Source organism: Fistularia commersonii, chromosome 8, assembly GCF_037954325.1.
Source record: "Fistularia commersonii isolate RoL2024-O1a breed Wild chromosome 8, RoL_Fcom_v1.0, whole genome shotgun sequence".
Classification (NCBI taxonomy): domain Eukaryota; kingdom Metazoa; phylum Chordata; class Actinopteri; order Syngnathiformes; family Fistulariidae; genus Fistularia; species Fistularia commersonii.
The window spans coordinates 6,429,383-6,540,807 of NC_141291.1; the positions used below are offsets into that span (position 1 = coordinate 6,429,383).

The window sequence follows — 111,425 nt, forward strand, 5'->3', positions numbered from 1 at the left end:
GTTCAAACCTCGCTGGCGAACAGACTGGGGTGTTTTGGTTGAGTCTGCTGAGGACAGTGGCAGGTGGACTTTGTTACAATGGAGAACGTTTGTTTTGTATGTTTGTCCATCACCTGAAACACAGTCAGCACGACAAAGCAGAGCCACTCCAGCAGCACGAGTAAAGACCAAACCCCCCCCCACACATCTGAAATGAAATGCAGGAAGACCGTTTAATGCAAAGCTAAAAAGATCGAGGCTGTCATTAGGAGGCTTTTTAAAGCATTTGAACTACAAACCAATGTTACTGAACCACAAGAAAATATTTTATTAGAATTGTGTAACTTTTTCAATGTAACGACTGAAGAGCTTAAAAATCTAGAAGGTGGAATTTAGGACTGAAAATTTAGTCAAAAACTTTGTATTCAAAGTTAAAAACTTGGTATTCAACGGTCACATCTGTTTATTTTCATTAATCGTACCATGGACATATTTGGTTAAAGGAGTTAAAGAGCCACCAGGTGGCTTGGAGGACATGGACACTTGCCTCAAAGGCTTTATTTGTACAGGGTCTCGTTGAGGCGTTTTGATAAAAAAAAAAAAAGATCAGAAAAAGAAAGATGCATTAAACTAAAGCGTATAATTTGATCAGCTTTTTTTTGTGTTAAGATTCTGATTTTATGAAATTAAAACTGAAACCGTGTCTCCCTGAGAGTCGCTGGAAGTGGTTCTGCTTTGTGAGACGCTTCCTGCTGTACAGACAGTAACCCGGCTCTCTGAGGAGTGTGTGGCTGGTTCAGTTCGTACTGTAGAAAAACACTTACGCGCAAACACACAGACAGACAGACATACACACACACACATACATACATACATACATACTCATATCCACATACACACACACACACACCGGTAAAACCAGGGCAGCATGGCGCACGCAGGAGGTAGAGCAATCGTCTTTGGAACCAAACACTCCTGGTTTGATTCTGGCTCCTCCTAGTGTGTCGCAGCAGTGTTGAGCAAGACACTGAACCCCTAACTGCTCCCCTGGTGCTGGTGGACGGCAGCCTACTGCTCATGGTTCATCCATGGTGGGTTAATTGCAGAGAATGAATTTCCCCACAGTGATTAATAAAGGATAAATTATTAAAAACAGTCAGTTGTGTGATCGCAGCTGGTGGAAGTATTTTGGTCCCTGAATTTGCTTTTAAAAAACAAACAGTAGTGAGTTTGTCTCCTCATACTGTGGAAAACATTTTCTGTGTTTAAAAACAAAAACAAAAAAAAGAAAAGTCAGTTTGTAGGTGAATGCACCTTTAGCTGGGGGAAGATCGATCGCCCCAGGAGGAGAGCAACACTTGCTAACAGGATGTGGGGGGAAAGAGGAAGGAAGAGAAAAAAAAAAAAAAAAAAAAAAAAAAAGAAAAAAAAAAATCACAAGAAAAAAACAGATTCATTTTTTTTTTTCTTTTTTTAAGAAAGGATGTCTCAGAAGGTAAAAGAAGAAAATCACGTCAACTGCTTTGTTGTGTTGAATTGATCCCAGTGTGCCTGAAGCTCTCTGGCATTCTGTGAGGGACGCAAGAAGGGGGAGAGGGGTGTGTATGTGTGTGTGTGTCAGAGTGTGTGTATGTGTGTGTATGTGTGTGAGAGAGAGAGTGTAAGGCCTCGGTGTCATCGATCCACAGGAGGTAGAAGTCTGATCAGGCTATCTCCATCTCCCGCTCAATCCCTACATACTTCAGAGCGTCGGCCTGGCTGTACCTGGTGGGGACACAAACATTCATGTCACGGCCGGTTCTCCACACCTCGCCGACATGTGACCCCACCTGGCACAATCAAGGGACTTTACATGGCCATTCAATGTAAAGAAAATAAAACCCATACACTGATCAATAATTGCATCAACATGGAGACATTAGTAATTGATAGTCAATAAATTGCTGAAGTCTCCATGTTGTTACAGATATAGGAATTTGGGGGGTAAACATACATTTTCGGTCAATCTGTGCACCTGTAATGGACTGGCTTCAACTAGGTTAAAACAAAACAAAAAAAAAAACAAAAAAAAAAACACTTTTTTTTTAAAATACCACTGTGAGATTACAAAATTAAAACCATTTAGCATATTTAACACAAGTATAGAAATATGATTAAAAAAAAAGGGGCAAAGAAAAATTGAAATATTTATAGCAGGTCAAAATTAAGATCCTTGCTTGATCTGAAAGTTATTTGTTAAAAGTATTGTGTTGGTGTTGAGCCGCAAGCATGTTCATCAACCCGAATCATGTTCTCGATGAATCCTTACATCCCTAAAAGTCACTACAGTGAATAGAAAAATCTTTAGCAGCAATCAATACCAAAGCCATCAATGGAACTTTGTCTTAGCACTACATGTAGTTGGAATACCAGGAGTTTCACTAGGATCTGCGTTGACAGGTAAGACTGCCAAACATCTTTCCTTTCTGCTGATGAATCTGGTCACTGACCTGTAGTCGAAGAAAAGTTCCTCTCCAGTCTGAATGGCCCGCTTGGCAAAAATGCCTATTCTGTGGTCCCCGTTCACCATCATTACTGCGGACAGACACGAGTCACCACGGAGCTCAGAGGGATGCTGCTCCAACACCAAACATTGGCAAACCCTCACCTTTTGCATAGCAGTTCGGGTTGACAGAATGGTTGGCGAAGCGGATCTTGTTGCCTTTCCTTGTGGCATCGACGACAAAGTCTGAGGACAGACACATATGCACCATCATCAGAAGTCTGAAAAGTACTCAGGTGGCATTTCAAACTGAGGGACGCCGCGGTGCGAGGTACCGTTGTTGAGGTTGAAGAGGAAACTGCACATGTATTTGTCGTAGACCTTGCCTCGGCGGTCTGCTTCGTCCTGAGAGATGATCTGAAAAGACAGGATCAGCAGAGACGTACTGATTATATCCATTCAGATGGATATTGGTTGATCTATTTTCAGTGTATTTAAATTCGTGCAATTTAATAAAAAGATAGTGACGGAAATCATAGACAAGTGGAAGACAACATTTCTATCTCAGTGTAAAATTCATGGAAGAGGGACAGCTGTCGAGGGAGGCGAGGCAGCACAGGAAGCAAGAAGTGAAGGCAGATTGGGGAAACTCAAGTGAACTGCCTGTAAAAGAACTTGGGGAAAAAAAAAAAAGCCGGCAGCATCAGGGTAAATTACTGTAATGTGTGATCCCAGTTCACGAGTAGTTGTAGTAGGTTTCCACAGCTGGCCTACTGTTGACCCATAACATCCTGGGTATTAACAGATTTTATTTTCCACTACAATTTTAAAGTCCTAACAGTGGGTACGATGAATTTTCAATTGAAAATGTTCTAACGTTGGTTGCGTTTCATAGCGACTCCGTTAAATACATTGTGAGTCAATCACACTGTAGGCCTTTCATCATCTATTGCGATCAATCCTGGGTTGACTGCATTACTAAATTTCAACTATTAAACTGTTAAACAATGAGAAACAAATTTTCAATACGGAGCAGGAGTGACATCCTGGCATTAGTGAGCAAACAGAGTCCTACCTCTCCACAATATTCTGAGATGAACTCATTCTTCTGGACTGGCTCCTTGATAAAGATGCCCCATCCTGCCACATCTGATGGAGCTAGCAGCAGATGCTGAAGACAGGAGAGTAGGGAAACGTCAGGAATGAGTGTTTTGATGATGAGGACATGGTTTACGGGAAGCGGCACCTCACCTTCTTGGCCCCCCGCTGGATGGAGCAGTTCTTGCAGGAGACGTTCTTACTGTCCCAGTGGTCGGCAGCGCCGCAGGTAAGGCAGAGGTCGGGGTCACACTCCCTCACTGCCAGGTAGCAGGGGCACTGCTTGGTGTTGCACTGGGCTTTGCATCGACATCCAGGAAACCGGTTCTGACCTGCGCAAAAAGAGGAGCATGAGCAAAGTATTAGGCTCAAAGGACATAGTTTGGGGTCGTGAACAATTTTATAAAAAAAAAAAAAAAAAGACCTTGAAGAGCTCTCTAGTTTACCGCTAATTCTTTCTGTATGTTCCGCTTATCATTGCACAACTTTTCATTTTTTTCTTTCCCCCTTTAAACAATTTCTTCCCCACTGTACATTTTCAGGTTTGTGCTCCTATGTCACTCAATGATAGCTTAACGCCTATGTGTCTTTCAAGGGAAGTGTGTCCTCACACTCAGAGCTGCACTGGCAGAACTTCTCACAAAAGTTCTGAGCGGTAACACAGGGACAGGAGGAGTCGCATGGCTGCCGCGGGTGGTCACACGGCTGGTAGTTGTAAACGTGATTGGACGAGCCGTCTGTGAGAGTGGAGGGGAAGGAACATTTATCGTTGTTTTTTTTTTTCCAAGTCTATATAATCTGATGTCTAGGTGAACTGTAATCTCACCTTTTTTCAGCTGAATCTTCCTGCAGTGAGTGGCCCACAGCCTGTGTTTCCTTTTTTTCTTCCTCGGTGGCGTGTCCTCATCTTCAGCTGGAGCGCGAGCAATGATGCTTGACTCCTTGACCCTGAACTCGTACACCTGCAGCACACGGATGATACACCCCCCCACAGTGGTGTGATTTGGTTGCTGTGTCTTTCGAATGTTGGGTTAACTCATCAGTATTGATTGCTCAGATATTGTAAATAAATAAAAATACTTTTCTGAATGGAAAATTTTATTTTTTTGATCTGCAAGAATATCAAATATTCTTTTTTCCAATCCTAAAAATTGCATTTGATCTCTGACTAATCTTCAAATATCTGGGTAAATTTCCCTTTTCTTTCAGATATATTACCGAACTATTTTTCAGAAAAAATGTGCATTTTAAGGCAGTTTGGTACATCTGACTATGAACAACAAGCCAATCAAGTCACTCTGCGAATCTTTATTTACACAATGTAAGAGCAGCTCTTTGTTATGGTCACCAATAAAATGTGTACTGACACCTGGGCGAGGACAGCAGAGTTTGCTCAATTGAAAGTGTAAAAAAAAAAAAAAAAAAAAAAAAGGTCTCAAACCTGAAAAAGTGTGTGAGCTGAAATAGATTTCATGTCTGTTTTCCCGCAGTCACTGCATTTTGGCACAGACAGTAGTATTATAGTATTAGTGCCACTCCTGAAACGTGCTTTAGAAGTCATTTCTTCATGGTTTTCATGTCACTTGTTGTAGGATTTTAAATGTGACAAGAAGCCAGTTCTCTCAGACAAGGCTGTCTGGACATAGACAGCCTTGGTTTTACAAATATAAATAAAAAACCTTATTTCTCCGGTAAAATCCAGTAATGATGGTGTGATTTCCAAAAGGTGATGCTCACAAATGGTTTAGGTCAGAACATAAGTCAAGGAGCAGCATCCAGGAAAGGCCTCGTCCTTTCAGTACAAAAATAGCTCCAGGCCAGCATGTGGAAGTTCTCAAAAGGTTTAAAGATAGTGGAAGGATTTGGAAATGGCATGCAATTTCTGCAGAACTCTGGAATATTTTTGCGAAATCTCATCATACGCTAACATAAACTGCTTTGGAGAGTAAGGAAACTCGACTCAGTTCTCACCTGCCTGCAGGTCTTGGTGGCAATGAGTCTTGCAATGGCACAGTAGTTGTCATAGTATGTCCCGATGAGAACCCTGAACAGGGAGGCTTCTGCACCGCTCCACTCCACCACCTCGGCCTCACCACTCAGCTTCATCTTCACTGGAGTCTGGCAGCGCGAGTTGCCCTCTGGACAAATTTCAACCAACCACTGCTGTTGTTATCAGGAAGCAACTGAATGAATGTATTAGGATTTTTTTCTTCAACAGTCCTCTAAAACAAGTCGCCATGAAACCCCACCCGAGCTACTGGTGTTGTCATCCTTCTTGTCCTCGTCATCTTTATCGTTGTCTCGATCGTCGTCTTTGCTGCCTTCCCGGTCACTGTCCGTGTCTTTGGTTTCTGAGGACACCGTGGGTGTGCTGGGCCGGCTGTTGGGAAGGCGTCCTCGGCGGCGACCCACCGTGCGTTTAGAGGGTGTCTTTGCTCGCTCGGCGACCACACCCGCAGGGTACTCCCTCACCATCCCGTCCTGGGAATTCACAGCATGGCAAAAGCGTTAGAATGGAAACCAGCCACAACGTATATCACAGGAAGTCATACAAGTGCTTAGATGAGGCCCAAGTTAGCAATAGTAATACTGACATAATAAATCTAAAATGGAAAAATCTCAAATGTGTGTGTTACTAAAGGGAATTAGGGACTTGTGGGCAAATGACTAGCTCAATTTCATTAGTCTATAGTGTCGCTTGCTGTTTATAAGCTTTTCCATACATGAAATGCCCCATGAGGACTTTGGTACAGTAGGAACTGACTGCCAAAGGTAAGTACACCTACCTGGACAAGGTACATGTAGCAGTCGATGCCACAGGGCTTACTGTCCACCAGGTTCTCCAAGTTCTTGCGCTTGTATGTGTTCGGAGTTGCGTGGAAAGCTAAAAACCAAGAACAGAACTCCTGAGAACAGTGACCGGTAATTGTGTGTGGGGTGGGGAGGAGTGGGGAAGGGACTGACAACTTTGAACCAATCAGTTATGCAATGGAAAGTGTTTTCAAATATCTTCTCCAAAACATGACTTGAGCTTTAAATCTTTGAATATTAATTAAGTCTATTTTGATCTGACGTCCATAGAAGTGGTACTGACGGTGCAGAAAGCAGTCGTATTTAAAACAGCGTCTGCAGAACAGGGTGTGGAAGGAGTGCAGGCTCTGCTCTCGCTGCACGGAGCGAGCGTTTGGGCCGTCGATGTTGGGGGTACATTCAGGGGGGAGAGCGCCGGGCAGCTGCTGCTCCGTCAATTCCTTGTACCTGACACACACAAATCATTAGATATGCAAGTTACTTGGGTCTGGACCTCAACACAATAAAGTGTCGACATTTCATCTGAGATGGAATTGAAGGTAAAAAATAAAAACATTTTTTTGTAACATGGTAAAATCAATTCTATTGACAGCCTGTAGTCTCATACGAAGTGGAGTGTTCTTTTTTTTTACCACAGTTTAAAATCAACCAATTTCATTGTGTAACATCCCAGGTACTGAAAGTACTCACTGATTATAACTTTTATGACCTCCACAAATCATTTTCACTTTGTGAATAGTAACAGGATTAGCAGTACCACGTCTGGCTAACTCATATTATGTCTGTATATCTGGAGCGAGTAATTTACAGTCATAACAGAAATAATTAACATATCAAACATTTAATTATAAAAACTTGAAGGGGTAGTTATATAGACAAGTATGAAATGGTAATTGAAGACGGCACTTTGGAAGGTAAAAAAAATAACTGATGAGAACCAGGAACCTGAAGGATAGGAAAAAAAAACAAACTCACTGCAAAGCAATTGCAATGACTTGGTAAAATGAAGACTCCTTTTGAACCATGTTGAGCATTAATATGTTAAATCTCCGATTTTAAGAGTGAGATTGAAAAAAAAATCCCCCCCCCCCCCCCCATCTAGAAGTTTTATACTTGAGTTATTATTACAACATTATAAAATCCACAAATAGCAAACCCACTTCTCTTTCAACTCCTCAGTCGAGCCCTTGTCCGGGAACATGGAGGAAATGGCTTCAAATATCTTATCAGAGGGGAACTTCTTGGAGCTGTCGTTGTTGGTTCGGGCTGGAAATCAAAGATACTATCAATTAATAAATAATTCAGTGGCCACAAACGCATATGACTCATAAGATTCAAATGTTTAAATTAAGTTTCGGAAATGTGGAAACAAAAAGTAAATAAATCAGACAAGGAAGTGTCTCATTCTCACTCACCCTCAGCGTTGAGGAGACCATCTTTCCGGAGGTCCTCTGGATGGTCCTTACCATCGCACATGTCCATCTTTTCTACTTTGAAATCCTGCTCCTCCTCCTCCTCATCATCCTCATTGTCGCTGTACTGGGCCAGAGCACTGACCAGCTCCACGAAGATCTCATCATTGATGAAACCACACTCTGAAAGTAAAGTGGACTGTCTTTTAGGGGGATAGATCATAGGGGGCGTAGCTCCCGTTGGTCACGGTAACAGCTGTGTATTCTTCTGCTGCATAATGGTGCTCTTGTTTTTGGACAGAAGAGGAAAAGCAAAGAGCCATCTAAAAACACTTTGGTCTTGAGGTAGCCACTGAATAGCAACAACACACAAACATGACTTGTAAAGTTAGTGTGAAGAAAGATGTTAAAAGAAGTGGAATTTCAAATTTGACCAAACTAATTTTATTATGGCGTTAAGCAGACCTATCAGAAGCATGGCCCTAAATTCTCAGGATTTTTTTTTTTTTTTTTTTTGAGTTTGGGGATTCTTCTCTCATTTTTCACTTTCTAACAGACTGGTGTGACTCCTCCTCTGCTTTCTAGCAGTCGGGGTCACTTGGTATGATGAAAGTCTCTGAACACAAACTCACAATCAGCACAGTTGACTTAACTTTCAGCCACTGCATCCATCCTTTAGTTGAAAATATAATCACAAATAGCAGCAAGTCTCATTGACCTGAGTCTGGAAGTTGCTGACGCTCAGACACCCACCTCTGTCTCCATGCACTTTGCCATCATAGTTCTTGATGAGCTCCTCTATGAAAGTGCCGTCCTGGTCCAGGATCTCGTCTCCCATGTAGGGGATGTTGTGAAGCACCGTCTCGTCTTCCACCTTATGGAAGACAGTTGTTCCAACTATTACAGATCACGTTGAAAGCAGGATTCATACAGGTTGTGTTTGATTTACTCTCACTAGATGTTGGGGCAGCGCGAGAGCCGACATTTCAAACTGAAGCTTATTTTTTAAGAAATCCCAAACTTCATTTTCAATTCTTTTGTGTGAATAAGTTCCTTGTGGACCTGTCAACAATAAATTCCATGGACTAACCTAAGTAAAAGTCAAAACAGGGGATGATTTTTGGCTGAGCGATTCATGTTTAGTTTTTCCCAATCAGATTTTCGACCACTCAAGATTCATCCCCGATTTATTGAAAAACAGATTTTACTACTACTGACACTTCATAAAAAAGAAAGATCCTTTCCCACCAAAGTAGCTGAAAAGAGTCCTTTGTTGCGTTTGCTTTCCTAGGTTATAACTGAAGTCATTATTATGTCTTTGTGCCTTTAACAGACACTGTTTCAGCTCAGTAACAAAGAATGCAGACCACCACCGCATAGCCGTTTATACTGAATTACCACATACGTTTTCCACAGTGAAGCTGTCTAACAGACTCAAGCTGTCACAATTAGTCCCGAAACCCCCCTGAGATACATTTCCTGAATTTTAACCACTGAACCCTCACAGCTACCATGCGTCCATTTCATACCATGAAATTTTGCTGCAGCGGTGACCAGGAGTACATGACTGGGACTGAGGCCACAGCGTTGAGGGTCTTCAGGGGGATGACCTGCCTTGAGAACTCAGAGAAACCGCTATCCACCGTGCACTGCAGAGGAGACAAGATTGAGAACACCTGTGACAAACACCGTGGCAGCGAGCATTGTAGATTGTGCAAAGCCTCTGACCTCCCGTGTTCCCCTTAAGGAGCCGACAGATGTCATAATGTGAACAGGCTGGATTCGCCTGGTCTTCCACTCCTGGTTCAGAATGTCTGTTCGCTCCATGATCTTCTGACGGTTAGTGTTGAACATGCTCTGAAAGAGTTTGAATCTATTGTCATCAAACGCCAAGGAACTACAAGAAGAACCGATCACGCTGGAACCTGGATTTTTGCTAAGAATGCAGATACAAATGCTTGAAAAAAAATAAAAAGTGACAAGACAACTAATTGACTTTTTTAAAGTAAAATTACTTGAATACTGTCAGCATAATGTACTAAAAATCCCCTGAGGGAAAATACTCATCATGGGAAAAAGTCCTAATTAGTATATTACTCATCGTGTATGCGATGACCTCACTGACATTCAAGCAGCGACTGTGACCGTCATGTGGACTCGAAGGAAATCGGGTCTGAAACATCAAAGGTGGTGTTAAAAACCAACAAAACATTAACCTCATTACATTAGTTTCGTTTGTGGGGGTTGAGTTTGGAGTATTTGGAAGATGTTAAGATTGTGGTAAACTAACAAAGCTAAAAAGGATAAAGAAGATGGATACCTAAGCTGTTGACAGCAGTTTAAACTCACATGTCTGTTGAGCCAAAAGATGTCTGTGGTGAGTTTGTGCCTCCTGGAGGGGCTTGAATTCCAGACTGGTCTTATATTAATTGGGTGACACTCTTTTGGCCACCAGATACGCCCATGGGCATATTTATAAAAGCCTGATATCGGCACACTGATTTGTTGGTTTTTCCACATAACCCACTTTAGGTGAGACTGATGTATTTTCTTGATGGTGTTAACTTTGAGAGCATAATAAGATTTGCTGTACAATGAGTCATTTATTAAACCATTAAATTTTGTTTGATGAGCAAAAACATAAAAATGTATGCAAGTGTTATTTTTCAAATGATATCTCCATTGCAATGGCTTACGAACGAGCAAAAATGAAAAATCACTCAGGAGGTGACAATGCCTGCATATGTTGCAGAGATGGCAGCCCCTTGTCTCTAAAACAGCATTGGGGAGGAATAACTCATCTATTCTGCTAACTCCTCTCAATGTTTAGTTGTTTTGCTTTTAGTTTCGACACCTTTGATCCAATTCCCATGAGATATTTGTACACTCAACATTATCACTGAGGAGGGTAAACTTTGAAAGGGGTTGTTCTGAAGTCTTTACTTTTGATCAAACACTTTCAGAGTGGAAAACAAACTTCAAGGTGTGTCAGCACAGTGTGTATGTGTGTGTGCGTGTGTGTATGTGTGTGTGTGTTTGAACTGACCTTGACCTCGTCAGCCCGTCTGAAGCGCTTCAGCTGCCGAAGCCTCATGTACACAGACTTCACTCTCCTCTTCCAGCAGGCAGGACCTTTCTCTGAACGCTTTCCGGTCAGCACCATGATGAACCTGTACTCAGACAGATGGGAAATGGAGGCTTTGACATTTCTGTCACATCACAATCAATAACACTGGGCTCTAAAAGGCTACAGCCTATAGGTCACTTATGTTTTTCACTTAGAATTATACCACAGAAGAAATAAACCTCTGGCATTGTGCACCACAGTAGTCATGTCTACAACCCCCCTGGTGTTTTTACAGGGCCTGTAAAATCAATATCCTGTGTCCCACACAGTAGCTAAGCCATTAGGATGTCGGTTCTCTTTCGTCAAAACAAAAACTGAAAAAACAACCATTAATTGTAAAAGGATGCACATATAAACTGAATGTACAATGTGGGCCTCAGTGATATTACTGAATAGATTTTGTAGTCTATATTTATACTGTTTAATGACTATTCATTTATTTAAGAAAGATTAAGAGCAGAAAACAGATTACACTAACCTATTCATAGAAAACAGTGTTTCCCTGAGTTCACATAACAATAATATTCAGGAGTCGGAGAGGCAGCATGCTTTGAATTTGAGCATTTGGAAAAAGCATATTCACACACTTTCATGGATATTTGTTTAATTAATTTAAAGAAAAGTAGGTTTCAAGTAGGGCCAGGAACACAAAACTTTTCCTTCTCAATGTTTAAAAAGCACTTCTTGTTAATCTCCTTTGAGTTCAACTTATGCTGGGCTAAAACCTTATGATTATCGCAGTCGCAAACTTAAAACAGAAAGTTGGAGGGAAATCTCAAGACTCTTACCGGAGTCTTAATGCATTCTCATCATCTCGGTCATTAAGTGCGAGATGATAATCTTATGGGAATTAAGCAGTTGCCCCTGAAAGCAGGAAGGCGTTTTATTTTCAGAAGGTGGCAGCGTATTTTGATTCATAACCAAAATAAGTAATCCAAACTGCATCCCCATTTTCTTCTTCCTAACTGCTCATTCTGTGACTTAATCTAAATTAAAACGCAAAATAGACTCAAGATTTAACTTTCAAAACTCATTCAAAACAAACTGTTATCGAATTTCAATTACAAATTTCAAAACTGAGAATTAAAATGCATCAGCAAATTGTTTTTCATTTTCGGAATGTGGCAGCATATTTTGACTCGTGACTAAAATGAGCGCAAAGCAATCTAAACTGCATTTTCATTTTCATGTCCTGCCAGGCAAAAAAAAAGGATCAAAATTCAATTTGGATTCACAGCCCCAATTGGCACAGGAGAGTGATGTCAGAGGCAAATCTTCTCGATGCTTGTTTGGCCACTAGAATACGGCACATGCTGTTTTACCTGCTAACAGATTTCTGTCACTTGTTAACATGGCACTCCAAAACATTGTCACACAAACCATAAACTTATTGAACCAGATAATATTGCAGACAAATTCTGAATTGGATGCCCATGACAGACCTGAGCAGATTATAGAGAGCTTGGCTGAATATTTGCCCTAACAAATACCTATGTCGTGGTATGCTTCAATCCCATTGAAAGGGATGCTGATGGCTGGGCACCACTGCATCGAATTGCTGAAGGACGGAGAAGAGGCTAGCTCTCGGAGAACGTCATAGATAACGGTGTCCGTTAGGGCAGGGAATTCAACCAAGCTCAGGTCCATCACGGGGCATTCAAAATCACAAATTGTCTGGGAGGGAGGCAGTGCCATGGGAGTGTCATGCTAACAAGTATCAGCAATCAGCTTGCGTGTCAACAGCTAGCGTGTTCCATATTCCAAAAAAGCTGTGAAGATCAGCCTCTGACGTCAACCTTCTGCATCCCTTGGGATTGCAAATCCAAATTGAATTTTGACATTTGTTGCGCAGCAGGACATGAAAATGAGAAAGCAATTTGGATTACTTATTGCTCATTTTATTTGAGTCAAAATATTCTGCTACTTTCTCAAAATGAAAATATTTCTGCTAATGCATTTCAGTTTTCAAATTTGACATTTCTAATTGAAATTCGATCACAGTTGCGGGGGTGTGTTTTGAAAATTAAATCTTAAATCTATTTTACTTTCTAATTTGGATTATGTCACAGAATGAGCCTTTCAGAAGGAAAAAAAATGAGCATGCAGGTATGATTACTTATTTTAGTTATGAGTCAAATTATGTGGCCACATTCCAAAAATTAAAAAAGCGTTCTGCTAATGCATTTTAATTTGAATTATGATACATATATGCTTCAATTGTTGATGATCACTTGCTAGAGTGGATTGATGGCGGTCGATGGTAATTCTTTGCAGTATGGATGAACTGAAATGGCAAAGAACACCCTGATCAGTATAGACCGTCCAGATAGAGGAGAGGATGGTATCACAACTGGGTGGAGAAGGAAAAGCAACAAACTGAAATAGCAGAGGGTCTGTAAATAGCCAGTCAAAACATTGCATGGTGGGAAAAAATTGCTGAAAAAATCTAGTTGTAGTTTTCCAGGAGTCTTTTCCAAATCTTCTCAAAATCTTAAGATGTAAGATCCACAATCTTTTTATAATCCCAGTCTCAGCCCCGTCTGCGATCAGGCTGTCAGGTGTAAGCCCAGCATCAGCTGCACTCAAATTACATTAATGATAGTTTTATGCAAGTCTTTTCAAAATCTTGATGTATGGGTGGCATAAATTGATGCTTTCCAGTCTTGACCTTAAGCAACATGCAGGGAGGGGATGCTTTGGTTGTGGCATTGTGCTACGTCACAACTTAACGACAGCAACAGCAATTGAAAAATAATAAAAACATTGACAGCTATAATGCAGTGGTCTGCATGCATGTGTAGAATCATCTATGCACACAGCAATGGTTTGTAAGACACTGTTGATAACTGATCCTGGTCCAATATTCTGCAAACATGTGATATTGAGAGTTGCTGCGGAGACATGTTGTGTCCAGAACTCTTAAAATATTTTAGATGGATACTTTGGAGACACATTTTAAGAAATTCTTATTAATATGGGGGAATATGAAGCATTTCAAAAAACAGAACATCTTACAGCCAGTCCTGTTAAGTATTTGTCAATATTTAAAAGACACAACAAATGAAAATGTGTTTAATTAGTTTATTTTTTTGTGTTGTTTCAAGGCAAACAAATTATGGGATGTGAAAAGTGTGTGTCACTTTAAATGTCCCTGGGTTAGATGAGGATAGTGTTGTTGACTGTTAAAATCAAAAGTAAAGGCGCATGGAGAATAAATTCATACCTCTCACTTTTTTTTTATTTAAACCAACCACCTCATTGGGAAGACACATTCAAAGTGAAAGTGAGAAAAAATTTAAGAAAATTCCCTTCAATGAAATGATTTTGGTATGGTCTACCAATACTATTTCATATTCCGATCATGTTGCAATCTTGGTCTGGGTTGGTCTGTCCCACCCTCCTCCATCGCTTTTGTCAATTACATGCTGAACAAGAGAGATGTGATGAAATAAAAATCACAACATTTCCTGGAATCAGCCAGCAAAAAATCATTAAAAATAATTGATGACGGCCCTTTGTGGAAAATGTAGTTTGCGTATTATTGGTCAGCTTACCCACTCTTGTGCAGAAGTCCTTCACTGAGCATAATTTAAAAAAGCACTTCTATTGAGATTGGATGTTTTTTGTTGCTCTTGCATTGATGTTGACAATAAGCAGCATCATTTTACTCCAAGTATCACACCTGGCTCAAGCAAACTGGTGGGTTCAAATGGAATTACAAAGATATGCAAAGACTTAAATCCAAGAGGTCTGGTGTTAAAGTCGAGTTAGCGTGTTAAGCCGGTTTGTATAGTTTCATGAATAAGTTTCACTTAAGGGCTCAGAATTGTTGGCAACTGAAAGTGAGGCAATCAATATGAGAGTTTCTACTTCTTAAGATGTGGTTTTTGGGTCGCCTTTTTGAAATTTCCATGAGGTTCTTACAAAACAATAATTAGATGATCTCTGTCGGACCACAGTCCCTGATAAGTGCTTTGTTTCACAGAATATACTGAAGAGGCGAGTTCCCTGGCCTGTTTCTCAAGACCATGCACCTGATGTAAAGTGAACTTTGTATAATGCGACAACGTAAACTGCCACAACTCATCGTTCATCATGTCAAGGGCAGTTCACATGCAAGCAACGGGATTCCCCTTGACAATAAATGGGGGCCATTGCGTGGGAAATCCCAGTGTGTTCACTCATCTTGTGACTATAAATGACTCTGAACAGTCGCCAGTCCATCTGCCAGGACAAGACGCTGCCTACCAGCCAGCCTGGCACTGATTGACTCTCACACATTCTGCAACATGTCAGACGACTGTAATAGACATGCTGTTGCAGTCTCTGCAGTGTCTGATAACTTGGGAGATATGGGGCGCTGAATATGTACACGATAAAACGAATCAACTACAGTTTCTGAAGTAACTGGTCTCAATACAAGCGTGTGATCAATCCATGCTTTTTTGTCTGTTACATCCGATTGATGTGTAGGAAGAGTATTCCTGGGCAGATACCAAACATCTACATTCTGCTTCTCAAAAACTCTACCAGCAGTTTATTTGAAATTTTAGAACAATGATATAGTTTAACTACACCTATGCAGTTGAATTACCCATAAGGACAAACACAATGCGAGAAATTACGTCCAGTTGCCAGGAAAAAAGATGCAACAACAATAGAACTGGATGACTGAGAATCTCCAGATGTTGAAATGACACTGATATTTTAGTTACATTTCTAACCAAGAACCAAAAAGATGTGAGAACCTGGTAAAATTGTTAACTTTCATTAATTGAACTGAGATAGTGTCAATTAGAGTCTGTGATACTCAATCTACCTTGACACATAAGCACTACAGAGCTTATGAGACCCAATTACTCTGTTTACACCTGTGTGATACCAAATGGATACATATCATTAACGTGTAAACTGGAATTAGCATGTATCCAGAGCCTATCTGAGGCCATACTCACATCTAAATAAAGGTGGGCTGATAAATACAGGTTCCTGTCTCTACACACAAAACTAAGCAACTTATTCTTTATTTTAGGCACTTAGAAGGTACAAAAATGTGACTATATCTAGTGACAGAAACAAGTATCGGCTTCCTTAGCTGACCAATAACTAATATCAGCCCTGTACAAAACATTGGTCATCTAGTTAATGTTATGGAAGTGTATAGTGAAGAAAAACTACATGGTCGGTTTGTTTTCCAAATTAAAATAAACATGCAAACGTGTATCAGACAAAATAACCAACCCAGTGACAGTCTCGATATTCTGGGACGCCCTCTATTTTAGACGCAATTGATTTCCAGCCGCTTTTACAACACAATTGTCGAGGTTAGCATCAAGCTAGCCGTCCTGCCAAGTTTGTGTCATTTCAAAAATTGCATTTCCTCTCACACACTGATGGCTTCATTGTGGCTCCAAAGACGTGGAGAAGAAGCTAACATGTATTGCCGGGGTGTCCTGCTTCCGGCCCTATTTATCTCCTAAGAACACTAAGCTAAAAAGTTGATATTATTACACAGGAAAACAAGTCTGACAGTGAAAAAATCTGCACGTCGGCGAGCTAGCTTTCAGTTTAACAAAGAGAGAAGCCCCTAAAAATCATCTGACGTTCACAAAAAGCGATTCAGTACTAAGACAGCAACACTGACACTTTGTCTTACTTGTACGGAGGGGTCAGTCCTCATCCAACGGGGTGATCAGACCTCGATGCGACGACCACCGGCAAAGTAGTCCTTTGTGTTGAGGATTAGCTTGCTCGGTGTTTCGGCTAGCTGTGAGGTTAGCTCAGCGGCCGGCGAGCAGTTAGCTCCGGGGGAGCGAGGTTCACTTGGCGCGACACCGGCTTCTCGGAGAAAAGCCCAACTTCAGAACCCGGGACCTTTAGAGCCCGGCCAGAACACAACTGACCGTTAAAATTCCACCCTGCCTGTACACAAATTTCAATGTTTCCGCCTAAGTCTCCGAAGAGTCTCACACTCGCCGCCCACTTCGACTGCGGCGGATTCAAGAGGCGCCAAACGTTTTGCCCAGTCACAGCTGAGGATGTTGGGTGTTCTAAGTATGAATCAACACGATTGGCTACCTGCTCGTCGACGTTAGCCAATGGAGGTCTGAGCCTGTCCGGGGGCCCTGCGGCGGGGACATGTGGACAGGTTCCCTTTGTTCTCTCAGATGTCAGGGGATCACAATCCAAAACGGCATGTTTGACAGCTAAATGAAACGGAGCCCCGGTCCACCGGCAACTCGCCCTAATGGTCGGTGACGCCTGTCGGTTGTCATCGTAATATTATCTGCCTGTATTAAGGCTGAATCAGACCCCTGTGCAGAAAGACACATTCGATATGTGTTCATTTTTTAATGGTTCATATCGCTATTGTGTGAGGGAAAGCATTCCAGTTTGTTTTGGGCACTTGTATCCCAATGTAAAGAAATCCTTCGTTTGTTTGTTTGTTTCTTTCTTTGTTTTACCACTTTTTTTCTCCCAGTCTAATTTGCTCGTTACAATTTCTCAGTGGATTGTTTTTGAATGTCGTGAGTAAATTCCAAGCAAAATGTCAAGTAAATGACGTCTAAAACATGGAGAAATATACTACAAATTCAGATAAAATATAATAAGAAAATGCGCACAACTGCAAATCCCGAATTCATAATACTGATACTATACCGATAATATACTGAATACATTTCAGTCTTTCTGACAGTTCACGGAAACGCTATGAATCGAGTTGCAGAGTGCAATAAATGAGATTTTATCGAGGTCGCGGAGTTTATTGAGTCCCGCCCCTCCTCACCGCTCATTGGCTGTTTTTATGCTGCGTTCAAGTTCAAAGAAAATAGCGGTGGATCTTTTGGACCGTTACTCATTAAAAGATCCTGTGACCAACGGACGATGTGCTGCCATTACATTACTTTTTTTTTTGCTCACAACAATTCCAAATAGCATATTGAACAATTCTTATTGATCCGGTAGTAATAATGCGGGGAATAAATGTTTAGTGTGTGCAAAAAAAAATTAGTCACCCTGTCCCCAGAAATAAGAACATGATGATGACAAATACTTTATCAATTTAAATGAAAGCCTTACCGTAAAAGCACATTTAAGATTCATTTTAAAACATTAATTTCGTGAGAATTTCAAACAAAAATCAATGTAGATGCGAATCACTGTTTTCAAATGGCTTCACTTATTTTAAGAAATGACAGATGCTGCCTGGGATCTATGTGATTACATACAATGGTTATATGTTTATGTTATTCATATAACTTAGCTCTATATAAACACATGTTACAGGTGCTGCAGCTGCATGTCAGCATAACCAATTTGTTTGTCTCTAGGGAAGGGGAACTCAGGACTCTGAAGGTCTCATGGGAGAGTCGGCTAAATACCTAAATTATGAAGTAGCCAGGCTGTAAATATGTTCAAATCTGCAGCGAACTTGCCTTGACACTGCTACTTTTCCTTTTGTTTGTAGTCCTGTATTCAGTAAACTTATTGGCAATTACTGAGCATTTAAGCCTGATTTGTGTGATTTTTTAAATTGATTTCAATTTCAGTCTGTTTGAATGTGCCGATTTGTTTGTTGGTTCTTATACATGCCACATCTATGATATATAACAGCCCTAGAATATGTTATTGCATTACTGGTGTCATGTTGTAATGTAATCTTGGACTCCATACGTGCACCAAGATTTTAAATCGACTTTCAAAATAACAGTAAACTGAGAAAGCAATAGTCTCATATTCCTGCCCTTACAAATGTTAAACGTTGTTTACGTTATTTTTTTTAGACCAGTGGAACACAGATACACCTTTAGATATCGCAATAAAAATGTTAGAATCCTAGGAAAGACATTAGGCTCAATGTCTTTTGGATTTTTCTCAGGCTAAAAGTTAGTTATTGCAATCCACTAAGTTGTCAGAATACAAAGAAGAAGCTCTTTCTGCGTAGTTATTTCTTCTGTTGTGCAAGATATTTGCAAACTACTTGGCAGCTGTTGGACACTTGCAGGACATTTTGCACAACCTATCAGTTCAATTTATCAAACTGATGCAGGATAAAGAAGGATGACAGTTTAATGTAAACCTGGTCAGTTAGACATACAGGACTGTCTCAGAAAATTAGAATATTGTGATAAAGTTCATTATCTTCACTGCAATTTCCTTCGGGATTAATAAAGTTGTTCTTATTCTTATTCTTATTCTTATCTTCTGTAATGCAATTAAAAAAACAAAAATTACTTTTTCATGATATTCTAATATTTTGAGATAGGATTTTTGAGTTTTCTTAAGATGTAAGCCATAATCGGCAATATTAAAATAATAAAAGGCTTGCAATATTTCAGTTGATTTGTAATGAATCCAGAATGTATGACATTTTTGTTTTTGTAATTGCATTACAGAAGATAAAGAACTTTATCACAATATTCTGATTTTCGGACATATACATATACAGTCCTGTATATGTTGAATCCTTATATGGACGTTCAGAAAATGATAAAAACTGAAGAATATGAAAATTAAATAACGACACAATGTTTTCCAAACATCAAGGATTGTAAAGTTTATCACAGCGACAGACTTTGAGAACCTGGAGGGGAATGTTATTTGTTTATGTATACACTGTATGTGCTCATGATTGATTTCTAGCAAAGAAACACCGAAAGCTCCAAAAATACTGAAAGTCAAGTCCAGCCAAACAGATGTACCTCGTGCAGCTGCAGCGTCTGAAACATATGCAAATATGTGGTTGCCTGAAAGGCTGCGTGACAGGAAAGATTATTTTCATTCTGTAATTGATCATGTTTAGTTCTGGTTGTGTATTTTTATTTTTCACCCTCACTGTTCCTTGATGATGCCCATTCTCATCCCTGTTATTGTTGTTATCCGTTGTCTATTTATCTACTGTGTATTTATTTGTGTTTTTTTTTTGTCTTGCTATCTCCTGTCTTCTGCCTTTCTATTTATATTTATGTTCATATTTTTTCCTTTCTTTTTTTTTGACATCATAACTGTTACGCTGCTGTGACAGTGGAATTTTCCCTATGGGGATCAATAAAGTTTATCTTATGTTATAGTCTCAACATGGAGCTGAAAACAAACAAAACGTAGCAGTGTACTCTACCTACTCTGCGTTCCCTCCACCTTGCAGGCAGTTCTCATCAGGACCTTCACCTGACCGGTTGCTATTTCATTTTTGAAATAGCTTTTTCAGTGATTTTTACAGAAACCAGTGACATGGAAGTGATGAAAGCTTCATAGGATAATCTTGCTCAGGATACGTCACATCAGCATCACAGATGACCTGCAAAAGGTTGCTTGTAAATACAAGACTTGGATCATTCGGTCATTTTGTTATTGCATAAAAGCCTCTATATTTGATTGATGATTATTCTTGTTTTTTGTAAAGATGAAATATTAACAATGCCTAACAAAGAATTGAAAGAAACACAGCAAATGGTGGCAAACAGACAATCAAGTATAAAACCATCACACAATTAAAAGAAAATTAGGAATGGGGGAAAAAGTTATATTGACACTTAAAAAAATGGTAAAATGTAAATACCAAGTATAAAGGGGGACCCAGGACCATTCCCTGAGGTGTTCCATTCTTTGTACCATAATATCTGGATCCAATAGTAGGACAAAGCAGGGATAGAAAATGAATGGATGGATGGACTTTTCCTTGTGTTATTTATTATTAATCCTTTTCATTAGCTGTTACAGACACTTTTTGGAAAGCATTTTCAGTGTGTATTTGTGGATGTTCCCGGTATACATTTAATTAAACTTAAAAAAAAAAAATTCTGTGTAAATATGTTACAACATGGACACCTGCGGCTTATATATGTACACATATATTCATTTGCTTATTTGAGTGCGGCTCATATTCAGGTGCGCTGAATAGTCTGGAAATTACGGTAACTTGTTTTCTTGATATAGCTGTAAAAAAAAAACTACTGTAAATCCAGCTGCTTTTTCAAGCTTCTCTTCTTTCATTCACCAGATGAATCGATAAATTGACTTTGTCACTTCTGTTCCTAAATCCATTCAGGCAGCTATTATACCTCTTTCCTTCTAGAAATACATAAAATGCATTAGCCTCCAGCTGACTATCCACTTAGTCAATTTGCAGACATGCCGTATCGGAGCTTTGGGACTATTTGGTGGCCTCCCGGGTTTCCTGATCATAACAATTATTGCTTCCTTCAAGCTTTGAGGGATTCTTCCTTCTTCCCACACTTTCCCAAATATGTTTTGAATAAGATAAGGTATATTAAGATATTCCTTTATTAGTCTTCCATTAGGGAAACTCACTGCGGGGAAAGGTGAATGCCATCACCATTCCTTGGTTTCTCTCATCTTAGCCAGGAGAATTTTGACTGTTATTGTTTTGTTTTGTTTTTTTTGTTTTATTTTTATTTCTTATTTTTATTTTTTTTTTAGTAACAGATAAGGAAAAAAGTTAGTCATTTTAAAGGGAGAGCAGTTTGTTGTCTCTTCGTGGGTTCACCGTGAGATGTAATCAATTACATGTCACTTTTTGGAGTGTTTTGAGCTACAGTAAATGTAATCTGAATACTTTTGGAATTATTTTGGAAACTAAAAGGTCGGTAATGTAACACATTGTAGGTGATAAAAGGGACACAGCCACAAAAGTGTAATCTATTCTTAACTTTTTAAACTTTTATTTTCCTAAACGTTGGCAATGTAACATTTTGTAACTGATAATAGGGACACAGCCACAAAAGTGTCATCTTTTATTAACTTTTTTAAAATGTGTTTAGTGCATAAAGAATCAATTTTTAAAGTTAGGTATTTAAAGCAACTGAAGCTGATTGCCATTATGTAGCACACGCACTCAGTAAATGTTTTTCCCATGTGCTTTGCAACATGTTGGCTTGCAATTCAGGATTTGATTTATTTTGTAACATCATCCTGTGTTTGGTAACTAAAGACAAAGTCAAACATTTTGTGGAGCATAAATCACTGATGAAACAAACTGCTTCATGCGTCTGCGAGCTGTGATTGTGAAATCACATTTCAGAGTTTTACCAAATCTCTTTCACAAAATCAAAGTTGTAAGCGTCTCCCACTTGTAAGGAATACTTTTTTTTTTCGATAAAAGGTCATTTTTCTATCACTTAAGTCGAAGGTCTGAAGACAGATTCTGAAAGTCCTTAGACAAATGGTGATTTGTGTTTTTTTTTTTTTTTTGTTCTATGTACTAAGCCTGAGCTGGGAGAGGGTTTTTTTTGAGATAATTAAAGCAATATTTTGAACATTTTGTAACAATATTTTCATTTTCGTAACCAATACTGTGTGACACAGTGATATTCACCAATCTGCCGTAACATTATAACAGTCTAATATTGATTTTGTCTTTATTAGCCTGCACCCATCAACTGCTACTTTTGTTTTAATTTTTTCTTCCAGGGATTAATTACAATTAACTGTCTGCCGTTTGATCTACATCTCAAATAGATTTTGTCACGACTCAGTTTCTTGATGAAGAGTACATTTTAAGAATAATTCCTCCATCTCAGGAAAATTAGATAACTTAATATAAAGAAATAACAAACTTTAGACGTTTGAGAGAAAAAAAAACTTGAGCTCTCTCGTGGATAAAATGAGATTACTGATATATAAATATATGATCTCATCTGCGTCTGTTGTTTTGAGTTGAAAACAGAAGCTGTTCCACCCTTTAGTTTTTAATGTGAATTGTGTACTTTTGCAACCATATGATTTATTGCCGTAATCCTTGTTATCATAATAGGCCACTTACAGTAAACAAATGAAATGAAAATTTTAATCTCAAAGAAATAAGCTGTGAACCCCTGGATCGTTGTTTTGATGCCAGTTTGGGTGTAATATTTCATTCAATTAATATGAAATATTTATTAGAACGATTGATGTCATCACCAGTATTTTTGTAGAAGTAGTAGTTGTTCTTTCAGGGCCAATTGCAATAAATTTGGAAATAAAAAATTAGCAGTTTAATGAATCTGTGGATTTATTAACATGTGTGTTTTTCCGTTTTTGGTTTTGTCGCTATCACGGTGAATGTTTGTAGCAGGCCTTTACCTCCAAAATGCCCTCGGATGGAAGGTGTCAGACAAAAAAGACTGGAATGCTGTCACCCTCAGGTGAAAAGAAGAAACTGCAGAAAGACAGTTTATCTCCCGAGTATCAAAACCTCATAACGGCTGAACATTCACACACATATATAAAAAAAAGACAACTGAATTTGATGTTTTGATGCTGGGTCAGGGGAGGCAGATGATGCAGAGCCTCACCTACCATCAAGAAGAAAAAGCATATAATAATGAATATAAATATTGTTACACTGATCTGTTATGAATACATTTATTGTATGATTCTAATCATTTTTATCCTTTTCTCAACTAAAAATTGCTGAATCTATGCATTTTCCGATCAAATATAGAGCAGCAAGCCTCACCTCACCTCTGGAGACGCAGTCCCTCATAAACTGGGCTTTGTGGCACAAGCTTGTTTCTTTTTTTCAGTACATCTCCGATATAATGTTTTTAAAATGATTTGTTATATTATTATATGCTGTAACCTTCTACTGACTCTGGAATGTCTTTCATGTAAATGTGTGACAGAATTATTCTTGCTGAACTGACAATAAAGTGCAAATGAAATAAGATACTATAATAAGAAACTATATAGAGCACTTTTACAAAAAGGTACGCAACTTTTGCAGTGAAGGACCGACACACAGAATTTGCATACAAATAAAGGTAAGACCACAATTGTTTTTGGCTTCATGCAAAAGATGTGTAAAAAAAAGTAAAAAAAAAAAAAAAGATCAAGTATTTGGAAAAAAACAAACAAAAAAAAATTATAAAAATCTATTGAAGCACCAATAAGTGAAAAATTTAAAAAACACTAAAAGTTTAACTGAGGGTCAAAATTGATTTGAGGTTGAACATAACTCTATACATTTGTCTAGAGTGAGTATGAAGTCTTTAGAACACATGGAGGATGCATAGCACATTTGCTCTATCTGTTATATCTTGCCGCTACATTTCCTGGGCCAAATATGCTCTTATGTATTTGTTTATGTTGCTGTGTGAGTGAGTGAGGTGATCTGATTATATGAAACATTACCAGTTGTAAATATACAGGCCACAAATTGAATAGAGATAAAAAATATTCTTTGCACAATAGATAATTCCTGGTCTTTCCTTTTGCAATGTTCTCAATCACTTGTAATTCAAATGGGTTTGTTCTTTTTATTTCACTCCTCTTTTAGGTGATAGGGCCTTCTTGAGTGTCATTTTTATTTGACAACTCTGATCACAGGTTGTTTCAAGGCTTCATAGAAATTTCATATAAAAAATAAAAAAATCAATATTCATCTATTTTGTTTCGTTTTCCAAGTACAATTGAAAGTAGCAGCACAGCAAATGAATATCATTCAGTTTCTTACCCTAAAAGTCCATCTGTAAATTTGAAAAAAACAAACAAACAAAAAAAGTATTCAGCTGAAGAAATGAGGTTGCATGGTGCCATGAAGAGGAAAAGGCTTAAATCGCATACTCGGTCCTGTGCGGCCGCCCCCTGTAACCGGGAAACGGGTGCGATGTTTAAAAAACAGGATAATAACAGCAGGAAATGACGGGAATTATAGATATAAACTCCTCAAATTTTCAATGAGGAATTACCAGGGGCAGGATAAAGAAAACAATCAGGACCATAAAAACAGCATCGCCATTGTAACCTGTGGATCGGTGTTATTCACTTAGCTTGAAAATGACTCCGGTGTGTGAAGGAGTTTCCTGTTTATTCCGTCCAAATGATTAAGATCGTGATTTTTGCTTAAATTATTCCAGTCCCTGCCACCATTCATTTGGTCGGGAGAACTCTCAAGGTTTTTTTTTTAAACCTTTATAAATATGGATGAAGAGATCGTTGAAAAATCAACTTGAGACCAATATCCTGGGCAAAATAAAAACTTCCCCGGATACAAGGAGGTGGAAATGTGTTGTGAAATTTCATGAAATTGTTGATTCCCTCAGTAAACGGGTTGAATGGAAGACTCTCCAAAGAAAAGGCGCATTTTAAAAACATACTAAAATTGTCCGTTGCTGTTGGTTATGTGTAATTTAAAATCGGTGGCATCGACGGCACAGCACAATTTCACCCGGTTATGATAACTTCCTGGTTTTGCATGAGTGAGACGAGCTTTCAGACGAAAGACGACTCTCCCGACGGGTCCATGTTGCAGAGAAACTCGATCATCTTCAGACACGCGGCATCGCCTCTGCTCCTCACGGTGCTGCAGACAAAACGGGCCTTTTCCTTTTTGCTCCGCACCTCCGCCGCTGACTCTCTCTCGTAGTCTGTTATCAACTTCTCCTCAAACAGCTTCTCCAGTAACCTATCGAGAGCGGGGCCCGATATTCCTTCGATGGGGCTGCTCCTCATGCCCAGCAGCTCCTCGTTCGAAGACGATTCTGCAGGACTGGGTCCGTGGGGCGTTCTCCTTCCAGGTGATGAAAGAGAAACCTGTCTTTCCCAAACACAGATAGAGGTGTTACAGTCCCTAAGGAACAGCTTGATGTTTTTCAGGGTTTTTTCTAATATCACCTGGAACGATGGGAAGTAGCTGTTGTAGGATTTAGCGTCAAATTCTGCTTTTGTTGGTTGGACTTCAGCTGAGAAGCCTGGAGAACCAGTGGACAACGAGTACTCCTGTTGATGGTGCAGTTTACAGTGCGGGGGGGTCTCGATGTACCATTCCCCTGACACTAATTTCCTCCTGGTGCGCAGTAGATCTCGGAGGGCGACGTTCTTGGGGAGCAACAACACGTTCAAGACGGGTTTCAGATCCGAATCGGAGTGGGGTCTGTAGAACAGCAACACCAGAGCTCGGACCGGCTCTGCTGGTCGGCCTTCATGCCGAGCGTCACAACCAGCACAACCAGGTAAGTTAATCACACGGGTGAGGCTCATGCCGTGGCCTTTAACACAGAACCCGGAGAGCCCAGGCACGCGCCCGCCATTTACAACGTCTCAGCGTATTTGAAAAGTGGCAATGCATCACAGTTAAGTAGTAAGTCTATGTGAATGACATCCGGGTTCTTCCATCGCCTCCTCCTTTGAGCTCTTGTTTCCTCCCGATGTTCATTGAGGTCAAAGATGCCCTTTTAAGTGTGGTTGTCTTCTGACCGTTTCTTATTGGGGTTAGGTGACGGGACACCAGTTAAATTACTGTGCGGCTTCAAAGTGTGCAGGATGTGCATTGACAGTGTCGCACCTTCACAGCTCACAGTCTCTGCAAATGCTCCACAGTCAGTCAGCAGTGATGTAACCTGACAGGTCAGGAAGGCTCCCAGCATTCAAAATGCTACTGTTGTTATTTTCTCTAAAAGTGCATTACTTTTCACATACAAATTCAAAATGAATAATTTAATATGCACATACTAAGTCTTTTTTTAAGTCATCCATCTCAAATGTAAATGAACCGGCGGCGTGCAGTTACAATAGCTGCCACTAGGGGGCGCTGCTCCTCAACAAAAGTTGATGAAGGAGCGACGAATGAAGGCCAGCACGCTCGATGCCTAATTTTTCTTTTTATTATTTTAATATAAAGTCTCCCTGCAGGTTATAAACAAACAAACAAACAAACAAAAAACAGCTGATGCAGCAGGGATGAATTTTGACAAATCAAATGAACAAAGACAAAATAAAATAAAGGAGCTGTTTATAATCATGGAAAAACAATTCCCCTTACATTCCTTGTTCCCCAAGCTGTGCAGCCATTAACCACCTGGTGCCTTGAGGAAAAAAGAGCAGAAAGCCCCAATTACAGACACCAGATCGAAGAAGAGGAGCTGATTCCGGGAGGAAGGCTTGACCGGCCGATGATGACGACATATGTGAGTTAGTGCCTTTAACGTGACGTCACGACGATTACCGCCATGCTGATTATCAAAGCAGTTTGCAAGAAAGTGCCAGGAAAAAAAAAAAAAAAAATCAGAATAAGATGGTATGATCCTCGGTAGGTGGTTTCCCACCACCACCCTTATTACAAAACATTACAAGTGATTCAATAATAGATTTTGTTACATACTTTGGAAGAGGCCCTAAAATAAATTGCATCATTGTTCACATCTCACAAATAAACAGTGACTTTTCATTTAAAAATATTACTTATTTTCTCATACTTTGTTAAACAGCCCATTTCTTGCATGCATTTATCCATTATGTTTACTAATTTGCACCTCTATTCTTGTTTTTTTTTTTTCTACCGTGACGTAAAGGGAATCAAATGGATTGCATTGGAAGAAGGCAGTGAATTAGCAAAATAATGCAAGTACATTTAAAAATAAATTTGTTTAACTAAAAGATTTACTTATAAAGAAAAACAGCATTTTAAACATGGCTTTTAAAAAAAAAAAAATGAAGAAAGTGTTTTCTCACTAATAGAAGTGTTCAGGTCAGATCAGAGATGCTGGAAAGGGGCCTCAGTATGATCCCCCCGGGTGCTTGTTTTCATGGGTTGCTAGGCAACCAACAGCAGTTCAAATCAGCAGCAAATAAGTGGCCAATGAGGTTCTAATGAAAGCGAGACGGTCATTTCAGCAGCTGCTTCTTCTGAGGCCAGTGGTCGTGGTTTGGACTCTGGGTTTCTCCTTTGGCATAAAATGTGACCAAAACAAAACATGAAGCATGACGTTCAAGAAGTTTCAGTCCCAAAACAGCAGACCTTAACGGTCACATGGCAACAAAAGGACATGAATAAAGACTAAGTGTTTTGGAAAGACTCACAATTTTTGTCTGGCTCGCTCTCCAGCTCCTGCATAGCACCCATTGTCTCCCCCTGATGAAACGGCTCAACTCAAGAATCTGAGTTACTAACAGCCGCTTTTATTTACAGCATCCTCAAACGTATCTGACCAGGCGTGTGATCCAGGTGTTCATGCCCGCTCACCGTTTGGGAAGACGGAAGCTCGTTGTCTTCGGACAATTTCCAGGAGTGCCTTGTGTCATGGTTGTGCAAAAAGTCATCTCTGTGTGATTGACAAGTGCGAAAAGGTCTAAAAGTTATGAATACTTTTACCGGCCAACAATTTAAAGCTGCAAATTGACTGATTTTGATGCAAAAAAAGTAATTATGAGCTAAAAACCTGTAGATGCCTCTTGTTCATTTAGCAAAAAACACATTTCTAGATGAGACAGGTGCAGGTTGCCCTGCTAGACGAAGGAAAAAGATTTATCACTTCCAACTAATTGGTCATGTCAAACTTATTATTTAAAAAGTACGACGGTTGTGGCAAAAAACTGAAAAAACATTATGGCATCCATCTCATGTCAAGTAAACTCTTCAGATACTTCCAGCCAAAGAGCAAACAGTCAGACAAAAACCTGGTAAGATAGCATTTTTGTTTTTGTTTTGCTGTGCTTTAACCGAGGCGGAATATTGTGTTTTATGTCTTGTTATTTTCACTAGTTCACCGTCGAGTGAAATAGCTAAGCTAATATGACGTACATTGTGATCTGCAATGGGACCGAAAAGCTCACTGATTGGGAAAATGTCATTTTCAGGAGAAGGTCAACAGTTTACAAAAAATTAGATTCATTCTCACTTTCCACTTTTTTTTTTTTTTTTTTTACAACTGGTGAGGGAAGTCATTTGCTTAATTTCAAAGAGAAATGCACTTAACACAGGGATGGAAAAGAAGTCAAATCCAGAGAAGGTGTGATGGTCGTCAGAGGGAGATGCAGAGTCTGAGAAGCAGGAGATCGATGAGCTCAAAGGGGTGACTGATATGCACTTTAAGTTGGTCTTTTGAATTCTGACAGCAAATGATGATTTGATAGAAATGCCCACCTGGACTAAAAAAAAAAAAAAAGAAAAAAAAAGGAAGATGAAAAACAGAGCGTGTGACTGAAAATTCAGATAAACCTGCAAAAACATTTTTTGTAAAGAAATTGATACGATTACAACAGCCAGACTGTTTGAACAGCCGGGCTATTTCCTGCCGTTACTTTGCACAGGATCAGTTAACTAAACACATCCGAACTTCACGTGCGCAGTATTCAAACAAAGATTTGCAGCAGGAAGCACTTCCTATCTTTAGAGTCCCGCACGCAGAGATTTGTCGCTGTGCACATGAACGAGGGGCCACCATCACATTTTAAAGCTGATCAGGAATCTTATCACTTTTTCCCCATCAAAAGCAGCAAACTATTGATTCTATAAGTTTGTGTGATAAATGAGTCATCAGCCAAGAGAGAGAAGGGTTATTGCCTCATCTTTAAAACAAGCGCATAGGTGCGCACACAAATACACACACAGTTAAACGCTGCGGTCAAGCTGATTATTCTGGCCTCAGGATGACGGACACGTAACGAAGTGACTTATCATGCTACGCTTCACTGTAGCCTCACATCACCTCTGGTATACAGAAGTACAAATTTTAATTTAAACAACACAATGTGCTTATTTTCCTTTTTTTTTTTGTGTCGTTTCATTCATACACACCTCGATGGGAAGCAGCTCGGGCTGATTAAAACCAAGGCAATCGGCTGTGACAGTGGTGTCACGGGTACGGAAAAATTACTTTGGCCACAGAATTAGTGGTGTGTTGTAGAATTCTGGGCTGATGCTCACGACTTCCGGAATAAGAGGAGGTTCATTATGTTTGGTGTACTTGGTTTCCGTCAATGCCAGTCAAATAAAGCAGTCACTATAAAAATAACTGGCGGTTTAGTTGTTTATTACATGACACTTGGGTGCATATTCTAAAAAAAAAAATCAGATATTGGTCAGTGGTGATTACAGATATTTCTGAGGGGCTGATGATTTTGATTTGCTCCTAGCGGGCGCCTGGGACTAATAAGTGACTGCTTTAACTGAGTGCCAGGAGCTCTTTTTTGACAAAACGGATTCACACTTTAAAACAGTCGGGGTTTGTTTGTCAAGTGGCGCCTGTGAGCTAAACATTGTACGCCGATCAATTCTGAAAGCAAAAGGCCGAGAGACTTTTCAACTCCTTGGAAGCATCGGATGAATTACGACTCCTGAATTTTTAATTCTCGACTTTGACGCCGCGGTTGCCATGGCGACTTGAGGTCTGAACGTAAAATCGCAACCATCCCGAACCTTCAGACGTAAATGCCGTATTACTGTGTTGTTACCACCAAATTTCCATTTGATATAAATAAATACAGTACTTTTATTCTCCCGCATGCGGTCACTCTCCGGCTCCCGCGAGGCTGCGCTGATTGTCCGAAGCAAAAATCCTGCGAAAGGTACTCGACCCCGCGTATGACAGCAGCGAGCCGATCAGTAGAGTCCACTGTGGTGCGGGGTGAGGAGTGCAGGGGGGCACTGGTCTCTGTGCTCCTATTTGGCGTTAGCAGTTCCCAAGGTCCATCAGTAGTCTGTCCAGCCGGACCGGTGGTTGGTGTGGGGGTCGGTGGGGTTGCTGAGGTCAGATCGAGGTCAGAGTTGACAGGAGGCGGGGCGGGGTTGGGTACGGGGGTTGCAGGTGTGGGGTGGGTAAAGGTCATGAGGTCACAGCGCGGTGGATGTGATTTTCTTTACTCCCCTTCGCTGGGCCAGAGTGGAGCAGCCCACCGGCTCCAGGACAGGAGGGACGTTCCTGCTGAGAGCAGAGTAAGTGGCGGCCATCGCCCCCTGGAACACAACCACAGCAAAATCTTTGGATTAGGCGCGCGGGGGTGAGCCGGTCAAAGCATGGGCCCGCAAATTTCCGCGTGTCGGTCACCTTGACGAGGTGCGGCGCGTCCTGTCTGTTGAGGGTGTATTTGGGCAGCTGGTCCCTATGGGTCACCCAGGGGTGCCGCAGCACCTGGCCGGCCGTCAGCCGTTGGTGGGGGTCAACATGAAGCATCTTAGAAACCAGGTCCTGCGGGCGGGGGGGAGGTAGAGGTCAAATGCATAGATGGCAGGTGACAAGCTTTATGTTAATCTCCAAATTTCTCTAGTGTGTTTGTGTGAACTAGGGTACCTTGGCCTCGCCAGATACAGAGGTCCAGTATCCTCCGCTGAGCGAGAACTTGCCACTCCCGATACGAGCCAGGATCTCCTCTGGCGTGTCGTTTGGACCGTTAGCAAACGGGGTGAAGCTGGAAGAGTAAATCAAAACATTTGAAAAAATCCTGGCATCTAAAATGACCAAGCAGAGATGGTTTCTGACAGCAGACCCCTTGTTAAAATAAGAAACAAAAAGAAAAAAAACAGCGGGCACTGCTTACCCTGTTAGCATTGTGTAGAGCAGCACCCCGAGACTCCAAATGTCACAGGCAGCATCATAGCCTTGCTTCTTTAGCACCTGTGGAAAGGGCAATGCACAAAAACAAATAAAAATCAAAGTCACATTTAAAATGAAGTTATTGGAAAATATATAGTTCAGGAAACCCCCCTCACTGGACTGTCAAACTGCTAAAAATCACAATGGTGAGAAAGTGTGAAGAAAACGGTGATGCACCTCAGGCGCAACAAAGTTGGCAGTGTAGCACGGCGTCATCAGTAGGCCGTTCTCCGCCCTCAGCTGCTTGGCGAAGCCGAAGTCGCAGATCCTGATGGACTCTGCGTTCCCGCTCTCGTCCATGTAGAGGATGTTGCTGGGCTTCAGGTCTCGGTGAACCACCTGGCGACATGGGATGGAGGAGGCTTTAAAAAGTTCACCAGGACACGTTTGGCGCATCTCATTCAGCACGGCACCCCCTGAAGGGACCAGAAGTCTGTAGATTGATTGTCTGCGCAGCTTGGCAAGATCATATCAGTCGAAGGTTCTAAATCATACATTTGTTTGGAATAATTTGAAAAATAATTCTTCAATCTGACTTCATGTTTTGATTACAGAGAGCTAAATGAAATTCATTATTGGGAAAGTGTTGATTTCTGGGTTAACACAGTCAAAATACTTACCATAAATATTTCTTTTAAATGCAGTTCAATGGCTTATGTTTTTACATTTTATTTTATTTATCTACATCTACTTCAGTGACATGGATTTCATTGTAAATATAATAAAAACAACTCTTTTGGCCCATTCACAAACATGACTATCTTTTAAACACTATCAATCGCCCCACTTATACTGTATTTTACTTGCAAAAACTAAACTAATAACTTCTAAAATCTCCAGTGATGTTCCAACAGAGATGCAGCGGCTTCTGTCAAATCCAACAGTCTTGAAATATTCTATTTGCATTTTGACCGCGTGTGGTGGCGTCAGGGTGGCAGCCGTACCCCCTGGACGTGCAGGTACTCCACCGTCCGGGTGATGGTGTACAGCACGGCGCTGGCCTCCCTCTCGGAGAAAAACTTCTGCCGCAGGATTTTGTCCAGCAGCTCGCCGCCCTTCATCAGCTCAGTCACCAGGAAGACCGATCGCCCGTCGTCATACACCTGAGGAGTAAACACGAACGCAGTTTGTCATTTAAAATGTTTGCGATTTTTTGTTTATTTCGCTAAATACATCCCTAATTACAAAATCATACGGTTGGCTACTCATGAGAGTAAATATGCATGAAGTACTTCTCATGAAGTGCATTTTAAGGCAATGTGGGTCCACTACTGGATACAGTTTTGCTCCTGTTGCTGCTGGAACAGGTGTTGTTTTGTTGTCGCCCGTCTCTTTTTTGTCCTGAAGTCAGTCAAAACACTAACTCTGAATTGGAAGCTTGAGAAAGCTTTTAGCAACTTCTGTACCTGAACAGAAGTGCTGAAATCAAAGTCCAAGGCTACAGTTGTCTGTCATTTAAAAGCTTTATATAAATCGATCCACCGATCAAACTCTAAATATGAGAGTACTCTATTGATCGAAATCTCTTCAAATCAGAGGTCTGCAACATAATAAGTCACCATGGGTCCCAAAACACAAAGGATGATGGGTGCTACTGTTGTCCAAAGCAGACACATGATGTGATAGGAATATAATAATACCAACTGTCAAAGCTGTTTTAGGAAATATTCTTCCTATCAGTGGAAAAACACCGCTTTTCCAATGGCAACCCGGTGGCGAACAGGCTCAGCCGGCGCGTCGGATCACATGAGACCGGAGTCCATCACCAAATGTTCCCTGACCCGAAAGACTCACATCCTTGAGCGTGATGATGTTGGGATGCTGCCCATATCTCAGCAGGATCTCCACCTCCTCCGTCGGGTCCCTCTTGGCCTTGTTAATGATCTGGAGGCAGGAGGAACAGAGATGAAGAAGAGGAAGAGCTGACGTCAAGCCCGCACTCCAGCCGTGGACGGGGTCGCACCTTGACCGCGTAGTCCATGCCAGTTCCCTTGTGCACGCAGCGCTTGCAGACGGAGTACGAGCCGGAGCCGATGTCCTCTTTGATCTCGTAGATGTCCGAGAACTGAGAGCTGCTTCTGTGAAGTTGCTGGACAGAAACACACAAATCCACTATCTTTAATAAGCATGTGAGGAGCACAGGCCTGAAGGGATTTTCATCTGAGATAAAAAGAAAATTGTCCGAGGGTATAAAACGTGTTAAACCAGTTAAGGTGATAATTCAAAACTGAAAAAATAAAGACGATGAAAAATATGGAATATTCAACTTAAAAATAAAGGAGGTTGTAAGAAACAGAATGAAGGAAATCATAGATGAAAAGGGAAATGTTGATGAAAAAATTAAAAAAAATAAGTGTATAAAAGACAGATGGAAAATGATGTTTTTTTTGGCTTGCATTTGAAAAAAAAATAGGAGAGGAGCAAATATTTCAACAAGCCTGAAAGGGTTTGAGTTGCTCCTCCAGCATGGTTGACCAGATTTATTTTCTGCACAGAGTTCAATAAGCGGTGTGGACCGTGAACGACTACCTGGACTATGGTGTTTGGGATTGGCTGTGTGTCCTCCTCAGTTATGGCGACAAAACTGAAGCCTCTGAAGAGCAGGTGGGCGTTGGCACTGGGCGGGACCCCTGGAGAGTCTTGACACACACAAACACTCTGTTACCGTTTACCGCTTCGTGAAATGAGATTACGCTCAATTCCGAGACGGTTAAAGAAGTGAAGAAGTAGAAGAAGGCTGCTGCCTGCACCTCTGGGTGTTTTAGTTGTGAACTCCGGATCGAAATAGAAGGTGTCATCAGGTCGGCCTGCGGCCGGTTTAAAAGGAGGATGGATCTCTCGGCGGTACAGTTTCTAAAAGGGAACAGGAAATGAAAAAAGAGCTTGTGATTGCTTCTGCGGAGGCTTCTCTGGCAGGGATTCAGTCTAATAACAGGAGATGGGAACAGGGACTGACATTCCAGTCGATGGTACTGAAGAAATTATGCCGCTTGATTTCTTCCACTCCGTCGGGTCCGGCTCCTGCACACACACAAATAGAAGCAGCCATCGGCCCAAAGCCAGCAGGGGGCACTGTGATGAACACCGACATCAACGACGAAAGCTGTTCCGTGTGACGATGCGGACGCGATATTACATATAGATGATGATGCTATGATGTAACTGTGGTTGAATCTGCAACGTCTCCGCAAAGCTAGACACCCACTGCAGCGGGCAGGTGTTCTGATCCGCCCGGACAGCCTCCTAACTCAGCAGAAAAAAAAAAACCTACGCTCAGCGTTTCTTTCGGGAACCAGAACCATGGAGCCAAGGAGGGCTTGATCTTTGACAGGGCAAGTCTGTCCGTCCTTGTCGTTTCTTCCGCCTTACTTTCAGGCTACACAGAACGTTCTCAGTCGTGCGGGTCACGGTCAATCGTCACATCACGTCATCCAACCAAGCAACTGAACTTGGTTTTTCTCCTTCAAGCATTCACATTTGTTCACAAAAACTGAAGAAACCTCTTAGAAAAGAGGTGAAACATCTTCAAGGAGAAAAACAATTCCTGGGTATGATTTAAGAACATAAAATATAGTACACTTGAATGATTAACTGTAAAACCGAATGATTATCTGCACTTCTTTGTTCCTTCATTGTGAATTAATTCATTAATCTGATGTCTGATTTAATAGAGGCCTCCATTGAAATCTCAAAAGGTCTTCGAGCTAAACAGAATAAATGAAAAAAAAAAAGTTTTTTTTTTTGGCTTAACCATACACACATACGACCTCAAATATAATTTCCTGCTCCCTTAAACTGAATGACTTTAGAACTATATTTTCCCTGCATGGACAAGTAGAAGTTGTCTGGTGGGGATCTTTCGCAGATCTTCCGATACATACAGTTTAATGTATGAGGATATAGAAATCAATACGAGGCGAACTTTGTGTCCTCTGCAGTAACTCCTCTTCTTCTCTCACTGCATACTCTTATCCTGACGGGGCACTGCACCCATCAAATATAACTCAACTTTTTTCCCGCATCTACAAAGGATTCAGAAGTAATCGCATTTGTGGTACCAGAATATCATTTCACAGCCATTAATGCGATCAGTGTTGGCGGGGATAAAACACCATTCCACAATTTTTTCAAGTGTTTTACCTAATCTGTTGCCCGGGTTGCGTTTGAAAAGGTTCCTGAGGAGACTCTGGGCTTCTAAACTCAAAAACTGCGGCATCCCCAGCTTGGCCCTGCAGAGAGAAACCCATGTTTTTGCGTCACAGGAAAAAAAGGTGGAAGTGGAAGAGCCCACTCAGGGGATGTGTCACACATTACACACTCAACTTGAGCATTCATCATGAAGTCTGGACGAAAGACATGCTCATACTTCCTGTAAATCTCTCATTCCCTGAAGGATTACGTTAAACTTTCTGTCCGTCTTTCTGCCCACCCATCACCTCCATCCTAATCCTCTCCTCTCAGAAGTTTATTATCTCTTCTTGTACAGTCCATCTTGCTCTTCCTCCTGAGTGCTGCACTTTGTCGACTCTTATATAAATCTCTCACTTCCTCCTGGACTCCTTCTATGGTAGGAAGAGGAGGAGGCCAGTCTCTCCCTCCCCCCTCTCTCTCTGCTTCACCTCAGATGTACAGGAAGCTCTAATAAAAGCTGATTGGACAGAACTTTATGGAGGGTATAAAGTGTCTTACTTGAGGATCATGGTCATTGTCTCTTTCCTGTCTTTGCCTTGAAAGGGCAGTGTTCCCGTCAGCATCTCGTACTGAAAGACAGAGGGAAAACAGTTGCGAGAGAGATGAATAACTGAAAACTCTTTTTAAACACCACTCCCGTAACAGCTTCGAGCAAACCTCTCCCCGGTTTTTGCGTATCTGCCTGCGGGTGCCAATCATTCAGGACCTCAACTTTTCCACAGCTTTAAAGAGTTTGGTGTAGTTTTCGAAAAGAACTCACCATGACCTGGATGACTGAGAACCTCCAGACATTTTCTAAAAACTACACAGTTATTTTCATGTTCTTTATTTGAGTATGTGCCTGTTTTCAGAATCATAAGGAGGTTTATATATACACACACTGAGAAGTTGGCTAAAAATGACAAAGGAATCAGCAATAATTAGCGAGCAACCATTGAAAAAAAAGCAGAAAATTGTCTTGCTTAGTGAGGGATGAGCCGACATGGAGGTGAAATTTACAAACTGATTGAAATAACTTACTTTTATCACAATACTGTGAATGAGCCTGCCTGTGTGCAAGCTTGCAACGTTTCTACTTCTGAATTGTTCGGGAGATGACGGATCTCCTGAAAGGAACTGAGACTTGAGCAGAACTCTTGTCTTGCTTCCTCACCGTGAGCACGCCGTACGACCACCAGTCCGCGCTGTGTGTGTGTCCTCGCCTGTTGACCACCTCTGGTGCCATGTACTCCACCGTCCCACAGAAAGAGTAGGCCTTGTTCTCGTGGTCTATCGACTCCTTGCTGAGGCCAAAGTCTGAGCCGTAAGAACAAGAAGAGAAACCTTGAAGCAATAACATATAGCCGTATGGGCGCACAGTGCAGAGGTCTTTGGGGACAGGCGGCAAAAACAGGACGTCTGTATTAAAACCAACAAGGAAGACAAATAAAGGTCCAAAAAAAGGAGTAAAATTACACACCGGTCAGCTTGATGTGTCCCTCCTCATCCAACAGAATGCTGAAATGACAGAAACCACCGATATCAGATGGAAACGTCTACAGGGAAATATACATTATCAAGGTTCTGGAGTGTGTGTTGTCTGACTGCGTATGTTTTTGTGTATGCACTTGTTCTCACTTTTCAGGCTTCAAGTCCCTGTAAATGATGCCGAGTCCATGCAGGTGATCGAGTGCCAGGGCGAGCTCAGCCAGGTAGAACTTCACATCCTCCTCAGTGAACATTACCTATGTTACATACACACACACAAACATAAATACATACATATTATACATTGTTTTGATTGGCACGCAAAGATCTGTGTCGCAGTTCAAGTTTGTAACATATATGAGCGACCTGGCATTCTGAGAGAATTAATGATTTCCATTTCCATAAAGCTTGAATTAAGCTGGCCTTTGTCAAATGAACACCATTAGAATATCACTGAATGTCATTATTTGACGTGTTTTTGATTTAACTTTGTAAGATGACATGGAAAGATTTTTTTTTGGTGAGGGTGGGGGGCAAAGGATGCATAGAAAGTGAAGTGTAATTATCATTGAAAGTGTTGTGATAATTTCCAGTTTTTTATTTTATTTTTGAAGCTACTGGCTGTCTCTTCTCTGCACTTCCTTTTCTACCTCTACCTTCCCCATTAAAACAAACAAAAAAAAAAAGTGCCGTAACCAACTGAAAACGAAAGCTGTGGTTCAAAATATGCTAAATTCTTTGCAGAGTGAAGGGCAAAAATTTCATGTGTTGTAACACATGACCAAAAATGGCCTATACCGGCCACTTTTACCATCATTGAAAATACAGCCGAGTAAACTCGGTGTCAGATGTGATAAAAATCTGTTACTTTTGTTGATGTTAACATCTCAGGACTTAGTGACTCAATATATTTTAAATAAACAAAATAAAACTGTTCTGTGGTAGAGCCAGCGCGATGAGCTGGTGTTACCTCTTTGGAAAGCCGAGTGAAGAGGTCTCCTCCCCGGAGGAAGTCCAAGATCAGGTAGAGCTTCCCCTCCGTCTGAAATGCTGACCACGGCAGGAAGAGGAGGAGGCACCAATGAAAATAAGATCTGACAACACTTCGGCAGTAACATCCAAGAGCCACTTGCAGACATTCGCGCCAACTCACCGTAATGCAGCTTGACGATGAAAGGGTGGTTGACCTCCACCAGGATGTCCCTCTCCATCTTTGTCCTGACTCGGTCGCGCACTGAAAACACACACACACACACACATATTACAGGTCTCTGCTAGTACACATAAAAAGAAAATGAGAAAATGTATCTTTTCACTAATAAACTCAAAAATGCAGCTTTTGATGCTACATAAAATATTTTCTAACTCTGCTCCTAGAAGTAGCACGCAAAGTTTTAAAATTAAACTGGTGACACCGAGAAGCAGCTCCATTTTTTGGTTTCTTTAGTCTTGAGATGCGAAGAAGTGATGTCAATATTATTATAAAGGGAAGAAGAGGGAATATTAAAGGGGGTTTTAAGAACAACAGGAGGCAGAAAAACGGCGTTGGTGGCCTTTCCCACCACTAGATGGCACACAAGTGGGCTGAACGCACAGATTCTTTTTTTCCCCCTCCCTTCGTACCCTTTACCTCTACATTCTGTTGTTTGAGTTCCTGTTAACATGTGAAATTCTAATTTGGGTTATGACGCCTGAGCAAACAGACCAAATCCACTTGTGAGCAAACTTGACACTCCACCCAGAAAAGTAATTTCTGCGAGCAAAAAACATTTCATCCTTGTTTTTTTGTTTTTTTTTTTAAAGGTGCTACAAAATCAACATAATTAAAAATAATTGAGAAATCTATTTGTTTGACTTTCAGATCCATTGAAAAACAACACAAACATGAAATGAAAAATCTTGTTCTTGTATCCTGCAACTTTGTAACAACCTTTACCCGACACACCTGTACGATGTCTCCCTAGTAATCTTTGACCTCTTCTATACAGAATGAAGATTGACAGATAAGTTTGACTCATACAGCCACTTTTATCCTTAGCCAGAGCCCAGAGCCATATTCATTATTTTCTAGCTTTCCCCTTTCACGGCAGAACACTGAGAATAATTTCAAGTCAATGGGGTGATACTTTTCTTTAGTTCCACAATGCTTTACAGTCAGGGTATGTTGTTGCACCCTTTTAAATGCATTACAGCGTTTCTCTTTTTGTCCTTCAGTTACTGTCTTTCCTCCTGCTGGCGATTTTCCTGGTCACTGAGAAGCAAGCTGTTTTGGAAGCGCTTTTTCACTTTGGGTTTCTGCAAACTCCTAAACTGATCGGACCAATAAGAGAAAAAAGGTAATGTATTGCTTCCTCCGTCTACCTTTCAGTGTCGCCTTCTTCAGGACTTTCATGGCATACAGTTGGCCAGCATCCGGGCCAGTGATCTTCCTCACCAGAAAGACCTAAAACACACACACACACAAAGAATGAAGTCAATCCCTGATGTCTATATTTATCCAATATGCATGTGTGAACACTGTAATACACTGTGAGTGTGTCATTATGGATGCCTGTTTGTGTGACTGAGTGGATTGGAGTGTCTATTATACTGCTTGACTCGGGCCTTCCCCAGTGTTTTCTGGGTCATGCTTGGTTAGATTAGTGGCATAGAAAAAGAGAAAACACAAGCGCACACAGAGCCCAAGCGTGAGACTAATTGCTCATTCATAAAGAAAACAGCACTGAATGGGAGCGTGAAGGGCCCTCGGCCCGCTGTCTCCATGGCAACGGGCCCTAAAACACTGGCACTGGGGCAACATAACGGGGATGCCGGTGGGAAATGCAAGATGAGCTGAGTTGAGTTGACAGACTGGAAGACAGGGGTGCATAAATACAACACAAACACACACCTTGCCAAAAGAGCCTTGTCCCAGGACTTTGCGCAGCTCAAACTGCCTGGGGTCGGCCTTCTCTGATCCCTCCTTCACATGGTGAGTGATACTGATCTCCTTGAACGGCACATCGTCCTGTAAAAACACACACCATGATATCTAAGGTACTGAGTTTATCTGCAGAGGAAGAACCAAAAAGGGCAATGGGATGTAAATTTCACAAGCAATGATACATAAAGAACACACCCACACATTTAACAGTTATTCAATATAAGTCGTACAGAAAATTTGGGTATTATTAATACATTTGGTAAGCAGTTGCTTACATTTGTATGCCCCTCCCATTGCTTTGCGACCCCCATGGGTGCAGCCTGTGACTTTGTTAATCAATCAGTAAGCATTTGGAAATGTAACTTCCTTGAAAACTATACTTAAAATGTCAGCGGAGGAAATAGCAATATGACTTCTCACAAACTATTATTTAAACAATGTCCTTCCCAAATGGGAGGATTCTATGAAAATGGGGAAATTACACATTATATCGTTCTGAGAACAAACACTGCAGTATCACGTTGAGGTTTACTGTTATTAGCTTGTTATTTTTCATACTCAGTCATGGGCTCAATTAAAACAAGTTAGTCGCTCCTTTCGTATTTTCATCCATGTAATAATTTCCTGCATAAATACTGTTGGTAATACTCTGCTATTGTTTTTACTCCTTGTGTATTTTTTTGCATGAAATCCTTCCAGCAAAGCAGAACAATGGCATCATGTTTAGCCACTGCCTTTCACGTCAAACGTAAAATACAAAGCGGAAGCATCGACACTTCTGAGTCTGTGTTCTCCACCCGGTCGACTCGCCTGAAATAGTGGAAAAGCTCCTTTTGTCTCTCATGTAAATGGGCGAACTTTGCACCACATTGCACAGGAAACAGTGGAGGAAGTGGGAAGGTGAACTCAAGTTTCAGCTGAAAAAATCCCAGACCCGCATTTGACGTTTTGATACAGAGGGCTTTTCTTAGTTTTTTTCATAGCTGTACGTCTTCAAAACACGGCCTAAAGCATGAGGACGTGTGATGATTCCGACAGTTGTATGGTTTAAGAAGTTTATCTTGTGCATTTCATCACTGTATGACATCACATCGGATATTTGTGTGACAATGTGATTCTATAAGTCCGGCATGACAAGATATCAGTTTGAATGAGTTCAGGGAGGCTGGAAAAAGCTTTTTAGAGTCTATTTAGAGTATGTGAGAACACGAACCAAAACGAGAACTTTAATGCTGAACATGTGAAACAAAAAAGCAATAAAATGAAAACAGCCTTTTGCTCTGTAATTGATTAAAATTGCAACATGATGGTGTAGCCAGAAATCCACTTGGGATTTGTTTGTTTTACTTGGTTGTTATATACTAGCTCAACATATTTTCTACTTTCTAATCCCACAGATTGTGTTTGTGCTCCAAAGATTTGTTCTGAAATGGCCATCCCTCCCTTTTGGACCAAACCGGATAAAAACAAAAAACACACACACACAGGAAGTAGACGGAACACATGTGACCTAGAATGTCCATATACCTTTCATAACGGAGTTAGTGCCATCTTCTCATTTTGTGAAAGCAGAGGATTAACGTTTGGTTAGAGAGGCTGATGTGCATTACAACTTAATATCTACAGACAATACAGCAATTTCTTGACCTTCGTTAGCGTCAATAAAACAGACTGTGTGGAAACAACACAATTTTTCTCCCTTGAAACATCTGACTGTAGAAAGGTAAAAGTCGGAACAAGGGCACTTGGCAGGGGCAGGCTGACCCAAAAGTAAAACTTTGTTCGGAGTAAAGCAGTCAGGTACATTTTGCCCTTGTGTAAATTAATCACGCAATGGGTTGAGCAGGATTTCTGGATATTAGTCATCTGCACAGTGGGAAATTGCAACACACACAGACACGTTGTCATGGAGCCACCCCCGGTACCTGCCTCCTGTTGTAACTCAGTGACTAATAAGGCTGCGTTGTGTAAACTAAACAACACCATCCCTCTATCAATCTTCAATTCTTTCTGAAGCTTCAGTCGCTCACTCAGGTGCAAATTTGTGCATTAATAAAACAGAGGAGTTAACACATCCTGCAGCATATGCTCTCATCTTCATCTCCCTCTGTTCTCATTACCCTCACAGCTTTACCCTAAGGCATTCCTCTGGGTTCCTATCGAATCTATGTCGCTCCTTCCGCGTACCTGAAGTTCCCAGGTGGGGGACCAGCTGGATCCCAGTGCATTGTGGGTCCTGTAGTCCCGACTGCGGCTGAGGCTCTGTGGCGCTAACATGCTCCTGGACATCCGCTGCGAGGCGGGTGGATGGAGCAGGCACAGGCTTCTGCTGGCTCCTGACACTTCTTCCTCTCTCTTGCTCTCTATCTCTCTCTCTTTCTCGCTCTCAAACACCATAGAGAATTCCTTGCCTTCCTCCTATCCTCCCTCCTCCTTTCTCACTTTTCTATCTTTATTTGAAGGCACCATTCTCACCTCTCCTCTGAGGTTTGTGCCTCTCTTTCCCTCTCTCTCTCTCTCTCACACACACACACACACACACACACACACACACACACACACACACACACACACACATTCTGTAATCACAGAAATGTTTGGATTCCTTTCTAGAGTTAAAATCACCTCAATGAAAATACAAAATAACTCAATGACACAGAGTCAATTCATTCAAAACTGAAATATACATTGAAAGACACATTGTACACTTGTCACATATTGCTGTGCGACACAATATTAACTGTGGAGCTAGACTTGCCAGTATTGTATGTTCTGAGGAAATTTTGATTGCCTAACACTTTTATTTACTCAATGACATATGTTTAATGAAAGAGGATAAATGTAATGTGAATATCGTCGCTCACACAACACCTTTAAAAACAAAATCGGCAGCTTGGCAGACAAAGCTGAGCAGGAAGAATCAATTCAAGATGAAGATAAACCAAGAGGTCAGTTGATGGATACTTCAAGTGGTGCGTCGGGTAAATGAGGTGTCATTGTAGAAACTTTTTATTCAGAAAAAGGCTCCCGTTTGAAAAGTCAATTTCAAAGAAAACTGTAAGGACACAGGGAGCTGTTGGTAGCAGCTCGCAGCAGGGATGACGTCTGCGTGAACATGGGAGCGAGCTGCAGCAAGTCACGCCACGCGGCACAGACGCAGGATGTGCGAATCTGGCATTACAAGTAAGCAAAAAAAAAAAACACTCTGATGACACAAAGAGGTAAAAAACACTGACAACTTTCTGATGTCAAACATTTTCAGCTCATTGTAAAACCGTTGAGTTCATGTTTGTCTGGAGTTTCCCTTTTAGAATTTCTTTTAAAACTGTAGCATCCCCACGAAACGTCTGCTTGTTCAGCTGCCATCACAGTTGGACTGTTTTCTTTTGGCAACACCGTTATTACTGTATTCCTTATGCTGCTTTTACTGACTACTTATTAGTAAAAAAACGGACGGACGAGGCTGTTGTATTTAATTATATTCTAGTTACACTGAATTCCATTCAGTTCTTGCATCCTTTTTTCGCACCCAACAAGTATGTTCCCTCTGCATCCTTATCTAAAAAGCTTCATACTGTATCTTAAGAGGAGAGGCACTAAACAGGCCTTTTACTTTCACAAAAGGGCGACACGCATCACACAAGAGGAGGTTTTGTCACACCAGGACAGCTGGGAGGGAACTGGAAACACTGCACTTTTATGCTTGGTGTCCAAAACCTGCAAACCATCAAACCAAACAAATCAAATCCGCAACACCGCAACCAACTGCCAACTGGAAAAGTGTGAACTGCACACGATGAATACGTTTATCGCCTGATGGAGCTAACTTTGAGTTTCCTCATGCGGTTCAGGTTTTTGTGCAATGAAAATCATCTTTTGGGTCTATCTAAAAACTAAATAAAAACCTGAATTACATTTCCTGTTTAAGATACAATGATCTGTTGTTCAGCATCGTAAGTATGAAAACAGTCGACGTTGAAACAAACAATCAGCTGAGATCAGACGTTGCTGACTGTCTGCGAAAATAGATTGAACACTATTTGAAGAGCTGAGGAGTTTAGGAATGTTGACATTTCAAAGGAACGCGTGTGTGTGTGTGTGTTTGTGCGTGTGTGTGTGTGAGTCAGGACACAGATGGTGGATAAGGGCTGAAGCAACAGGATGCTCATGTAGCACATCTTAATCACAGGATTAAAACTGCTAACCCTGCACCTGCGCCTAAACACACAAACACACACACACACACACACACACACACACACACACACACACACACACACACACACACACACACACATCAATGAGGCAACACATATTTTACCTGTTTCTCCGGTCTGTTATCTGCCACATTTTTTGTCTATTTCATCTAAGTCCAGAATGGTTGGAAAAACAAAAAGCTGATTCATTTTTCTCAGAGAAGTGAGTGTGAGCCTTCACAACAAGGACAGATCATGATTGGCCTTTAGCTGCTGCTGCTACTTTGCAGCTCAGTGTTAAATTAGCATGTCAAACTGTGATTTGAAGCTTTAGATGAGTGTCAAAATAGATAAACCTCCAGAGGAATAAATAAAACAAAAGCTCCTCTGGAATTACAGATCATATGTTGGCTCTTATGAGAGAGTACATTCTGAAGGTCTTTGCAAATGTTCTCGACAGGTTCTGTGAAGGTCCTGTAAGGTGACAAAGTTATTGCAGAAGGTTCTTAAATCATCATATTTTGCTTATGGTTGTTTCACTGTTTTGTCTGTTATAGTTTGCTTTGCAACATTACAACCAACCCTGCACTATAGAAACACTGCTAACTGTGCTGTTGACACTGCTTATTTTCGAAAATATTGATACGTGGCTGCATGAGAGGTGTGAGATCAGGTGTACAAAATCTGGTATTGACCGTCTAATGTGAACTATTGGCTTAAAATACAAGTGTGCTCAGTGTTGGGTGGTAAACTGGTATGAATTCCCTACAAAGTGTGAAGTTCTCCAATGCCAGAAACAGACACATGAGTACTTACTTCATAATGCGGCGTAACAATGCTGGAGAGGTGAAAAGTCACACCACACAGCAGCTTCCTCCCGTAGTTGAAAAATAGGTAGGAGGTTAAAGTTGTGAATGAAAGACTGCGTCTCTTTATGTGGCCCTTTGATTGACAGGTGACTGGTTCAGGTTAAAACCTGTCTGTCACAGAATATTAACAGCTCCTGAGAACATTTTGAAAAGGATGTAATGTTTAACTTATTTGGCATAATTCCTGTTAAGTATGCAGTACATATTTTACTACCCCTTTTATTAAGATTCTACAACTCTTTAACCTATCTGAACCTAATTATCTGAACCTTATAAATGACCTGTTGTGCAAAATACCCAATAATATCATATGATATGTTGAAATGGTAAAAATCTCTACAAAGTACAGATTTTGGGCCACACAACTACAATGACAGCCAATAGTGAAATTATATTATTTCTACCGTCTGTTGATACTATTGAGCAAAAATCCAGTGTCTCTTGAATTTTTGAATCCACACAATAACACAGTTGGGTGATATTGATATTTTGTCAATTTTAGGTCCTATGTTGCGTACTCTTTCAATGTCGCTCTCCATGTGCAATCATTCTGGTTCCCAGTCAATAATTCTCACCACTATAGGATTGGAGGTCAGGTGGAAAAATACTGGCAGTCCCCTATTGAGCTGATGGAAAAGGGGAAATTACAACTTCAATTTACAACTACAATTTATCTCGCTACCACGATCAAAAACAGAGGATACGGGGTGCTGTAGCTCAAGTGGAGCTTGTTAGTGACGTCAGGGAGCTGTTGAGTTTGGCCAGGCAACAATTCTGAGCAGGTCTCTGAAGCAGATGTAATTTAATGAATGTGAAAAGATGTTGGCTGGTGTTTCTGTTGAATTCTCTATGTTGTCAGTTGAGTCTGTGATCACAGTAGATGCTTTAGAAGTGTCACCCTGTTACTTGGTTGCAGAGCACCAGTAAATGAACAATTTCTCAGCTTTCACTTCCAAGAAATTCCAACTCCATGGGTTTTTTTTTGGGGGGGGGGGGGGGGGCTTGCTTATAAAACTGTAACTGGTGGCCAAAACATCAACTTTAAACTCACTGGCATGACTGAAGTTTAAAAAAAAAAAGACCCCATTCTTTTAAGTGAAACACCTCTCATTCTCATTCTCTTGAAGGCGAAGAAAGAGGATGTTATGTAACCGCTGTCACAGGCCGAGCACACTTCCCATGAAGTGAACCAATACTCCGAAGCACTGGCAGTGACCTTACTTTTTGAGGATAAAATTGCTGTCCCTGGGTTCACATACTGGACAAACCCAATTAACTTCTACACTATCCATCCAAGAAAACCTCTGCTTTGTCATCCTCATCTCATTCATTTAATTTTCAGCATTCTTGATGTATGTGACAAACCTTATATTTCTTTTCAAATACGTTTCCCTAGTGAGCGTTTTTCTTCCACTTGCAACGCGTTTCTATCAACAAGCAAAAAAAACTCTACCTCTCAAGTCTGTCTGCCATCTGACCTCCTACCGATTCATTTTAATTTTAGGTCATTTGCAACTAATTTTCCAGGTTGCGGGCAGGTTAAATACAAGGAATTCACAACAGCTACTGAGAAAAGTAGTAGAAACCTACCGGCCGCTCCCTATGGCACTTTAAAAGTGGTGGGAGGTGATTTTCATTTGTTTGTCTTTTTTTGTTGTTGTTATTGGAGATCAGCTTTGCAGTGATCTGATTTTGTCATGTTCACTGTGTACCTGCGCCAGTGGGGTGAAGCTAACTTTGTGCACAGCAAATGCTGACACTACCAGTGGAAACCAAAATGTAACTAGAGCTAAGCCATGCAGTTTTATGACTATAGCTAACCAAACACCAAAGGGAAGGATTCAAATTCCTCACTCACCGAATACCAAAATACAATTTCAACCTTAAAGTCAATTGCTGAAATTAAAACAACATTGAAATTAGAAGGCATGAATTTGGAATACTGTATGTTTATTTGAAATAAATATCTTTTAAGGACAATCACATGGTCCCCTTTAGAGGATTTACAGACCCCAAAGCAGACTGTATTCAATGGGGGAAAAAAATCGAGCTCATTGCACAGCAAATTGCAGATACTGAGGAGCAGAAGCAATCTCTGGGCGATGATGCTTTGAACAAATCAGTTTAGCAACTTCAGAGTTTTGAGTCTTTGGGATGATTCTGTCGAAATATTCGGAGGACAAATTACTGGCAGATACTGAGACAAATTAAAAACAAACCAATATCCCTCACACGCATCAGCATCAGCAGGTTTCTACTTTGCTATCAAAGATTTAGCCAGAGACGATGCAACACTTCCAATCATCATCTGCCTCCCATCAGGTCTAATTAAGAGGGGTAATCAGCAAAGGGACTTAGTATGATGTTATTACATTGTATTGCACTCAGCCACCAACCTCCCCTGCATACCCTTTTGCAGGGTTGTATCAAATTAGAAATAACTTTGGACACATTTTTTAAACGTCTGGTCAGACAAGGTAATGGGAGCATCAGGCTGAAGGGAGATTTTCTTCGCCTGCACAATGAATAAGACGTATGTTCTAACCTACGATGTGTCTTTGCAGGGACTCCAGTGTATTTAGCTGTGTTAGGAAAAAAAATATAGCCATCCCAGCTCAACAACAAACAGTAGAGACGGCAGCTGCTGTTCTTGTATTGAAGGGGAGTTTATAAATGTCTTCCAAAAGTGCAAGATTTGGGCATTGCCTTAGTATGTTCACATTAAAACAGATTTTCACAACCTGTGCACCGGACTACATAGCAGACATAAAAATGTAATGAGTGGCTGATGAAGACCCCAAAAGTTGCACCTCTCCAAGGATTTTTTCTCATATTTGTCATTCCTGGATCATCTTATTTAGAATAATTAGAAAGAGGGGAGAAGTGTGATGCTGAATAACTGCTGGTTATTTAGAAAAAAGTATTAGCCAACAATTTCAGCCAGTGTTCAGAAGGCAGGATGTGACCTTGAATGCCTATTTTCTTTATAGTAGGCGGATCATCGTATTTCATCTTATCTCCAGTGGAATGGTTTCGGGGAGTTTGCGGAGTTTCGTTGCAATACCTTATAAAAAAATGGTGTATCTACCACTTGTTCTAATTTTGCTCCATTCAAATGAATGCATCATACAAAAACACGCATAACGATGATTCCTCCTGAAGGGAGTTGACCTGTGATAACGCAGACTTTCGACCAGGGAACAGCTTGTAGGAAACCATCTGATATCCGACCCGACTCACTCTGGCATTTGCTTTCATGTGTGAAGCCCGAAGCTAAAGATGTGCAATGTCAGGTTTGCTGCCAGCTCTGTACAGGGCTTTTAAAACAAACATTTAATGTTTAAGTACATTGGGATACAGACATAAATGTCCCATTTGTTGCTGTTATTATAAGTATAAATAACATAATTTGATCAAAGCCATCTGCACACAGCACTGAGGGAACATATATTAAATAAATACATGTTTCTAAATAAACCTGCCGGTTTCAGGAAAGAAAAGTAGCAGTATATGAAAACTATACATCGTTATCACTACTCCTGATGACATTTATCTAAAAGTACATATCCTGGTTTTTATGGCTACCACAAAGCCAGTATCTCTTCATCAAAATGATTTACAAAGTATTCTGGTTGAGCATCCTCTTGTAGACGCAGGCAGTTACAACATATTAAATCAGACAAGATACGGTGGGACTACCAGTACTGACTCACAAACCCACCACTACTCACAGTCATGCTGGGCTGTATTGGCCTCCAACATCCAAACACTGCCCCTTGACTTTTCACCTGTAGTTGCCCAGAGCGCTCACAGCCACCGCCATCCAACGTCCCGTCCGGGTGCCGGTGGCTGTCCTCTGCTGGCAGCAGAATGCGACGGAGGGCTTTTAGCCGGCGCCGCAGCACTCTGACAAGGCCGGCGAGAGCGAACAGCGGTTTGGCCTGGGTTGTTCGTTGTGTCATTGCAAAGTGAACTGAGGCGTTGGGAGTTGTTGTTCGGAGTGAAGCTTTGGCAGCGAGTGAGTGTATCCGGCTGACAAGTGTGTGTGTGAGTCACCGTGAGGGGATACCCAGAGGAATGAGAGGGAGAGGTGGGGGCAGATCCAAATAGGGATTGAAGGCAGGGTCTTTCCCCCCTTGCCACTGACATACAGCTGCAACCTTCCACTCAGTGTTTCCATCAGGTATCGTGGAGATCCCCAGTTACTGCTGACACACACTCACACACACAACTCAGCTGTCCAATGAGTGTAGACCACGACGACAGGAAAACCCCACTCCTATTTTCAACACACACCCTTGGAACAACACCCATCGGTGAAGCTTCAGGGGTATCAAACTGTATATGTTGGTCTTCCCCCCCCAAAAAATGGATTTATTAATTCCAACCGTCAGTCAAATCATAGGATGAGTAAAAAATATAAATAAAAAAAAAAAAACACAAACTGTGGAAAACACACTCCAGTTTTACTCCTATCAAGGTCACTGTGGCGATGCTGTATTGATGCTGATACGTGATCATGTTTTAATTGGATTTAAAAGTGAGTAATCGAAAATTGTAGACCTTTACCGTTAATAAAGTGATATGACCAAATTACTTAAAAAAATCATTTAAAGGAGTCCAGAGTTTGATGTTGCAAAGGATGTGGGCAAAAAATAAAGAAATTAATTATGTAGTAAAGATTTTTATTAATAGAGGAAATCCTTTGCTGCCAGGGATCAAGGGTCAGCCTGTAGTGGAGTAAGCTAGTTTTCATGTTTGGCTTGACTGACCTGATTTTGACCCCCGAGCTGATGAGTTACAGCGCACAAAAATTGGCAAGAATTCAAATATATATATATATTGAATAAATATATATTCAAATATTGGCAGGAATTCAAAAATAAACATGACACTGGCCCAGTTTCAGCAAAAAAGGAAAATCTTTTCAGTTTTTTCATTAAGCAACACTTTAACTATTAGTGGAAATTAATAAAATAGCATCCAAGGTTCATTGATCTGCACTGAAACTGAAAATCTGAAGAGCTTAACCTCAGTACTTTACTGTTGAATTTCAGTTCAAGAATTAATACTAAAAAAAATAAAAAATAAAAACTCAAAATACTATGTACCATTATTAAATACTCTATTTCAACACATTCTACAATGAATATATTCTTACCTCTAAGTGATAACTACCAAAAATATTAAATCACTCTCTCCCTTTCAATCCGCCAACGTACACAGAAGAGCTGAGCTGACTGGAAGAAGATTTACAAGACAAAAACACAGACAGCTCTGAACTACTGCCATACAGACACAATGTGGACTGACAGCCTGGATGAAAATCCTCCACCTGTCTCAAACCCTCTCACACACATGCACAATGTGCACGGTGTCGGCGAGGCATCGGCTCCATGACATTTCTTGGATTACCTCCACCTGTTGTCACCTACCATGAGCGTGTGACTTCCGTTTGGCCCTGAAGTGGAAAAATAGTGGACTGGAACATGGGTCGAGGAAAACAATTGTTCAGGTGAACCGACGTTCTTCGGAAAATATTTTATATTTAAAATACTCCATCATTCGATGGCCCCTGCTTGTACACTGGACAGCTCTACAGCACTCCAGGGCACTTGATCCTGTTTAGCTTGTACGTTTAAAAATGTGTAGCACTTTTAAAAGTGGTTCCCGGTCAGAGTTTCTGGCATAAAGCAGAAAAGGGGGCTTTCCAGATTACTTTGAAAGAGGCCAATGCTGCCCGTCAACAGCTTAATGATGCCCTTAACAAACAAGTGATGGATAATATGGAGGCGCCCAGCAGCTGAGATTTTTTTGAGAATGCTAATTCAGCTGTTCATGTCAACACTGAAACAATCTAGTATAATTAGTGCTGTGCTGTGCTCATCACTCTCGTGCATATTGTTAGTGTGCTTTTGGTATGGTGGGTTGGAACAAATATTAACAATAAAGTCTTTGCTCTTTTGAATGACGAGTAACAACAGCCTGCATTAAAATCCGCTCGGATGGAAAAGATGGCTCTCTGAGGACGTGGATGAGTTGGGGAGGGGTTCTGCATGGCTGTCAACAACAAGTGGGTGTCTATCTAAACAGTGAGGGAGACAGAACAGAGCTGCAAGCACAAGGAACTGATGGTTATTTCATGTAGACCACCCTACTTGCCCTCCAAATTCTGTCAGTTCTTTTGTGTGCCAGGACTTGATTTTCCACCGGCTGCAGAGTATATTGCAGATGGCGACAATGGAGCTGCTGATAGGACCAGTGATAAACCTGTATTTACTGGGAGATTTTAACAGATGTCACATCACTGCCCAGTCTGGAGTAATAAGTAATACTGATATCTTGTTCTTTGTGGGTTATGTGACCCCTATCAAGCGAATAACCCTGCATTCAAATAAACAATTGCTTAATTAAGACATAAAAATGTGCTTGACTCAGAAGAACTCTCAGAGGGTGATAATGATAAGGTGAGGGGGCTGGGGAAAGAATTTAGAAGGAAGACCGAAATGGCAAAAGCTCACTATTTGACGACAAAGTGAAACATTAACTTACATCTGGAAAGACAGAGAAGGCATTGCAGGGGTTAAAAATTATGATAGGGAGAACCCCCAGGCCCGCAGAGATCAATTACCAGGACCCTGCCTCCTTTACAAAGCAGCTTAACACCTTCAGCAGGTTCAACACATCAACCAGCGGGAAACCCCTAAGCCTGTGCCCATCCCATGAGGCACTCACGATAGACAAGAAGCTGGTGACCTCCGTTTAACCCTGACAAGCTCAGAGGAAGGATGCTCAAAAACTGTCTTTCACCACTGGCAGGAATCCAACATCATTTCAGTTCCAAAAAAAGTCTCATGCTGAGGACCTCAATGACTTGAGACCTGTTGCCCTAGAAGCTGCAATATGTAAATGCATGAAGAGTTGTGGGTATCCAGGGGCTAGACCTACTCCAGTTTGCCTATAAGGTCAAACATGGAGAGGGAAATACATGTCTGACTCTTCAGAGCTTTGTCAAAGAAAAAAAAAATTGTTACCTATGACAGACAATAAAGATTTGAAGCGGTCACAGAGCAAACACGCAATCTTCGAGGCCAAGACAGAATCAGGCTATGACCCTTCTTGCTGCGCCATCGTGCAACTACTGAAAGAAACAGGATTTAGAATAATTGCATCAACACTCCTCTCTTAAATATCAATGTGAGAATTAATTACTCCCTAAAAATCCAGTCATTACTGTAGTGCACTTCTGACGAACAGACGTTACGAATTAAAACATTTGCAGGGATAAAGTAGCATGTTTATTTTAGAAATTATAAAATTACATTGTACTCTCCCTCAAGGCAGTGTTAATCTAAGCATGGTTGCCATGGAGTGCTGCGGAGGACAAATATTATATCCACAACTCTTGTCAATGTTGCATTCTCAAAGCGGCTGTATCTGATCAACTTTGAACTTGGAAGAAGTTTTCTGCTGGAAAGTTTTGTAGGACAATGTGGAGGACATGTCTGGTAAAGTGTGTGAAAACATGTGTGCCAAGGCGAGACAGATGAGTGATGCTGCATTTCCGGCCTTGCATGTAACCTTTAACTGCTAATAAGAATAGATAGAAGCTGGACCTAATAGTAGTAATACCAAGTTAACTGCATTTATCAAATCTAACCCAAATAAATGTGTGTTTTAAAGCTAATATTTACATTTAAAAAAAAAAAAAAACAGTGATAAGGGTTTTCGCCATGTTGCTCTCAGTCTGATTCCCATTCCGCAACAGTGCACAAAAGCTGAAGGTCTCAAATGTCAAAGTTATAATGTTGGCTGTGAGTGGAAAGCTTCTCCATGGCATTGCAGACTGAGCTGGTGGGATTCCATTCCAGACAATCTACAGCCGCTAAGCCTGTTACACAATCAAATTAACACACACACACACACACACACAGGGGATCTGTCACGTTATAGGCATAATTTCAATTTCCGCTAGCCTTGAGCCTCAGGTATTAATGACACAGACAATGGCACATATGCAACACACACACACACACACACACACACACACACACACACACACACACACACACACACACACACACACACACACACACACACACACCGTATGTGCGCGGTCACCTGGAGAATCAGTTCCAGCACAGCAATAAAACAGCTTTTGTGGAAAACACAGAAATCGTCTGATGCAGAGAAAACAGGGAAAACAAGCAAAGCTTCCACACAAAAGATAATCATGAACTTAATCGCAGTGAGCTCATGGAGTTATTATGAGCTTACAGTCTGGCTAAGTTGGCTCAGGACAAAAACAGAAAAAAATTGAATTAATTAAAAACTGTCATATGATATATGATAAAACAAAATAGCGCGTGCGCACACACACACACACACACACACACACACACACACACACAAATCGACACTTCCACCCAGAAACAGTTTAACACACATCCACTTCTGTATAACCATACAATTTACAATATTTTCTTAAAGTATTGTTTTTAGTCCTCCTGATATTATCCTGCTATTTTGCTTTGCCTTCAGCAACATCCTGAATGAACTGGATAAGGTCTTGTGGATAAGGTCTCTCTTGTTTTCAAGCCATTTTATAGATGATTTACAAGTATTTTTGTTTATGATTTTGTTTTTAATTTTCCAAACATTTTTTACTGATTTTCAATTGCCATTTTTTATTACTGCATTTTCCGGAGTTGGGTTGGGGGTGGGCGTGGGGTGGGGATTACCCGAGGAGTTACTGCAAATTGAAATTGAAAATTCTAACAAATATCCATATCTTATTGCAGACAACAAAACTGATTATAATTTTTCTGATATTCTAGTTAGATATCTTTGTACCGATATTTCCCTCGGGTGATGCTGACACATTGGAGGGACCACCGGGGCATTTTATGGAGCAGAGATAGATAACAGGCAGGAGAAACAGGAGAACAGCTCCATCTACAGAAACACAAAGTGCATCAACAGGATGTCTGAAAGAACATACTGTTTGATGAAGGAACACTTTGAGACCCGGTGAAACAGTGCAGTTTTCTAGGGATTCAAAGAACAAATAGAAAAAAATTCAATTCATCCACATCGGAAATGAGACTTGCCTGATCACACAAACAATTTCTAAACCCATTCGCTGCTAAAGAGCAGTCCGATTTTATTGGGGAAAAAAAATATTTTTATAGCACGAAGTACACAACAGGAAACATGAGGCAAAAGATTCAAATACACCTTGATGCACAAGGATAAAATTGAAAGAACAGTCTGGCTAAGTTAAAAAAAAAAACAAAAAAAAACCTCTGACTCAAACGTGTTTAAAAACTAACGATTAATAAAGCAGCAAAAATTGCAAAATAGAGGAAAAAACAGCTGATTCTATTAAATTTGTGTGTCATGAGTTATCTGACGTGAATACGGTAGAGCCATGACTACCTGTGCATACAGGAAGACACAGAAATCAAAAGACAGCTGAAACATGAAAAGTGCAGCAAACAAAACGTTCTGGAATAGCACTGTGAGACATTGATGTAACGGGTGATTAAGCGATGAGAGAACGTGGCCAATACGGAGGAACTTTGCTGAGCGGGGACATGATCGCACAAGAGAACATGAAGTATAGATGAGGAGGAGCAGAGCAAGGGCATCATTTATTCAGGAGCTGGAATGAGGGGATCCTGAATCACAGCCATGCAGGCGCATACATGCGCGCACATGTGCCATGTGTGCATTCCGTGTGCATCCTCCCTCCTACACACACACACACACACACACACACACACACACACACACACACACACACACACACACACACACACACACACACACACACACACACACACACACACACACACACACACACACACACACACACACACACACACACACACACACACACACACACACACTGGTGCTGGTCTACCGCTGTAAGTATCGTACCGATCTTTTATTTTGCAGGTTATTGATAAACGTATCTTTTAACCACGCCTGGGGTGAAAACATCCTGACGGTATTTTTCCTCGTGACGTGACTGGAGTGGAACCAGTCGAAGTGTGTGTTTATTGATTTTACAAATGTGGATGACAGCTTTAAGAAACCAAAATCTTTATAGAAGTCTAATCAGACATAGGTGAACAAGGCCGGATGGATTCATATAGGGAAAATGAACGAGACTCTTCCAATAGCCAGAAATGATGCGGAAGAAGCAGAGACAAGGAGGGTCATAGAAACATACACTCACACACACACACACGCACGCACATGCACACACACACACTCTCTCCTGATGAGTTTCTGGCACGTCCTGAGTGGGATATACCGATTAGCACTTACAGACAAATTTCAGGTGATACCTGGGAATTCATTGCAGAGTATATTGTCACATTGAAACTGTCTGTTCACATTCAAATCAAATTAAATGTAATTATAATTGGCCATGAGAATTAGACTATTTTAAGCTAGAACATCTTGAAAGCTGGAAGGTCATCCAAGTACTGCTCCCCTCTGTGGGACTGATGCAATGTTAAAAATCTCAATTCCATAGAGACTGACTTTTCCAAAATGAAACATACTTTTTTTTAACTAGAACCATTTTAATTTTGTATCAATTAAACTTGTCATATAAATTAAGAGAGTTGCCCTGCACAGGGTTAATGAAAACAGATATCATCTTCAGCAACTTTAGGATACAGAATCTCCCATTCCTTTTTTTAGCTTCAGTGTTTCATTAGTGACTTACGTCCCTAAAACCATGATTGCCGCGGTGTACGACAGGATTAATGTTAAGCATGAAAACACGGCAGCAAGACAGTGGCAGTAAAGTGAGCCGGGGGGACAGTTCATTTCTGCCCCATTGCCAAAGTGATTAGTCCATAATTCTCACACACACACACCTCAGTGTGATCTGTTGGACAGTGCAGGCTCTGTCTTAATATTGTTTGTCCGCTTTCTCTTTCCACCATCATTTCATCCTCCACCCCGTCTACCTCATTAGGGAAATCAAAGTGCTTCATCAGTTGCCAGTTGAGCCTCTCTGATCAGAACCAGGAAGCCTCTTAATTACTGCTCGCACAAATGTGCAACATGCGGGAGCAAGCGGTCGCTGCACTGCAGGGAAAATTAATAAAACATCCGTCATGCTCTTCCCCACATTTCTAACCGCCGTGGGACATGATCGCCACAGTCAGCGCCACACTAAACTAAACACTGACACACAAAAATCCTCTTTGGATGATGAGCCAGTTAAAATAAAAAAAATAATAAAAAAGAACACTACATGACTCTGCTTCAGTGTCATAACAGTTTAATGTGCTCTTGATAACTTGGGCTTTGAAACAAGTCACAATATTACGGTAAAGGTTTCTTCACTTTTATTTCCAGTTGGAAGGTTGTTTTGAAACAAAGATCCAGGCTCAGGTGGGAGGACAAGATTCACTAAAGGCGTTTGCTGAGATTTTTACATCTTTTTTTCTTCATAGTAAGTAGGTAAGGCATAAGTAATTACCCTGAAAACAACAATATCCTGCCATTTAAATCTAATAAAGGGTGGGGAATATGAAGATTTTAATAGTCTATGCCAGGCGTCAGCAACCTTTAACACCCAAAGAGCCATTTGGACCCGGTTTCACAGAAAAGGAAACTCTGGGAGCCACAGTTAGTTTTTGGCATCTAAAATACATTGCTTTTTCTTTTTTTGCCTACCTGTGGCTGAAAGTCTCAACAAATTGATGGCGTCTTGGCAGGTATACCGGCTTCCGCAAGTGTGACATATATTTTGAGCGTCAAAAATAATAACTATAATTTTATTTTCATATTTCAAGATCACAACAAGGAACTATGAGAATTAAAGTGCACTTCAATTAAAATCAAATTTATTTTCCCAAGCCGCTTGGAGCCGCAGTGTAAGGACGAAAGAGCCGCATATGGCCGGCAGGCTGCCGACTCCTGGTCTTTGCTGTTATCTCTTTTGTCTGAGCTAGATTCTATATTTTTCCATTTCATTTTTTGAATTGGAAAAAGGAAACCCAACATTTTCAATGCCAAGAGATTAGTGACTCAGGGTTCTAAAACTTCAATCATCTTTAAGGTTTCAAAGGTTATTGTTGAAGTTATTGTTTAATTATTTTGCTGTTCATGGTTAAATTAAATCCCAGTAGAAAAGGATACATTTTTCAATTCTTACCAAGTTGGGGGTTATTTATGGTTCATTGTTAGGGGCTCACAGTTTGGTCACTTAGAAAGAACTGCTCAGTAATGTATTGCTAACTTGTGGTTCTTTTATTCACAACCTCAACACGATTGAGTTGAGATAACCTGAGAAATTATAACGCAACCCTTTTTCATTTTAAAAAGCCTATAAATTTATAAAGTCAGCTGTGTCTCCCACGAAGAGGAACAAAAAACAAAAAAAAGGACATTCAGTTCTTTGATCCATAAAAATTCAGGGATGATATTTTCCAAACCCTGGGCTTTCCCCCCCCTCCTTCTGCATGATCTACAAGGGCTTCAAACACCAGCAATCAGCTGCTGGGGAGTTTTCCAAGGTAGATTTTGTCGGGTAGACTGAGCCCTCTCCTGCTGTTTCCAGGAACATTATTTTTCCACAGCACTGCACACATACCAAGCGATTTACCAACATGATCTTGTCACACTGAGAGCTGACTGATCCATAGAAACATCCACTGCCACTCATTTTAACCTCATAATTCTCTCTGTATTTATGTAGCTCCGTCTGCCGTCTTGTCATATTGCCTGTTACTGTAAGCAGCGTGTCACAAGACAACGAGAAAATGTCCGGAATCAGGAAATCCTGGCGTAGTATTGAAATGGATAACCAGACATAATGACAATTGGGAATATTAGATGTGACGCAGGAGCCTGGTAGATAAACTCCGCCTCAGGTATTAAATCTTAGCACAGTTGGACTAAACCGTTCATATTGAGAAGCTATTCTGTTTAGTCATTAGACAGACCAAAAGGAAAAAACGAGTTGACCGTTTCTACTTAGCTCGAATGAACCAGTTCACCATACCAAAATATGTAGCCCCTGTGTGCTTTAGCCTATTGAAACAGGAAACAAAAAGATAGCTGCAACCTGTGAGACCTGAGGCAAACACGCGCACATGACAACAAGGAGGCCAACGGGTAGCCTATACTGCTCGACTCACAACCAGATCCTGCCGGAAAGCGAAGGGCGATCGGTAAAACGGCCTACGTTCCTGCGTGTTCCGAAGAAGTCCGTACCTGAGGCCGCCTGCTCCTGGTGTGGAGCAACAGCGTCTTCATGGCTCCTTAACCGATCAACTGACTGGGCTGCGGGAGAAAACTTGGCCGAGGGAAAAAATACCCGCTCACAGGAAGGCCCGCCAGCTGTTCACGGTGGCGATTAAAGCATGTCCTGTCATTGTTTCCCTGGCAACAACATCTGCACAGGAAGAAGCACATCTGTCCTCAGAGGCAGACGGACAGCCTCACTGTACACAGCCTGTGTCTGTGCAGGCACGAGCAGGAAGCCGCCGCATTCTTACAGTGTCAGTGAATGCCCTGTCACTGAAAGAAAAAGTTCTTTTAAAAAGCCATGGGAGAGTTAAAGGGTTACATGTAGAACAAAAGTACCAGGAAGCTTTAGTTCTTTTGTTATTTTTCAACCCGGATCAAAGTTCACCAAAAATCAAGTGCATTAATCTTATAAGTCAGTGTGCTGTCTGGCCTGCTTTATTGCATTTATAATTTTATTTTTCTCTTTTGCAGTTAAATTGAGTGAGTTACGGAAACTTAATATAATGAGCACAACTGTTTAAAAATCAAAATAAATATTTCAGTTATTCATAAGGTAAGATATTTAAGAGATATATGACTAAGGTTAGATACTTGTAAATCTAGATGACTGACAAAAAAAAGTGACGTTTTGACACCGGTGCACAGACATGATTTATCTACGAGGGCAAATCCTGACCAAGAACACTGACTGAGTTCAAAACAGCAGGAAACAAAACTTTGGGAAGGGATGTGAAAGGATCACAAAAGGAAAGGAAAACGTAACGAAAGCTGCAAGTCATTGATAAACAGGAGAAAAGGAAAATTAAAAAAAAAGGATAAAGAAATGAAAGAAATAAAATGAAGCATGACTTTTTTTTTTTAATAAAAAGAGTGTGAGATGATCCTGGGGGGGGGGGGCGGGGGGGCGATTCCAGTGGAGACAAACATGGATGAGGATGAAATGAAACAAGACATGGGTTTTTGAGCCTCTCTGTAAAATTCCAGCCCAGGGTCAGTCCGGTTTGACGGGGGAAGTGGGGGATGGTCTTCAGCTCACTGTCCCTCGGCAATGCCGGGCGGAAACTTCTGTCGTCGCTCCTCGTTCCTGGAGCTTACTCTTCCTACCAAGTTTGGCTCGGCCACAGCTAAATGTTATGACACCGTTCTAAAGGCTCACTGCTCATTGTTTGGTACATCATTCCTAAAACAAGTCCTGTCGGGCTGTTCTCTCACTGCAGCCCCTTCAGTGGATTTAACCAGCTCAAAAACATAGGGCAGCACAATGATAAGCACAATTTGAACTGTTTACATTTTAATAAAACACACACACAGACACACACACACAAGATGCAGTGCTATTAGCATGTGTCCTTAAATACCTGAGGCTCAACAAACTCAAATAGTCTTGCATGATCAAGAAGCACTTTGGGTACAAACAAACCTGGGGGCTGACTGTTGTGGTCGGCCTTCTGCACCTATGAACTTTGCGGTTGCACCAAACAAACTAAATGTTTCAAAGCTGAGAGGAAGCAAAAAAAAAAAACAGCCAGAGCTACACATTTCTCATAAACATGACCAGTTGAAATTTAGGTTTTGTGGTTTCGAAGGGTGTTAATATGGTTGCTTTTATTGGTTACTCTTTTCTTTTACGCTTGACGCTCTGTAATGGCTCAAAATGAGTTAAGTAAATGTCAAAGATATGTATAAGTAGGGCCTGACAGGATGATTGGGGTAAATCTCTGGCTGCTGCTCAAGTGGAGACGCCCCCCTGTGACAGGGTGGGCCAGTCAGGCCCTGAATTGGCCCTCTTATCCTTCAGCCGTCTCAAATTCTCAGACACTGCTGACCCCACATTTTCTGCTGATGCTCTGTGTTAAGATGTTTTTTTCAGCCTTTTTTTTTTTTTTTTTTTTTTTACGATGGTTCTGTAGGTATTTCAGAATTTCAAACCGGTTCTTCCTCTTTTCCACCAAGGACGTTATAGTTTGCTGGTGTTTCTTTGCTTGTCTTTGGTGAATTTGTTCAGTGGAGCAGAGTGTTATGAGCCGAGGGAAAACTTGAGTTAACACCCTTTTCATTTATTCATGCACTTATTTCCTCAAATACTTCAACTAGCTATTTTTAAAGTTTTATCTCATACAAAACTGAATAGAACTAACAGAAACGTCATTAAATTGATGACTCATAAAGACTGGGCGTAGAGAAGTTTTCAGTGAGTGATGCAAAAGGTGTCAAGTTACACATTGACATGAGTTTGGATTGATTAGTAACTTGAGTGTGACAGCGGATGTTAGTTCATTCCACTTTTGAGTTACAAAGTCTTTGCACATTGGTGCAAATTTGAGTTAGAATTAATTTCAAGATTCACTCTTTTCTCCTGCAGGTACTTTTTAATAGGGGTTTTAAAATACCAGGAATTTTGAACCTGGGGTAAAAAAAAAACCTCCCTCAAACCCAAACTTTCCCTGCAAAAAGTACCTGGTAAGACATTACTGATTATTCAGAATTCGTTGTGGGCGGGGAAACATTGCAGGTGTGTTCCATAAGTTCTTTGCTGCATTTGAGCATATAAAAGCTAAAATGCGGCTGCAGACTCAGTTTATGGCCACACGCTTTTGTGTTTATCAGCGAAAAAAAAAATTGAGCAGAAGAAGAGAACACACGAGAAGCGGACGAACAACAAGATTAAAGCTCTTTTGAGTGTGTTTGCAGAGAAAGATATTCAGTGGGACTTTAAGTCCGCGACAAGAAACGTATATGGTTGAGGTGTAGAACGGTTACTTTTACCACCTCCCCATACATAATCAGCCTGATCTGAATAAATCCCCCTGAACTTTGAGGTGCGATGGAAAAGCAGACCATGGAGATTAACAGGAATTCTTTTCCCAGGATTAATAAGTCCCCAGTAATAGAAGTGTCTGGGATTTCAGTGGAAAATGGGCTATTGTTACCATAAAATCACAGTCACAATAAGAGCAAACAGGCACTTTCCTTGAGAGACCGTGCCCCCACCATCCAATCACTGCAGAAACCAGAAGTCAGTTCCTTATTTTAAAAGCTCTTGTATCTTTGATATGTGATTATTCCATTAAGCTTGTGGAGTTGAACGTTATAAAAATTGTGTTTAAACTGAGTGCAATTTCATTGAGTGCCAGTTCATAGACCACAGGCAGGACCTCAGCCGCTACGTTCTGATTAAAAGCGGTACTCTGTACACATGCTATCGCTGCTTCTATAATCTCACGGCTAATTAGCAAAGCGAAAACAACTACCTCCGGGGTTTCTTCGGTAGAGACTTTTTTTGAAAGAGAAATGTTTCTCGCTACTATCTCCAAACATTTGATCTCCGGTTTGGTCATGGGTGCACAACTGAGAGCCACTAGTCCGGGGCAACAATGTCAACATGAAAAACAGTTCCTGTCTGGTACACAAACAACTGGGAACTTCCGCTGCTAAAAAAAAAGTCCTAGATATATCTACAGTCGAAAGAAAAACTGTTTGTGTTGAGGGCTGTGACAAACAATGACATCTACTTTGGATTAGTTTGTTGATTTTTTTTTTTTTTTTGATGAGCTGTTGATTGTTTGGTCAGTGATAAGACAACATCCTCCAGGGTCATATTGGATAAACCAATTGCCTAAAAAAGAAATAGCAGGTTTCAAAGCTACAAAAACAAAGACAACAATAATTTGCAACATTGCAGATGCTACAACAAGGGTTTTTTTTCAATTTATTGAACATGTGCAATGAAATAATTCCCCTCAGAGATTCAGCTCTATTTCTTTTAACACAAACAATAAATATATTTGAATGTTCCAAAATTTCAGTAATGAGTAGCTATGTTCTGAAAGTTGAGAGATTAATAGTAAAATCTTATGGCGAGGAAATTGGCAAAAAAAAAAACAGCTGACTAACACAGAAGAAAAAAAGGGGGTTGTATAAATTAAGAAAAAAGAAAGAATATTTGAAATTAAAAATGGCTATACACTAAGTTACCTTAAATTTCAGAAACAGGGAGGAATGAGTAATTCAACGATTCAGTAGCCACTCCTTTCGAAAGTTTTGACATTTGAGAATGGACTTTATGGCGCAGTTTTATATAGTAAAATAGGAAAATCATCAGATTCATGGATCAATTGCTGAAACTCTCCTTCAAAGGTTATTTAGGGGTCATCTCAAAGGTTATTTTAAAGGTCACACCTCACGTTTGAAGTTGAATTCAGACTTTGGCCCTTCTCAACTTGAGTTTTGATGTTGGGTGAGGGGCCAAGACATGCATTAGGTCAACAAAATGTCCTCACAAAGATAGCTGTGGAAACACGTGTATTGAGCGCTGTGATTGGTCCGTTCCTGGAGAGAGCACGGCATTCAGGAAAACCGGCGCCGAGTTAGACAGATTATATCATCACCCTGTGACCTCACAATGGCAATATCCACAATGGCTCTCACAGCCTAGCTCAGCCAGCACCGCAGAGGGAAGACCGTAAACTGTGAGGAGGTTAAGAATATTTCTTCCTTTCTGTTTATGTGGCTCTACTCTCCAACGCTGACAAAGCTGCCTTGCTCCATGACGTTCCCTATCAATACACTCCCTCTGTATCCATCAATATCCACTAACCAGTGTGGGTGGGCCGGAGATTTCCATTTTAGCTGTTAAGGTCTGAAAGCATGCACCATGCACACACACACAGGCACGCAAGCACAACCATAGATGGAGCCAAATAAGTGTTCGGTGTTGAACCATAAACACTAAAATAGGAATCTTTAGCAAACCAAAGGGAAGGAAAAACTGAGGATGGCATTAACCTGCATTTCAGTCCTTGTGTAAATACAAAACAAATGAAAAGTGCAGTCACAAAAAAACAAAATACAGGTATCTTGCTGGGTTCAGGCTGACCACACACACATGCATCCTCCCACCCACCCAGCAACCCACCCATCCACGTCATCAGGCTGATTTAATACAGTGGATGAACCGTGTAATCAAAACAATTCACAGTTATAATCTGATCTATTTGGTCCAATGAAACACTTTTTTCTCCACAGACGCTACGTCAAAGGTATTTCATTCAAAATGCGAATCAACTTAAAATATCTACATTTTAATATGCTGCAAGATAGCGACAAGTGAAAACCACAGGTTTGACCATGTCACAGCAATGTACAGATTATTTTTGCTTGATTATTTAAAATGATCCAGTGTAATAACCGATAACACGTCTTAGCCCGCTGATTCTTCTCTTTCCCCGTTACCATTTCTAAACCAGTTAGTTCCTTGGTTTAAAATGATGACTTGGCCATTTTTTGAAGTAATCAAAGGGGATCAGATTACCTCTACATATTTTCAATGGAAATGAGATGAAACACATGGAGATCCAATGGTACAGTGCAGGGGTTGGCAACGCGCGGCTCTTTGATCCCTCTGATGCCGCTCCTGAAAATAATTAATGAATACTTAATTCAAATGTATAATGTAATAAAACGTGTTAAAATATTTTTGTCGCTCTTAATAAGTGACTGCACGCAACAGTAAAAGGATGACAACAGAGAGTGGATGGCATTTTTTGGTTTGTCGCCGGTGGAAAATTTAAGCTCTGCTTTTTTTTTTTTTTTCTTACAAGAAGGACTCAAATAGACATTGAGTATTTTGCTTAAAAGTAACCTTCAACCTAACATCTTTTTTTCAGAGTTCAAAATATTTTGTTGCATGCAGAAATGTAATTTCATTTTCACAGCATTTCGTTTCACACATTTTGTTTATACATAGCATGAAGGCAAAACAAAATAACGTCATATGCCGTGTTAATTCATTTCCAATTTCAAAAAGGTTGTTTGGCTCCTGGTGTTTACTTTACTGTAGGGAAACGAGTCCAAATGGCTCTTTGAGTAGTAAAGGTTGCCAACCCATTGTATAGTGGCAGCAGCATGTCACATGATTATTTGTATTTACCGTCTTGGTATCATATCACACATCCTGTTAGTCAGGTTGTTCCGTTTTGCATTTTATACGAGTTTGGTTGTGACCCAACACTTCCTGTTACTCAGCTTGGCTGGAGGTCGAACCACTTGTGTGCAAAGCAGTGTTCTGTCTGTGATCTGTGAATCAGACCAAGTCGTCTCAGTGATTTGGTTTGGCAACGGAGGGATAACACAGACAGCGATTATACGCCTCCAACTGGATTTAATTCAAGAGTCTGCGACTGACGAGATAATGAATATTCAACATACATTTTTATGTACATGTTTCAATTTACTTTTTATGTTTTTTTATGATCTCTTTATGACCAAATATTTAATTAAAAACAAAAAAACAATTTAAATACTTCAGCTATTTTGCTAAACAACTACATTGAAATTTCAAAATAAAAGCAGATATGACAATACATTGGTATTTCTTCTGTTGGAGTTGATTATTGATCACATAAGTGATCCACAGATAAATTAAATTTAAGACCTGTAACAACAACCATGCATCCCAGGTATTTTAGAGAGTTGCTGGCTGGTGTTAGAATTTACTGACAATCTTAACCTAACATTCAAACACAACAAAATAGTTTAAGAACTGGATTATAAAAAAGAAAGTACAGAGTTTCATGTTTTCCTTTCACTAAACAGTTCTTTCTATTGCTGCATGCACATTGATTCCTTTCATCCACAAAGGCAACCCTCAGACAAAGAGCTGCAAAGACACTTTTGTTCAACTACAACATTTCACAGTTCAAAGCAGATCATCAACTTCTTCTTCATTCATTCATTCAAAGTCTTATAAGAATGTAAAACCAGTGCAGCTAACTTTCTGAATGTGATCTGGTTCTAGGCTACATATCTGTTATGCACCTCACCCAAGACAAGCTTCTGTACCTGCTGCAGCCATCTGAGCACCGAGTGACGGACTTCTGCAAGCTTCTTCCGGTGCATGTTTGTGGTGACAAACATGCATCTTCATGTTAAAGCGACCAATTTTGTCAGGTAATCACTTGAAACCCCCATGGTGTAACAGCAGATGTCTTCACTGGTGGTGAAGGGCTGTCATAAATGAGGCAAACTCTCATGGACAGCGGGATAACATTTAAAGGTCGACCTGCACCAGCAAGCTGCAGGGCAGTAAAGCCATGGAGTGGATTACGTCCCGAGAGCAATACCCCCTTCTCAGCTCGGAAAGTGCGAATCACATTGCGATCTGAAACCCATGCCGTCTCTTACACAGACCTGGGCATGTTAAATAAGAGTAGCGTGCCATGTGTTTGTGTGTGGGCGTTTAAAAGACGCCAGAGAAAGTCTGTCCAGATGGCCGGAGAAGATTAAACGCCATCTGCCAGCGAGCACTACGTCCACAGCCTCATGCACGCAGGCACGTTTTACTGCACACACACACACACACACACACACACACACACACACACACACACACACACACACACACACACACACACACACACACACACACACACACACACACACACACACACACACACACACACACACACACACACACACACACACACACAAAGTTCCAAAATGACTTATGGAATCTGAAAAATGACCTCTCTAATAAAGAAATGTATAAAATTTTTAGCACTTTTGATAAAAGGCCTTTCTCTTGGGAAATCATCAATAATTGAGCATTCAATTATAAATCAGTCAGAGAGAAAAGCATGAAAAGGGGGAAAGAGGGACCACGTGCATGGTCGGACTTGATTACTTCATGTATTTGCAACTCCAGGGTCTGGTGTGTTTTTGTGTTTGTGTATGTGTGTGTGTGTGTGTTCCCCCGCGCAATAGGGACTATATTGTATTATTCTATCGTGGCAGTGGCAGGACATCTAGACTAGTTTCAGCAGAGTTGCTGGTTTACAGTGTCCAATGGTCCATGGGAAAGGGAACCTGTGGTTTTAGGGATTTTAAGTTCATCCATGACTCAGATGACCTTTGAATCAGTTTTCCACTCTATATTCATACTTCTTTTGTGACAAATAAAGGCAAATGCTGAAAGAGTAAGCTGCGACTGAAGACAAATGGTTGCTAAAGACCTTGACCAAGGCTAAAGCTATTACTAAGCCTAATTAGTTATTTTAGTTAACAACACTTTGACAAATAAATTGTCAGAAATGTTCAAAGTTTTCTATACTGAATGAAACGATGAATAAATAGTTGGCAACTTTGAAATAGAGTTTGATACGTTTGATAATGGATTATCTGAGTTGTGTTTTGAGAAACAAAAATTTAAGTGCTCCAATCATAGCTCATCAAAGGGAAATATTTTCTGAAAATGTCTACATTAAAAAAAAAAAACACCTGGTCATGTGCATATGTGAGAACCAAGAAGTGAGAGGATTTGGGTTTGGAAAACCGGCATGTTCACCTTTAACTACATCTGTTTACACGATGCAGTATTAGTGCAAAGGCAGACATTGCTAAAACCCCAACTGAATGTAACCTTGCTGATGGGACTAATACATGTTTACACATAAATGCTCCATTACTCTTTCACCCTATTGAGCAACTGAGGCATCAGAATGCACTACGGACCTCACTGCGCCATAATTCAGTACATCCATGACACAGGTCTGCTACCAGCACCTCAGGTTTTCGACGTGACCTGGGCTCCAATATATGAATGTTCTGCAGCCTCAGCAGATACAGAAACAACTAAAACAACATGTGTGGACACAGATAGTGATGGAAGTGATCAGTTCGGCCGGTTCCAGGCACCAGAGTGGGACTTAAGTGAAAATTCTGCATCGGTGCACGCAATTATTGAAAGTGTTAAAAGGGGTCAGAGATGGTCAGAGGGGTACGTTGTCTGTCCAAAGTGAGCACTTCAATTTTTTTTAAATGTTCCAGCAGTGCTTAAGTCTCCCACAGCACCACCATGGACAGCTATTATAATCGATACTGACTAATCATGATGCCCCCAGCAACTACAAATTAATCAGACTTCGATCACATCCAGTGTGACACAACACTGTATTATACACACGCATCACTCGCCGTGATGGAATAACTAGGCTTTTCTAAAATCTCACACTTCTGTGTCATCTAATGCCATGTCTCCATTAGCCTTTAGCCATAGATTCCATCTAGACTGGGATAAAATGAGTGGAGTTAAGCAGGCTCACTGCCTTTTGGGTTTTTTTAACTGGAAAATTTGTATGTTGTAGGGCTGTCATGGATTTATATGTCAAGTGTTCCTACAGTATATCTGTATACCCCACGTCAGACCTCTAGTTAGTTGAGTTAGTGTCGGATCATAGATGGAAATAGTCCCACCAAAACAAAGTCTTTGACCACATTTGTTGCTGCAGTAAGTCAGAACTAGAAAATCAACATTGTTCCCATTTATTAATGTTTCAATGTTAATGTTGCAAACCCCTGCACCAAAAAATTTACATCTTTGATTTTTTTTATCTAAACCCCTGACCAAGTATTCTGACTACACGCTGTATAAAACAATGCACGTCATATTTAACAGGTCTTTGATTGAAGATATAATAATATCAGACACTTTACCACTACAAAGTTCTGCCAGGACTTGAATGGTACCTCCTCAATGTGGGCTGGGTCAAAATAGCATGGTGGTGCAAAACAGCCGGGATGATGATTTTATACACAACATGACCTACAAACATCTGAAGATATTGAGTAGATAGTTTATTTGCTGATTGTCACACAAAGCAAGAGAGGCGAACCAGGGAAATCTGACGGTGAGATATGAAAACAGCCATGCAAACATATAAGTTTGTTTTTTTATATGGTGGGTTTGATCCTTGCGTCAAGTGCTGCGCTTGGTGACAAAGTTCTCAGCGGGCTGTTGACAGCATGTCACATTGGCTCGGCTCGCTTAAAACCTCACCAGTGCAAGTACTAAAAACATGCGGAGAAAACAGGTGCTATCCCTAATGGAAACACAAAAGAATCGGTTCAAGAGTTGCTGGAACTAGAAAAAAGCACTAATAGACTATATTTAAGTCAATTCTGGATGAAAAAGCTGATGTCGACCAAGAGCCCATGACAAGTAATCCAATGTTTTCTTCCTGAGCAGCAGCAAGAACATGAATAGAATATTAAATCTGTTATTTTGACTCATTGATATTTCCTGCGCTGTCATCTCAGTGACTAATAAAAACATTGCCCACCATAAGCGTGGATGCTTGAGATAATTTCACTAAAATACACAGTGAGTCTTTCCAATATTTCCCTTCTTCTTTATATGGACTTCCTGCAGAGCCTTTTATGTCAGACAGAGAACTCATCTAGAACTTCCTCCAGCTGTTCAGCTTCTCCCCACTGAGCTGAAGTTCAAGAGACAACTCAATGGGGCTCACACTCTCCTGTTAAATCACCCAGTCCAGCAGAGAGCAAGAGACAAGATATAAAATTTATGAGTTCAAACAACCGGAAAAGGGTCTCTGGTAGGTCCAGCTGATGCGTGCTTTTGGTCTGAAAAGGTTCTTTACCACTTGCCTGATAGGAATGTTGCTCATAGCACTGATCAGTGGATTTTTAAACATTTTATTAGATGTTTAAAGTTTATGCAAGCAAGCCAACTATTCGCAAATTTTCCATTCATGAGGCTCATGAATAGATCTCTCCCTTTCCTTCTCTGAGGGTGTGAGGGTGGCTGATCGTGGTGTCAGATTCAAATCAAGACAACAGAAGAGTTTTTTTCTATTCAAGCAGAAACCTATTTCCTGGATGGCAGCTGATAAATAAATACACAAAGCATTACCTACTAATTCATGCAAATGTGAAAAATGAATGTCAATGCTGCCTTCACTTTGAAATACAAACTGCAATTCTATTTTACTTACTAAAGTAAAAGGATTTAAAAGGTCATCTGACTATAGCACCTCTACTGAATCAAATTAAAAAACTCAATATGGCACAAGATTGTCTTTGCGTTTTTGTCTATGCAAATGTTATAATATCTTATCTAGACAGAACCAGTGATTCCCATCCAGGATGAGGGGGTACCTTAGTCTTTTGGTGAAAGCACCACTATCAGTTAGCCATATGTGATATGGTGACAAAGACTGACTGATACTTTACAGAGACATTGCAAACTGAAAACAACAATTACTTTTCATACAAATAAATAAGTCATCATAAATCCATTAACCTGAGGCCTGAGGACAACGAGGCTGTGAGTCCATGACCCTTCCACCTCCGGAAAACAAGTGACCTCATCCAGGACTGGAACATGATACTGCCACTACCCAACTGACAGACAAGATGACATTGACACACACACACACACACACACACACACACACACACACACACACACACACACACACACACACACACACACACACACACACACACACACACACACACACACACACACACACACACACACAAAACAGCAGCAGATGGCAGCAGATGTTAGTTGGTCCCTCAGAAAGCAGAAATGTTCCTAATTTTATCTGGAAAGCATTTTCTGCCTCACTAAGGGCAGAAGTGTGTGAGTGTGTGTGTGTGCGCGCGCGTACGCGCACCGCCTTATTAGAGTCACATCCGAATGCATTTGTTGACTCAGTGAGCTGCAAGCAGAAGTGATTTATTTGAGAGCTGCTACCTGTGTATAATTCCTTTTATGTATTTCTACATTTCTCAGGACCATTTAACATTTCACAACATCAGCAGCGGTCTCTGCTCTTTCAAATTCATTAAGAGGAAAAAAATGTTTTCACTTCAGTTGCTGTCCAAAATGAAGACCCTGTTTATTACAAGACAAGAGCAGACCATCCAACAGTCAGCTGACTTCAGGTAACACATTTACTGAAACCCAATACCTTCCAAAAGAACAGGTTTTGATAAATACAACTGTTGTATTTTGAGACGAAAATGATTTCATTTTGTAAGTTTGACGTTAGACCCACTTTTGACTTTTCATCTTCCTGCACTCGGGCATTAAAACGGCTACCAGTGTTGAGGGTGTCGATATTCTTGTCTCAAGTGTATAAATCAAATTAACTCTACAACTTGGTTTCCTTATTTATTTATTTTTGCAGACAGTATATTTTTCTGTTCCATCTTGATATTAGATAAAAAAGAACTATCTATTTATAATGATCTTTCAAATCCAACTTTTTCCCACCTAAGGACTTTGTCAAGTTGTCCCAACATTTCACGTTTTTTCCTATTTTAGGTCTCATAAAATGCCAGTGACGGTTAAGGTCCCGGGTTTCGACAGCGTTTCGAACACAAGACTCTCAATAGCATGACACACAGACAGCACTGCCTCATTATGCATGTTTTAACCATAGAATGCATGTGTGTATGTGCACATGCACACACGCAAACACACACACATGTATGCGTGCAAACTTGGTAGTTTCACACTCAGTTGAGCTGGTGGAAGAATCTACCTCACTCATTAACAAGTTTGTAATATATTCATCCTCACATCCATGTATTGTGACGTTAAACTCAGTATCACAGTTTGCACATATCTTATCTTGCTGCCTCTGGGAGTCTGCGTGTGTGTGTCTGAGTGTGTAGACTCTGGAGGGTGAGGTAATAAGTGCTCAGCTCTTCTCAGACAGCCAATCCATAAGCCATCTCCTCTGCATTTAAAAAAATCAATACATGCAGCTGCCCTGCCTGCTGCTGAACCACACATGCACGCACACACGCGCACACACACACACACACACACACACACACACACACACACACACACACACACACACACACACAAATAAATAAACTCCTATTAGACCTAGTAGACCCATTTTCCTAAGATCAAAGTCAGATTCAAGTGGAGACCTCCGGCTCTTGTCAGGTACTGGAGGTTCTAGATCTACTCTTAACAGCATCTAACCCTTCTAAGTGCTAACAGCATCTCACCCTTCTAACCTTGTCAATCTGAGGATGAACGACAGTTTCACACACTAAAGACACTTATCTAATGGTTTAAACTGTAGAACCAGGTAAAATGATCAGTCATACATCACTTTATATTTGGCAGCTGCAAAGGTACATTCTAGGAGCCGATCAGTACGGCAACATTTTAGCTGGCCAGAGGCCTTCAACTGAGTTTGTCTGATGGACAAAGCAACACTGTGACAGTGTTGAGGCTGTATGCGTGATAGTATCTTGCAGGAAAAGGGAGAAAACAAAACAAAACTGAGCCACACCTTAAGCTGTGTGGCCGATCTGAATCAGCCTGGTACTTTTCACTACAAAAAAAAATATATTACTTTTAGTATTTCTGTGACTTGTTCTCATGTCCGAGAGGCTGCGACTCAATGGAAACTATGTGGATGTTGACCCTCATTTATATACCAAGTTTTTTTTCTCCAGTCAAGAAAACAGTAGAGGGTATAGTTTATAGAGCATACTGAATGTAGGGGATTATGAACTTTATCTCCTTGGGGGGTTTGACTTCATGGGACTTTCACAATGGCCTGGGAAGACAACGGACGAGACTATGGCTTCTGTGGCGGGGACTGTGTAACCTATTGTCTACCTGTGGACACTTTATAAGCATGCAGGGTATAAACCATCACATTTCACAGGGATAAGGATTGAAAATAGTTCATTAGGAACAAAGAAGTTATGGATTAATAGTCACTAATAATTTATTATCCTATATTAATCCCCTGGGGAAATTCGTTCTCTGCAATTAACCCATCATGGATGAACCATGAGCAGTAGGCATGCTGTCCACTAGCACCAGGGGAGCAATTAAGGGTTCATTGTCTTGCTCAACAACACTACAACACACTAGGAGGAGCCGGGAATCGAACAAGGAATGTTCGGTTCCAAAGATGATTGCTCTACCTCTTGTGCCACCCCCAATTTCTTTTTTTTTTTTTTAATAATGGATTCCACTAATTGGTCAGAATTGTTATTGATACTTGATCAGTTATCCCTGTGGCTAAGTAGAACTATCACAGAGGGCATTCATTCAGCATCAAGGCAACTGAGTTATGGTTGAGCCATTAATCGTATCGCAATTACTGTGATTAGACTTTGAGCAATCAAGAAGCCATGGTGAAATTACTATGAAATTTGATATGTCGCTCTCATTTACTGTCTTGTAATCTTAAAGAACATGTTCCCTTTTGTCATTGCAACACATTGACACAGTTTGAGATCAGGGACGATTAAAGCTCAGTTAATCTAATATGTTCAACTAGCAAGGCTAGGAGAGACTATGCTGCAATGCTGCTAGCAAGGCGTCCCCTTTTAACTCTGGAGCTTACAGGTGTCTGTGATTTGTTCATGCACACATCAACTTCTTGCATTGTGCAGACAAGCTCTTATAACATTTAAGAGTCAATTACCTTAACTGACAGAAGACAACTGAAGTTTTGTTATTTTTAGTGGTTAGCAATAAGCCATGCTTGCTTGTGTTATAAGGCGGTGGCTGATCTCTCGCTCCGCCTAGTTTTGTGGTGGCAATATTCTAACTCTTCAGTTAGCATGTAGAGCAAGACGTAGGTGTAAAATGTAACATGTATATATAACTAAGTCAAACATGGCCAGTACTGTTGGATTAATTACAAAAAGTGCAAGATTAGAAAAAAAAAATTCAGGATAGTCACTAACTATCATTGAATTTTATATTCTAATGACAAATCCTACATTCTAAAATTATGACCAACCCTACTGAAAAATGTTTTTATGAAGAAAATAACTCAGAACAGGTCATAAAAAGAGGCAGCGATAATGGCGCTAATAAATCCCTGTTAATTTTCAAATCAATGAGTAATTGTGTTTTACAGATGGGACCCCAGCATAATAAAAACAATTCTGGTTGGAAAATTGTACCATACTTGAGCACCCCACAACTGACTTCTTATGCATGTTTGAAAATGGTGTAGAAATGGTTAAAACTGAAGCTGCATGTGTTTCAGTTCAGAATGGAAATCCCACCATTATGGGATGTTGAATGACAAAAAGGTGTTGTAAGTGATACCGGAGATCTATCCTGCCTGGTCCCATCAAGACTCTTTAATGCATCTGCATCTTCCAGACCTGATCAGGTCACTGATCTGGAGCACCTTAATTAACACACCTCCTACAATCAGGTCCACTGCACTGTCTTTCTACCAGTCTTTCTTATTGTAGTCTTTTTTTGCAGCTATTTTTTTCTAATTGCATTTAAAAAAAAAAAAAAAAAACCTTTATTGTCTGTTGTTTATACATTGTACAGTGTTTATGTAACTGGCTGCTATGATAATTTAATTCCTCCCTGGGAACAAACTAATCTGTCTATCTATTCTTCCGACAACAGCTGACCACATTTAAATACTTCTTTTCTCATAGACAAACCCCAGCCACTGTTTATTGGTTGTGGTTCTCAAAAAAGGAAAATCCACTTGCAATCATTGTGCACCATTTATTGCACTTGTAAAGTACGGAAGTCAAAACCAATTGGAAATGTAAAACAGGGTGAACCAAAAAGCTGCAAACAGAGAGAAAGATGGTTCATATAAAAATAAAAATAAAAAAAATTAAAAAAAAATCAGAGAATGTGATTGAGACGACAAATAATAGCTGCTATTAGGCAGTGCAGAGCATTTCAGGGAGGACTGTTTTTGTTTTGGGATGACTCATGACTTTAATAGCTGGCTAGAGCGCGCTCCACTTTCATACCCGCAATTATCCTGCCAGAGTAGGCGTTCGTTTTTGTCTTCTTTTTTATCCCCATCAAACAGTACAACTGTTGTAAACGCAGCAGGAGCTTTGGAGGCAGACATCCATACACCGTGTCCAACATGTGTCCGCATCCAAAGGTATGTTTAGCGGTCAATAACACTGTGTCAAACACACGCCATGAGCTGCCAGGGTGAGATCTGAAGGACGGGCTGTTGTCAACACAAACTGAGAGCTGGCTGTGTTTACACCTGAGACTCGCTAAATATCACACTTGCACAATCTGGTAGCTCCTCTCTGTTTGGCGTCAACATAGAACCCAGAATGGGAAGTGGACTCACTGTGCAGGCTGGCAGTGAGTCGTCGTCGGCCATCGAGTCTTCGGGATCGTGGTGTGCATCCTGAAATCACACACACAAACATTAGCACACTAGCCATCACACAGCTTTGAAACCAATCACACTGCTGAAGCATTGAGGCTTAAGATCAATCTTCACACTGTGAACAGTGCAAAATTGTTTCAGACACACCATCCATCACTGAAGTATGAACTCCCAGGGCTGCCTCTGCTGAGACTCGTTGGAAATACCAGGCCAAGAGGGGTAATTGCTGGCCTTTCAAACAACAGAAAATGACAATATATATAGGAACGTTTTCAAATTGAATTTATTTTAATAAAAATATTCTTCATTCATGAACATTTTTAGATTTCATGTTTAAATGCTTGGAAATGGCTTGGAAATTCTGCTGAGAGCTTTCTCCTACACACCAAATATCTCTAAGAAACTCTCCAGATTCCAGCAGAAATCCACCTGAAAGTCAACATCAGTATGTCATCAGAAGCCGCCTAATAAATATGTGTGTTGGTCAACGCCCCTGCTCTCTCAGCAGCTTTTCAGCTGACTGATGGCAGTGTTGTTTAAAGGCTTGTTTTTCTTTGGTTAACACACAAATTACTCTTTGTCAACAGATACAATCTACAGAAAATGTGTTATATTTTACGTGTACACAAGATAGTGGAAGTTCTTTTTGGGCGCATAGAGCATGTACATATAGAACTGTGTTTTATTGCTGCATCTGTGGGTGGACGTCATAATGGGAGTCACATTTTTATATGCTGAGTCACCACAGGAGAGACCCTGTCCTCTGCCATTTAATAGACAAAATGAAGTGATGAATGACTGTTGGTTGCAATTTCCAGCCAACCGAGTTGAAATATATTGGCATTTCAGAGATTGGGAATAACTCCAGTACGGTGCATCCCTAGTCATACTGCTTACAACAGAAAGGTAATAAAAGGTTTCATAGCTAAATTTACTTTGTTCAAAAAAGGGGGAACATTTCCAGAATTAGAAAGTTTTTTAAAAAAACTTTAACTTTTGTCATTTGTGCATGAATTGTAGCACAGGTTCCTTCGTTTGCTGCCTCTGGTTCTCATTCATCACCAGGCCTTATCCACACTGCAAGGAACTAGGAGAGTAGCTGTCTTTTATTTTGAGAAAGACATCTCATCGTTCGCATCTTACTCCAGCCAACACTGGGGGGGGAAGTCGGATCTCGGAAAGAATAACTCCCCCAGACGGCTGCAGCTTGAGCTTTAGCAGCAGGACCAATGACCTCCTGCCACTTCCACCTTGTCTGCTCTGAGACAAATCTGAGAGGAATTAGCCTTACGTAAGGTAGACGGTCAGCCTGTCTGCTTTCCTGCTGGAACAACAGCTGGGAGTCAGACACTGATAGCCCTGACGGGTCCGAGGAAAACAATCATCACAATAAAGGCGATTATGGTGATTATTTACTTGGCCAGAAAGTGCAGCACCAGGCAGTAGGTTAAGCCTGAAATCTGCACAGCAGGAAGAAAGAGTTCATAGTCGGAGAGAGGAATAAATATTGAAGGTGACATTAGAGCTGGGAGTAATTGAAAAATATGATGACAACCATCAATGAGAGCAACACCCCCAACGGTTTGTTGTTCCAATATTGTGTGGTATGAAACTAAACTCCCATCTATTAATGGATGGGGATTAGCTGAGTATCTGCAGAAGCAGGGAGGTGCCGACAGGAGTCGGCCCGCGTGACAGGGTGATTTCACTTGCAAACACTTTTTGATATTTTTCGTAATTTTAAGATTATCTCTGATCATTTAGTGCATTGCAGATTATAGGACGACCTAAGCTTTTCTGGCCATTTCTCATATTTTTTAAGGTGACTGCTCATGGCATTTTCAGGTCTATTTGTTTGTTTGAAAACAGGAAAGGTGAATTTGCAGGGAAATTAGTAAAAAAAATAAATACATCAATTTAACAAAAAGAACTACCACAAATAAATTCTGTGTCTGGATGAGATTATATAATTGTTAAATTAACAACACAATTCTGGTTGACATTTTTGATTATTTTGTTTTGTGCATATTTTTAGATAATTGTCAGTTATTTACATCCGTATTGTGAATAAATCAATAATCAGCAACAGATTACCACTAATTCAGACAGTGATTATAAATTAAAAAAAAGGAAAAACAAGCAAGAAATAATTGGATTGATAAACAGTAAATACCTATATATTGAAGGAAAAATGGGCAACACTTTAGCAAGAGCTTGAGCTTCTGCTGACCCCCGAATTTGCTGGAAAATTTGCTGGAAAATTGGAAATCTATGCGACAGAACTTCTTATTTGCACTAGAATTTAGATTTAGGCAGACTGAACAAAGAAATCAAAAATACTTTTTTCCACAACGAGACAACTTAAGTCCTGACAGGGTTTAAATCAATCTTCATTTTCAAGCTGACCTTCACTTAATGCTTGTCTTTGTTTTGCATCGTGGCAGAATTGCCGAACCACTGTGCCCTTTGAGTGCAGTTATAAAGGCCTGTCTTCAGGGCAAGATCCTCCATAAGCATCAGTTCAATCACCGGCTCCCCTCACTCCTTTGTGTATGTGTGTGTGGGAGTGAGTGCATGTTTTGTCCTGTGGCGGCAGAGGAGGCTAATGTGACAGCTTACACTCCACTATCAAACGCATCACTTCATGCAGAAAAGACATGGGGTAGCGGGTGGGGACAAGCCGGGGTCAGAGGCGGGTTCCTCTGTGGAGCACAGCAGTAGTGAGTGGGTGTGGGAAAGCTGCGGCAGGTAGGAGCTTGTCAGGAACCGAGAGAGGAAAAGACGCTGGCGGTGACTCAGTGCATTTTTTTTGTCCCGGAACGTGCGGTGAATCAGGTTTGATTTTTCATGATCTGCCTACTAAGCAACAAACATGCGAGTGCAGTCCCTCCGCACAGCTCTTGTGACACCTCGTGCAAGAAGTAAAAATACACATGCGCACAGATACACACTAGCGCTTCCTCATTGATAGAGCTGCAGTCTGCCTCCTGCTCTTGATCAAGATTCTGAAACCTGATAGAAAGACCAGACAAAAATGATTATGTTCATTACTGAATGATAAAAAAATGTGCTTTTTCTTTTTGACAACGCTCTTTGAATTCTGTACACTTTTTACCAATTCAGTCAACTAGCTCTTAGCCAGAACGTAGAATAATATTAATTGGGAGAAAAAGACTGAGAAGTTAAAATATCGCAAAAAATGACAGAAAAACAGCAAGTAATCATCTTACATTCAACAGGAAATTACTTAAAAGTCTGGCAATAAACTACCTGGCAATCAGTGTAAAATATTATAATCTAGAAAATGACAAACCTCAAAAGGGAATTGGTTGGGTAGAATACAGTAAAGTACGAGAAAAACCTTGAACAAATTAATTTTTTTCCAACAAGCAATAAACTGTAACATTTGAAAGTTCTTCTGAACACAACGTTTGCAGTGGAGGTGAGGTCTTCCATGCAGCACCTCAGAAATGCGAGTCAGGTTCGATAATTTGAATCTCACAGGACTGGATGAAAAAGGGGTGTCTGAACATTGTAGAATGGGTTGTATTTCATGTATCCCGGTTCGAAGAGCTTTTCATTTACAACCGAGACATCAAAATCTCATTACTTTAAAGTGACAGACACAAAGATATTGCTTAATCTTTTTGTACAGTTAAGTTTTTGCAGGGGTAAAATATGACAATGACTTGATAATGTAATTGGGACCAAGTATCAAATCAAATATCAACTATCCCCATACACCAAGGGGTTTCTCAAATTTCTCTTAATGTCTCAATCAACATGAAAAAGCAATTAGTCAGTTATTATCCTAAAATTATATCTGACATGTATGAAATTAAAATATAATTTCATTGATTCTTTCATGCCCTCTGGCCATGGCAATCGATTAATTGTCTGTTACTTGATTTATCATGTCTAAGTAGATATCAGAATAAATGCATGTCTTTCGGGGAGGGGGGTGAGTCGCCATAAAGGTTTCTGTGCCTTCAACGGGACGATTTTAATACAATTACCAGAAAGCCCTAAGATAGAGGTCAAAATGCAAGAGTGGTAAGTGCACAAGTTTGTGTACTGATCCAATATAATCAGTACTGCGTTGATAAATATAAATACTGTGCTGTGACCCTGTTTATTCCTACAATACCATGGCACTACAGGAACCATTTTCCATCAAATCGCGGGGTATCCATAGAGAGACCATAGGTCTGTAGATGACACAATAAACCTATGGTAGGGTCTCGTTTGTTGATTTCAGCTCCACATTTAACACAATTATCCCAGCTCTCTTACAGGACAAGCTCTCCCAGCTGAACATGCCAGCCTCCACCTGCAGGTGGATATGGGACTTCCTGTCTCTATGTAGGAAAACACATCTCTAACTCCAGGACCATCAGCGCTGGATCCCGCCGATGCTGTGTTCTTTCCCCTCTGCTCTTCTCCCTCTACAACAACAGCCGCACCTCCAGTCACCAGTCTTGAGTGTGAAGCTCCTGAAGTTCAAGGACGACACCACTGTCATCGGACTCATCTCTGGTGGGGATGAGTCTGCCTACAGATTGGAGACTGGCCACCAAGTGACCTGTGCAGTCAGAACAACTTGGAGCTAAATGCTCTGAAGACTGTGGAGATGGTGGTGGACTTCAGGAGGAACCCAGCCCCACCCTCCCCCATCATCCTAAGAGACTCCCCAGCTGGCGCTGTGCTTCCCAGGAAGCACTGTTCCCTAGTACTTCCTGGGAACAATCATCTCCCAGGACCTCCCTCACAAGTAAAGCGCAGCAGAGGATGTTCTTCCTGAGGCAGTTAAAGACATTTAACCTGCAAGGGACGATGATGAAGTAATTCTACACTTCCGTGATCGAGTCCATCCTTACCTCCTCCACCACCATCTGGTATGCCCCCGGCATCGCCAGAGTCAAGGGCAGACTACATCATATCATCCGCCCTGCAGAGAGGGTGGTTGGCTGCAATTTACCTTCTCTACAGGACCTTTACAACTCCAGGACTCGCAGGCAAGATCTGTGGAGACCCCTCTCACCCAGGATGTAGACATTTCGAACAACCCCCCTCTGGCAGGAGGCTGTGGTCCATCAGGACTAAATTTATATGCCACAAAAACAGTTTCTTCCCACCTGCAGCCTGCCTCATCAATGAGGCCCCATTGACACTGTCCAAATCTATATTCCACAACTTGCCACTGTGCACCACCAACCACAATAGCGCTGATTCCACTCTTAATTTAATGCCAATTACATGCTGTCTTTGCAACACCGTTGACTGAAGCAAATTCCTTGGAGTTGAAAAATGACTTGGTGATTATACTGCTTCTGATTCTAATTTGTTCTTTTCAAGCCATCTATGCTGTTTGAACAACTAAAATGAATGTATATATTACAAAGTGCAACTGCAACTTAAACATATTAAACATTATCTATTCCAAGATTCACTGGTCGCTACTGGTTGCATTTATGATTTTATGTAGGAGCTTCTAAGTAGCTGCAACTATGATGACTAACAAAAAAAAGTTGATGGCAGTTAAAACGCCCAAGAAAACAAGGAGAGTGAGTTGCTAGAGACGCTACAGCAGCCCAGTGGAGTAAGTTACTGCAAGACGAAACTGACAAATATGACCTTGTCTGACTCCTCAGATCTGATTTGGCTTTTCTTTGTCATCCCTGTAATTCCAGACTATGGACAGTCTGACAAAACAGAAGCAACAGGAAGGATCACCCAAGTTTTGAGTATAGCCAGATTCAAGGTGCACCAAGTAACAATCCTGCAGATGTGATTAACAGCACATATTTGATTGAATGATGCTTAGAAATCAATATGAAATACCCTGATAAGGCTTTTCGTATTTGTGATATTTGAATCTGGTTTAGTTTCACTCAGCTGTGGCGGTCATGCTATTCTAATAGTAGCCTGAAGGTGAAGGTTTGAGATCTTGTGTTATTAAAAACAGCTAATTTTACTTAGTAATGAGCTCTGGGTAACATTTTTTCACATAATGATCCCTTATTTTACTAATCAATAATTTCTCTTGCTCTCTTGTGATACTTAATGGCATGTGAGTTTTACTGGTACATAACTTTTACACAGCCGCTTCTACATCTACCCACTAATGGGTTTATGATTATATTATTGGTAATTGAAAACATTTTAACCTCAAAGTGGCAGACCTAGGTAATCGGTTGCACTTGCGAAGAGTATCCTGTCAGGTGTTTGACGTCCTTTTCCACACCAATTCATGCACAACCACCTCAACACTTAACATAGCTCCTTTTCACATAAGATTGAGGTAAGAAGCCAAACTTTCCTCACACAGAAATGTGTCGATTACAGTTTCCCTCCTATTTTATTGTAATAGCTTGGTCATTTTCATGCAATTGCTGATTCATTTTCAACTTTAGTCTTGCAGATTTTACACCACACCTATGCAATAATATGTGAAATGAATTTACTTATTTGAGTCAATTTCCCCTCAGACTTCATCTGAGTTCTTGCTCATTAACTGATTTGATACAAGATGGTCATTTTTATGGCAGTTCTATTGTCTTTATGTCGATATTTTGAAACCTTTTCCCCCAAATCTTTTAGCCATTTCTGATTTACTTAAAGGGGATGTTATAAGCCGTATTTCGAACAATAATTCCTTTATGTATTACTATGGCACAAAGTGATGTTTCTAAGGGAAAACCGATCGGTAACCTAAACACAAATCAAATAAGTGCGCAAATGTCAATGGAAAAGCTCTTCAAAATAAAGTAAGAGAGCATCTCGATTTCACGCGTAGTAGTTGTAACGACCAGGAGAGTTCAACGTGTTTTTTTCCGCGGGTGTCAAGAGCTTTCCAGGGTGATCCACGGCCACGCGTGGACACACACACACACACACACACACACACACACACACACACACACACACACACACACACACACACACACACACACACACACAGAGAGCGACGAGTGGGCGAACCTTTGCGCGTCTCACCTCTCCGGCCGTCCCCCCCACCGGCATCTTCTGCCAGGGGTCCGCCAACTGAGCCAGAGGCATGCTTCTCTTCTTCCGCCGCGACTTTCCCCTTATCTCTTCTTCCGTTGCTTCGTCTTCTTTCCCCCGGTCTGTCGTCGCTAGTCTCGGTTCCCCTCTCTTTCTCCCTTCTTTTGTAAAGTGTCGCGCTAGTTCCGTGTTTCTTGTCTCTCCCGCGCGTCGGGTGGACGAGCCAAACCGCCGCGAAGCTCAACGACCGATTCGAGCCGAACGAGGGCGGTTGAACTCCGGGTGTGTGCTGGCGCCGATACCGCCTCTTCCTCTGGAGAGACAAACATGAGAAAAAGAAAAAAAAAAAGGCAGTGAAGAGGACGCCCTTTTTCGGAAAGCGCTTGACTAAACACACACGCAATTATCTCCCCATCTCTCTCTCTCTCTCTCTCTCTCTCTCTCTCTCTCTCTCTCTCTCTCTCTCTCTCTCTCTCTCTCTCTCTCTCTCTCTCTCTCTCTCTCTCTCTCTCTCTCTCTCTCCACTTCCGTTATTTCCCAATATGGCGGCCGGTGTCGGCTTACCTGTCCGTCAGAGTGGCTACGTCACGCTTGCGCAATAAACGTGAATTCAATTGGATCTAAATAAGGAAATAAATATTTTGATTCCATCTGTTTTTTTTTTTTAATTCGTTTATTTCACTGGACTAGATTTTAATCATCATGCCAATTCTATTTTTAGATGGGATTTTAATATTTAGTTTTATGATAAACTTCAACAGCGACTGCATAGGTGATTGGATGAACATGGGCTGCATTTCATTCAATTTCAGCAAACACAAGCACAAAAAAACATGTTGTAAAATATTCAAGAGCATAAAAACCTAATTGGAAAAGTGAATTACGGTCGGAAGCAAATCTATTAACTTTTAAACAAATTCCTTCCCACTTTCAGATCTAGTTATTTACTCATTGGTCTCCAAAAGTTACTTGCTCATCTTCTGTCAAGAGTTTCAGAAAACATCCAGGCGAGAATGTTCACCTCTCAACCTGTGCAAAATAATTCCACAATCACAAAGATTGTTTATCAACCTTTTGAGGATCCGGAAGTTTATCAGCTGCAATGTGATGTCTGGTTGCCATGACTCTTGACTAAACATCAGACAGTACACTTGCGGCCACACAGCGACACCTACTGGCAACAAAAAGAATAACCGGCCACACCTGGCAAGTCACAAGATTCTCGAATTAAAAGAGGATCCTCGAACGGGTGTGGTCGATTTTAGACAATTGTTACAAAACACGATTAAAGAAATAACCTGAATTGTGCCAAGATTTCCTCTTTTTAAACACCCACCTCAAAAAGTTAAATGAATAGTAATTCCCTTTCCCTTCAGTAATAAGTGGTCTAACATTAAAATGTCTAAAACAGTGCAAGATCTCAAAAATCCCCTTAGATAGCCAGAAAAAAATATCTCAATGAAAAAAGCATAATCTAAAATTGTTAAGTTAATAAAAGACAGAATTACCGCAAAACATTACAAAAGAGGGAGTAATGGAAATTGTTTTTCATGAATCTCTTGATTTACACTTACATTTGTGAGAGATTACTGTAATTCTGTCTTTTATTCTGGGGGTTGTCAACAACCCATCTGTTTGGACTTTCACATTTCATAATCTAAAAACATGCGTCATTTACACAGGCTTCTTTAAATTTTAGGAGATCGCAGAAAATTAAGTTTATGTGCAGTCAATCATGTACTATCCATTCAACATGCTTGGTATTTTTTCATCTTGTGGACAATAAATGAGGGGAAAAAGCAAAAACAAACTCTCACGCACTTCCTTTTATTTCCAAAGTCATACACTCTGTTCAAAACAGTCAAAACACACAGTCAAGTAAAGCTATACGGTCTTGTACAAGCGCATGGGCTGTACTTTATTTCAGTGCATATTTACGCAGTGGTTAGATATTTTATATGACAAGGTCCCTTGCGGAAGAGGAGGGGGAAAAAAAAAAAAAAGTTAATACACCCCCCCCCCAGCTCATTCAAACCGGGGAGACAAATGCAAATCAACCCTATCTTCCTAATTTTCACAATGTTCAGATATATCTATGAGCAACTGTTAGCTAACACAAGCATTTTCTGGATATTGCTAGTTTTTCAGATCATATTTAAGTGGAAACAACTTTAAAATCTTTGGATATAGTTAAACAGGCGTATAGATTGTATTCCTATTTCTTTATGGAACAAATTATGGATAGCCTTGCTCCAAATTTGTCTTAGTGTTCGCAAATTACAATTTCTGTATCTCAAATACAGACATGCTAAACTCATGTTCTCATCTGAGCCCATAGGATATTTCCATCAAAACACCTTTTCTTTCCTGGTAGATCGAAGTCACAACTTGGGGTTTAAAAATAAATTAAAAAATAAAAAATAAAAATACATCACATGGTTTCTCTATACGGAGGAGTCTCAGACAGCTTCTATAAACACATTTAAAACATTTACAAGTGTTAAAACTAGCTAGAATTCTGCATAAAACAGAAAGTGTTTAACATATTCTGAAAATGTCTGGAGATTCTCAGTCATCCAGATCATGGTGAATTCTTGCCAAAATCTTCTGAATATTCTAAAGAATATTCTGAAAACAAAAGTAAACACGAAAAACTAGTATTGTGCGTATATTCAAACAAATGCGTTCCTTTCAAAGTACACTCTTGGGAAAGAGGATTTTGCAGACCAGCAGGATCTACTGGTCAGATGTACAATCAGAACAACAGGTAACTTTTAGAATTCATCTGCTAAAGTGACAAAATAAAACCAGTAACACTGGGAGGTTTAGAGTAGAGGTGGTATGGAGGTGTGGAATGCTGCAGAGTGAGATTTGTTTCTGGGTAACACACCGTGTGTTTGGTCGTTCCTGGGAGGGTCGAGCTACGATTTTACCACAACATGATCATAGGGTTAGACTTGCAGGTCTAGCTGACTGACTTCAGCTTGGACCATGGGTGTATTCCGCGCACTTCTAAGGGTGGCTCGTTGTTGAAGATGTGGTTGCACAGCTCCTCCAGTGGAGGCTCTGGGTCTGATGTGGCGAACTGTGCCGCCTCCTCCACCTCCTTCCGAATGGCCACGTCAATTTCCTGTGAGTGGGAAGGGTTTCATGAATCGACGCAAATAAGCTGGCTAAAATTAAACGTTGATATTTGTTATTTTCCATTAAACAATCAACTTATTACATGAATTGATCAAAATATTGTAGTGTAGTAAATGACACATTAGGCAACAGATTACAACTACAATTTTTCCATTAATCTCATAGAATTTTCAAATATAAATTCAACCAATACCACATTTTACCAGTTAAAAAATGTTTTCTTAAAATGTTAAGGCTTGACATAATGGATCTAAGACTCATTTCATACTTACACTGGAGTTTGTCCAACTGATCTTAAGCTCACCTATTTCGATGAGTTGAAGTTGACCTTTGCAATCAAAACAATTCATGCACCAACAAAAATTAATAAAAAAGTTCAAAGTTATGCATTTTCAATTAGTCGGAGCTGACCTTTGTAACCAAAACAATTCACGCACCAAAAAAAAAAAAAAAAAGTTCAAAAAGATGATTTTCCAGGGAGCGTTTTGAAGTAAATTTCTCTCTACATGTTGTATCTGGGGCAGCACAGTGATTAGCACTGGAGTTTGCAACTCCCCCGGCAAGCTTGGAGGGCATACTGTCTTCACCCACCTTGAATTCCTCAGCAGACGCCATGTTAGATGTTAGCATGCGCTCCTTCAGCATAGAGATGGGGTCACTCTTGCTGCGCACCTCCTGGATTTCATCGCGGGTGCGGTAGCTATAGGAAGTGATCACTGTTAGTGGCTGCGACCCAAAATATAGAAACCCAATTATACAAGTAAGAAGCAAGGTGTCATGCTATCCTCTTCTCACTCACGCATAAAAAAGGACATGGAGTTAAACTGCTGTTGAGATAGTCAATGTTCTTTTTGCAGTCTTTTCCTTCTGTCTGCTCCTTGAAGGGGTCACCACAGCAAATCATCTGCCTCCATCTAAACCTATTCTCTGCATCCTCTTCTCAAACACCAACTAACTTCATGTCCTCTCCATCCATAAATGTCCTGCCTGACAATTACAACCTCAGCATCCTTTTCCCTCCCATAAAGTATTTCACTATATCTCCTGTACATATTTTAATAACTTTTTAATGTAATCATGGGCAAAGTGGGGTGCCATTTTTTGGCAAACATTTAAATTAGATTTAGTGTACACACACCTCTATTTGGCTGGTAGTTTATTTACCATTGGGTGAATCAGGAAGGAAAGACAAAAAAAACCCTTCACAATATAACAGGAAGTATTTATCCAAAAGGATATTCTAGGACTTGGGTTTGATCCCAAAGTTGTGATGTTGTGATAATGTTTTTATATATTATAAACATGCATAGGAGCCACTTGAATGCAGCCCTTATACCTTTTCTGGAACAAGGAAGAAATGGATAATGAAAGGATGAGTCAGACAGTTTAATCATTCAAATGATGTTCCTCACCTGACACCTGGGTCGCTCATGCTGTGTCCATGGTAACGGTAGGTCTGCAGCTCCATCACAATGGGACCCTAAACCCCCCCCCCAAAAAATACACAACAAAAGGGATCATCTACCATGATTTATCCCCAGAGGGACAGTAACATAAAGTTCTAACTGGTGGTACAAAGTCTTAAAACATTTTCAGGTCAGGTGATTTTTTTCATGTTAAAATGTCATTATATTTAATCAGTTCCATAACCAGTGATTTTTATCCATATTAATTGGAGTTTGATCATTTCGCAGCCAGTGCATGTATCAGGCTCATACTACAAGACTGGTTTCCTTTGAAAAAAAAAAAATTAACCTGAAAATAAAAATTAGTGCTATTTTCACTATGGTGTGAGTTGCTGAAAATAAACTGGTAAATTGGTAGAAATCCCTGTGGGCTTCTCTTACAACCTACAGTGTGAACTCGACATATAAGCGTGTAGCAACATAACTCATGGCTGATGATGAAATTATTTCCCCCAATAATAGTTAAAAGGTGGGTCAGCTCAGCTGGTGGGGGGGGGCACAGGTCCCCCACAGCTCACCTTTCCTGATCTGCAATGGTCTGCTGCAAACTTGACGGCCTCTCTGACACACAGGACATCCATGCCATCCACCTAAACAGGAAAGAAAAAGTATTAAACCACCAGCATAAATTTCACACAAGCCAGGTATATTTTCCAATTATTTAACCACCTATTAGAGAATGGTGTGTTCTTGAATGGATGACTTGCTTTGGCCACTGGTAAGAATAACTTCTGAGTGCCAGAGCTTGTATGCAGTATCATACATGAGCATCAGACAGCTGTATGGATGCTCACACCTGCAACTGCCAGGACGGACTCTTTGGTCTCCTCCTGTTATAGTCTAGGTCCACACAGGCCAGCTGCAGTGTACGGAACACACTGCAGCCACTGCCCAAGACCCCAAATGTATTGCAATGTCACTCGAAAATATCATAATCTGACAGTCTATTACCTAAGTCACCAACCTTCCCCGAGTTAAAGTCCATTGGCTCTAGCGGTGTGTTTAAACCCAGAAAGCGTGACACACAGGTTTACTTCAGCGAGCAGCCCTTTGTATAAGATAAGCATGAAATTTAACCTCTGGTCCAGAGCTTAATGTGATGCACAGGTAGTGCAGATAAGAGTATGTCAATCATCAACCTTAAATGATATTCAAGTAGTTTTTTCCAATTTATATTTTTTCCTCTTTTTAAAACAACTGAGACTGTCATCCGTCTTGCACTAATAGAATCATCACAATCTGTGTCATGTCCGGTTAAACATTAAAATGGAGTCGCTCAGAGCAGCAGAGGAAATACAATCAGCCTTCTGATTTTCACACGCCTCCAAATGACAACTGCTTCCTTCCAGGGTTTTGCAATGAGTCACTGCAGAAAACAAATAGGAATGGCCCTGAGGCAACTACAGCATGGCATGTCCTACAAAAAAAGTCTCACATTTTACAAACAAGCGCAAGAAAACCTTGGTTAGTTTGAAGACTAAATCCAAAAGACAGTTTAAGCACTTTGTGTCAGACATTAAATTAACTGCACCCCCCCTCCTCGGAGATCTTTTCCTTTCAGCTCTTCCCTTTAGGGGTCACCACAGTGAATCAACCTTCTCCATCCAACTCCATTCTCTGTATCCTCCTCTCACAACAACATATCCTCTCACTACATCCATAAATCTCCTTTGGTCTTCTTCTAGAATTCCTGCCTAACAGCTCCACTTACAGAATCCAACTACCAGTATATTCACTATCCCTCCTCTGTATATGACCGAACCCTCTCAGTCTGGCTTCTCTCCTAAACATCCGACATCTGCTGTTCCTCTGGACTCATTCCATATCTTATCCATCCTCATCACTCCCAAAGTGAACCTCGACATCTTCATCTCTGTGACCTCCTGCCTCCTGTCTTGTCGTCAATGTCACTGTTTCTAGACCATAAAGCATCAGTGGTCTCACTACTGTCTGGAACACCTTTCCTTTCATTCTGTCGGATAGTGTATAGCATAGTAACCCCCCCCTCCTATTAGATCTAAGTTGGAAAAGGTTTATGACCGCCAGTAAAAACACAATCAGTCTGCATCTCACTCTGAGTCCTGGTATGAAGTCGCCTCTTTTATAGTAGTCAGTGCAGGCTGATGCCCTCTCCACGGAAGTCCCCATGCCGTACTTGTTGTTCTCACAGATGAAAATGCAGGGCAGTTTCCAGAGGGCTGCCATGTTGAATGACTCGAAGAGCTGGCCCTGACAAGATCCAAGAGGACAGTGTTGAGAGACGCCGCCCATGAGGCTTTTGGGATTTTTTTTTTTTAAGTGACTTGGGAAATTGATTTTTACCTGATTGGCTGCCCCGTCTCCGTACAGTGTGACACACAACTGATCGGTGCCTTGGTACTGGCAGGCCAGAGCGATGCCAGTTCCCAGCGGAACCTGGACAAGTCACACAGATTACATTTATTGCAAGTTTTGGGATAGTTAATGCCTGACCAGGACGTTGGGTTTCACAAAATCAATGATTACTAATTTCTTGCCACTTATTTTATTGCCTGGATCCTTTTTCAGAGATTTTGAGATGAATCCAGTTTACGAATGTTTTTAAGTTAATGATAAAGATGGGGAAAATGGCAAAAGTTGGATATACTAACATGATGAGGGATGAAGATTTAGTCTATTCTTTATAAGTGTGCTCTCTGCCTGAAGGGTGTGTTCACCTGTGCTCCCACAATGCCATTGCCTCCGTAGAAATGCGGCGCGTACATGTGCATCGAGCCTCCCTTCCCTTTGGCCACACCACCTCGACGACCTGAGGGGTAGCAAATATGAGATATGTCATCGTCAGGGGCTTCTTAAAGACATCTCTAAACCAGAATTTACCCCTCGGCTTCACCTGTCAGCTCAGCCAGGATCTCCTTGATCTGCACACCACGGGTGTAGGTGTAACCGTGGGCACGGTAGGCCGTGATCAGGTGATCGGACGACGTAATGGAAGCCTCGATACCCGCGGCGCACGCTTCCTGAAGGGGGAAAACCACAGCAGTGTTTTCTGTAACTTCAACATACTGAACGCTAAATACACAGTGAAGGACTCTTGCCCAGAACAAGGACGTATCATTCTTCCAGTCGGATGTCGGGCCATTCAATATCACAAAATTTGCACTGATTTCAAAAATAATAGTGGAACATCAAGCCGAGGTGCAGAAATTAAATTTGCAGGATGTTAGAGCTTCTGCTGATGAAGATGGAGAGGGTACTCTGACTTTATCGAGGAAAAACAAAAAATCAGAGAAAATGACTATTTTTCCTTAGGGTTCTTATAAGGGTGACAGAAGAGAGTGGATTTTATGACCTGTCCGTCATACAGGTGACAGAATCCCCTGATAATCTTTTGCTTGTAGAGCTGGTCGGCTTTGAGCTCCATGCGCCTGATGGTCTGCATGGTGCGGTAGTACTGCAGGCCCTGCTCCCGTGTCAGCTCAGCTGTCAAGGGAGGCCCTTCCTCTAGACGGTGGAGGTCACATTTCTGTTGGCGCATCAATTTTTTCAGTGCAGGCACGGACGAATTAATATTGCACAACTTAAAAAAAAAAAGCCAAATAAAGGAAGGCAAGATTCAGCATATTTTCACTGTCAAAACTTTGTTCACAAATTTAAACTACAAAGAAGCTTTCGTCTTTTAAGAAGAGACTGAAAGAGAAAAAACATGACCATCAACTCACCTTGATGTCAAAGGTCGCCTGAGGGGTGAAGTCAGCATAGGAACGTGAAACCACAACCCTAGCGCCCTGGTGACCAAGAAAAGACGCTAAATGTTATTCACTAAAAACACATGCATGCTGGGAGGGGTTTCGGTGAAGACAACAACATCATCCACAGAGACGGGCTGGGGTCCTGTATTTTTCATGGGAGGGGCCTAGTAGACAAGTCACCAGCTGTAGACTAACGTTCATATCACAATTCTTGAAATATTTTTAATACCACATGTGTCAAAGGTTAGAAAAATATGAATAATTTCCCCCAAAATAAAATCTAAACACTCAACTAAAAATCTCATAATGAAATTGATTTATTTAAAAAAAAAAAAAAAGATACATACATAAACACACACATATATACACACACAAATTCTCACAACTTCTGACTTTCATAGAACTCAATTATTTTCATAGTCTTCCACAGATGTAGATTTTAAAAAGTAATAGATCACACAGCCAAATGCGGCCAGTCACTGGAATCTGATCAAAAAAATGTTGAAAAGTAGCAAGTTCATATTTCAGGGTAAAAATGCAAAAGTGGAGGCAGCGCAGCACAGGACAATAGCATGTCAATCTACTGAATACCTAAATGTGGATGGAGAATTGTTCAAGGGGAATGACAATAAGAGAAGTGGACAAAAAAATACCACTTCCACTATTTCTGAACAGCTACACTGCACAAAGATGGAAATCATGGCTTAAATTTTAGTTATGAACTAAAGACTACTTTGAAAATAGCTGAAAATTGCTGTTGAATGTCATTAATGAATTTCCATACAGCAAGATTCCGTTGGATAAATGGGAAAAAATATCCTGTTTTTTTGAAAACCATGTGTTTTTCTTATACCTGTCTAAACTGCCAAAGACACCAATAAGAATGTATAATTTTATGTGCCCCAAACCTCACTTATGAAGGCCGCAATAAGAAAATGTGCATTCAGAGGCAGAGAAATGGGTCACAATTAATAATTAAAATTCTGATCACAACAGTGCATAGTGGAAGTGCGCAGTTTGGCTCAGCTGATGCAAACAGTCTTGGGTAAAAATGAAGTAAAACTGAATCCCTAAAATGACAAAATAAAACTAAGAGGAAAAAAAAAATCTGTTGTTGAACCCAAGGTACACAGTAGATAACAGACAAGAAAGGGGAAAACATTTATATGACTGATTTGCCCTAAAAAATTAAGAAAAAAAACAAAAGAAAATTACCCTGACTAAAATTAACACTGGGTTATCCATAGCCGACATTTCCATACTTTAAATGTCAATCTGTTTCTCTGCCTCAAAACTGCCAGCTTACAAATAAGGGACTTCCAAAAGTATTTTTTAAACTTCTGGTTGAGAGGTTGTGCCTGAGAAGGACCTTTAGTATCAGGCCGGGTGGCCTTCAGACCCAGTTAGTGAGCAGGCAAACACAGACCGACCTACATGTGTTCTTACTGGCGTGCCTGGCAGCTCGGCCTGGGCGCTAGCTAACTGTGCGATGGCTGCACTAGCATTGACTGGCGGTGGTTTGGGTGGTTGCCGCTGGGTCTGTGCCAAGGCAGGTGCCGATGGAGAGGTAAGATTGACGTACTCAGACAGGTCAATCAGCAACTGGGGAACACAGGAGCCGATCAGAGCAGAGCGTGGGCAGGCGAGCTCTACACAGCCTATGGTGATGACACATCTACAGGTGACAAGAGGTAGAGACAGTAGCTACATGGAGGATGAACACAAATATGACGGGTGGAGCAAAAAGACAGACAGGAGGAATGTAGAATGAGCTCTTCCAAACAGTGTTGAAACTGATGTCCCACCGTATGAAATGCAGTGAGAGGAAAGGCTTTTCTCTTCTAAAATTGTCTGTTTTCTAAAGCTTCAGTCAATAGTCAACTTTGTCAAGCAGCAATTTATCTTTTGATTTAAGTCAGAAATGCAATATCCCCGGGATTACAAAACAATAATTTTAAAATGGGGGAAATCATAAATAACGTATTTGTGCAAAAAAAAAAAAAAAAAAAAAAAAATCACATGTCTATGACAAGTGGTCACAAACACTGACCTGAGCAAAAGTCAGGCCCAAGCACAATACAAAAGAAACTACTGTCTCATCTCGTGATCTGTTGCCATGTCAGTGGTTAATGCCACAAAAAAAGGGAAAAAAAAAAAAATGAAACAATACAGGGATCTTTAGACCACCCTTTTGACATAAGGATGACAATATGGTCAGTCATGGCCAGACAAAGATGGTACATTTGGTTTAATGCAACACCCTATCATTCTGTGGGTTTATGCTTTCAAAAAAAAAAAGAAAGCTTAATTTTAGGAAGGGTATGGCCTGGCTAGGACCTACACAGATCTTGACACAAGCTATAGTATAGTCATTTGATTTTGGTAAAGCATATTTGTGCTGATTAGGGGGTCAGATAAAAGCTTGTGGCCCCCTCATGCTGACGTCTCACTAAGTGATTCATAATAAAATAAAAAAATAAATAAAGGCTGTGTGTATGTATAAAAAAAGATGTCAAACAGCCAGACTAGACTGACAAAAGCACAACTTTAGAATAATTGTTTAAAGCAAAAAAACAATTATACAGAGGGATTAACTACATTAAAGGTTGTTGCAGTCACAGGGAGTAAAATCCATTGATTGTGGGAAAATAAGAGCATGCATTGATAGGCTTCAATAAGTAAATTCATAATGGGGATCAATAAACCGCTATTCCTGTCTACTTCACATACTTCCAGACCGATGGATACTCACTCCAAGTGACTGCGGGCTGAAGAATGGTTAATTTCCTTTGAGCTGAATCACATTCTTTGGTTTACATAGACCTTAGAGCGCTACAGGAAACATCTCTCCCATATACATGCACACACAGGAGAGAAACAAAAGGTCCAGAATATCAGGAGAGCAACAAGCGGCTTACCTCCGACACTGTTTGGGCTCCCTAGGGTTCGGGGGGGAATGGGAGGGGGGACAAGAAAAGCAAGAAATAAATAGGGAATTTGCTGTGAGAGTGAATTAAGAGGGGCATGCAGGCAGAAGGGGAAGTGTTTTTTCCCCCACCAGACCTGGGGAATCAAATCTATAGCCTGGTGATTATGAAGCTACTAAGCTAAATCTGTTTTTTTTTTTTATTTTTATTTTGAGATATTTCTCAAACACACAGTCACTGATGTCAGGCGGCCATAATCCAGAGTCATGCAGTAGGAAACTGATTCGATACCCTGGCGCCCGATACTGAAAAGGGTTTCCTAAGTGGTGGTCAGTTGCCATTGATGGATTTTTCTCAAAATCTTGTGTTGGGCTGAGGTGTTGAACAAACACAGAACAAAAATGCACTGATATGACTATTGGAATTTGTTTGACATTGGGATCATACTTCCCTGTTGATGCCAAATAAACTTTTTACAGGTTCCTTTCCAGACGAAAGAAATTGTACGTATACTTGTGAGTACGGCTACAATCTGAGTTGGACAAAAATGTTACTTCCTTCGTCACCGTAAAATTCTTCACTAATTTTGAGGGATGTGATATAAATTGCATCTTCGAGTTCATTTTTCCTCACGGATGAAGTGGGAAACTTGTGATCTTACGAATGATGCTGCTGTATGTTGGAAATGCAACAAAAAACAAACAGTGTCATATCAATGCATTTGAGGTTGCGGCGCTGTTGCTTTGCTTGAGGAAGACAAAGAATCACGACACACAGACAAGACAAACGGAAGCAGTGACGAGGGATGGATGATTTATCTTTGACATATCACAATGCAGCCCTAACAAGTCATTGTCGGTGACCAGGGTTTGCAGAAAGTATGGCAGAGATCAAACTAGCCGACCCGGCTTCACCGTTAGCCGCTCACAAGGTCAGCACCAAGCCAAACACTATGCTAGCAAGCGATTAGCATACCCATCGGCCTTAAAAACAACCTCGCCAGGTCGAGAATATAAAAAAAAAAACTCACCACATTCCTTCCTGTAATCCTGCAAAGTGCGTTAGAGATTATTGTTAACATATTTTGCATGCTACAGAACGACGACCGGATTTAGGAGAGGATTAATGATGATCGTCAAACGCCTCCGGATGCAGATTCCGTGTGTGTCCGTCTGGAAAACGACTCCGGTGGAAACATGAACATGGCAAAGGTTCCGCAGCCATTATATACTGAAGCTTATTGTTGGAGAACGAAAAAACAACCAAAGCGATATCAGAGTATTTAGGCGAAAATCCTTTTTTTTAAAGGCCTCACCAGTTAAAGAGAAAATTGTTTAAAAGATAATAGGACATAAGTTGTTCATTTTAGCATGAATAGAAATCTAGACATTTTCAGCGCTGTAAATGTCTGGCACCTTGGAAATATACTGGATCTGAACTGTGTCTAAAAAGAGGCTATGTTTAAAATGTCAACAAAATACCTATTTTAAGAAATTATATTCAAGGTAATCCAAATTACTTCAGACTGAACCTCAACTCTGAACTGTCTGTAAGAAACAGCTGTGTGTATGTCTTTGGAGGTTCTAAGTCATCCAGGTCACGGATGTGTCTTGTCAAAATATTTTTGTGGCTGTTTGACTTCAATTTCTTCCCTTGAAAATGTTACAGCATGTCTCATCCCAAAGGCTTCTTCCATTCGGTTGGACTGCAAGGAGTTTTCTGTATATAAGTGGCCAGGGTGGGGGTTGTGTTATGGTAATGACAGCGGTTTTGCAGAAATTGGGTTGAATGGGATTGTTGTGATAATGGAGTTGGCGTTAGGGGGAACAAAGGTAGAACTTCTCGGGATTTACCTGAGTTAGAATTTGAATAGGTAAAGCTTAAATTCAAATCATGTGAAATACAACAGACAAACCTATTAGATAACTTGGACCGGGGGTCATGATTTAGTCATTGGGGTCTTGTTTTGGTGGTTGAGAGGGTGCACGTAGACCTGTGTGTGAGTTTATCTGTCTTTGGATGGATCTTAGTAAGGCATTATAGTTGGGTGAAAGGTTGGCTTTTGCTTTGAGCAAACATGCCAATAGAATAAAATACATGAAAGCATGAAACCATACTGCTGCTCACAAACGCTGACTCCTGTTTTCAGCCTAGTTTCCACTACTTTTTCCAATAACTTAATTGTTTGGCTCATCAGCTCTCGGATAGGACAGCATAGAACTTTATTAATCCACTTCTGGGAGGTTTTGGGGAGGATATACATTGAGGAAAGATGGAAAATGACCAAAAAATGTATATGGAATGATTTGCAAAATATGCAATAATATGTCTAAAAATGTGTGTTAAGATTTTGCTGATAGAAGTACAATGATACAGAGAACTGATTTAAATCCAAAATGTTCTTTTACAAGGTTTTAAAAAAAAGAAATTATTCATACTTTCAAACTCAGCAGATGGAAAAAAAAAACCTTAAAAAAGATGTAGTTTTCCTTTAATGACAGATATTTAAAAAACGGACAAGGTGTTACAGAACAATACACTGAATTTTAAATAAAACACATTTCAAAATACAAAATGCTTTGTCTAAAACATTTTTTTAAAAATAAAGGTTGTACTTTCAATCCTAGCTGACATTCAGTTGTAATCTGATATCAGGGTTTGACTTTTTTTTTTATATTAATCTTAAAGCTACATTTATTTAGTACAAAATGATAAGGATACAGATGTTTTCATAGAAGTAATTGTAAAACAAAAATGATTGAATGCGCCCAGGTGCAGGTCAGTGCTAACCTATGAATTCAGAATGAGGAAATGACGCCTCACATTTATTTTAAATATCAATAAAATGTCAATATGATGGTTTTTATTTCTAAAAATTGCCAACAAGAATATAATCAAAATATAATTAACCAAAACCACTTATTTTCTAGATACCTGTATTTTAATATTAAAAGTATTTATTATCATATATTTTAAGTTTTTACCATCATTTAGCCTTATTCTTTGGGGATAAAAGCAAAAGTGTTGGTCATGGTGAAAGTCATATACCAGGGACGGAAAAAAAAAGTTTCCAAACCGTCAGTACTCAAATAATTATTATTTTTTGAGTGTTCAGAAGTTCGATGGAAGGCAACAATATGCCCTGATCAGGAAACTTATAAAAACGTGATAAGATTCAGAAAAAGAAAAAAGGATGAAATTCTTTTTTCTTTTTTTTTTTTTTTGGCAAATTCCAATTGTGATACAACACGATTGCACAGGCTTTCTCGCTCCAAACTCTAATTAAAACCAAACCACATGTCAAAATTCCTTGCTGCAGGCTAGTGGTTCAAGCAGGAGAGGACTTGTATTATTTCCCATCTGAAGGTCAGAAACTCACTGTCAAGTTTTGATCAAGGAAGGAAAGTCACATTATTACAGCAAATAAAGTTAAATCTGAACAAGTTACGAATTACAACAGTGAGAATAAAAATAAAACATTTACAGTAAAACATGTAATTAAACCAAGATGAAATCAGAATTTAACATTTATCCAATTAATAGGAAAATGAAACAAAAGTAGGAGGATAAAAGTCGATGTAAAGATGAAAACTTTCTAATCATAATGAAGTAGTAATTGAATGTCTGAGGAGCAACCTGTTGTGAAAAATGCAGAGCATCTTACAAAGCTTTACCGTTTGAAGGAATTAAATACAGAAACGCTTCGTTCTGAATGTCTTGACATCTCATTTTACGACAGAATATCTAGATCATCATTCATGGACAGGAGATTAATCACCTACTGTGTTTTTATAAACCCGTGGTGTGGAATTCATTGTGCGTTTATGTCAGTCCACCACATAATCTTTCATTTATAAACATAATGCATTCCTCCTCTCATCATTACACCTTTGTTGCACCATTTAAACAGTTTGATTTATTCATTCGCTCCTGGGCGGTGGAGCTGACACTGACCGAGAGGCAGGGCTTAATCTCAACCAGTCTCTTGTCAATCCCATTCCAACAAACAGAGATATCGAGCCATTCAGTCTCTCATTCAGGTCTGGGGACTTCTTTACTACTATTCTTCTTGGGAAGAAGACGGAGAATCTGGAGAACCCAGCCAGGAACAGAGAGAGAACACGGAGAACCCACAGAGAAAACACAGTCGACCAACTGAACCCTGAACCTTCTCGCTTTGGGGCGGGAGTGCCGACATCAATTCTTTTGTTTGATTTACAGTGGGAGGCTGAACATGATGCGCTATTTTAAAAATTTCCTCTGAACTTATAAAAATGTCTGCACTCGTCATTTCTGACTGTTCTCATCGAATACCTTCATTCTTGTTTTTAAAGCATAAAAAAGTCTGACTTTGGTTCTCTCTATCTCATTTTACTTTTCTTAAAACAGCTGTTATTACTCCAGAGTAAAACTGTTAACATGAGTAAAACTGCGCATCAAAAAAGTTGTATTCATCACATTACTTTGCTCTGCTGATCCACTGTTATAAGAGGTTTACTTTTGATACTCGGAAGCATTTACTGGGTTCTTTTTCTGTTTTTTTTTTTTTTTGGTGGTTGTTCACCTGTCTCGGATTGACTGTCGTGGTTGCCAAGTCTTGGAAGGTTGATTTTACATTTTCATGTTGAAATCTTCTTTTCGTTCAATTTCTTCCCGTCGCCATGACAAGAAGATTTCGACATGAATTCACCATGACCCAGATGACTGGAATCCCCAACAGACAGATGTTACATTTTGCAAAATTTAAATGTTACTAATTTGAAAATTACTTTTTCAACGTCTCTTATCTGCTGCTTATTTCGGTGTGGTAGCTGCTAATCAGATTTTGATAAATAATAAAAATGAATCCAAATTTGTCGCAAAGTGCGATGGCACACTGCCTCACAGGAAGGTTCGATTCCCACGGATGTCCTCGCTGTGCGGAGTTTTCATGTTGTCTGTGTGGGTTCTCCGGTTTCCTCCCACAGACCAAAACCATGCAGGAGGTTAACTTGAAAAAGTGGGCATCGCCCAGATGTGTGAATGTTTTTTCTCTACAAGTGCCCTATGATCGACTGCCTCTCGCCCGATGACGGCCGTGCTCGGCTCCAGCATCCCAGCGACCCTAAGTACAGGATAATGGGTAGATAGTAATGAATTTCTTAAAGGGTTTCTGCAAACGTCATGACAGTTCTGCCATAGGTCTTCAATGTTTTTCAAAAATTCAAAATTGAGCATTTTTAATCCTTCGTTGAAAAATCTGAAAGGTCAACGTAAAGTAAATTAAGGGAGAAATCACCAGGGAAAAAAAAAAAGATCTAGAAAAGGAAAAAGGGCACAATGAGAAAATTACCAGGTACTTTTAAAAGATTTTAATAGAAAACTGAAATACAAATATTGAAAAAAGATTGTGATCACTCAAATGTGTTTAAGGGTCAGATTGCTGGGTGGGATTTGATGTCAAATGTTTGTGAAAGCAGCATTCAGAAGCCTTTTTAAAACAGTGAAACTGAGGCCCTGGGAACCCTGGGAAGTCAGCTGACTGCCACTGATGGGGTGATGGAAAATGTTAAAACACCTTCATGCAAGTTCCAAAATAACCGACGATTAAAATCCTACGCTGGTGTAATGTCCGATGTGCGGTGTGAGGTTCGGGCGGCGGAGTCCGTCAGCCGCTTGGATCCTGACACGTCAGAAGTCGGAGTCGTCCGTGGCCGAGTTGTCCGCCCGCTCTGCATCGGCGCTTTTCTCCCCGGGTTCCTCCTCCTCCTTCTTCTTGTAGTGGTTTCGAATGTGAACGCTCAGGCCGCGCTCGGTCATCTCGTAGATCTGGCATCGGGCACAGTAGTAAGGTGACACTCCCACATGCCGGAACTGGTCGGCGAGGTACGACACGAGCGACTTGAAGCTCTTGTGGCAGATGTTGCAGCTCGGGATGACGCCGGGGTGCTCGCGCTCCAGGTGCCTCCTCAGCCCCCAGCGGGACCCCTGGTATCCCGGCTGGTCCGGCGAGCAGACGTGGCAGATGAATACTGCCTCGTGGTTGGCGTGGCGGCGCGTGTGCGCGTCCAGCTCCACCTGCGTGCGCACCGTCTGGCTGCAAGACGTGCAAAAGAAGGTCTTCTTCCCCTCCATCAGGTGCATCTGTTTGAGATGCACCGCCAGACCCGACGCCCTCTTGAAGAAGCGGCCGGGCGGCGGGCAGAGTTTGCAGAAGAGCTGAGCTTTGCCCGCCCCCACCTTCCTCTTCATCATGTCACTGTAGTCCTCACCCAGCTCCAGGACGCTCTTGTTGCTCACGGGCCCTTCCACCATCTCCTCTTTGACCTCCTCTTCGTCTGTCAGCTTCCTTTTCTGTCTGACCTCACGATACAGCCTGCCCGGTCTGGGGGCCAAAGGTGGCAGCGGAGATGCACTTTTTCCTCGGACCAAAGCAGGTTTCACCTCCGGCTTCCTGGCTGGCAGTGAGCGATCCACCGACATGGTGAACTGGTAACTCTCCCCCTCCTCTTCGGGGTTGGAGTACTCTATGACGAAGACACTGTCCTCCTCCTCCTCCTCTTCCTCCTGCTCCTCTTCTCCCGCCATCGCCTCCTGTCCAGCCATAGAGTATTCCATCCCATAAAAATCCGCTGTCTCCTGAGACCGCTCCCCAGCAATGTGTGTGTCGTCGATCCTCACTACAGTGATCTGGTCCAGCCCGCTTGCGCACTCCCAGCTGCCTGGTGTGACGGAGGGTGACGCGCCTTTAACCATGGCGCCGCCCCCGCCTCGGACCACCAGATCTGACGACTGGTGACAGAAGAGAAACAAGTCAGATGAGGATTAACAACATCCTGCTTTAACTAAATTGATTCACTGTCATGATGCCTCTTATTTTTTTCCTTAATAAACTAAATGAATATCTTTAACTTGAAATAGCCCCAGTGTTGAATGTCGACTGACAATGAATAGGTTAACTGAAAAGAAAGGTTTGGAAAATAAGAGTGGTTAATAGCAATACCCTTAACAGTGAACAATAACTGCATTTTGGTGAAAGTTAAGTTTACAGCCGAGGGATATGAAAAATATAAAGTCTACACTTCTCCGTGCAGTACACTACAGAATATCACAGAACCAGAATGAATTCTGTGTTATGGGTCCACAACTATGAAAGAGTCTTGTTCTGAATGATTTGCAATTGCTATGATGAAATGCTGGATGAAAACAGGTATTACTATTTGCACAGCTGTAAACATTGAACTTTACAGTAGAGACCGGGTGTCATCATGTAAAATTCTAGCACATTATGTGGAGAAATATAAATACTGTAGGGGGGTTATATTTGTACTATTCCTCTGTAATATATGCAAATACCTCAGTTAATTGTAGAATTGAAGGGTGCATTTTTCATCAAGAATTTGAGTGATATAACATATAGACAGTAATAAAACATTTAGGTTTGACCAGAGTAATTATTTTCAAAATGTTGCTGTATTAAACTTTATTTTCGATGTCTAGCTCACAGATCGAACCTTGTTGATTGTATGTCGGGCACTCGAGCTGCGGATGAGAGATAAAACTGAGACTAATCCTTTATTTTATTGAAAAAAAAAGCGTGCTTATTTGTTTTTAATACAAAACGAGCACAACGCCATTCTGCATCTGTCTGCTGCGAATGACATGACGTTGCGACGACGCTGTTATTATAAATCAGAAAACGACTGTTTCAATTGTGTCAGACGGAAACGAGTGGATTTAGAATTAAAAGAAGAAACACACACACACACACACACACACACACTCACCATGATGAAGTCAGCCATGACCGCCAACCTTCAGCCACTGGAAAACAAAACTGCAGCTAGCCGAGCAGCGAGGCGGCCAGGGTGCACGGCGGCTGTTTGCCTGCAGGAACCGAGGAGTTAAAACGCCGCATCTAAATGCTCAACGACGGGTGGTTTTAACTTGGGATCAGAAGACTGCTAGCCCCGTTCGATAGCATCAAAAAAAAAAAAAAAAAACACATCTTGCTTCTGAGGGATATTAATACATAGAAACGCACAGTGGAGTTCGTTGTCGCCCCCTGCCGGATAGAAGGAGTACAAGCTGTTTATGTCCATCATCAGATTACAGGATGGGCAATTATTTTGGCTAGAGGGAGACTTTTCTTATTCAATTTTTAAATTTTATTCAACTAGGTATCATGTAAATTGACCAAAATGAAAATTTGAATTTTTTTTCTGGCATTTTATTTCAACTTTAAAGTGAAAATGATCATCTAAATGTACCAACATCATTTTGTATGAGAGATGAGATGAGAACAACTTTATTAATCCCGAAGGAAATTGTTGTGCCAGAGTTTCACATAAAAAACATAACAGTAATAGATAATAGTAGAAAGGAGAAAGAATAAGAAATACAATGAAATATGAATTGTCTTAACTGTTAGCAGTAACTACAAAGATTGAAAATTCCCTGCGAAGTCATCCATGAAGTCAAGTATGAAGTCATCCATACAAAATTAAACAAAAGGAAAAATAAGGAGTTTCTAAATTCAATATTTATTGAAAATATTCAAAGAAAATTGTTTGGCAGGTCGGATAAAAAAGCAAAACTGGACGGATGTGCCCGTAAAATGCCCAGGTCTGTCCTACTAGAGACTCTATTTTCGGGGTCGCCGCGGCGAACCAAATCCCTCCATCTAACCCAGGGGTCAGGAACCTTTTTGACTTGGAGAGAAAAAAAAACAAATATTACTAAATGTATTTCATTGAGAGCCATACAGTATTTTAAAAATATAGTAAATTTAATACTATGTCTTACTTTTAATGCGACCTCTGGTGCTGCATTGTTTTGGTCAAAGTGCCACTTTATATTTGACTGTTTCATCGATGCAATTATCATTGCTCTCCATAAAATTCCTCTATCCACGCATCCTGGAATGCACGGTAATCATCACTTTTTTTTTTCTTTTTGCCATATTTTCTGTTACAAGGGTTAAAGTGGATAAACTAGTTGGCTATCAGATAAAATTGATTTCTTCGCCTTTACAATGACCCAGACAAGCTTGGAGGCCATTGGTTCCCGACTCAACCTACGGGTGGGGAACCGTGAAAGTTATTTTCAAACTAATTTCTGTAAAATGACACAGTATTATGAGGAAATATCACAAGTATTCCAAAAATCAGTTCCAAACTGATTTTTCTGCTGTTCCCTTCAGGGGTCGCCACAGGAAACCGACTTCCACCATCTCACCTGCGACCTCTCTTATGCAGCTCACTGTGGCTTTTGAAAATAGGTGGTATATAGTTCATGTACTTGATTTTAGTTTGTTTATTTTTTAAATGCAATTTTTAATATTATGGCGATCTTGTAACATTGAAATGAAATATTAAAATACTTTATTTCCATCATCAAGAATCAATTTTTCAGTAACTATCTTATGTCATGTGTTGTAATGGAAGGTGGAAATTCAGGCTTGCTGACAGCTTATGAAAAAAGGAATTTCCCATTTTTTGATTTGGAAAATTAATGAAATATGAAAATATAATGAAAGATTTACTTTCCTGTTGTAAAATAATACTGTAATACTATAATTTTCAAATTTTATGCACTTGTGTTGCTTGGCAAGGAAATGATGGTGGAGCCGTGGATGAGTTTAAACTTTATTCAACAAGCACCAACAAAGAACAACTGACTGAACTTCTGGGATTGAGAGATACATCCCTGGCCTGACCCCCCCCCCAAAACACCCAGAAGGAAGACCAACCCATTCCTCACGAGAGGCCTGATCAACCTGCCAAAGCAGCTGCGTTGTCCCTCGGTTGAAACAGCAGGAGGCACCGGACGCTGGACCTGCGTAAGTGCTGCTGGAGTCCTGGATGGACAGCAAACACGGCGGGGAACCTAGAAGGGAGACACAACTTCAGCCATCCTGTGAGATCCAGCGTGACACGCTCCAGGCCCCACCCATGTCCAGCACGAAACCTTTAGCTGAGGGGCGCCACCAGATCCGCGGACAGAGGGGTTGGTGGAGCAGACCTCTCGGGCAAAAATCCCCCTGGGACCCGCAGCGACTGACCGAGCACCAGCTCGACGGACAAGGCACGGAGATCATCCTTAGGGGGTGAACGTAGCCCCTGCATATCCCAAGGCAACCAGTCCACCCAATTGCCAACCAAGAGCGCGTCCCGCAACGCTGCTTTGAGGGACCGGTAGAACCGCTCGCACAAGCCACTAGCCCGAGGATGTTACGCTGTCTTGCGGTGTACCGTCGCCCCCAAAGACCCTGCCAGCACCAACACAAACTGTGGACCCCTGTCCAAAGTGATGTTGGGCGACCAAGAAAGAAAAAAGTCATGGATACATCTGTGAGGACACTGGAGGACAGCGCGACCACTTCAGACCCTGTGGTTCGATCAACCATGGTGGGCAGGTACACAAAGCCCAGCGAAGGAGGCAGAGGGCCCATCAGGTCGAGATGATGGTAGAAGTGTCTGGCCTGAATTGAAAACTGCTCAAGGGCTTCATTAACGTGCTGGTGAATCCTGGTGCGCTGGCATGCCACGCATGCAGCCGCCCACTTTTTGACGTCTCTACGAATGCCGGGCCAGATGAACTTAGCCGACATCTGGTCGGCGGGGTGTGAGAGGGAGTGCACAGAGTCAAACGGGCAGGGCTACCTTCCTGCACAACCACATCCTCCAGCTTGACGTCAGTGTGCGTCGACTTCAGGGTGAGGACATCAACCTTGCTGGGTCGGTCTGCGGCCAAAGCCAAGAACTCCATCACGACGAGCACCCGCAACAGTCAATCCACATTCGCTTGGACTTCCCAAGGCTGATTACCGTCTTGAATCCCGAAATGGCCTAAAGTCAACGGCGTGTGTAGATACAATAGGTTAAGTGTCTGAAGGAGGTGGATAACATGTACAAGGAAACCATTATAAAAATATACCATGGCCAAGACCTCCTGCAACACCCAACGCTACCGCTTGCACCTTTGCTGGCGAAATGCCGTGTCCCAAGAGGTCAATCACCGGGAGTCCAAACTGGCACTCAGCCCGGTTGACTATGAGGCCATGTTTGTTTTAACGACGGAAAAACTGTGTCAGGTGTTCATTAGCCAAGCTAGCCACCAATGTCTTTGAAATAGACATGGCCTTGGGCACCTTAGGGCCTTCACCAACGACGGAAAATCCGCCAGCAACCGTTGATACAAATCCCCCACGCCAGAAAACTGGCGTCTTCTCAGGCCAACCCACCCTCGTCTCACACGGATCGGTGGCGTCGAAAAGACGGCCGTTGGCGCACAGAAAGTCCGCGTCGACGGATGCGTCACAAAATGGCGGCCGCCGACATAAACAAGACACTGACCGTGAGCCGAAAGTCAGTATAGCAGCTATACCCGTTAACAGCAGCCAGTAACGGCCTGAAAGTCTGCTTGATTTGAAGGGAGCAGGGTCTTCTGACTGCAAGAGTCCACTAGAAATATGGAGGGAGAAGACTCTTCTGACAGCCAGAGTCCACTGGAAATATTAGTCCATACCTTGAGTCTACGACCAAAGCAGCAAGGTGTCCGCCGGCGACCGCAGGTGCTACTAAGCGCTGCCTCCTCCATAGTTTCCCGCTTCTTCCGACGAGCACGGAGGGACGCAGCGCCGTGCCTTCCTGCCGAACCTCTTGTGAAAAAGCAGAGATCGGTCCTTCGTCTCCTCGGGGCGGCCACCACGAGTGAATCCCCGTCTCCTGGCGTCGTCCGCGGGGGCTCCGGCGTCACACTCCGGAAGGCGAGCTGCCTGGTTGTCGCTATGATGCGGTCGGCCTCCTCTGCCAGGCCTCGGTAGTCCCCGGCGGCCAGGCACCGGGAGTTCGCCAAGATCGCCCGCACCGGATGGGGAAGTTGGCGCAAAAAGACGTGTAGGAAAAGGAACCCGCCATCTTCGGTTCCCAATAGCGACAGCATGCTATCCATCAATTCCACGGCCGAACCGTCGCCCAAACCGGACAGGGAAAGCAGCCTCTCCGCCCTCTCCGTGGTAGACAGACTGTACCTCCGAAGCAGCAGGTTCTTTAGTGCGGCGTATCTACCATGCTGCGGGGGGGGTTGCACAACAGGTCCATGGCCCGACTTGTGGTCTGCTGGTCCAGCGCCGCCACGACCATAAAATACCTGGCTTCATCAGAAAAAATTCCCCGTAGGTGGAAAATCGCTTCTACCCGCTGAAACCAGGCAGCCGGGTCGCTCTGCCAGAACTCCGGCAGCCGGACGTCCGCGGTAGACAGGGCCGGCTGAGTAAGTTGGGGCGACATGGCCGAGATGAAGTCGGACATTGTAACGTTGGCGTATCCAATGTGGAGCTTAGCGGGGAAATGATGGCCGAGTCGTGGATAAATTTCATCAACAAATAACAATTGACAGTGACCTTCCGGGATTATTTGTATATGCCCGGTTTAGCCACGCCCCCAGTCCGCGGGGTGAGAGGCCACGCCCCTTAATGTCTCTCACACACTGCATTGCATATGCCGCAAAACATACAGAATATATTTTAAATATGAAATCAATCTTAAACTTGGTGGCCACAGAGTCTTTTTGTCATTGTCTGATTAAAAAAATTCAGTCATCAATCTTTTCCTAATGTTACATGCCACAACGTTTCTAATTACTTCTTGTCTCCCTAAATCAGTGATCAGTTCACTTAAAAGAAGGAGAAAATGGGAAAATATAAATATGCGAGCTAATGATTAGAAAAAGGAATAAAAACCATGAGTTTGGACAAATAATTGTGTTTAAAAATAAGAAATTATTGAAAAGGAAAAGGTAAAACAGAAACAGTCAACTACCCTCACAAACAGGTGTTCATAAAAATTAAACATTGTCTAATAATGAGCATTACATTGTCATATAAACTTCTCCCTTTCGGCTTTTCCCTTCCGCGGTCGCCACAGCGAATCAACCATTTCCATCTATCCACGCCATATATAGGCACTACCCCAAGCACCACCCCGCTACCAAAACGAAGAAATGAATGTATGTATGTACATGGTTTTGAGGTGGCTATTTGGTAGAGTGATCACTTCTGATTTCCGACTACTGGTACTTTGGATCTTCGGTGTCTTAACTGCACGTTTTTTAAGCCACTTTGGATAAAAGCGTCTGCCAAATGACTGTAATGTAATGTAATGTATTTTCATATAAACTAATAGTAATAATAGATCATAATAAATTAATAAATTACGCAGTTTTACCAAAAAATACCAACCAATTTAAGATAACTCTAGCAATACACACATACATATATATATGCACATATATATATATACATATATATTGTCGATATAGCATCAGTAATCCGCAGGCCAGTCGCTTTGAATTTTTGTCTCTGTCACAATCACAATTTGCAATAAAGCCTTTTTGAATGACTGTGTTCGCGCATGCGCAAACTGTCGAAGAGCGAGTCAGGCTCTTGCTAAACTAGCCCTTTGCTGCGTTCAGTCACTTCTGATCCGAGCTATCGCCTTATTATTGTTAACAGCGCAACAGATATTCATATTTCGCCAAACGGGATTATCGCGTGAGCGGCGTAAAGGAATATGCCCAAGAATAAAGGTAAGTATTAGGGATCATGTTAACTGTCGATGTACGAATTGTCTTGCGTAGTCGAGCCCGCCGCGGAGACACGCAGAGAAAACGTGACAAGGTTTGCGGCTAATGCTAGTTAGCGGCATCAACTGGAGTCTTTGTCCATGTGTCTGCGTCCTTAAACGAAGTAGAACCAGCTACAGACAGATAAAGTTTCGCTAGACGTTGTTGCTACTTGCTTGCGAGCTAACACACTCGAGATTGTATTTAGTCGCCGGTGACCGATGCTAGCTAGCTAATGAATAGATAAACCCCACCCGTTTCGGCCCGCGACATCTGCTATCCAACTTATCAAATTGACACCAAATAACTAATATTAGATGAAGTTATAAACTATTGATTACAATTCCAAGATGTAAATCCTTTAAGGTGACACTTAGACCACCGATCTAGCCAAGAACATTCACGGAACTGGGGTTTCCTCTTCCAGTCAGGCTTGCATTTAAACTTGTGTTAATGTAAGTATTTAATGTCATAGGCCCAAAAACTCGCATTAAAACTAATCATGTGCCAAACAATGGAATTTGAACATATCCGAATTTAAGTGGAGCATTCAGTCAAATTTAATTGTGTTCATAATGATTAACAAGTGAGTCGTAAGCTCTCAGAATCTAGAACCTAGACTCAGCTCTCAGTTCTGGAATCTAGATTACATCGTCGAACAGGAAAAAAAAGAGGAAAAGCTACATTCTTGTTATCAAGTATCATTTGCTGTTTTAAATGAGGTGGAACTCAGTGAATAAACATTAACCTTTATAATTAAAACCAAAATTGATGTTTTCCATTATCATTGTAGCTGTTCAAATAATATTGAACTATTCTATTACTCAATCATTTTTTAACATTGTAATATACTTATTTGCTGAACCATTTTGTAAACTGTTTGGAATGGCTAGAGAACATATACTCTACATGTTGATAACGTTTTCATCCCAAGCGGGTTATGTGATAAACATAAAATACATTTTCATATATTTGTGTCCGCACAAGATTAAATGATGTTACAAAGCTTTCAAAGGTTTTCCTAGTTCAAACATCAGCCAGACTAAGAAAATGTCTATCTCGGTCTGGATATAATAAAATACATTTAATATCAAAGGCCGTACATATGTAAGAGATACAGTAATAATAACAGTGAAATTGAAATATTTTTAAGGCATTCTGAATAAAGGCAATTTTAGGCTTATATTTAAAGATTTCAGGTATCAAAGATAATCCCAAGAATTCCAGTAACCTTAATGAAATTTGAAGCACAAATCAAAGCTGCCTCACTTATGCTATTGTTGTTTTTTTTTTCCAATAAATAAATTTGTACACTTGTTTGTTTTTTTTTTGTTTGTTTATTACTAACATATGACTGTACAGATTTTCAACATTATCTTGATGAAATTTGTTGATCTCCGTTAAATCTTACAAGGGTTTCTTGTTATTTGACATTGATGTTACATTGGAGTTCATACTTGTGTTTACAGGTAAAGGAGGAAAAAATCGGCGACGTGGAAAGAATGAAAATGAGTCTGAGAAGAGAGAGCTGGTGTTCAAAGAGGATGGACAGGGTGAGTGCTGGCACTGGTCGGTCATCTTCATTGACCCATTTCTCGGCTCTTTGAAAACATGCAGAATATGTTTCTCACTGATTGTGGCCTCAGTTTCATACTTAGCTGTCAAAATTTACCAGTGTCTGAAATGGGGGAAAATTGAAATTGATGTCGGTGATAACTGAGAAAACACTGCCATTACTTGGCCACTTTGTAACTATCTTCATCTACACAAAGTCTTGGAGATGAAATTAATGGGGGTGAAATTCGTCAAGAACAAAAACATTGTTTTTTACCAACATTGTGAGTCCCAGGAGGCATAAAATGCTACAATGTACCATCTATTCTAGCACGTCACAGAAGTTCACTTGATTATATAATTGGTTGATATGTTGGGGAAAAAAAAGAGTAGATTGCTGAATCCTGTTTGTATTCCTGTCCGGGGAATTGGTGTGTCTGGTTCAGATAGCTGCAGCATTTATTTACAGGCTGTCCTTGCTGCTCCCTTTGGGTCGAGTTTTACGTCAGACACCTGAGTAGTAAACCCACTTAAATAATGAATATTCTTATTAGCCATGTGAGAATCAGTCTCAACCTCTGGAACTGACTTCAGTCATTAGCATAAACCAGCCTTTAACCTGCTCTAGAGTAGGTTTGAGCTGGAGTACCAGTTTCCATGGTTACTTGTGCTGCAACAAAATTAATCACACTGAGGATAATAATTCTTTCAAGGCTTTGTATCTTGTGTTCAGCCTTTCATTTGAGCAAGATATAAATGAACATAGCTTCCAGTAATGTCCTTTACAACAATAAAAAAAAACACCCTCTGCTTTTGACCACATAAAGAGCAGTGACTTTTTTAAACTGTAACTCCTGAATGCCCTTGTTTCTATCTGTAACTAACTCCAATCCAGCATGTGTGAGCAAATGTACACCTGCTGTTTTATCACATTCTGTTATTGTCTCTTTTTAACCTTGAACTAACATTCTCTTCCCATTGTGTCTTCCAGAATATGCTCAGGTGATTAAAATGTTGGGTAACGGACGTCTGGAGGCCATGTGTTTCGATGGAACCAAGCGGCTTTGCCACATCAGAGGAAAACTCCGGAAAAAGGTAGGAATGTCGCAACTATCCTCTCACACCTTTAGTCCCAGCAGCAACTGCACACACAGGAAACACCCCAACATAATGCTAACTCAGCATGTTCTCAATGGCCAGTCAGGCCACACAATCAATTGACCCCATGTGAGGGTCACAAAGTGCAACTCGTCACTGTCGCATCTTTGGTTCTCTGATAATTCACAACAGCTCCTCTTTTTTTCTAAATGTTATCTCCTCCTGCAGGTTTGGATTAACTCCTCAGACATCATCTTGGTTGGACTGAGAGATTACCAGGTGTGTTGGTCTCATATGCATGCTCACTCACTCACATATATGACAAATCTCAAATGTTTTGAGGAAGCAGCACAGGTTTTACAGCGCAGCAAATTTTAATTTGTGTGGTTATGATTTTACAAATCACAATAGAAGAAACTGTCTCAACATGTACTTGTAACGGGGACATCAGCATTACAGGGTTCTGATTTTTATTTTTTTTTTTTTTTTTTTTTAGGTTTAAACAGCATCTTAAACTGTAAATGTAAATTAATTTACAAATTGAAATCAACAGAAAGCTATAGTTTCTGCTGATTGGATTTGTGGCACATATGACTTTATGCTATTCTGGTGCCTTAGAATACATTTAATAGTCATGATCCCCTGCAGAACCCAAGAGTTCCCCAAGGGATGTGAGAATCTAAATATACAAACCACAGCCTTACATCTTGTCAAATAACAACCTTTTGTTTTAGGATAACAAAGCTGATGTCATCCTCAAATACAACTCAGACGAGGCTCGCAGTTTAAAATCATACGGCGAGCTGCCAGAGCACGGTGAGTTGAACCCCCCCCGGCAGAATGTCACAGTTTGAGTAATAAACATGTAATAGTGAGAGGGAGTTGTGCCCTTTCCTTATTTAACACATTTTGGCCAAATACCCATTTTATTTTATATATTTTTTTCCTTACACCTCATTCTGTCTTCCCTCACACAGCTAAAATCAACGAAGCGGAAACCTACATTCCTGGAGAGGAAGAGGACATCCAGTTTGATGATATTGCCGGGACAGAGGATGACGTCGATGATGTAAGCACTTACGCTTTATCATTTGGGAATTATCAGGATCATTTTAATTTTTTTATTTACAACTGCATAATTGGGTAGATGGTTGGGTCATGTACGAAGGAGGGTAAGTGAATATATTGGTAGACGGATGCTGGAATTGGAGTTGCCAGGCAAGAGGTCTCGAGGAAGACCGAAGAGAAGATTTATGGACGTAGTGAGAGAGGATATGAAGGTAGTTGGTGTTGGAGGTTCTTTTTTTGGGTTAATATGCCTGGGAAAACTTTTCTTCAAGGTTCGTCTTCCAAAAAAAAAAGACTAAAATGAACATTTTCAATTTTTCTAATTTAATAAAGGCAATGAACCAAAATGTCAACATCTGTCTTATTTCAGATATTTTTATTGTGAGTTGTCTGGAATTTCTTTCCTACTTTTTGTGTTTATGTTCTGCAGTATGATATCAGTATTTGTTTATGCTTTTAGTTTTGTTTTTAATTCTGAAGTAATTGCTGATTTTGAAGTTGTTTTTTCACTTGAATTACTGGTAATATCAGTGTTTAGTTATTCCTTTTAATATTTAGCCTAGTGAACAACCAATTTGAAATCACTCATGTCATATACCTTCTGAGCTTATAAGAAATGACCCCCATATTAATAAAGCCACTTCCTGCTGTTCTTTTCTTCTCCTTTTTCAGGTGTAAAGGCCTTCTACGGGGATGGTGGGATTTTACTAGAGATGCTCCACTTGGGATATTTTGAGTCAACACAGTGCACCAATAATTATTTTTCTGAAGATCAGCCTATGCCAATCCAATACAGTTTATTAATAATACTCAATGTCTCCATTGTATGTAGCATCATTAGTCATCTTTGTTGTTTGGAGGAGTTGAATTGTTTATTTCATATGGGGGGAGGATAACATCCATACTCTGGGTTTGTTTAAAAAGTGATGTGTCGTGTAGTGTTAGTACGACTGTCTGATATCACTGGTAGCAACTTGAGGCTGCACGGTTGCTGATGATTTGTCCAGCTGCATGCAGCTGGTAGGAGAATCGTTGTGGGTTGATCACCAGCATCGTTGGATGATGAATATCATGACTGAGGCTGTTTTTTTGGGGTTGTTTTTTTTTTCCTTACCTTTTCCGCTCTGAACATCAACAGGGCGGCAAACTCAGCATGTCACCCCCCCCCCCCCCCCCCGCCCCCCTTCTCTTTTCCTATTTTGTCTACTGTCATTCTTGAGGAGGCTCGTGCCGATTTTGTGACTGCAAAATATCACACCAAAATGCGTCTTTTAAAAGTGTATTTATATTGATTTCACAGGATGTGGAATTTAATGAGAGTACAGAATCCCTGGGTTCGCCAATAAAAAGGATAAACCATTTTCATTTTTTTTTGTTTTTTCTTTCTCTGCAGTTATTATGTTGTAGCCTGTGAGTTTAAGTTGTAGACAGTCAAATATTGAATATTAAAGAGAAATGAAGACACTAAGCGGCTCTGTACATTAAGGGTTTTTTATACATTTGTTCGTGTCCAGAACATTTACTTGCTTATTTTGAATAGAACCTCAACAGAATAAGTATAATCTGCCCTTGAATTCAAAACATGATTATGTGTGTAATGTTCCCTTGTCTTTTCTTTGTTTCTGTGAACTATTTTAATCTCTTCGTTGCAGCAGCCACCTGCGTTTTGGCTTCATCGTGACGAAACAGTTCCATAAAAGGTACCAGTAAG

The 111,425-nt window shown here is 40.8% G+C and overlaps 5 protein-coding genes across 24 annotated transcripts; 1 reads left to right on the forward strand and 4 right to left on the reverse strand.

Moving 5' to 3' along the window:
* Positions 1-1,455: 1,455 nt before the first annotated feature.
* Positions 1,456-16,841, reverse strand: ezh2 (enhancer of zeste 2 polycomb repressive complex 2 subunit). Of its 2 annotated transcripts, XM_086150753.1 has the most exons (20): positions 16,566-16,841; positions 10,829-10,952; positions 9,908-9,955; positions 9,511-9,639; positions 9,312-9,431; positions 8,536-8,656; positions 7,786-7,965; positions 7,531-7,636; positions 6,654-6,817; positions 6,346-6,443; positions 5,809-6,040; positions 5,531-5,697; positions 4,386-4,521; positions 4,171-4,296; positions 3,713-3,891; positions 3,537-3,632; positions 2,797-2,878; positions 2,627-2,707; positions 2,469-2,553; positions 1,456-1,743 (listed from the first exon to the last, which is right to left on the reverse strand). In XM_086150753.1, the coding sequence occupies exons 2-20, from the start codon at positions 10,943-10,945 to the stop codon at positions 1,683-1,685; spliced, it is 2,328 nt and encodes a 775-aa protein (XP_086006879.1). In that variant the 5' UTR covers positions 10,946-10,952; positions 16,566-16,841; the 3' UTR covers positions 1,456-1,682. The 2 variants fall into 2 exon arrangements, with proteins under 2 accessions (XP_086006879.1, XP_086006880.1); XM_086150754.1 differs by lacking the exon at positions 9,908-9,955.
* A 9,647-nt stretch (positions 16,842-26,488) lies between these two features.
* rps6ka3b (ribosomal protein S6 kinase A3b) lies at positions 26,489-81,615 on the reverse strand. Of its 13 annotated transcripts, none has more exons than XM_086150780.1 (23): positions 81,113-81,555; positions 77,068-77,128; positions 74,075-74,134; positions 39,767-39,883; positions 39,238-39,319; positions 38,030-38,110; positions 37,847-37,926; positions 37,027-37,133; positions 36,869-36,906; positions 36,563-36,705; positions 35,908-35,978; positions 35,359-35,447; positions 34,175-34,239; positions 33,969-34,071; positions 33,745-33,857; positions 33,182-33,307; positions 33,013-33,102; positions 32,163-32,321; positions 31,396-31,557; positions 31,163-31,239; positions 30,916-31,033; positions 30,673-30,813; positions 26,489-30,581 (listed from the first exon to the last, which is right to left on the reverse strand). In XM_086150780.1, the coding sequence occupies exons 3-23, from the start codon at positions 74,105-74,107 to the stop codon at positions 30,459-30,461; spliced, it is 2,118 nt and encodes a 705-aa protein (XP_086006906.1). In that variant the 5' UTR covers positions 74,108-74,134; positions 77,068-77,128; positions 81,113-81,555; the 3' UTR covers positions 26,489-30,458. The 13 variants fall into 13 exon arrangements, 12 of the variants coding, with proteins under 12 accessions (XP_086006906.1, XP_086006907.1, XP_086006904.1 ...); XM_086150781.1 differs by having other exon boundaries at positions 33,748-33,857; positions 81,098-81,555; XM_086150778.1 differs by having other exon boundaries at positions 81,098-81,555.
* Positions 81,616-82,932: 1,317 nt separating this feature from the next.
* pdha1b (pyruvate dehydrogenase E1 subunit alpha 1b) lies at positions 82,933-93,563 on the reverse strand. Of its 7 annotated transcripts, none has more exons than XM_086150758.1 (13): positions 93,420-93,556; positions 92,381-92,401; positions 90,909-91,064; positions 89,433-89,498; positions 89,063-89,236; positions 88,604-88,730; positions 88,428-88,519; positions 88,054-88,146; positions 87,805-87,960; positions 86,250-86,321; positions 85,678-85,745; positions 84,857-84,965; positions 82,933-84,251 (listed from the first exon to the last, which is right to left on the reverse strand). In XM_086150758.1, the coding sequence occupies exons 1-13, from the start codon at positions 93,477-93,479 to the stop codon at positions 84,087-84,089; spliced, it is 1,359 nt and encodes a 452-aa protein (XP_086006884.1). In that variant the 5' UTR covers positions 93,480-93,556; the 3' UTR covers positions 82,933-84,086. The 7 variants fall into 7 exon arrangements, with proteins under 7 accessions (XP_086006884.1, XP_086006883.1, XP_086006882.1 ...); XM_086150757.1 differs by having other exon boundaries at positions 90,897-91,064; XM_086150756.1 differs by having other exon boundaries at positions 90,909-91,137.
* Positions 93,564-94,863: 1,300 nt separating this feature from the next.
* Positions 94,864-100,376, reverse strand: LOC147231737 (uncharacterized). Its single transcript, XM_086150784.1, has 2 exons — positions 100,156-100,376; positions 94,864-99,160 (listed from the first exon to the last, which is right to left on the reverse strand). Exons 1-2 carry the CDS (start codon positions 100,171-100,173, stop codon positions 98,060-98,062), a joined length of 1,119 nt encoding a protein of 372 aa, XP_086006910.1. The 5' UTR covers positions 100,174-100,376; the 3' UTR covers positions 94,864-98,059.
* Positions 100,377-105,793: 5,417 nt separating this feature from the next.
* eif1axb (eukaryotic translation initiation factor 1A X-linked b) lies at positions 105,794-111,179 on the forward strand. The gene is made up of 7 exons (XM_086150763.1): positions 105,794-105,958; positions 107,464-107,547; positions 108,540-108,643; positions 108,875-108,925; positions 109,381-109,462; positions 109,624-109,715; positions 110,387-111,179. Exons 1-7 carry the CDS (start codon positions 105,943-105,945, stop codon positions 110,390-110,392), a joined length of 435 nt encoding a protein of 144 aa, XP_086006889.1. The 5' UTR covers positions 105,794-105,942; the 3' UTR covers positions 110,393-111,179.
* The last annotated feature ends 246 nt before the right edge of the window (positions 111,180-111,425 follow it).

Excerpts from the sequence above, each read along its gene's own strand:
- rps6ka3b (XM_086150771.1), bottom strand. The coding sequence starts at position 42,196 with ATGGTGTTTGAGAGCGAGAAAGAGAGAGAGATAGAGAGCAAGAGAGAG. Across the intron at positions 39,884-41,986 it reads CCCCCACCTGGGAACTTCAG|GACGATGTGCCGTTCAAGGA; the intron begins GTACGCGGAAGG and ends GTGTTTTTACAG. Across the intron at positions 34,240-35,358 it reads CAACCCGGGCAACAGATTAG|GAGCCGGACCCGACGGAGTG; the intron begins GTAAAACACTTG and ends GTGTGTGTGCAG.
- ezh2 (XM_086150753.1), bottom strand. The coding sequence starts at position 10,945 with ATGGTGCTGACCGGAAAGCGTTCAGAGAAAGGTCCTGCCTGCTGGAAG. Across the intron at positions 9,640-9,907 it reads GTCACAGTCGCTGCTTGAAT|AGCATGTTCAACACTAACCG; the intron begins GTCAGTGAGGTC and ends AAACTCTTTCAG. Across the intron at positions 2,879-3,536 it reads TCTCAGAATATTGTGGAGAG|ATCATCTCTCAGGACGAAGC; the intron begins GTAGGACTCTGT and ends CTGTCTTTTCAG.
- eif1axb (XM_086150763.1), top strand. Across the intron at positions 107,548-108,539 it reads GTTCAAAGAGGATGGACAGG|AATATGCTCAGGTGATTAAA; the intron begins GTGAGTGCTGGC and ends TGTGTCTTCCAG. Across the intron at positions 108,926-109,380 it reads TTGGACTGAGAGATTACCAG|GATAACAAAGCTGATGTCAT; the intron begins GTGTGTTGGTCT and ends CTTTTGTTTTAG.
- pdha1b (XM_086150755.1), bottom strand. Across the intron at positions 91,138-92,380 it reads GAGCCCAAACAGTGTCGGAG|ATGTGTCATCACCATAGGCT; the intron begins GTAAGCCGCTTG and ends TGTCACCTGTAG. Across the intron at positions 86,322-87,804 it reads ACTTCATACCAGGACTCAGA|GTGGATGGCATGGATGTCCT; the intron begins GTGAGATGCAGA and ends TTTCCTGTTTAG.